Source organism: Callorhinchus milii, unplaced genomic scaffold (genome assembly GCF_018977255.1).
Source record: "Callorhinchus milii isolate IMCB2004 unplaced genomic scaffold, IMCB_Cmil_1.0 Scaffold1, whole genome shotgun sequence".
Classification (NCBI taxonomy): Eukaryota; Metazoa; Chordata; class Chondrichthyes; order Chimaeriformes; family Callorhinchidae; genus Callorhinchus; species Callorhinchus milii.
In genome coordinates, this window is record NW_024704742.1 from 43,406,231 (window position 1) to 43,521,908 (window position 115,678).

The 115,678-nt window shown below is 42.2% G+C and overlaps 1 protein-coding gene across 4 annotated transcripts; it reads right to left on the reverse strand.

Moving 5' to 3' along the window:
• Positions 1–26,805: 26,805 nt before the first annotated feature.
• Positions 26,806–102,492, reverse strand: dhx15 (DEAH (Asp-Glu-Ala-His) box helicase 15). Of its 4 annotated transcripts, none has more exons than XM_042341036.1 (14): positions 102,294–102,492; positions 91,706–92,057; positions 89,357–89,550; positions 87,710–87,869; positions 84,798–85,016; positions 69,492–69,659; positions 46,925–47,011; positions 45,034–45,183; positions 41,729–41,837; positions 39,152–39,343; positions 36,892–37,014; positions 31,737–31,927; positions 29,817–29,986; positions 26,806–27,517 (listed from the first exon to the last, which is right to left on the reverse strand). In XM_042341036.1, exons 1-14 carry the CDS (start codon positions 102,362–102,364, stop codon positions 27,400–27,402), a joined length of 2,304 nt encoding a protein of 767 aa, XP_042196970.1. In that variant the 5' UTR covers positions 102,365–102,492; the 3' UTR covers positions 26,806–27,399. The 4 variants fall into 4 exon arrangements, with proteins under 4 accessions (XP_042196970.1, XP_007887237.1, XP_042196977.1 ...); XM_007889046.2 differs by having other exon boundaries at positions 91,706–92,060; positions 102,294–102,490; XM_042341043.1 differs by lacking the exon at positions 102,294–102,492 and adding an exon at positions 101,641–101,865.
• Between the last annotated feature and the right edge of the window lie 13,186 nt (positions 102,493–115,678).

A 115,678-nucleotide genomic window follows, 5' to 3' on the forward strand; every position in this document is an offset into this window, starting at 1 on the left:
CAGTACGGCACAGCACAGCACAGTACGGCACAGTACAGCACAGTACGGCACAGTACAGCACAGTACAGCACAGCACAGTACAGCACAGTACAGCACAGCACAGCACAGTATAGTACAGTACAGTACAGCACAGTACAGCACAGTACAGTACAGCACAGCACAGTATAGTACAGTACAGCACAGTACAGCACAGTACAGCACAGCACGGCACGGCACAGTACAGTACAGCACAGTACAGCACAATACAACACAGTACAACACAGTACAGCACAGTACAGTACAGCACAGTACAGTACAGCACAGTACAGCACAGTACAGTATAGTACAGTACAGCACAGTACAGTACAGCACAGTGCAGCACAGTACAGTACAGTACAGTACAGCACAGCACAGCACGGCACGGCACAGTACAGTACAGCACAGTACAGCACAGCACAGCACAGTACAGTACAGCACGGCACGGCACGGCACCGTACAGTACAGCACGGCACAGTACAGCACAGCACAGCACAGTACAGCACAGTACAGCGCGGCACAGTACAGCACAGTACAGCACGGCACAGTACAGTACAGCACGGCACAGTACAGTACAGCACAGTACAGTACAGTACAGCGTGGCACAGTACAGCACAGTACAGTACAGCGCGGCACGGTATAGCACAGTGCGGCACAGCACGGCACAGTACAGTACAGCGCGGCACAGTACAGCACAGTACAGCGCGGCACAGTACAGCACAGTACAGCACGGCACAGCACGGCACAGTGCTGCTTCCCCCCCAGGGCTGAGAAGCAAAGTCACACCACAGCGGCTCTCTCTCTCTCTCTCTCTACAGCCCTACATTTAGCGGCACTGACGCGCACAGCCGCCGCGTTGCACGGACTCGCGAGGAAAGAGCGAAGTTTGGACTGAGAGTGTTCTGCCTTCGCAAACGCAGACGCTTCAGCGTATTTCCGACCTCGTTTTGATCAATAGGAAATGCACTCAAACTTCACCCTCTCACCATTTCTCAAACCTTTTCTTGCACGTTCTGCAAATGTGCTTTACACGCAGACCCGTGTCTCTCGCGGCTGCAGCTCAATAGCAAAGCTGTGGAATAAAACCTCGTGAGTGAGTCCCTTCTGAAAACCAGACACATGTATATACTATATATACATATATACCGTATGACTGGTAAATAATCCAACGCCGCAGAATGCAGTGTTAAACTACTGTATTTGATCACCCGCACAGTCATTGCACAAATGGCTGTGCTGTTTTCAATTGCTCGCCCTTTGAAAGTCTGCGAGTTGCGTGCACGGTTTTGCTGGTCCGTCGCCTTTGCTCGGTGTTTCTTCGTGATGTTGTGAATCGGACACGCCGTGGGGACCCGTTGCCATGTGCCTGGCATTGCTGTGTGCCTCTCGTTGCTCTGCGTTGGGTCTACTCTGCAAGTCAGAACCTGCCACACACACACACACACACACACACACACTGCACCGCGGCTACATTCAAAGTGCACGCCTCACCCCCAGCATTTCACCAGCCCGGCTTTCATTTGGGGATTTTAAAGGGATGCAAACCCAATCGTTCAATTCATCTCACTCTTCCCTCTTCCTCGGTGCAGAAGCACTGGGGGGGGGGGCGGGGGGGGGGTGGTGGATGTCACCAGCAGCTGAAACCAGCCATGGGGATGGTGTGGCTGCAAACTCCACTGAAATCATTTCAGTTCCCGGAGTGTGTGGCTGTGATGGTCGTTGTGATATTGCCTGGGGATGTCCGGGTTAAACGGCATGTGGTGCAGTTGTCATTTGATTGTTTTAAATGAAAGGGGGAAAAACGATGCCTTCCAGGAATAAATTATTCAAAGCACCCGTTTGTAATGCGCTCACATCAAAGGGACTACCTTTTTTTTTCAAAAAAGAAAAAAATCGATTGCTTATTCACTCAATGCGTTCTCCCGACGTGAAAAAGAGCTGCAGAAATACAACTTGTTGTTGTTGTTGTTGTTGTTGTTGTTTTCAAGACGTTCTTCAACGTCTTAACAGTAACAAAAACAACAAATTACGTTTGTACAGGGCCTTTTACGTGGGGACGGTGTTTCAGGGCGCTGGTAGTTTGGGCAGTTTGTTTGGGGACAAATTGGGTAGTTTGGGACATATGTGAATGCGAACGCCAGGAAGGTGGAACATGAACCAGATGGACTTTGGTCTTTTTTCGTCTAGCATTTCTTATGTTCTTATATTCCTAAGGTGCTGGACAGTCAGAGATTCGGACCTGAGCTGGGGGTTGGGATCAGGAGGGATGGAGGGCAGGGAGGCGAGGGGTAGGAGAGTAACCAAATAAGGGAGATAGATCAACAGAATAAAACTGCTTTTATTTATCAAGTTGGTTTCAGCATTTTAAAAATGGCATGTTGATAGCGGTTTTGAAGTCTAACCTAAACTTTTTATAAGCAATAGAAAATGCATTGGATAGTTTCTTAGTAGAACAGCCTGCATTGATACACACAGGAAGGGGTGTTCCTCATATAATAATGTAATAATTCTTGCATTTGACGCCTTATCAAGTCGTTGCGACGTCTCAAGGTGCTTCACAGAATATAATATGTAAACAACAACAACTTGCATTTATATAGCGTGGGGCAGCACCTCAGAGCGCTTGGTAAAGTGGATTGACTGCGTATTTTGTAGACAAACATGGAACCCAATTACGCACAACAGTATCCCACAAACAGTCGTGGATTGAGTTACAAATTTTTATTTTTGGGAGGGATTATTACCCCTGGAAAGCAATCTGCCAATTGACTAGCAACAGGTTCCTACTTACTGCTAGGTAAGCAGAAGCGTGTGGAGTAAAGAAACTTGACTAAGGTTTCACTCTGGCTGGGAATTGAACGGGGGTTCTGTCACTTGCGAGGCGAGCGTGCTAACCACTTATGCAATGGGACTCCTAAATATACAAATTTTGAACCTACCTCTTATGCAGTTTAGGTACCTCAGTTATTAAAGGCTCTTTCCAATAAACACGGAAATATACAAAGGACTCGCTTTTTCAGACAAGAGAGCTGCGTACCTTTATTTAAAGTGTCAGCACAGTGTTAATCTCACTTTGGTTGTAATGCAAAGATAAGCCTATTTGAAAGACCACAAGTTGGAGATTTCAGATTTGTCTTTTTGCTCAAAGCTGTGGAGTTTCAGAGAACTCATTTTGAAGAATCAGTTTTAAAAACTTTTTTTGCATATTCTTTTCCACAATATTCTCACGTTGTTATCTAACTATGAAAATGTTTTGCATAGTATGTTCACAGCGCTGTTGCTCTGATTGTCTGCAGGCCAAAGGAGACAGACTTGTCTGTACGGGCAGCTAGTTTTCAGCTCACCCACTGAAATGCTGAAAAATACTATTCGTACAATAATGAAACGAGTCAAACTTCACGTTAGGTGTATTGCTGTAATGTTAGCCATGATCCACTAAAACAAATATAAGAGCAACAGTTTTAAATAAAAAACAGTTTTAAATAAAAAACAGTTTTAGAAAAGTTACTGGCATTCATAAAATTGTGTTTTCCTTCTAGTTTCTCTACTTCGCTATACTTTTTTTAAATGTAGACTATTATTTCCTACCTTGTAACTACCTCTTTTCACCAATTGCTAACTTTAAACCTATCACTTATATTTCTTCCTCCAGCTCCCATTGTCCATGTTGGAAGCTGGGAACAACTTATTTTAAAAGTGATTTTCATCGATTAAATTAACAGGTTGATTTGCAACCAATGAACACCAACAGAATTTACAGATCACATCGCAGATGCAACCCTGTTACTCTCTGGTGTGATTTTTGCATCTGAAAGAGGATGTGGGATCATACTCCGGTCCAATAGGTAAAAAGGGTAAGATTCAAGTTCACAGCATCAACTAGTTCCACACAAGAACAACTTGCATTTACATAGCATCCCTCAAGCAGGGGAATGGAGAGGAATGAAGGATAAGCAGGAGACTGGAGCCAATTGAACGGAGGCAACTGGTAGTGGTTTGGGGAGCAAGCAGGTAGAAGAGGTGGGGAGGTGCCAGGGCATGAAGGGATTTGAAAACGAGTATGAGGATCCTGAAATTGATCCATTTCATGATGAGGGGTCAGGGGAGCCTGGCTAGAACTGGTGTAATTGGGGTACAGCGTTTAGTACAGGTGAGTGTGCGGGCAGCGGAGTTCTGGATTAATTGAATTTTGTGGATAGTGGAGTTAGGGAGACCTGAGAGGAGGGCATTGGAGAAGTCAAGGCGGGAGGTGATGAAAGCATTGGACGAAGGTTTCGGCTGCATTTGGGGTAAGATACGATCATAGGTGGTCAGTGTGGCAGAGGTGAGGAAAGCAGTTCTGCTCAGGGACCGGATGTGGAGGAGGATGGACAGCTGGGGATTGAAATGCACAAAGAACCTTCAGGAAACATATCTAACATCTGAATGTCATATATTTAAAACCTGGTCCTCTGAATTCAAAGCCAGAGCAGAGTCAATAACAGACCCACACGACCCACTACAGGAAAGGGCACGTATTTAATCTATATTGAATCGATAGTGATTTGTCATGAACTAATTATTCGCATCTTGGAATGTATGATTTATTTCACATAAAAGTATTAATTCCCTATATAAAAAGTGAATTTACAGCTCCCCTAGCAGAACTTATGCAGTGACAAAAAGAGGGGGAAACACACAATGAGAAGAGGGAGAGGTGAGAAAATTGAATGAGAAACACAAAAAGGTGAATTTACAGGGGATCTCCCTTACAAAGTTTTCTAGCATACCATTGTCATGAGAGAATCTATGTCAAATTAATCCCCCTTCATTGTAATTTGTTTTTTGTATAGCTCCCAAAGGTAAACTATACATTATGTGGACCTAAATACCTCAGTGCAGCAGCTGACGTGTTCAAATGTTTGAGTGAAAATAAACAATATTTCTCCTTACAAAATATAAAGATATATTATTTCCAGACATGAGGAGATTGTATAATTCATAAGTAATAAAACTGTGAGCCCACTCCAGCCAGCCACCTCATAAGTAGAAATAATATTACAGCCCAAGCTTTAATTTTAGGTGTTTAATATATATAAAAATATATAACATTAAACTGCTTTGTAGTTTGGGAAATGTTGTGGAGAGCATACCCTTGACTATGTTATTGGTTTACTGTGTCTTCATAAAATGAGGAAAGATACACTACTTATAATTGGAGTAACAGTTGTCATTCTTCAAATAAAATTCGATTCCACATACCAGATCTATTGACCAAAACAAATGAAGCATAAAGCAAAATGTTTTGCAGGCACTCATGCTGAAGAGTGCATTGTATCTTCCAATCATAAGACTGCCCATTGCTGCACTCCCATGCTGTTTCCTCCTCAGTTAGAACGTGCACCAAACACAAACAATAATAAGTCTGTGTTTCCTACTTTTTGAAAAAAAATGGTCAATGCTGCTGAATAAATAATGCACAAAAATTAGGGTAGTTCTGTCTTATGGCCATTAGGGGCATAAAATTCCATAGGACTGTAACTTTACGCACCACTAAAGATTTAATGCAGTATTAATGCACTGTAAATAATTCCAATAAAATGTAAAAAAACTCACTAAAATAATCAGTAAGTTCTCAACTTTCAAAATGCATTTGTGTCGTCTATTTATTGTTTTTAACCACACAACTGGCTTGTATAACTTTTTGTGAACAACAGCTATATATCCAAACAAAAGTACGTTTGGAAAGTAATAAAACAAATGTATAACAATAATAATCCTTGCATCTGATATAGTGCCTTATCACATCATTCAGATGTCTCAAAGCGCTTCACAGAATATACTGTAAAGTGAATTGACTGTATATTTTGTGCGCGAAACGCACAGCCAATTGCACATAAATTATAGGTCACTCAATCCACGACTGTCTGTGGGACACTGCTGCTATTTTTTTTTAAGGGATTATTAACCCCAGAAACCAATCCACCAATTGACTAATAAACATGTTCCTGCTTACTGCTAGGTTAACAGAGGCATGTGGAGTAAGAAAACTTGCCTAAGGTTTTGTGCTGCCTGGTCCTCTCCCTTGCCTGGGGAGTGCTCTAACCAATATGCTGCAGGACTCTATGGTAGGAATTCCCAGTAATATTCAGACATAATCTACTTACGTCACCTATCAATCTCACAAGAGTTGTAATGGCACTCTGCTTCAGTCCTGCTCTTTATCAGGCAAAAGAAGTCACAATTTTTTTGGATCAAGTGGCTTTCCTGAATGGAAATTCTTATTATACACTGATTATAGCTTTTATTATATAAAAAAGAGTTGAAATTGAATTTACTGGAATAAGATTAAACAATAATAATCTGTGTATTTTGATATTGATGATTTCTCAAAGCACTTCACAGGATTCATTGCAAAGAATTAAGACTGTGTATTTTGTACGTAAACATGGCAGCCAATTTGTGTAGAGCAATACCTCATAAACAGCTACAAAGTGAATAACCAATTTTATTTTGGAGAAGTATTTTGGTCAGCCAGGCGTCTGACACGTGCGGAAACCCATCACCATGTTTAAGACTATCCAAACCAGACTGAGAGTTCCATGTTTGGTACCTGTCCTTTGGATGAGACGTCTAATTGAGGCCCCATCTGCTTGTTCAGGTGGATGTTAAAAATCCCAAAAGAGAAAGTAGTTTCTCTCTCCCAGTGTCCTGGTCAACAAATCCCCGAAATAAAATTGGTCGCTACTCCATGGCTGTTTGTGGTGCGTTGTCATGTGCAACTGGTTGCTGTGTTTTCCCCACAAAATATATAGTCACTGCACTTTAAAGTAAATCCTGCGAAGCGTTTTGTGATGCCTTCACAACGTGATAAGGTGCAATATCAAATGCAAGGATTATTATTATTACTACATACAGAAATTCTCATGTCTGGAACAGAATGCACACCCTGTTTGTCTAATTCCAGAGAGTAGTAGGACACTGACCATTATAATGAAAATTTAAAATTTGGGGGTGACTCTTCGATCCTCAGGAAACTTACTGACCTTGGGGAGCACATGTGTCTCAATCTCCACTGATCTTTTAATTTGTCAACTTTCGTGGTGCAAGCACATAGTGGAAATATCACCCCGGTTAATGTTGAAAGGAAGCAGTTAACTAAATGCTTCAAAGCAGCATTATATTTGAGCTGCAATAAGAAAAAAAAATCAGAGATTTCTTTTCATTGCGAAATGATCTGCAGCTGCTATTTTATTGTTTCAATCCTATTTCAGTGGATGCATTGGCTGACTTGCTGTCCCATTGATAAATATTCAGGAACATTAATTATTTGATCTTATCAAAGATGCATGGTTACAAATAAATGGAATTCAGATAAAGTTTAAAGGCATTGAGTCGACTGAATCAATACATTCAAAATAGGTTTATAAATATGAACAATCCAAGCTGGTGCTTTGAATGGGCCCTTTGGAAGCTTGTTTCCCTTTCTTTGCTACTTACACTGAACTGAATTGTTATTGAGTGTGCCCTATTCATGCCTGCCCAGTAACTAACACATTGAAAGGAGGACATGGGTGAAGTGTATATAGACATGCCTAGCATTCACTCACGATTTTGAGGTATGAACCTTTTCTGCTTTTACATACCTCAAAGTTGTGAGTGAATGCTAGGCATGTCTGTATACACTTCACCCATATACTCCTTTCAATGTATGAGTTCTCTAAACACTAAACTATTCATCATTTAGCAAAATTGTCAATCTCACAACGATGGCTGGAGTGAGAAATGCGACATTGTGCTAATGCACTGAGCAGTGGTCTTCTGAGATTAAGACGCAAGGCACACCAATGGGGATAGACAAGGAGCTTTATTTTCCATCTAACCCTGAACAATGAGTACTCAATATTGATGATGGTTAATTTTGTTTTTGGAGCTTCCCCAACAGTTTGTGGTTAAATGGACTGTTTGGTACTGCATTATATAGATCAAGATGCTAGCTGATCTCAGCTGGGTGAAGCTGGGATGCTGTAACAATGCCCCTGAGTTAAGGAGAAGAAAAATCAAGGGGTTTCTGGTTGTTATGCAGTAAATCCTACTAGAACATGCAGATGAATTGTACCTCAGGAAGTGTGGACAGAATTGGACTTGGTTGTTTTTCTTTTTATGATTGACATGAAGGATTGCCCTTGTGCTGTGAGATCATATGGAATTCACCTTTGTGTACCCCCGCCTCCCACTTCAGGAATACTTTCCCTCATTTATTCAAAATGGGGGAAAATATTCAATGTATGCACTTAGCATAAAGCATCCCTTGATAATATACATTACGAACTAATGCCGGATTACTTACAAAGCAAAGAAGCATTTCCCTTCTTCCTACTCATTGATCACTCTCACTTTTCACCGACATTTCCCTCTCTCTAACGCAGTGTTTGCTGTCCTGATTAGAACTTATTGTCCCTGAATCTAACACCGAAATTATTCTTCAAGAAGACACACGACTTGAGATCTAACGTATCTAATACATTGATATGCTACTGTGTCACTGGATTTCTTAGGGATGATGAAAATCACCTTGAACCTTCTGTCTCTGAAGTATTGCGAAAGTTTTCATAGCAAATGATTGAGGCAGGATGGATCGATAGCTTCAGACCACACCTTTGTTTTCCTCTACAAATTGCAGGTACCTACTTGATACAGGGAGGAATATCTGGTAATGTATGCTAGGTGGAGGTTTCACTAATATGAGTATATTTTATTTATGCAATTCCTGGTATTTCAATTTCTCTCTGGTTCAAACAGTGCCTCTATTTTATTATATAAGAGTGCATGTTTCAAAAAACAAACATTTACTCTCCAAGTTTCCTCAATATTTAGATAAGAAACTGCAAAAGCTATGTGGAGAATTATTGAATTTATTATGTTCTACTCATAACAGAGTAACTACAAGATCACTCTTTCCAAAGTAAAATTGAATGGGCAAAGAAAATATATGCCTCACATATCTCAAATTATTTACATTAAATTGATCACATTTAAAATTGTATTAATTTCCCTACAAAAACAATAACTTGCTTTTACATTTGCACTCTTCACACAGGGTAGAGTCTTGGAGCATTGAAACTCGGTGTGCAGAATCACTCAAGTATGACTTGCCCATTGTCACACTGTAGGGTGGCCTATTTAAATAGCATAAAGCAGTGTGCCAGATTATTTCACATTGGTGTTAGAAAGTCAAAATCTTTTGCTATCCATTATTTTAATGTGCCACGTATAGATATTTATTATACTGAACCATTCATATTTTATTAAAGGATGGAGATTGGCCATTCTTCATGCTTGACTCAAACAACAAGTGTTAGGATGCTGTTTGACTATGGAAAGCACCACAGCCAAGCCCCATCCTGTGCTCGCTGGATGTACACACTGGGACTCTTCCTATTGGGATCATTAAGTCATAATTAGGAACTAGAACACTGGCTTTATTGCTCCCATTATGAACCAGGAGAATTAAACCCAATTATATTACTTCTGTTACTGCCTGGCTGACAGTAGCTAATGCAGCACATAGCACATAACTTGGGTTTGGTACAAGATTGTATGGAGCAAAGAGATTTTAATACAAAGGTTGTTTCTTAAATTCCTTCTAGTTAGTTTGTATTATTTGCAAACATCATTTTTTGTGTTTGATTAAATATTTACATGTTGGGAGCAGATAACAGATACTATGAAAGTAATTAACCCTTTGCCAAACAGGACAGGGAGAGAAAACAAGAAAGGGGTAGGGATTTGGTTCACTTGAATTCTGCAGTTTGCATTCCAAATGAAGAATGACTAGATATACTAGGCCTTGAGTAGAAACATCTCAGAGGTGTTCTACTCAGAAGTAGAATTATTCTAAATGGTATCTAGAAAATAAACCCAGCATAATAGCTTGATATGTATAGATTCAAGGTGTGCTCGTGAACAAACAGACACCAGGCATCATTTCTTTACACTGAGAGACATAAATAGCTATTGCAATTACAATGGAGCATTGAAGCCAGAATATGGGAGTCAATTAAGAAATAGTTTAAAGCTTTAATGGAAAGATAGACAATGTACATAGAATAATACAACAGGAAAATGGGCTATTGGGCTCAACTAGTCTGTACTTGGAATGATAGGGTGGGTATTCGGGAAGGATAAGGTTAAATAGTTCAAATATCCTGTTTCATCCAAACCTCTATTTTGGTATTGGAGTACCTCCTTCAATTCCACAGGAAATCAACAGTTAGTAGAATGCAGTAAACAAGAATAATTCTGGAGGACTCCTACAACAAAAATAACTGAACTTGTTTTGATTGGGAGTTTGAGAGAGGATAACTTCCAGAAAGGGGGATTTTCCACATATCAGTAAGCATTTATAATGTGAAAATCCCATTATAAACTGACATAGACAACGGTGATAAATATAACAACCATCAAATAATTAACTCTTAGGTTTTGAAAATGCTAAAGGGGTATTGATAACGTAAATGTAAATAACAATTTGAATTGAACTGTGAGCATAGAACACAAAGATAAATGCATATCACTGGTCAGGTTATATAAATTAATACATTAAAGAGGGTTCAAAAGGAGCGTCAAGGGTGATTCTGTGATTTTGAGATGTAGATCATGAGAGATGACGTATAGTGTTGATCCTTATAAGAGAAAAAATGGTTGAGAGGAAACTGTAATACTGTACAGATTTTTGAAATGTTGTGAATGGCTAGTACAGTAAAGTCCTGTAGCGTATTGGTTAGAGATTCGATTCCCAGACAGGGTAAAACTTTAGGCAAGTTTCTTTACTCTACACACCTCTGTTTATATAGCCGTAAGTAGGAACTGAATTGTTGACTGGCAGATTACTTTTCCTGAGGTAATAATGCTTTTCAAAAAATGGTCACTCAATGAACGACTATTTGTGGGACACTGCTGTGCACAATTGGCTGTCGTGTTTCCTCCACAAAATATACAGTCAATTCACTTTACAGTATATTCTGCGAAGCCCTTCGAAACGTCTCAAACACATGATAATGCGCTACATTAAATGCAAGAATTATTATTAGTATTATTATTATAGTATAGGTGGAAGTAATTATTGAGCTCAGATTGTGAGCTCAGAAGAGGGCAAAAGCCTGAAGCAAGACAAGTTTAGAAAAATATAATTTCCTCGTAGAAAAGTGAGCAGATGGAATAAACTCCCAGCAAAAATAATTAATGATGCGTCAATTATTTGTTTAAAAATAACATAATAGAGCATCTAAATAGGGTCTCTTGGTATTTATTAAGAATGGTATTAGGGTCTAAAAAATACTCTCCTTTGTTTCACCACTGCATGCCTGCAGCAAAGGAGCTTTATATTTAAAGAAACGAGACATCATCTTCATGTCAAGATTTCATTGAAGCCACAATCTCATGACTCTACGGACTATCCAGGTGGATGGGGAAGGGGTCCCTGTAGAAAACGTTGTTTACATTGGAGCTGTTTTTGCCATTAGCTATGCATTGATGTTGCAGATAGACTCACTGGTTATGGGAGGAATGATAATAATAATCCATGCATTTTATATAATGTCATTGAGACGTCTCAAAACATTTCACAGAATATATTCAAAAGTGAATTGATTATATTTTGTGGGTGAAACGCAGCAGCCAATTGTGCATAGCCGCGTCCCACAAGAAGTCATGAATTGAAGTGAACAATTTATTATTATTTTTAAAATGATGATGATCCAAATTAATTTTTCTCAATCATTACTTAATATTCGATTGTTAATCAAAAGCAGTATTTCAGAAATATATGAAATTAACAAATTCATGGGATCCAAATTGCTGGTTGAATCTAGTGCACATTCACTCAAACTTGTGACACGATTTTCACCTTATGCAGTATGATGTTGTCCACATAACAAAAGCAGTTCTAATTCTGCAGCCTGTGTCACTGCACAGATTTACATTGCTTGCCACTGAATTAAGTAATGGTAGTAGACTTGGTAACCACAACATGACCTAGGGTTATAACCTCTTTACTCAGCCGTACAGTTGCTTGGACTGTTTTCAGTGGGCACCTAATGTTTGAGATTGGATAGATGGTTTGCCATACATAGATATGGGGTTAGCAAGTTACAGAGATAGGAAGGAGCAAGGCCATGGAGGCCCTTGAAGGCAAGGATGGGGATTTTGAACTCTTTCCTCTGGGGAAAGGAGTTGGTATAGTGGAGCCTAGAAGTGATAAATGCGTGGATGAGGGTTTCGGTGACATGAGGGAAGAGTTAGTGGCGGAACCAGGCGATGTTTTGGTGGTGGGGGAAGGCAGAGCAGGTCATGGCATGAATATGGGTAGAAAGGGCAGTTGAGGGTCAAACAAGAAGCCAAGGTTCCAGATTGGTTCAGTTAGATGGAAAGTGCATCCATGGGTGGTGATGTTGTGCCTGAGGTATGGAGGCAGCAACGGGAGCCAATCAAGAGGGCATCAATCTTGTTGACGTTCAATTGCAGAGTTAGCTTTCATCCACCTACATGTGGAAGTTGACTCCATGTCTACAGATGATGTCACCAAGAGGGAGCATGTACATGTCGAAGAAGAGAAGGCCAAGGACAGAGCCCTGAGGAACAACGCACAAGATGGAGTGGGGCCTAGAGGAGAAGCCGTTTGTGAAGACAAAGTGGAGGCGGTGTAAAAAGTAGGATCTAAACCAGTCAAGGATGGAACCATGAAGATTGAGGTGAGAGGAGAGGATAGAGTGGTAAACAGTGTCAAAGGCAACAACAACAACAACAACAACAAGATTCCATTTATAGAGCGCCTTTCACGTCAGGAGGACGTCCCAAGGCGCTGCACAGTTGGGTCATGACCCGAGCAGGGGGGAAATGGTCAGGGTGAGGGGAGGGAAGGGAGGGAGCGAGGAGGGGGGAAATGGTCAGGGTGAGGGGAGGGAAGGGAGGGAGAGAGGAGGGGGGAAATGGTCAGGGTGAGGGGAGGGAAGGGAGGGAGCGAGGAGGAGGAAGAGAGTCGAGAGGGGAGCTGAAGGCACGGTCAAAGAGAAAGGTTTTGAGACCGGCCTTGAAGGAGGAAAGGGAGGAAGCAAGGCGAAGGCACTGGGGGATGGAGTTCCAGAGCCTGGGGGCTGAGAGGCTGAAGGCCCGACCACTGATGGTAGGGCGGTTGGGGCGGGGGACGTGGAGCAGACCGGAGCCAGAGGAACGGAGGGTACGGGCAGGTAGGTAGGGGGATAGTAGGTTGGAGAGGTAGGAGGGAGCAAGGCCGTGAATGGCCTTGTAGGTGAGGATGAGGATCTTGAAATCAATCCTCTGGGGGATGGGGAGCCAGTGGAGGCGAGCGAGGGTGGGAGTGATGTGGTCCCGAAGCCTGGTGCGGGACAGTACATGAGCTGCAGAGTTCTGAATGACCTGCGGCTTGTGGAGGGAGGTGGCGGGAAGGCCGGCGAGGAGAGAGTTCCCATAGTCCAGCCTTGAGGTGACAAAGGCGTGAACCAGGGTTTCAGCGGCGTGAGGGGTGAGGTAGTGCCGTAATCTGGCGATATTCCGTAGGTGATGGAAGGCGGTGCCAGTTGTGGTGCGGATGTGAGGGAGAAAGGACAGCTCAGGGTCGAACAAAACGCCGAGGTTCCTGACTGGCTTTGAGAGGTGGAGAGTGCAGCCTTGGATGCTGATGGTGTCAGCGCCTGAGGTGCGGAGGCGCTGACGTGAGCCAATCAGGAGGGCCTCGGTTTTTCGCACGTTGAGCTGAAGAAAGTTGTCTCTCGTCCAGGACTCGATGTCGGACAGGCAGGCTGTCAGGACATCGGTGGTCGTGGAGTTGAGAGTAGAGGAGGAAAGGTAGAGTTGGGTGTCATCCGCATACATGTGGAAGTTAACCCCATGTTTGCGGATGATGTCACCAAGGGGGAGCATATAGAGGGTGAAGAGGAGGACGAGGAGACAAAGGGAGCCATAGCCACAGATGGACAAAATGTCGTTGGTGACTTTGACCAGGGCAGCATGAAAACTCAATTGGAGGGCTTTCCTCTTTATTTAATCTTCGTGAACCTGCTCTTGCCTGGTTCGATTCCTATCTTTCTCACCATCTCACTTTGTTGCCTCTAACGGTTTCTCTTCCAGCCCCCGCACTGTCATGTCTGGTGTCCCCCAGGGCTCTGTCCTTGGCCCTCTCCTCTTTAATATCGACACATTCCCCCTTGGTGACATCATCCGCAGACATGGGGTCAACTTCCATATGTATGCGGATGGTACCCATTATCTTTCTGCCTCCACCCTCAACTCCAGGACCACTGCAGTCCTGACAGACTGTCTGTCAGACATTAAGTCCTGGATGAGGGCAAATTTCCTACAGTTGAATGTGAACAAGACTGAGGCCCTCCTGCTTGGCTCGCGCCAGCGCCTCAGCACCTCAGGCTCTGGCAGCATCAACCTCCATGGTTGCACACTACAACTCACCAAGCCAGTGAGGAACCTAGGTGTCTTGTTCGACCCTCAACTGTCTTTTCTTCCCCACATCCAAGCCATGACCCGCTCTGCCTTCCCTCACCTCCAGAACATTGCCCGACTCCACCACTACCTCACCCCTCAGGCCCCTGAAACTCTTGTTCATGTCTTCATCACCTCCAGGCTCGACTATGCAAACTCCCTGCTTGTTGGCCTTCCCAACTCCTCCCTCCACAGGCTGCAGATAATTCAGAACTCTGCAGCCCGTGTCTTCTCCCGCACCAAACTCCGTGACCCCATCTCCCCCATTCTCGTCCGACTCCATTGGCTCCCTATTCTTCAGAGGATCCAGTTCAAGATCTTGGTCCTTACCTACAAAGCCCTCCATGGTCTCATCCCACCCTACCTCTGCGATCTCCTAACCCCCTACCAATCTGCCCGTTCCCTCCGCTCATCCGGCTCCGGCCTGCTCCATGTCCCCCGATTCTCCCGCCCCACCGTTGGTGGGAGAGCCTTCAGCCACTCTGCTCCCAACCTCTGGAACTCCATTCCCCAATCACTCCATCACCCCCTCCTTAACCTTCTTCAAGTCTCGCCTCAAGATCCTCCTCTTTGACCATGCCATTGGTCACCCCCTTCCCCTCCCTTCTCCCCCCCTGACCGCAGCTCGGGTCTGAAATGCTGGATACTGTCCAGCGCCTTGGGATATCCTCTTGACATGAAAGGCACTATACAAATATAATCTTGTTGTTGTTGTTGTTTGTAGAGAGAGAGGAAGGTATGAAGCTAGGAAGCAATGACTCGTTCCAGGACCTTGGAAAGGGAGATGTGAGATGGTGCCTTGGGATGTCCTCCCGACGTGAAAGGCGCTCTATAAATGGAATCTTGTTGTTGTTGTTGTTGTTGTGCCTAGTTTGTCAGATGCATCTGGTAATAAGGTGAGCTGTTCCCTACCTTTTCCTAAGACAGTTTTGCAATATCCTATAGTGCAGGTTAGATAGTAATTCCAGGCAAACTCCAAAACAGGGAGGTTCATCAGTTTCAATTAGTATCCTGGCTTGAGGAAAGATTTGTAGAGAACAAAACATCAATTTAAATCTTTGTGGACAATATAATAATTTAAGTAATACATCCAATATTACAGGGATATGGAGCCTGGGGAATGGGGAAAGGGCAGGTAAATGCAACTGAAAAGATTGCTTTTTAAAGAGCAGACACAGACACAATGGGCTCAAATAGGCTTCTTCTATGTTGTAAATTTCTTATGGTTCTATGATTCTATACCCATAGCCAAAGGAAAGGAACAAAGTATCAGCTGACTTTCCTTTGCTTGTCAGTGCAGATTTCAATCAATGTACTTAATAATAATAATCCTTGCATTTGATTTAGCGCCTTCTCATGCCATTGAGACATCTCAAAGCACGTCAAGGGAAATACTGTAAAGTGGATTGACTGTATTCTCTGGGTGAAACAATCGTTTAATTCATACAATTGTTCAGAAATGCTAAATATGTAATATAATTTTCACAGAGATATTTGATTTACATAGAGGGACATGTGAGTCTAGTGTTTAAACTTTTAACATTTGTTTGCCATCATCAAACAACAGACAAAGCAATTTTTACACAAACACCAGTGGGATGCTCAACCTAATCAATACAGAGCAATCCCTACAATTAAAGGTGTAACAGAAACATTTCATTTTGTTTTAAAAAGATGGTACTCTTTTGTGGATGTCATTACCGTATCACAATCAACCATTGTTTGCTGCTTGAAGGCAGAATTGGGCATTGTTGTGTTCTTTTGACCTAACCCAAGAGCCTGCTTGTATTCACTGCCCACAATGACATTTTTACAGTATAATAATAATAATAATCCTTGCATTTGATACAGTGCCTTATCACATCTTTGAGACATCTTTACAGAATATACTGTAAAGTGAATTGACTGTATATTTTGTAGGCGAAACGCAGCAGCCAATTGCACACAGCAGTGTCCCAGAAATAGTTGTGGATTGAGTGACCAAATTTTTTTAAAAAGGAATTATTACCCGCAGAAAAGCAATCCGCCAATCGATTAACAACCAGGCTCCTGCTTACTGCTCGGTAAACAGAGTCATGTGACATAAGGAAACTTGCCCAATGTTTCGTCCTGCCCAGGAATCAAACCCAAGTCCCTAGCTTGAGGCGAGCGCTCTAACCACTGAGCTACAGAGGATACCCATTGAACTATATAGTACTGTGAATCACTACCATTAGGTGAGGTAATGGAAGAGCATCAGAAGGAAAATTGGAGGACAAAAAGGTTACTGCTTATTATTTTCTAGGCAGTTCTACCCTAAATGTTGTATTTATTTCTGTTTATAAAAAGGTTCTGTTATTGGTAGATGTCCAAGCCAAAGTGGTGGTATGGTATAATTCCAACCTTATACCAATGCACATGCAACAAAGTTACACTATGTCAAGCCTTCTTTTCTCAGTGGAACTGAGAAGCTACTGGTGACGAGAGAAAACTAAAAATGTGAAACCAGAAGCAAGCTTCATATCCAGAAGCTGCAGGAAGAGCTGCCAAACTCTTTACAAGGCAATGCCCTATGGTTTCCATTTGCATGAACTTCTATTCAACAAACCATGAAGATTTTTTTTTGATCTAATAGTTGACATTCTGGCTGAGAAAAACAAAGCAATTCAGTATCCTAAAGTGCACCACTTTGTCTTGTGTTCCCATTAAATTTTGCTGGACATTATCATGCCAGTCTTTATACATATTTCCTTCAACTTTAATCTATTTTACTTTTGCCCTTTGGCCGCACTCTTTCACAGTCACACGCTATACTCATAGCTTCAAGATGTTTTGGTGCATGATACTTATAGAAATTAGCACATGCCATCTTCCTGGGTTCAGTTTCCATAAACTCAAAGGGAGCATCTGTTTCAATAGACAAGGCAAAAGCCACAGAAAATGAGACCACAGATGCTAAGCAATCGGGAAGGCAGATACGATTCATTCAGACTTGGCTTCAGTTCTGAAATAAAGCTGGGTATGCTAGAAATCTGAAATAAAAATAGAAAATTTGAAAGTCCACAGCAGATCAATCAGCAACTGAAAGAGAAAGAAAGGTTAAAGTTTTAGGTGCGACCCTTCATAAGAACTCCAAGGTTTCCGATGAAGGGTTATGCTTGAAACCTTGACCTATTTTTCTTTCAAGTGCTGATTGATCTGCTGTGGGTTTCCAGCATTTTCTGGTATTATTTTGGCTTTAGTTCTGCATCATGTCCTTCCCTGTTCTCAAAGCAAAAGTTACATTATTCACTTCTGCTACATATTATATTCATGATTAATCATGGATGAGTTAGGTACATGCAACAGCAATGTGTTTTGAAGCAGGGGAGTAATTACTGAGATTATTTTATGTACTCGATAGATTATCTATGTACTGAGTTTTATCAAAGAGAAAACACTAATTATAAAAGCTTTTTTTTTACCTTAATCCATTCAAAAGAATAAGAGTTTATTGTTTAATGCAGTTTTGTTGCCTCCCATCAATTTCTCTCGTTAGGAACAAATGGAAGGCAACATATTGCTTTACCGCATCAAACCGAACATGTAGCAGAGTGTTGGCTTCCAGTACAAATGCTCTCTGTCACTCATCTTCATAATTTCCACAAGGAAGCTTTTTCCACACATCTCCTACCTTGCCCAGAGATGTGTGATTTAAAATAACTATTTCCTAGAAGATAGATGCAGTACTTTTTTTTGAATTATAAAGCTAGGGTAAGGACTATCTATACACTGAAAGCAATTCCCCGAAGTTTAGCTTTTAAGCACATGCCTTTAAAGGAAATTTTCCAATTAACCTCACTGGACTGACTTTTCAGTGAATGTTCAGTCATTTCAAATTGTATGGCAATATTTTGTGTCCAGTTAAAGTAATATTCCAATTTACTATTCAATAGGTATTTCAGCTCCCAGCAATATCGATCAACTTCCTCCACAAAGAGCTATAACAACAGTCTCAAACAAGGGAAGATGTTATCATTGGTTATTGGGATAATCAGTGCATGTTGTTTTAAAGAAATAAGTCATAGAAATATATACTATATATTGTATATTTAAAAAAGAAAGAATATAATTTTTTGCACAATGATTGAAAATGGAATCATTGTAGGGTTTTATCTTGCAATTGGTTTGCAGTTGTTAGTATAACATGGGATGAGGAGTGAGTTTAAAAATAAATCTCCTTAAATCAGGGAAAGAGTAGGGAGTTGGGATTAGAATGGATTGCTTCTTGGAAGAGCAAACATCGACCCAGAAAAATGGGATAAAAGGCCTTGCAGCGTGTTCTACATTTTTATAGTTCTAATAGTGACTTAGTCCTATTTATTGAGTTTTTTAAAAAAAACATAATGTATGCAGGTTTCTGATTCCCTTGTGTGTAATACATGGGTATCATGACAACTGATATCTTGCAGGGCTAACACCACAGAACAACAACAGCAACAACTTGGATTTATAAGGCGGACGCCGGACGGCATCTCAGAGCGCTTTACAGTAATGGATCCCGGGACCGAGCCAGGGGGAGGGGTGGGAAGGTGAACAAAGACGCGGTCGAAAAGAAAGGTCTTCAGCAGAGACCTGAAAATGGGAAGGGAGGGAATGAGACGAAGGGAGTGAGGAACAACAACAACAACAAGATTTCATTCATAGAGCGCCTTCCACTTCGGGAGGACGTCTCAAGGCGCTGGACAGTTGGGTCAGGACCCGAGCAGGGGGGAAATGATCAGGGTGAGGGGAGGGAAGGGAGGGAGTGAGGAAGGGGTAGAGAGTCGAGAGGGGAGCTGAAGGCACGATAGGAGAGGTAGGAGGGAGCAAGGCCTTTGAATGGCCTTGTATGTGAGGATGAGGATCTTGAATTCGAGGAACGCAGTTCCAGAGCCTCGGGGCATAGTGGCTGAAGGCATGGCCGCTGAGGGTGCAGCGGAGGACTCGGGGGACAAGGAGGAGGTCAGAGCCGGAGGAACAAAGGCAATGGGTACTGTGCTGAGGAGAGAGGAGGTCAGAGAGGTAGTGGGGTGCAGAGGAGTGCAGGGACTTGAATACGAGGGCGAGGATCTTGAAATCGAAAATAAAATGTTACTGAATCCAATTCAGCAAATTTTACACTTCACTACAACGGGTCTGAAATTCTACTTAGTCTTAGCTTGTAAGAGTATTTTTCTAAAAATGTAAGATTGTGCAGATTTGTGGAAAATTGCCACATGGAGTCTTAATTTGGAGGTTGGTTTTCAACAATTCTTAAAAAGAACAGTCTTCCAAAATGAAGATTGAATTTAAGAATTTTCCACAATCTCGCATTTTATGATAAAGTGTCCGACAGGCTACGAATAAGCGCATGTTTTAAAGAAATGAAATTAATTTACCCTTTTTGCTGCAGCAAGATTCTACTTAGCAATAAACAATAATTTCATTCATTTAATGGAAAAACACATTTAAGATAAAATACCTCAGATTTTACAGGATGTACAACATATGTGCTTTAATTAATAATAATCCTTGAATTTGACAAAGCACCTTGCATATTGGGAGGATGTCTCAAAGCATTTTGTAGGGTTTAAAAGTAATAAAAACATTGCCTTAAGATATAGCTCCTTTTGGGCCAGGTGGATGTCTTAATGTACATCACAGCTTTACTATGAAGTTTATTGATTATTTTGTGGGCGAGCAGGTCAGGAAATTCGTGCACCACAGGGTCCAACAAATCAACAAATAGCTCTGAAGTAAATGACCAATTTTACAATTATTGGCAAGGACACCAAAATAAACTTTTACATCTATTTGAACATGCAAGCTGGACCTCAGCTTAATGCCTCATCCAAAGGACAGCATCTCCAATAATGCAGAGCATCCCATTAGCGTCTCAGCCTAGACAATATGAGTTCAAAAGCTTTAAAAAGTTTTAAAAGTGTTCCAGTGAAATATGCAAGATCAGGACTTTCAGCCAATAATGATTATACTCAAACACTATTCCCTCCACTAAATGATGAGATTGCCTAGTTATCTCATTGCATTTATTTCATCCGTGTGACAACAGTTAATGACATATCACCTTATTACTATGTTTTGCTGGATTTAAATGTAGCTATAATGAGGAAAGAGCTATGACTGCCACGCTCTAACATGACAAAGATTAAGATTCCAGCTCCTCCCCTCCCCACAAGATCGAGCACCCTGTTTCATACACTGTTTTACATCCCTCACATGAACTCAATAATGAGATAGAAATCAATTATAATACAATACAGCTTTTGTCATTACTGAGCTGAGTAGTATAAATGGAAATATATATCACAAGTCAATTTTGTTAAAAATATTTTTAAAGCTGACTATAAGAGCTACTACACAAAGCTTTTATCTAAAAGTGCCAACAGATGTCCTCTCGACTCAAGAAAGGAAAGGTGCAGATTCTCTTATATAAGTTGGAAAGAGATTGGAAAACATCAGTTTTGCTGGAAAAGAATTCATGTTTATTTATCATGGTATTTTTGCTAAAACATTTAGCCTTGTTCTTAAAAATAATATGGGCGGGGAGGGGAGGCAAGGAAAACTTAAATATCTAATATATTTAAAACATTTTGTACCATATACTCAACCTTTGGATGAGGTGTTAAACCAAGGCCCCCACTGCCTGATCAGTTGGATGTTAAAGATCCCATTAAACTATTCAAACAGAGGAAGATATTTCTCTTGGTTTCTTGGCCAACAATTTTGCAAATAAAATTGGTTATTCACTTCATGACTGTTTGCGGGACATAATTGTGTGCAAATTGTCTGTCACTGTCGGATGTTATTATAATAATCCTTGCATTTGATGTAGCACCTTATCACTTTGTTGAGATGTCTCAAAGCACTTCACAGAATATATTGTAAAGTGCATTGACTGTGTATTTTGTGGTCGAAATGAGGCAGCCAATTGCGCACAGCAGTGTCCTACAAACAGTCATGGATTGAGTGATCAAATGTTTTCTTCATTTGGAGGGAGTATTATTACCCCCTGAAAGCGATCTGCCAATCGACTAACAACCAATAATAATAATAATAATCCTTGCATTTGATATAGCGCTTTTCACGTCGGGAGGACGTCTCAAAGCGCTTCACAGAATATACTGTAAAGTGAATTGACTGTATACTTGTGGGCGAACGCGGCAGCCAATTGCGCACAGCAATATCCCACAAACAGTCGTGGATTGAAAATGACCAATTTATTATTGTTTTTTGTTTTGGAGGGATTATTATTAGGCGTGTGGAGTAAGGAAACTTGCCCAAGGTTTCGTCCTGCCAGGAATTGAACTCAGGTCTCTCGCTTGCAAAGCGAGTGCTCTAACCACTGAGCTACAGAACTCCAAGTTCCTACTTATTAGCTAGGTAGGTAAACAGGCTTGTGGAGAAGGAAACTTGCCTAAGGTTTTGTCCCACTCAGGAATCAAACCCGGGTCCTCTCGCTTGAGAGGCAATCGTGCAAACCACTATGTTATTGGATTCCACTTATTATTACTCTCTATGATGAAGTCTCCCGTGTGAATGACTCATAGCAAACACAAAGCCGATCAATGTGGGATCCAAAAGAATTGCATAAAGCTGCAGTTTTGACTGAACAGTTGGACCCAATTGATGGTACTTATAATAATCCTTGCATTTGATACAGCACTTCATCACATCAAAACATCTCAAAGCCTTTCACACAATGAGCTGTTTGGTGAAGCTGTGCAGATTATTCTTAAGAAGCCAACTTGTAAATTGTTTTGGGTGTGTGAAATGTGTGAGACTATCTTAAGTAATAGTTATTATTCATGTGGAGTGTCCTTTGATGCCATGAGAGGGAAACAATTTCCTTGGTACTTAAGACCGTGGAAAGGCTATTTGCGAATGCAATTGATCTAAGCAGACAATATATTAAAACAAATTGCAGGTATTGGATCTATTTTATTTTTAAACAAAAAATTCAAAATGGAAGAGAGGAAAAGGGGAAGTGATTATTTTCAGTCACACAGAGTGATGAATTACTTTTGGGATACTAAAGCCATCAAGAGAAAACACATTCCAAATGCTATCTTCAAGCTCACCTGAAAACAATGCAGAGCAATCAAATCTTTGGAATCCCTCCCAATATTCTGCCGTGTCACTGCATCACCTCAGCGATGGAGGGAGGGAACTATGCAAACTCCCTGCTTGTCGGCCTCCTCAACTCCTCCCTCCATAGGTTGCAGATCATTCAGAACTCTGCAGCCCGTGTCCTCTCCCGCACCAGGCTCCGTGATCCTTTCACCTCCATCCTTGCCCAACTCCACTGGCTTCCCATCACACAGAGGATACAGTTCAAGATCCTGGTCCTCACCTTCAAAGCCCTCCATGGCCTTACTCCCCTCTACCACTGCGACCTCCTAACCCTCTATCAACCCGCCCACTCCCTACGCTCAGTGGGCTCCGTCCTGCTTCACATCCCCCATCCTTACCCACCTACCTTCTGCCACTCTGCTCCCACCCTCTGAAACTCCATCCCACAGTCGCTCTGCTTCGCCCCCTTCTTTGCCTCCTTCAAGACCTGTCTCAAGTCCCACATCTTCGACGGTACCTTTAATCAACCTCCTTCCCCCCTTGCCCTCCACCCTCCCTGATCCCGAACCGCAGCTCAGGTCCGAAACACTGACTGTCCAGCACCTTGGGACGTCCTCCCTATGTGAAAGGCACTATACAAATGTAATTTTGTCGTTGTTTATTGTTTGCTGTGGCTTTTCTCCTTTAGATTATTAAATGAGTAAGTTCATTATAATTACACAAGTCCTTGGAATGAAGCAGGCTCAGGTGGGCATCTCATACTTGCTCACATTTGTCTGTAATTGATGGTCAGTTTTTGTTATAACCATACCCTTGGCAGATCTGTAGCCATACCTTGGAGCATTCTGGAGTCAGAGCCAGTACTGTGTCTCAGTTGGCAAGCTTTGTGGTTATTGCAAGTTGAACTGCAATTAGTCCTGCTGTTTACTCAGCCTCCTTTGTTACAGTTTCAGCACATTTTTGCTCTCAATTGTCAGCCGGGCTCAGTGGTAGCACTCTTGCTTCCTAGTCAGAAGGTAGTGGGTTCAAACTCCACACTGGGACTTAGAATCACGTATCTAAGCTGACACTCCATTGCAGTGGTGGAGCTTGGCATCATCAGAGGTGCTGTCCTTTGGATAAGACTTTAAACTGGGGTCCCGTCTGCCTGTGGACATTAAAAGATCCCATAGCACTATTTGAAAAGAGAAGGGAGTTTCTCTCTCCCAATGTCCTGGTCCACAAACCCCCAAATTAAATTGGTCACTCACTACATGGCTTTTTGTGGGACATTGTTGTGTGCAAACTGACTGCCATGTTTCATGCACAAAATACAGTCAATAAATTTTATAGGATATCCTATGAAGTGCTTTGTGAGGTCTTGACAACATATGGTGCTATATCAAATGCAAGGATTATTATTTCTCTAAATTTGTTGTTCAATTCTTGGCTGACTTGATGACATTGGCTGACATTTTTCCAAAACCTTCTTCATAACTGCTGTACTCCATTATATTTCATCTTCCAATTTGATGTGCTTAATTCTAAAACTCTTCCATGAGTAGCCAATTGTCACTTGGATGTAATTCAAGATTATGAAACTTTTTTCAACCTGGCAGGTGCCTAGGCACAAGAAACTTAATGGCATCCTATCCAAACTAGACTTCCACCTAACGTGGAACTTTCTCTTTATCTGGAATGGAATATGAACTCTCCTCATTGGGACGCACCCCATTTAGCAGGTGCCAGAAAGTATTATGCACAGGTTATCAAGAGCAAAGGCTCTCCGACCTACTATCCCCCTACTTACCTGCCCATACCCTCCGTTCCTCTGGCTCCGGTCTGCTCCACGTCCTCCGCCCTAACCACCCTACCATCGGTGGCCGGGCCTTCAGCCTTTCAGCCCCTAGGCTCTGGAACTCCACCCCCCAGTGCCTTCGCCGCTTCCTCCCTTTCCTCCTTCAAGGCCGGTCTCAAACCTTTCTCTTCGACCATGCCTTCAGCTCCCCTCTCAACTCTCTACCCCCTCCTCGCTCCCTCCCCTCACCCTGACCATCTTCCCCCTGCTTGGGTCCCGACCCAACTGTCCAGCGCCTTGGGACGTCCTCCCGAGGTGAAAGGCGCTCTATAAATGAAATCTTGTTGTTGTTGAGGTATTCTGAAGTTTAACATTTAAACTGCATGCTGGCTGGTCTGTCATCAGCTTTCGCAGTGCAGACCTGCCTGGGCTCACAAGCCAGACTGCCAAAACCACCAGATGTTTCTATTCCAATATTCCATTGTCACGCATGTCACCTTGGAATTGGCTATCATTCCCAAAGAGGATAATCACTAGTTGGTCATTAGAGATCTGACAAGCATAGGCTTGAGCCCTGGCTCAGCGCATAGGAAATACCAAGAATTCCTTGGAGCCCCTTCATGAGCAATTACAACTCAGTATCAAAAGTATGAGAGCATTGCTACCAACAAACATCCCATCCACACTCGGACACACACCCTTACCCACTGAGTTTTATCAATTGGAATCAAGGTGGATTTGAATCAGACTTCAGGAAACACATTCCAGCAGTTTTCATCCTAATCCTCAAGTTTCCTCATCAACAATTCAACATCTATTTGATAGAAGGACCTGTACAGAGCAACTGAGTTGGCACGATACCTTTAATTTAAGTCATTCTTTCTGGATGGTTCAGTCTGTTATGGGTGGACATTCCCTTTAACTGTGAATATGTATTATCCTAAAAGGACTGTGACAAGAGGGTTTGCAGAATCCTCTATGGGATGCATTTACCAAAACATAAAATTCAATGCACAGGCCCCATTACTGCATTACTGTCATTGCCCAATTGAGCAGCAGAAATAGCAACACAAGGAGAGGGAAAAAAAAGGGTGTGGAACAAGTTATATGCATAAGACAAAGAAGCTGACACAATGGGTTGTACTTCCACATGTATGCGGATGTCACCCAACTCTATCTCTCTGCTTCCACCATTGACTCCAGGACCACTGCTGTGCTGACAGACTGTCTGTCAGACATAAAGTCCTGGATGAGAGCTAACTTTCTTCAGTTGAATGTCAACAAGACTGAGGCCTGCTTGATTGGCTCTGGTCAGCACCTCAGGCACTGGCAGGATCACCATCCATGGATGCACACTCCACCTTACTAAGCCAGTCCAGAACCATGGCGTCTTGTTTGACCCACAACTGTCATTTATACCCCACATCCACACCATGTCCCACTCTGCCTTCCCCCACCTCCGAAACATTGCCTGGCTCCACCACTGCCTCAGCCCTCAGGCCACCGACTCTCATCTATGCATTTATTAGATCTAGGCTCGAATACTCCAAATTCTGCTTGTCAGTCTTCCCAACTCTTCCCTCCACAAGCTGCAGATCATCGAGAACACTGCAGCTCGTGTCCTCTCCCACCTCAGGATCAATGACCACATCACCATCGCCCAGCTCCACTGGCTCCCCATCCCCAAGAGGATAAATTCAAAATCCTCATCAAGGCCGTCCACGCCTTGCTGTTTCCTACCTCTGCAACCTAACTTGTTATTCCGCTCCCTCCGCTTAGGCCTGCTCCATGTCCCCCACCCTACCATCAGTAGTCGGGCCTTCAGCCTCTCTGCTCCAACCCTTTGGAACTCCATCCCAGTTCCTTCACTTTGCTCCCTCCCTTGCCTCCAAAACCTTTCTCTTCAACCTTGCCTTCAACCCCCTCCTACCCCAACCCTCCAGATTCCAACCCCCTGCTTGGGTCAAAATTCCCTGACTGCCCAGGGCCTTGGGATTTCCTCCCAACATGAAAGGCACTGTACAAATGTAATTTGTTGCTGTATGGTCTTCTGTGCTGTAAATCTGAAGCCCATACCCTGCCAGGCCTGCCCCACCATCGAGAGTTGTGCCTTTAGTCCCTTCACCTTGCTCCTCCCTTCACAGCTTGTCTCAAGACCCTACTCTTTGACTGCGCCTTCGGTGACCCTCCTACCCATATCCTCCCTCCCAACCCAAATCTTGGGTCCAAATTCCTGACTTTCCAGTACCTTGGGACATTCTTCTGACACTAATACAAATGAAATTTCTTCTTGTGTTTTAAATGACTATGGTTCTCAGTTATTTAGATGGACAAGCATCACGTATGATTCCTTCCAAAAAGTTACCTGAAGAATAGTGAGAACTAGTGACGAAAAAGCAACTTTTTTTTTAAATAAGGTTTCAATAACAGAAACGGCACACACAATACAGAACTGTTCTTGTCACTGTACTTTTATTTAAGTCAAAAACTGGTGATGGGAAAATTCAGAGGCTCCTACGTATGCAAGTTTTCCAAGTTCTTTAGAACTCCCTACAACGTTCTAGTAAGAATGTTAACATGGGTAGGATCATGCAGTATGTGGTTGAGAAATACATACTTTAAATGTCAACTCCGAATCGCTATGAGAAATGCAGACAGGATTTTAATAATGATGAAACTCTTTAAAAATTAACAGTTACAGCATTATTTTGAAACATGTGTTCTCTCCCACCCCCCCCCCCCCCCCACCCCCCCAACCTCTCAAAACCAAACAGGGTTTGTGACAAAAGTCAACGTAACAATAAAAAAAGCCACATAACACCAGCAACATGCTATGTTGCTCAACACAGTGTTACACAACCCATCATAAACAAGGTTTTTAAAAAATAAAGTGAGGAATTGTCCAGCCATTTGAAAAAAACATCCATAGTTTTCTTTAGTAGACTGTAATTAAATTTGTTACGTTGAGCAGAATCTGAAGTCCATATTTCTTCAATATGAAATCTGCAATTTTCTGGCCTCCATCATAATTGTGAAGAATGACTTCAGTACTGAGAATATTCCTTCGAGTGAAGTTTGCCAATAATGCGCTCCAGTTGTCTTTTGGCTTCGCATTGAGGAAAGTTGCTCATTTCGTAGTACTGAGGAGCAATCTTCACTAACCTATTTTTGTTTGGAGAAAACACATTTTATTATTCCTGAATAAAATACTCAAGTTACATTAATATCCTCCCTATGTAGGATGATAACATTTTGATTTAAAAAATGTAACAATTTCATACACAATGTTTTGTGGTTCAGATATTGTATTGACTTTGCAACCACTAGTTTATAACATAACCTCCAAATGTCCATACTGGTAAAATTCAGTACAATAAAAGAAGCACATCTAGTCATTAGCTCAAATTCCATTAAAGGGGAGTGAGTAACTATTATCTGCCCCTAAGTTCCCATGTGAAAATAATTGAAAGGTGCTAAATATTTGAAAAAAGTGGACAGGTGGACTATTATAGCCTGGGAGAAACTGGCGCAGTTTGGAAATTTTTTTATTATTATTAAATCCTTGAATTTGATATAGCGTCTTATCACATCTCCGAGACGTCTCAAAGAGCTTCACGGAATATATTGTAAAGTGGATTGACTGTATCTTTTGTGGGCGAAATGTGGCAGACAATTGTGCATAGCAATGTCCCACAAACAAAATGTAGAATATAACTTGCATGAATTGGTGGTTTGGAGATTTACAGCCACAACGTGAAAAGCAAATTACAAATCACAACATTTACCATGTCATCTGGGAAAATCGGGAAGGGAGAACTAGCCAATACCTATAAACAGCTATTAGGTATTGGCTACTTCGCTCACTATTAACACAATAGCACTAACAAATTGTTGTGAGACTGCCTTACCATAGCTAGCCAAAATAAACAGGAAGGGGGAGGGAGTAAAAGAAAAAAGCCTAAAATATAAGCCAATGAATTTGCAGGCAATAACAATACATGTAAGTCACTAGTCAATAACTTTTAATTGACTCTTCTTCTCCTTCATTCCCCCCCCCCCACCACCGCTTTTACAACAAATGGCAATAATTGTGCTAAAAAAATTTTGCCGGAAACATTTGTACATTTTTCAATCAGACTAAGACTGCAGAATAATACTTTGTCTATTATTTTGTGAGCTTTTACTGCACAAGGACTCACTACACGTTTCATTATTTCTTGTAAGTAATAATGTAATCAGCCAGTTGAAGAGGAACACAATGTATTTTGGCCAAAGTTCCCACAGTGTTTCAAAATTAGTTACTTCTACAATTCCCAGTATGGCCACTTTTTAATATAACCTAGCAATTGGGGAAGGAAAATCGCTTATGAAGTCCAATTAAAAATCTAATAATGTGCCTGGATGTCAGTGTTTATGTTAACAAGACTCCTAAGGATATACATCTACAAAATAATTCACCGTTTGACCTTTACGTTGCTGTGGTGATAGGTGTACATTTCTGAATATATAAATGAGATTCTCCATCAGCTCATTATCAGAAAGGGGCTCCAATGTCCACTTGAGAAACAATTTGCTAACCTAACTCATCAGTTCTGACATACAATGTAGGTGACATAGAAACATAGCTCAGTTTCCATCCAATAATCAAATCAAAGTAATTATCTACTGTCCTCGATTATATTGAAACGTTATCCAGAACTCAGAAGATACTAATGATGAAATCAATGGCACGTCTCCACATTTCACCGTGGCATTACCACACACAGACACAATGGGTCAAATGGCCTCTTTGTGTGCTGCAAGCATTCTATGGTTTTAAGCTTCTCACAATGTCCATTTACTACAATAAATAATAAAAGCAGAAATGAAGACTGTTGACAAATTTGATACACATGAGAATATCTCGGGTTGGCAGTGAGGATCACAATTTGTACTTCATCTGGGGCAAGCCTGACTGGTGAAACGAAGCAATGCTCATGGTTCCTGTTGCTGAAGTAATGAAACTGCAGCACTTTACACTATCTACCCATATTATGAAATTACCTTGGGACATCGGTTATTGTGTTCAAACAGGTCCGACTGGGTACCCAATGTCAGTCTTCTCACACTACATTTCAAAAAGGGCTAATAAAAATGATGCATAAAACGTATAGTTTACAGAGCAACAGTGGCATGAAGCAGGGCCACATGTAGAATGAGTTCCACTTGGGCCCAAATCGAGTGGCATTAAGGAGGACAATGATGCCTCCTCACTTATGGGTTAGAAAACGGTGGGTTCAGGTTCTATGTTAGGACTTAAACTCACAGCCTAGGCTGACCTCCAGTGCTGCGCTGTGTGGTGTCTTTACCCAGTTGACCATCAATGGACTGGCTCTTAAAATTAAGATTCAACTGGAGAAAATAGAATTCACAACCTGTGCAAACTATTGAGAATGCTACAAAAGCTGTTTCAGCACATTACCATTCAGGCTTGATGTCTGTACAGGTGCGAATGTAATTCTTGGTGGTAAGTACAAACTCATTGTAAAGTACCCATTCGGGTTTGTGGTCCAATACAGTGGATGGATGCAGCTGCACAACCTGGTTGTCTTTTACCGTCAGATAGTGACCTGTTCGTTCCAAATGAGCCACCTAAATAGGCAAAAAATAATAATCAATCTTCACACAACCCATTAGGAAAGAAGGGGAAAACATCCCATTGCCTTAAGCTTTTTGTTATTGACACTTACAGAATTGTCTTCCACTTCCAACATGCAAATTAGCCTTACAGCCAGAAAGTAAACAACTTTGACAGGTTCACATGACCGAACCACAATTTTATTGAAGTAGAAGAAGAAAAGGGCAACATCCCCTTCAGACCCTTTCAAGGTTTAAAAATGCATTAAATCCCATTGAAAATACAAGTGGATCAAAATACCTCGTGCATAATTTTCCCTGGACAAGTTCGGGTATTGCCAAGTATAATAAGCATATAAATCCAAAGGAGACTAAATGTCAAATAGTACATTTGCTTAGCGCTTTTTAAAAAAAATACGTACACCAATATGAATTGTGTAATCTCATTTGTGGTAGTAAGCACTGAACCATGCGATGTTAATATCATTAGCAAAGAAAATTCCTTTAGATGGATTTCTGTTCGTGCCTTGTTTTTTTTAAAAACACAAGTTTTGCTTTGTACTTTTTCATTTGAATGGAAGTTGTCATGTAAAGAACATTAAACATTACTGTTGCATTGCATTAGTATGGTAACTTTTACTACTGCTATTCCCTGTAACACATTTAAATAGTTGAAGATTAGATTTTTTTTTTCTGGTGCATAAATCAGTACATGTACACTTGGAAGAATCAAGCGTCTGCCTTAAAAATATGCAAAGACCAGAAACACTCAAGTGTGAAGCAATGGAATTAAGTACAGTAGCTCTGCAATAGATGGAGAGGAGAGCTTGTTGCAACAGCTTAAGAGCAAAATATTTTGCAGAAACCTTTTCTATCTATCTGACAAGCTCCGTTCATACCATTTCTGGCACGATCACTGATGGGATTTGTTTACCAGCCAAGTGCTATCATTAACTTATCAATATCTATCACAATTCTCTGGAAAAGTCTGAGTCAAAATATTACACCCTAATCTGGATTGATCGCTGGGCTTTTTGATTTGGACAGTGGTCATGAAACATCATGCCTCCCTAAACTCAATTCTTTCCTTCATTCATGTTTTTTTTCATCACTCGTGCATTTCAACATACTTGGAAAGTACAGAAATGTATATACCCAATGATTGATGTACAACAGAGGCTTTTTTTAACCAATACAATCACGCTTTTCAAAAACAGAGTTTCCAGTGTGTTCAAGGTCAAGTAACTTATTTTTGATAAAATTTGCCTGGCTTCAAACATAATCTTCAGAGACAGTAACTACCTGTCCAATTATATCAGTGCTCTTTTAATCTGCTGAATCATTCAACAAGTTATGAGACATTATACAAAGAACCACTGTACTGTTGCACATGCTTTTGATCAGTTAACCGATAACCCTTTTACCCTCCACGACCATTTCCAAATCAATTATTTTTTCCAGAATGATATTAACAGTAATTCACTGAAAATCACAGAATGCAAAAGTGATGAGAGTATTGTACTATCAGGGTCATCTATAACATATCGTAACTGGCATCAATAAAATTGTTGCACCACACTGTAAACTGAATAAAGTTTACAACAGATATACATGCCAGACCTGCCAGAGCACACAAATCCTATGACACTCCCACCTCCAATAGCTCCAAATTGGAGTTTAAGATTTAACATATTTTAGACACGAACTGGAATATCAAGCATTGAGTTAATACACATTTAAGAAAGATAATAAATTGTCATCATACCTGCATAAAGTAACCAGAGACCAATGCCTTTCTAATGTTTATGTAATAGTCTCGACTCGTGAATTCTGTACTCCTGCGAGGCAAGTTGAACCTGTCCATGATTCGTGACAGCTGCTGACGTACGTTGTCAGCAGACATCAGGGATCTGTAGTTAATAAAGTTGTCATAGCACCACTGAACCGACTCATGGTCTAAAAATAAAAAGCATCATTATTAAGAAAACGTAATTGAAACCAGGCTTAATACAAAAACAAAGATAACAGCAGAGAGAAAATAAGCTTTTTTTAGTATGGTGTGGATGAATTTCACATACTTGAAATAACTCAACTCACGATCTCCATATTCTAAGTTGTAATTTCAGCTTTGGCTCTGTGGGAACTACCAAGTGGAGGCTCAAAAGCGTCAACACAAACAGGGGAAGAATCCAGTGAGTCACTTAAGGCTACTATACTGTGGAGTTGGTAGCTTCAGAATGGCATTGCCAGAGTCTTGACCAGAACAGTACCCATGCATGTGATGTGTGTGTTTTTTTTTAAAAAAAGGAAAGTCTTCAGGGAGGAATGCTAAAGAGATACGGTGGTTGAAAGGTAGAAGGAAGACAGAGTGACTGAAATGCATGCCTATGGAATAATACGTGATGACGGCCCTACATTTTTAAGGTGTAAGGCAATCATATGTTCACAAAAAATGAACTGAATTAAATTAGGCTGCTTTCTTCCCCTCTCTCCCCCATCCCCGTCCGTCTGTCATTCACTTGATGAACAGAGTACATAATTCCACAGCAGTCCAGGAGCTTGGCAGGCAGCACTGAACATGCATGAAGCTGAACAGCAAGTGTTGACAAAACCATTGTACCACAGAGAGGATCACAGCTGAGCTGAATCCATTCTCAAAAGATGCACCTCAGGATCACACTAGCACATTATTACTCATGGAAACGATGCAGGTAAATTTAAGATAACAATAATTCTTAATAATAATACATTTGGTGTAGCACCTGATTTTGTCATTAAGACATCAAAGCGCTTCACAAGATATACTGTAAAGTGGATTGATTGAATTTAGTGAACAAACGCAGCAGCTAATTTGTAAAGCAACATCCCACAAACAGCCATGGATTGAGTGACTATTTTTATTTTATTTGGGGGATTGTTGGCCAGGACACCAGAAACTTCATTCCCTTTTCGAATAGTGGAATGCTTAATGTCCACCTGAACAGGCAGACGGGACTTCGGTTTAACATCTTATCCAAAGGACGATACCTCCAACAATGAACACACTCCAAGTTCTGTATTGAAGCGTCAGTTTAAAGTATGTGATTTCAAGTGGGGCTCGAACCCACAATCTTCTGATTCAGAAGCGAACCCCGAGCCATGCTGACATGAGGTGCCCTGCTTTGCACAAACTATTTCGAATCATACTATTAAGACCATCCAAATGCTCTTGTGTTATTTACAAGAAAATATGATGCAAATCAAACAATTTGTTTGAAATAGAGAAATTGTTAATTTATTGCAGTCAGTGAAGACTCAGAGCATCGCATCAGTGCTGTTGCACCTTGGAAGTTCTTCCTTAAATGGTGGAATTCCCTCAAGTTACTATTGCCACAAGTGCTCGGGAGATTTATCGGAGTGAATTGATTGTTGTTCTTGCACCACCAATTGTGCAATTTATTCAGTTTGCTAGTAAATGCTGTGAATTGTGTAGCCTGTGGTACTGACCATTCAATGATGATTAACTGACATTAATTATTTTTTAAAAAAGGTTTGTTGTATTTAATCACATTCTTGGGACATCAAATTTCCACAATGGTTTTATCATGCAATGACAAATAATAAATTATTCCATTTCATTGAGTATTATAAACTGAAGCAGGTTTCAAAGCAGTTTTAAGAGTGATCTTTAGTTTGCAGAATCAAGCATTTAAGGAAACTGTAATACACGCAAATGATGCGTAAGGGCTGAAACAGGCAGGGGCTTAAGAGGACTACAAAAGTCCCGAAGTTATAAAAAATTGTCTGCATCAGTGGAACTTGGGACATTTTGCTTGAATACTTGCTTAAGATTTGCAGTTAAAGTGTTATTCAACTTGGGAATTTTACAAAAATATGGAACAGTTTACATTAAAAAGTTAAAACTTAAGTTAATCTTAATATGATCAAAATCTTATTTGAACCTCTTCTTACAAAAATATCAAATCAAGTTTGTATGAGTCAAGGAAACATTTCAGTTTCTCAAAGAATTAAAAAAAACTCATTAAAGTTAACTATCTTCACTAGTGATGCACATATCAGTTAAGGAATTTATCTAATCAGTTGGGAAACACTACAAGAATATTTGAAAAATAGTGATGATCTTTGTCTTTCACTCAAGAGAATGCAGTTAAAATTGTCAAGCACTTTGGGACATCATCCTGATATAAAGATGCTAGATAACTGTGTAGTGTAAAACTCAAAGAGTTGCCCTAATCAGTGGGAAAACAAAGCAGGCTCATGAATAACACATTAACTTTTTAAATATAAACCAAGAGTGGTTTTCATCAAATTCCAAATAGTTAGTGAAAATAGGGAACAAACTCACTCTCACTGGAGTGGCCAGGACAAGGGGACATAACCTGAAAATTAGAGCCAACATTTTTAAAGGTGAAAGTAAAATTACTCAAAGAGTTACAATATGGAATAGACTTGCCACAACAACATAAACAGTCATTTGAGGCATTCTAGAGATTGCTGAATGCTGTTAAGTGAGTATGTCCTCCCAACATGAAAATGCTATCTATATGCATGCAATTTCTTGTTGATGATATGGAGAAAGGCGAGTAAAATGAAAGATTTGTTAGACATAAAAGTTGAGCAGAATAGCCCATTCCTATTCATATGAGTCTGCAATTACTGGAACAAATAGGATGGGTTTTGGAATAAAGATCAGAAGGTATGCAACCTGCAAAAACTGGGATTGATGATATTCAACAATCTACCTTGGAACATGCTCAAGCAGAATTTTGTAAGCTTGACCCTATTTCAGCCCCCAGCAACAATTGAGTTAGAGCTACTGAACAATAGGTTTAGTGAAACAAGTTGGGAGAAGTAACAGCCATTTATTTTGCATCCTTAATCTTAAAAAAGAATATGATGATAATTTTTGCAGGTAAGATTGAAAATGAATAAGTTAAATAATAATAATCCTATATCGATAAAGAGCATAAAAATAATTGCAATTGAAAATAAAGAGACAAGTTCACTCAGAGCCTACAATTACTTATCTGACCTTATGTGTCAAGGGTTCACAGTGCCATTTGGTTTAAGGAACCAAAACTTAAACAAAGGATGGGATATAAGGGACAGGATATAAGTTTTCAAATTTATACTGGAGAAATCTAATGGAACCTCTCTTCTGTGTGGAATGCATGTTTTATACGTTTAGGAAATTGCATAAGCATTGTGTTACTGCATGCAGTACCAGAAATCATTGCAGGTAAAAGCCAGAAATGCAAATAAAATAACTATAAATCTACATAGTACAAGAACCTGCATCAATTTTGCTATGTAGAAAACCTATCACTATGATTGCTCTAAATCCTCAAATATTTGTAATCACCTTCCACGATCATATTTGGTCTGGGATTTCATGAGTTTGCAACGAGGTGCTCAATATAATAAATGTATTATAGCACAAAACACCGATAAGTTAGTTAGTAAAACCATCATCTTAAAGAGTGAATCTGAATCACAAAGCCAGGGAGGTTTACTTCGGTCTGTGCTGACTTAGATGATCTCAGCCAGTGGTGTTGAATTGACCTAAGTACCTCAGTGGTGGGGAAAAAGAGCGGAGAAAAAACAGCCAGAGTTCCCAGTCCTAACCCGGTCTGTCATTCATGATAGAAAGTAATTGGATGTGGAAATCAGGTGAGAGAATATTAGGCTTGGTTGTGATGTCTCTAAGATCAAAAAGAATCATTGCTTAGCTTCACTTAAAAATGGCGACTAGACGTTTGTATAGAGGGTGGTTGATGCCTGTGTAATTGTATCCCAGAATGCCTGAAGAAGAGTGGAAAGGACAATATACAAAACACTCTATAAAATGCTATATCTATCTATACTAATAAAACGACAATGTCTGTGTGTGTGTGTGTATCAGCCAAGATCTCAATAACTGATTGATGTAGAGACATGATTTATACCTCATCAGAAAGGTCTTGCACCTAAGAGTGTAATGGACATATTGTTTTCTGGGATCTCCTATCATTGATGAGTTATGACTTAAACAAGCTCATCACACTTGTAAGGCAGTTTTGCGCTGCAGTTACACCTGGTGGCTGCGCCGACTCCCAGTGGCATTGTGACACACAGTAAGCATGCACTCAGACGAAGCCAATTGGCGGGAACAAGATGGCAGAGGTGAGCTGGCTTTTCCTGCTACTCCTGGGCGGTCCCGGTCTGGGAGGAGCCATGTTGGAGTTGGGCCGGTGGCGGGTGACAGTTGGCTCGGTAAGACAGCGGAGTTTCCTGCTTCCTCAACCCATGGCCTAGCAGGGGAGGGTGATGCCTTGGGCTGGAGTTGGGGTCTCACCCAGGGATGGTGTTTAGCCCCTCCCCCTCTCCTTGTGTTTATAATTCCAGTGGATCCAACAAATGGCCAAATGGAGATCCCCGAAGATTGTGGAACCATTGTACAAGATATAGCAGAGCTCAAAACCAAAGTTTTCCCGAACCTGCCATAACTACACAAATCTACACTCCATATTGGATCCTTTGGTTGCAAGCGTAGCTGCATCAGGTCGGTACAGTTAGTATAGTTTATATAAAAAATATAATTTTGTTTTAATTTCCTTTTGTGGAAAGGGCAGGGTGCTCTGTTAAGTTGACAAGGAAGTATATTATTCGTTAAAAAAAATGCTTATGCATTTCTACGGATTAAAAAAACTAGAAATATATTAGGTTGCAGTTCTGTGAATATGACCAATGGTTTTCACACAGTGATGTAAGTGATAAACAAGTGTGCAGTTTCACACCCTGCCAAAAAGTTCAAATAAGTACACTAAAGACATATATTCAATGGAGTCTGCTACATCACAAGTTATTTCACATTAAAACATTTTGCTTGGTAGACAAACATTGATCTTCCTGCTCACAAACATCCAGTGCAATATACTTACTCTGCTTGAATGCATGGTAGACGTTCAGCAGGGTCAGGTGATCTCCATCTATATGTGCGAACCTCATCTTGGCTTCGTCAGCTGCTTTCTTAGCCTCCGTTGGGCGAACAAAACACTGTGGGACTAAACAATGTTGGTATGGGCCCCAACATAGACGCCCATATAGATGAGTCACTCATTCAGAGACACGAACAAGGCCTAGCTAGGTCAGTTCAGAGAGCATTGGGCAGGGCATGATGGGACATGGTCACCAACTGCATCTTGGACTGTCTACTACCTTGGCATGGTACCAAACATCAACACCTACTCACATCTGCAAGACAAGAGTGTTTCAGAAGCTATACAATAGCCATTCAGCTCCACAATTACCAGATTGTAGTGTAAACGACTGTGCATAGAGCAATACTGAACTATTAAGAGTGCATTAACTGAATGTTGTTTGCATTTTCCTAATCTACTGAAAATGCGATGCCTAACCTTCAAAGATAGTTAGTGCTTGAAGTGTATGATGTTATGAACAGATGACTTGAATCTCATCCTTGCATACAGGTAAAATCCAAGGAAAACAAGGAAACAAGGGTGAGATTCTGCCCTGCCCAGCTGCTCTGAATCTGATTAATCTACATTATTGTACTGACACAGAGTTCAAGTCTGTTGTCTTGCTCAATAATAAACACTTGATCGACCCATTAATGGTTTTGGATAAGCATCACACAGCAAAACCATATTTCACTAATGAAATACAAACCACAAGTTACCTAAAATATCTGAATAGGTAATGACCAATGCTTAAGTCATAGTGCACACAAAAGTAATGTTTCTTCCCACCCCAAACAAAATCTCAACATGGCCATCTTTTCATCTACCAAAGTACATTAATCCTCTGTAACCCAATTACACAAACATATTAGTTTAGAAATTTAATCTTTCATCGTCTGTACTATCCAACAATGGTTTTGAAATAGTGCCTTTCCTGATTCTTGGGGACCAATATGGTTCTGAAGTTAATCCTCTATTATTGAAATCGCAAGCCTCGGCACAGAATTATTTTGGGCACAAACAACTAACATTGCAAGCCCAAAATGTTCAGAGAAATTCTTGCTTTGAAAGGCATCCATTTCCGTTCCAACAGGCAGTTTTCTGCTTCAACAGACCTAGTTCAATTACCGCTGCAACCAAACGTAGCTATCCAGATGATAAAACTTGTTAACTTGCCAAATATTAACCTGCAGTAGTTTTCCCTGTACTTGTCTGGATTCTCAGAAATGTCAGATTGTAAACTGATGTGCATTTGGGGATTTAAAAAAAAACCCAACATTTATCCTGCAGATCTGAAATATTTTTCGGAATCTAATAATGCTGAATAATCACAATTTTCATTTGAGTACCATGCCTTCATTAGGATACCATTTTCTTTCTAGTTCAAAGTGAGCTGCTTAGAATGCATGGCTCAAAGATAGGAAGGATAAAGTGTTAAAGGGTCTAAAAAGTCATGACCTTCATCAAAACGGAAAAGGTTGCTTACTTTTGCTAAAATATTTTCTCCAGTACAAAAGTATTTCTGCAAGCTTTATTAAAGGGCCACTAAGGTAAAGCTAGAGGGAGTCCATTTTGCTTTGAAAGTTATAAAATAATTTGCCCAAAGCAAGAAACCTTTGCTCAGACACACTAATTAGGACCCAATATGCATGAGGCTATCCAGCACTGTATTACAGTAAGTTTCATAGGGACAACAGCAGCTTTGGTTCAGCCAATAGGTCAAAGTAGAGTGAGCCAACCCCAGGAAATTCACTGGGTAATGTCATACACTCACTAGTACTAAATGTTCACTGCCAAGAGTGCTCCTGATCAACTCCCAGGCATCCAAACGCACCAATGTGCAACGCTCAGAGATGCTATCCTACGTGAAGGGTGCTATATAACTGCAAGCAAGCTGCTGCTGTCTTCACCCACTCCGCTAAAACTGAAATGACATGCTCAGCAACTCCATGTAGCATAAGTGAACAGTCCAGAGCAAAGTGGATCGCATGGTGTGTTTAAGCAAGGATTTCTTACTTCAGGATTTCAGAACCAGGTTATTTTGCTTTTATTTCTTTGAGCAAAAAGCAAGTTGCTCAGAAATTTCGTTCCCCTTTAATACTCAATGTTTACCACTCAATACAGAATCAGTACTGCACCTTTTTTTGCATCTGCAAAGTAGAGCCTCAAATAGATCAACCCTACCAAGTCAGGCTTTTGACAATTTCACCCCTGCTATTACCTGACAGCATCGCAGTGATAGAGAGGATCTCATTTGAACAGTTGTGTTCACAGCTGGCAATAACCATCTTGGCCAACTGTGGATCCAATGGGAACTCTGCCATCATGGATCCAAGCTCAGTCAGGTCTCCGTCATCATTCAGTGCAGCCAGATAATTCAGAAGTTCCAAGGCCCTCATCAGTGTTTCAGGAGCTGGAGAATAATATTTAGAAAAACAATTAACACTAGAACCTGAATGAAATACAGAGCTACCTGGTTTCCTAATTCTTTTTGGTACAATTAACTTTGGGGTTTCCTGATCCAATCACTCAAAGTTTATATTATTGGTCTAGGACAGCATGCAGTTCAGCTTTTCTAGATAGATGAACCCAAAGAAAGCAATATTAAGCAAAATGTAGAACCTAGAGCTCAATGTAGGCTCTGAAGTTTACAAACTATGTGTTGAGTTTTGTCTCCACTACTGTTAACTTGAAAAACACAAATCAAACAACACCCCTCTCTCCTCTATCCTCCCACCCCACTAACACACACCCAAGGAAAATCAGAAGCGGTAATTAGCATTTATATTTTCAAATACAGAGAGAGAGAAAGAGAGAGAAAAAAAGAGAAAGCTGTGTCTGCTCTTGCACAACATAACACTCAGAGTCCTGGTAACAGAAATGGAACGTTTTATAATGCCATTAAAGACCCAGGAGTGTGACCTGCTCTTTGCCGAACATTAAAAGACTGAAGGGCAGTTGAATTGACACTAAAGGTACAATATAAATGGCCTATTAATTTCGACGAAAGCAAAAAAGGTTGTAAAGACAAAACAATTTTGTGGAGGATTGAATTTTTAAAAAAAAGTCTGGGACATATAAAAAGTGACCATAAGAAAATCGGTACTTCCTCAAATGATTCCCACCAGCTGGGTAGCAGAGGGTTACACACCATCAATCATGATGTCCTTCTTGGCGTGATGACAGGTTTACTTTCAGAGCACAAAAAGGCACTTGATTTTTTTTTAAAAAACACAACTCATTCTCTACACATAACAGTTCTCCTCACATCAGGGATGGAAAATTTTGCTTGCCCGGATGTCGCTTTATAACTGTGTCAAGAGGGAAAGCAAAGCAAACTGCCAGCTGTCAATTATGGCTATTGCGTCTCCACTTATCTTCAATGCTCCTTTCATGGTGTTGCTCCTGATTTTCAGTGGCCTGTTTCAGCTCTTTCTTCATTTCATTTTACCCCTTAATCAATTGGTGAACTTCACCTTCATGCTGAAATGGACTTGGTCCATTTCAGGATCCTTTGCGAATGCCACTCGCACTACACTCACCATTGCTTACAGGGCTCTGTGTTGAGCCGAGTGTTTTGAGCCGAATGTGCCAGATTAACATCATGGGTTTGTAAGGAAGTCTGAATGTGCAAGAACTGTGAGGGAAATTGCAACTTTAATTTGAGACTTCACTGGTCTAGCTTTTGTGAACGAGCTACCTCTACACATTACAGTACTCATTGACTTCACACAAGCGAATATTAAAAACTTCAGTTTCATATGCTCAGCACTGTAGATAGTGCTATTTGGAGGATAAGTGCCTTATTAGATTGTGTTGGTAGATGAACACTGGAAATTGAGAGATGCATACAGAGAAGGGACATTTGAATAGTATAGATGGAGTTTATTGTAAGGTAAGTTTGCGTTCAGTTAAGATACTTGGTCAGATGAGATTACAGGAAAACATGTCAGAATACAACTGAAAAGGTAAAATTTGAATGATAAAATACTAGAGTAAAGGAAAAGAATGGACAGACTGACGTTTTGAAATATTGAAAAGCATCTTATGTTGAGAACATTAAAACTGTTAACTTGTATTAAGTACNTTTTTTTGCTTCTGAAATGTACTTTGCATGATTTGTCCATTTTTGAAAACTAGTTAAGTTTTCTAAACTGACTAACTTAAAACAATCCCTGTTTTAGGAACAGAATTGTACTTTTGAGTGTCAGGGATGAGTCTGAACATAGCCTCGATGAGATATCAGGAATACAACCACTGCCTGTAAGGCACTGCTGGACAATACAGCAGTGAAGTCCCTTTGCTGCATTTGATCCATCACTTTGGGAGGCACCATATAAGACAGACTTCATCAGATACAAACAAGAACGAAGACAGATGTCTCCCTCCCTCTTGACCCTCACAAAATAATAATGCTGGGCATTTTACAGAAATCCTATGACCGAAAAAAAATCTTAAAACAACCCTAAACTCCAAATTTAATAGCTAGATCATAAATATCATAAATATATCAAAAAATAATCAGCTTTAAATACTGGAGCATAGGGAGTTTGACAGCGGAAGGAACACAGAAATCCCATTAAAGCTCCAGCTTTTTTTTTCCACAGGTCTATTGTGGACTTGCACCTTGACTTTCAGTGCTGGCCAGCTTGCTTCCTGCACTAAACATGGCTGATATCTGGGCTGTCAGATTGTCACTGACGCAGACAACATGACCACCCAGAGGTTGACCATTTTTGCGGCCAATTCTATTATAATGAGGTTTTCCGATATCTGTAAACTAAGGTCAGTCACATACCTGGTGGATCCATGAAATCAAAGTGAACCAAATCATCAATACCAAGCTTCTTCAGCTGCAGAACCACTGAACCCAGGTTAGATCTCAAGATTTCAGGATAGGTATTGTCCTGTCAAAAAAAAAAGCAATTAATTGCATACCTGGAAAAAGTTGTCAGAACCCCAGAGAGTACAATGCAGAAAATGATGGATATGAATGGTCACATCTTTACAATGTAAATCAAAAAGATCTAAAATTCCTTTGTCCAACTTTCTCTTCTGATGCCCACTCCTCAACTTGAAGCAGCAAATGGGTGGGGTCACATTAAAAGTTAGACACATCTCTGTAACAATAATCCTTGTATTTCATAAGTGTTTGATCACATCATCAAAACATCTCAAAGTGCTTCACGGAATTTACTGTAAAGTGTAGTGACTTATAAATGTCCTAGAAACTACCACAAGCATAAGCTCGTGAATCAGGCCGATGACAGAAAGATCACCCGTCAGGCAGGACTGTCTTCATTCTAATCATAGCACTGGCCGCACACTGGAGTAGAGAACCAAGGGTGCAGTTAGGAGATTCAATGGACACAGGATTGTGTTAATGGTGATATAGTGATGGCAAACTAGTCAGCACGACCTTGCATTCCATGAACTCCCTGTACAGAACTGTCAGCATATTCTCCCCAAAGGAAGCAATGATGTATGAAGGTGACCAGGAAAATAAATACCTCAAAGATGTATTGAAAGAATAGCCAGGTGTCATCTTGATATGTGAACGGTTTTTCAATTCAAGGAATGAAGGGGGGAAGGTGACATACAATCTCATTTAGTACTGCACACACTGCAGAGGATGAATTGTCAGGATTGAGACAGAAGGAAGCACTCTTTTCAAAGAGCAGAGAGACATTTCCTGGTCAAAATGATACCATTGTAGTTAAGACAGATCAGTCACATTGAAGATTGGGTTGCATGATAGGTTCAGGCAACAAGAGTTGAGCAAAGGATCTGATACCAACTATTGCGATGACAGTTTCCAAGGAGAGACTAAAAGTCTGAAGCGAAAATTTTATATTGGTGATACTTAGGAGCAGTGATATTTGGTGCAGCTTCAGGGGAGAACATTTGAATACTAGAGACCACATGGCCATTCTATAGTCTATTTTTTATATTAAAAGGCTGTCAAAATTAGGAAACAAAGTTGTGGAAATAAAAAAAAAAATCACTCAAGTTGGAGGAACTTTCTTAATAGCCCTGCACAAAGCACTCCAGCAAATCACGACGGCCAAAACACCACCACTTTCCAAAATGCTCCCATTCACAACAAAGGTACAAGAAGGTACTTCTTCCCGCAACCCCACTCCAAGCAACAAACATAAAGTTGACAATTTCTAGAAGAGAATCAACAAATGTTGCATCTTCCATCAATTCAACAAAAACCCTGATTGAAGAACAGTACTTGCAATTGATAATCCTTGCATTTGGTACAGCTCCTTTCACATTAGGAAGACATCACAAAGCACTTAACAGGATTTACTGCAAAGTGGAGTGACTGTATTTTGTAGGTGAATATGGCAACCACTGACCAATTTTATTCAGAGGATTGTTGGCCGGGACACACAAAGAAATTCCCTTCTCTTTTCCGGTAATTTTGTGAAATCTTTACATGAACAGGCAGAGTAGACCCCAGTTTAATGTCTCCTCCGAAGGATCGCGTCTTCAATAATGCAGCTGCCACGAGCACTGCATTGGTGTCAGCTGGACTGAGTTCCCTTTCAGTGCCTCTGGGCTCCCTTCTGATGTAAAAGGTGCTATATAATTTGTTGTTCCAAGAACCAACGTGGCTTGCCCTACAATCATCTGACTCACAGGCGTGAGTGCTACCAAATGAGCTAAGCTAAGACCCTGAATCTAGTAGCATAGGAATTTTACAACAAGTGTTATTCCCTTGCTCCCCTGAATCTGATTCAGACTATTCTCTTAGTGTTTGCTGCTGAAACATAGAAGTGTACAGAATCCGAAACATCTGGTTAGTCCCAAAGTTGTAGTTTTTTTAAAAAAACAAAAAAAAGGCAAACACTGCTTTTCTCTTTCACACCTCTCATAAGAGACAGCCAAGAAAATCTTACTCTTTTGCAGTGTAATGCACCCTGCCAGGCTTTTTTTACATAGTCTTTTTTCCTTCTTCAAACACACTACCACCATCACGATTTCACCCTGCTCAAGTGATTTACGGAGACACCTCTTGCCGGAAGCTTGCTGTACATTGCTAAGCTGATGAGCCTGCTCATTTCTGCAAAGTCGCAGATGGAAAATTCTGATTTTTNAAAAATACTCTTTTCCAGAAGGGATGGGTGATTATTCCAAAGCAAGCAGGACTCTCCTGCTGCTGGTGGAAACTGGAGCATAAATTGCAGATTGAGACTGTGATTCAAGCTCCCGTCTCCTTGTTGGCAAGTCGACTTGTTATGTTCTTGTTACTTGAGTTGCTATATATAAAACAAAAGAAAACTGGCAGGGTTCATTACACAATTGATATTGGTGCTGTTTAATTATTGTACCGAGCACAGTAGAGGAAAACTGTGCCAAAGCATACTAGTGGTAGCGGAGGGTGAAAACTAGTTGATAATCGGAGCAGAGATAATCAATGTACCACTGAATGAGGTTTTGTGCGGGGGGGGGGGGGGGGGTGAGGAGGAGAACAAATGGGAGTCAGGTTAGGTGGAAAACTAAAACTTACATTAATATATTTATATATTTTAAAAGAAAGGTTATATTACTCATCCCCATTCCCCATCGGATCCTGCTCAACTCTTGTGCTGGATATTAAGAAGGAAGATTGCGAAACGTCATAACCTTGTGCTGGTGGGTGAAACTGGCATTCTAAATAATACTTATAAGCTTGTGTTTGAATTGCTCTGAATAGGCCTTTACATTAGAGCATTTGGATCAATTGAACCATGAAATGATATTACAATTTTTTTAATGCAGTAGTTTAAAGTTTGTAGCTCCTTGCTGTTAAGACCAGACAAAATTAAGGTATTCTGCATTATCCAATGACAACAGTAATGCAGGACATGACAGATTGCCTTCCTAGAAATAGCGTTTTCTATCATCAAGAGTCGCATGTAAAAGCCTGGCTGCAAACATAGCGAACACGTTCCACTGAGGACAGTACAGAATTACTTGAGGTGGAAAGCAAGTCCTGACCGTAAAACTGAAATCCAGCACCATATCACTAGACTATTGAACAGTTCAAGAATAACTTTTACTTTCTAAGTCTGCAAACCATTAAAAATGTAGAGCCCACAATAATATGCTTACCTGCATCTCGGTTTTGTAAGCCTTCTCCGTGTAAAGTCTAAAACATTTTCCTGGTCTGGTACGCCCAGCACGACCTGCTCTTTGCTGAGCTGAAGCCTTACTGATAGCGGTCACCAACAACGATTCAACTCGGATACGTGGGTTATACACCTTGTAATCACAGAAAGACAACATTACAAAGGAAAAGTAGAAAATCTGAGCAACAGAGGACTGTAAACGACACAATGATTTCCATGCTTTTTGTGTTTGGGTCTAGTTGTTAGGTGGTTAATCACGCATAATGAGGACAGTATTGTGTGTGTTCGCTCGATCAAAGTTTCTATCTAGCCTATGGGAATTGTAATTGCCTTCATAACACGTAACATACAATATAACACAATGGGATGAAGGGAAATTAATTTTCTTTAAAAAATCACATTACTCAGTTGCATTTCCAAAATAAACTAGAAGTACACTCTGGTAAAATCAACTAGAGTTTGACTGACCTCAAAAACAATAAGAGCAAAAGGTTTAAAAGAAGCTGTGTTATTCTAAGCTCAATTTATTTTTAACTGATCTGGGTATAAGGATGGTTAAGATCCATTAACACAAACTACAAAAATCTAATATGATAGTCAAGTGCTGGAGAGCTCAAGAGTAAACCAATAGCATCGTCCAACATATTCAAGACTTGTTTAGACTCTGGCCTTGTCAGCTGAAATCCACTTTCTTTTAAAATAAAATTGGAGGAATGGCCACAGCTGAGGACAGGATTGAGCTAAACTATAAATAAACATTCTTGTATTTGGTATTGCATCTTATCACATCATCCAGATGTCTCAAAGTGCTTCACAGGACTTCACTGTAAAGCAAGCACTGCAGACAATTTGTGCACATCCTATCACAATAAGCAGCTGTGAACCAACAGAAATAGCCTTAGGCTTTTTAAACATGAGTACTGTGTATGCATGGGTATCCCAAAAAATGTGTTGTAAATGATCACACATAACACGGACCAATTAACTAACATGTTTCATTTCAGCCCAACCTCCATCAGTTTGTCGTCAGACACACAACAACTAGCATTTATCTAGCTCCCTTCACACAAGGTAGCGTCCCAGAGCACTTCACAGTGGCGGAGTCTGACGACCAATTAACTGGCAAGTTTCATTTCAGTCCCTGAGATCTGACTGACAATCACCTGATGACGGTTAGGTGCGTGACAAAACAAACAACTTCGAATTACAAAGTCTTGTTTCTTAAAAAAAATTGCATTCACTGTACGCTGATTTTTGCCACACAGACTTTTTTGTGTAATATACACACAATTTTGTGTAATGTGATCTCCGAATTACCCAATTCTATCTGGGAGAAATTCCCTCTTTTCAAATTGTGACATGGAATCTTCAAAGTTTACACAAGGAAGACTTTGGTTTAGCATCTCATCCAAAGCCGAGCACCTCTGACAATGGATCGTTCCCCAGCAGTCCAGTGGAATGTTTACCTAGACCACGAGATCAAAGTCCCAACGCTGCTTGAGCCCACAACCTTCTGACTCAGGGCAAGGGTGGTACCAATAAGCTGTCATCATGCATGGTCAAATTGCCTACCTTTCCACAATACCTGAGCTCTACCAAGAAAATCTCCACAGTTGAGGTAACGGAAGGGCTATTAGTGTTCCTGGAATGTTACTTCAGTTTGCTTTCAATGGGAGGGGAAGGGGGAGGAATCACTAACACAAATTACTTTCCCAGTCTCTCTCCCCACCCCACCTCCACAGAGATACAGACTACAGATCAGTGGTGAACCCTAAACTATCTAAATTCTCAAGCAACAATACAGCAGTGAAGAATGATAATTGCTAACAAGAAGATTTATGCAGACCAAAATTCTCTAATCAAACAATACTTGCCTTCTGTTTAGCAAAGCCCGGATCAATCACAAATACGACACCATCAATGGTAAGTGAAGTCTCAGCGATGTTTGTGGACACAACAACCTGGATGCAAAATAAGAGAAAATTTAGTGTGGAGTCAAAATCGTGGATGAACATTTTTAGACAATACACAAGAAACAAAAACAGTTGGCATCCAGAACTTATAAAAATTACAACCCAAGGCCATTCTCCCCATTGAGCATATGATGTTTTTTTGTTCTTCCGCTGAAGCTATCAGCCCCCTCCTGTTTCTAATTAACATCAATGACATTCTGATACCCAAGCAAAGGCTGCTCTCAGTTTGCAGATGATATCGCCATCTGCATCTCATTCCCGAGCTCGGGTATTGCATTGGACAAGCTACAGAACTCACTAGACATCCTAGAGGAGTGGGCATGCCAATAAGGAATCCTATTAAACCCAGGGCATGCTCTTTTTCCAAGAGGAATAAGCACAGCAAGGAGGATGAGAGTAGAATTGCTACTCAAACCTATCAAGATTGCCCAAAGGGAAGACGTTTCTAGGAATTACTTTCCAAACAAATCCGACTTGGATGAAGCACAGACGACATTGCATCTGAACCAACTTTTCTTCTTTATGAAAGAAGAATGGCGCCATTGCAAAAAACAATCTAAGCCTATACAAAGCATATGTCTGCCCAATTCTAGTGTACGACCACCCTGCTAAGTACACAGCAAGCCAGCTCCAAATCAAGAGACTCCAGTGGCTCCAAAACCAAGCGATAAGGATAGCATATTATCTACCCTGGCTTATCTGCTCATCCTATCTGCACAAGATCTCCAGACTATAAACAAGTACTTCCAGCGAGCACAAAATAACCGATCACTATCCACACTGATGAGAAAAAAAATACAGAACACTCTGCAACACATCTATAAAAAAAACATACTGTCAGTTGGTCTGGAGCAAGACATGCACCCCTTCCCAGCCCAGCCTGAACCCACACTAAACTATCTGTTCCAGGTAACCTAGAAGTTTACATCCTACCTGAGAGGAACAAGAAGCCGTAAAAGGATCTGAAGAGTTAGAAACCCTAGACCATCCTCAGCTGGCGAGTAAAGTTAATAGTAGCATCGGAGTTACATGAATCACAATTCCCTGCTTTGATTAATAATAAGAATCCTTGCATTTGACACAGCACCTTTCATGCCATGGTTAAGTGTGTGCATGTACTCTCTTCTATACTTTCCATTCATTCTATCAAACTAAAGGGACAGCAGTCTTCTCTGTCAATTCATCATTGCTGTAGACAACTGGAGATTTTTAACTGTAAAATCAATCTAGCAGTTAGTATCCTGTGGATTAATGAATTGCGCTAGCACAAAAGATTCTGTGCACTCTCATTGTGTCCAGAGACCCGATTTGTGACAACATTTTTTAACTACAAGATACTGGAATAATGTACATTAACTGCACTGGCTGACATGCCTTTTACAGGGCTCTGATGCCCCAAGTTACAGCTGAAGAACAATGGCCAGAAGGTTTTCCACTGCAATCTTAACTCATATTTCTTTCTGAATAAACTCGAGAATGCAATTACCATTCACTACAATGCAACATGTGCATGAAGATTCACTCCCCTCGAGCTCAAAAACACTATCCTGCATGAAGAGCGCTACAAATGCAAGTTTTTGTTGTTCAAAACTATAAGCACATGACCATTTAAGATCAAATTATTACTTTCCATACTACGATATAAATTCAATGCTAAATAAAAAAATACTTTTCTGCAATTAATTAAAATCTAACATCTATTAATAATGAAAAAAATATTGCTTTACTCAGGTTAATGGAGGTGTTCAGATTTAATATCTAGCCACCAACAGCGTGTCTCAAAAGGTTTAATGTAGTTCTCATTACTGACCACAATATTTTAGCTATATTCTGCCTTGCTTAGTATGGAAGCAGATAAAGGATTTGCTATAATAATATTAATTATTATCACTTTTCATATTAGTTCCTCTTTTGTGCAATACAACTTTGTCATAAAGCAGGTTTACTTATAAGTGTGGAGTCAGTCACACTGGATTTACACCAGACAAACTGTGCGCAGAAAGCCAGCGGCTTGATTCAAATTACACCATCTTCCTTCAAACACAGGTGGTTTCTCACACATTAAAAAATTGCTGACTTCCGGGTCACCAGGTTGCTTTATGTGCGCCACTTGCCGTGCTCTGGAAATGTGTAACTCTGACCTGATGACCTGGAAGTTGACCACAAAATGAAAGCAAACATGTTGATATTCTACCTGATTAGCTAGGAAACCGGTGTTAAAAACTAAATAAAATGCCAATTCAAAATGCCACTAGCAAACGAACATTGCCATACACGTGACTGACTCCACAGCTGACCGGTAAGTTGTACCATTTTTATGATTTAATGCATTCAATTACCAAAATAATCGGTTGACATGGTAGAGTAATTGGTGTTAAGTGATTAAAGGCTTGAAATGAACATCATATTAGCAAATCAAAGGAGTTGGAAAGGTTAGAAACACACAAGTTAAAAATGAAACAATTAGACTTAACTGTACGAAGCACAGTCTCAGTAACTCAATTCGCTTTGGAAAGGGGGGCAGAGGAAGAAATTGTTCCCATGAAAGCCTTTGACGGGGGAGCAACTCAGAATCCGAGAGAAAATCCATTGAAACCTATTTATAATTGAACTTATCTCTCCTCCTATCCTGCTCCCATCCAGTCAAAAAATTCTATTTAGGATAACAGAGAGGTGGGGTCTAATTACTTCCTCCCACGGGTCTAACAATGAACCAAAATAAGCAGCATTTATGAAGTACGGCACCACCAATGATAATCCTGAAGGTGAACAGTGTCATAAAAATAACGCACGTCTATACAGTCTAATCCTAGTGCTTGTTATCTCCCAAACGGAAGAAAATTGTGGTGTAATTCCATATCCCTCATTCTGGCCCGGGAAAGACGAGCTGATGTCAGTGGAACATGCTTTGGGAAGCAACTAAGCAAATCAAGTGTCTACAAGTCAGAGGCTCATCCGAAGACCCACAAGGAAATGTGAGTGGAAATAATGTGAGAGGAAATGGGTGAGGTTCCGATTAATATCTTTCAGAATAGATAAAAGAAGAGCCTATTCTGAAAATTGGAGGATATACAAATGTGATCCCATTATTCTAGGAGGAGCGTGACAAGCCTGGGAATGACACATCTTTAATGGTGATAATGCTTAAGAGCATTATTGGTGACAGTCTACCTGATAGAACTCTCATCTATGGGTCAGAAGTTAAATCAAGCCCCACATCAAGACATTTGATAAATACTTTAAACTAAGGTCCTGTCTGCTTTACTTCAGACAGTCACATTCCTATGCCATTAGGAAAGGGCAGGGCCCTGGCCAACAATCCTCCAAATTAATTTGTCATTCATCTCAGTTTGTGAGACCGTACTTTTGTAAACTGGTTGCTGTGTGTAATACACGCATTCGTCACCTCAAGGCTCAACTACAGAAACTCCCTCATCAGCCTCCCCAACTCATCCAGAATTTTGCAGCCCATGTCCTCTCCCGCACCAGGCTCCATGACCCCATCACCCCCACCCGGTTCCACTGGTTCCCCATCCCTCTAGAGGATAGAATTCAAAATCCTCGTCCTCATTTTTAAGGCCCTCCATGGCCTTTCCCCCTCCTACATCTCTGATCTGCTGACCCTCTATCAACCTGTCCACTCTTTGCTCAGCAGGCTCCAGCCTGCTCCATGTCTCCCGCCCTACCATCGGCTGATGGGCTTTTAGCCTCTTTGCCTCCACTTTTTGGAACTCCATCCTACAGTCCCTTCGCCTTGCTTCCTAGGCACAATTCAAGACCCTCCTTTTTGATCGTGCCTTCAGCCGCCCTCCTACCCCCTTCTGCGCTCCTTCATCCCAACCCGGCCCCACACGCTCGGGTCCTGATCCCTGACCGTTCAGCACCTTGGGACATCCTCCCAATATAAAAGGTGCTTTACAAATGTAATTTTGTTATTATGTGCATCTACAAAATCATTTTAAGGTACAGTGCAGCCCTGTCACAATGGCTTTACTATACCGCAAATTCACCTATAATGCAAGTCACTGTGGATCCCATTGATTACACATACATGCAGCCAACCAACACACGTCTTGAGCTGAAATGGCTGAGCTCAGGTCAAGAGATCGCCACTGACAGTTCCTGCTTTGCTGGGCATGAACAACAGAGTGACTTTGATGCAATATAATGATTTGGAAGCTGGCCAATTTCTCATCCTACAAAATGGCCGACTTCCAGGTCACCACCAATGATACTATCTTCTTCGCACACCAAACAGGAAGTGACAAAGGTGGTTATCTGATAATCTCAAAATCAGTTTTGTAATAAAGACACACACCTGGCTGCACACATGCACAGTGAAATTCGCTATAGTGCGGGTTGGAATTACCTGTGAAGTGATGCAAGTTATTTTGACATAATAATAATACAAATAATCTTTGTGTTTGATGTTAAGGATGAAATCAATACATAGTTAAACAGATTCCACAATGAGTAATTTATATGGATTTGGAAAGAACAAATAATGCCTCATGATGGAAGTGACTAAATTAGCAGCTTCCCGGTGGATACAATTCATTTGCATAAGTTAGTAAATAATAATTAATAAAGTTCGATATGTTGACTTTTTAAAGAAGGCTAAAGATCATGGAATTAGTATCAAATTGGCTACTTTAATTGGAAACTGGTTTAGTAATAGGAACAAAAAATAATGTGATATATGGAGAAGGTTGGGGGAAGTGACAAGCAGAGTTCCACCTGGATTTGTTCTTGCTTCCTGCTGTTCACGCTATCCATAAGTGACATGAGAGGAGTGCAATTCTCATAAGATTCTCGTATAAATATGTGGAGATGACACTAAGCTATGTGAGCAGATGAATAGAGGGACAAAATAGCATCTGGACCAATTAATCAGATCAAAGAATGGCAGGTGAATTTTAATAATTAATAATAATGTAAGTAAATGTAACGTTAACGCACATCCAAAGAAAAGTATATACAGGGAATTCTGGGCCCAATATCGCTTGCAGCCGCATTAGAAGTGAAGCGCAAAAAAATCAACAACCGGATCATGGGGTCCTATGGATGTCATTTCTTTCACAGGGTGATATCAGTGGCAACCTGGAAGTATGTGCGTTTTTTTAGTGTTGACCCCAGAAGCCACCTGGTCAGGGCTGGAAGACATGCTGCTATAAGCAAAGCTGCACTATACCTGGCCAGTGTAACAGGGATGCCATGAATCTCCAGTGCCATTTACTGCTTTTAAACTTTCTTTTTTTTTTCTATCTTAGCTCTCCTAGAGCAATCTAGTCTAGTCCAATTTCCCCTCGTCTTACCTCAAACCTTTTGTTATTTTTTTCTTCTTCACGTATTTATCAGATTCTGTTTTAAACACTGCTTTGTACTCAGTGTCAATGGGGAACAAAGGGGAAAACAACACAGAAATCGGCCAGTGCTCCCCACTGAAAAATGTACACATTGGGGAGATGGAGAGTAAAGAAAGATGTTAATTAGGAATCACTCTTTGTTGTGATGCGCTCCACGATCCAGATAGACTGCTAATAATCTGTCCAGATTCACACAGTGGCTATTATACTGCCAGTACTGAGTCGCAAATTAACAATAGCTACACAAATTAAGTTTACGGAGACCCGCTGACCTCCATGGATATATATACACAGCAGCAAAACTCACTGGCTTCAAGAAACTTTAGAGAAGATTTTGTAAAGCAAGTAGAAAAGGCATTAAATGGGATTGGAGTGCATCAGTGGTGCACAGCTCTATAACTGCTGAAATTTGGATTCAGATATGTTGTTTTGTGTGTGTGTGTGGGGGGGGGAGGGGGAGATTGGAAAAGCTTTCATCTAGGAATTCCAATACAAAATCAAAGTTTCCATATTTGGCTCGGTCAAGCATGGCCAGTCGGTCCAAGAAAAGCAAATCACATCTAAAATTTAAAACCCTCAAGCCAGAGTTTAGATACGCACTATATCTGATCATTTTAATCGAATGTAATAATCCTGATTATTATAGCGCTGTGTCATGCAGCGATACAGCGACACAGCGCTGCATAACAACAACAACTTGGATTTATATAGCCCCCTCCACACCAGACAGCATCTCAGAGCACTTCACAGTAACGGATCCTGGGGCTGAGCCAAGGGGAGGGGGAGGAAGGTGACCAAAGGCGCGGTCGAAAAGAAAGGTCTTAAGCTGAGACCTGAAAGTGGGAAGAGAGGGGGCGAGGCGAAGGGAGTGAGGAAATACGTTCCAGAGCCTCGAGGCATAGTGACTGAAGGCATGGCTGCAGAGGGTGGAGCGGAGGACTTGGGGGACAAGGAGGCCAGTCCCAGTGGAGCGAAGGTAACGGGCATTGCTGTGAGGAGAGAGGTCAGAGACGTAGAGGGGTGCAGAGGAGTGGAGGGATTTGAAGACAAGGGTGAGGATCTTGAAGTCGATCCTCTCTGGGATAGGCAGCCAGAGCAGTCTGGCAAGGACTGGGGTAATCGGGGAGTGGAGTTTGGTGCGGGTAAGAATGCAGGCAGCAGAGTTTTGTATGACCTGGATTTTATGAATGGTAGTGGAGGGGAGACCGGCGAGGAGGGCATTAGAGTAGTCCAGCCGAGAGGTGACAAAGGCATGGACCAGGGTTTTAGAGGCTTTTGGAGTGAGGTATTGGCGGAGATGGGCAATGTGTCGGAGGTCGAAGAAAGCGGTGCTGGTGAGCAACCGTATGTGGGGGAGGAAGGATAATTGGGGGTCGAACCTGATGCCTAGGTTGGGTACAGGTTCGGAGAGTTTTAGGGGGAGGTCAGGTAGGTGGAGGAAGTGAAAACCGTGTGATTTTAGATGTTGACGAGAGCCAAGGAGACTCATTTAAATAGTCTTGGTCTTGTTAAAATCAGATGCTGCATATCATGACGCCGATAGAAAGCCTGAATGTCACCTCTATAGCTATAGGTTTTAACATCTCATGGGATTACATTCCTGTAATACATACCTGTTTTTCAGTATCACCTGCAACTGCATCCTACTGTTTAGCAATTTACTTCCGGTTGCGCTGTATGGATTAGAAGCCTACACTCCGTTCTATTTAGATTACGTTTTTCGCCCCCTCATTGTTAGCACTTCGAAGCAAAACAAAGGCAGTACCTGACATGATCTGCCATATATGCTAGTTCAAAGGAGTATTTAAGTTAAAAATAACTTAACTTTTCATTTTGTGATGCCCACTTTTGGGGCAATCAACTCGATAAAGAAGCTAAATCGATATAATAATCCTTAAATTTAATAGAACGACTTTCACATCGGGAGAACTTTTCAAAGTGCTTCACAGAATATCCTGTAAAGTATAGAGACTGTATTTTGTAGCCAAACTCAGCAGCCGATTTGCTCATAACAGTGTCTTGCACACAGCCATGAAGCAAACAACTAACTTTATTTGGGGAGATTGTTGGCCAGGACTCTCCAGAAGAACTCCCTTCTCTTTTCAAATAGTGCCATGTAAACTTAAAAGTCCACCTGAACTGGCAGACGGGACCTTTGTTAAAGTTCTCATCTGAAGGGCAGCACATCCAACAATGCAGCATTTTCCCAGCACTGTATTTGAGTGCCAGCCTGGACTGCACAAGTTCAATGTCCCGATGTGGGGCTTGAACCAACAACTTTCTGAGTCGATGGCGAGAATGCTATCAACTGAGTCAGACTGACACAAACCGCTGACATCCAATATAAGCAAAATAAAAATCTAGTTTGTTTTCCTCATCAGAAAAAGTGCATTTCACCCTTATTTCTACAAGACCATCTGGAAACGTATGCAGTACCTAATTTCCTCATTGAGCAAGTTACTTTATGCACATCAGAAGAAATACCTACAGCATTTCTCTAGAAAACAGCACTGAGAATTCTGAAAATGTCAATGACATTTTGAGACATAACCTGAACCTGCATTCTACAGTTTTACAACAGTTTTCCAGTCGCTCTCTAAGGCTCATAAGCCTCAACTGCATTCTGTTTAAATCATGTTTTTTTTTCCCACTCATAGAACTTCATGCAAAACAAAAGCCAAACCTGACATGATCTGTCTTCGCCTTGCCTCCTCCCTTTCCTCCTTCAAGGCCGGTCTCAAGACCTTTCTCTTCAACCGTGCCTTCAGCTTCCCTCCTCGCTCCCTCCCTTCCCTCCTCCCTCCCTTCCCTCACCCTGACAATTTTCCCCACTGCTCGGGTCCCGACTCAACTGTCCAGTGCCTTGGGATGTCCTTCCGACGTGAAAGGCGCTCTATAAATGCAATCTTGTTGTTGTTGCCATATGTGCTGCTGCAAAGGAGTATTTTTTTCAAGTTAAAAATTAATAAGTTGAATGTCCCACTGCAGGGAAAATTATAACTGTACAAAAGCAAACTTCTGAATCATCTACTGCATGAAAATACTGGAGTACCAATTGCATCTGTGCACAGTAAAACATTTGGAGCATCAATTACCATGGTCAAATGCAATTTAAAAAAATGGTAAGCCCCAGACAGTAAATTTGGCAAGCTTTCCGAAATGGTATCTCTTTTATTATTCAATTAAGTGCGTTAGGAATGCTCTTCCCTTGTTCTGTGATGCTATTCATCGTTAAACATTGCACAACTACAAATGTACATAAGATGCAACACTCTTTTTTTTGAAAATTATCTTTCAACAAGAATTCATATTTGATTATAATTCATGAAATGTTCAGCAAGTATTTTGGATAATGTTATTAGCATCCAAAACACATTTGCCAGGTTTGTCACATAGCAAAAAAACTGAAACCTTGCAAAGGTCCATCACAAGTTAGATCCTGATTAATGCAAAGTGAAATCCAGTCGTGGTGTGAGTGCACACATATTATATATACACACACTCCAGCAGACTTAAGCTGTCCTTCCCCAAAAATGACTCCTTCCCCTGCAATACACATACACACACACAACACACACACACACAATGTGGGTCAGTTGCCTGTGCGCATGTGTTTGGGGGGAGAAGCAGGTTTAGAACATTTATGTGTAACAAGTCTTGTGTTGTACCAGGAGTACAACATCAACCAATATATTTTATGGATTGTCTGTCCTGTAACAGGCAAACAGCTTAGCAGACAAATGGCAACCATGTACATCACCAAGTACACCAGGAAGAGAGCTTTCCTTTTTGTCTCTTTCTAATATCTCAAACCTCCCAAATTCTCTCAGGGAAACCATATCTACCAATGCAAAATTTTGTAAGACATATTTCAAGTGACCAAATCAGATCACTTTCTCTCTCCCGCCCCCCACCAGTAGGAATAAACCTGATGAAAATTCATTAATTTCCCTCAATCTCTTATAATTTTAGAAGAAGCTAAGATCTTCTGTCTGAGGTTTCAAGTCACCAAGGGTTTCTGCAACACCCCAAACTGTCCTTATGTAATAAGTTTTTTTTGAAAAAAGTAATTATCACACTACTGCTAACTGATTTGCAGGAACACAAAATATCTCTTCCAGAAAAGAAAATCTGGCCCAGCATTTCTGCCAGCTACGTAAGAGCTCACATAATGCCTGAATGCACAACACTGACGATGGTAGTGATGAAGTCTTCGGCTCTGACTCATTGCAGTGGTAGGGGGCAAGTTTTGCTTCTAAATTTAACTCAAGGAAGTCGTGATGAGTTTACTACAGGTCGGATATGCTGAAAGATGTTCTGAAGAGACTACTCATTGTACACAGTCAAAGATTTTGATGCTTTCATCAATTTTGCATGCAAGGCAGCTTCCTAGGAACAGCAATTACTGTGCATCAGGCTGAGCCCAAAGCACATACATTGATTCAGCAAGTGACGACCTTCAAAAAAAATCTGTTCTGCTTCATAAAATAACCATTTTCAGCAGTGTTGTACCAATGCTTCAAGCTACAGCATCTAAGTGACCTCATCAATTAATCAACTTGAACAGTGTACACCCATTCACTTGGCTAAAATAAGGTTCATTGAGATGGCAGGTGTCCTTTAGCATTCAATGGCTATACCATTTCGAGGTAAGAACAGCTGCACTGAAATTACAAAGTAAGCACGACATCATCCAGTTCAGCAAAAGAAAGATACCCATCTTTCAATTATACATATAAAAGTAAGCACTTCTGTTCCAACTGTATTCCTATGTCGAAGGACAGGTCACCCATAAATCTGAAGATACACTCAAAGGCAATAAACTATCTTGCTCAGGCAACCCCATTATAAAGTGGTAGTTTCAGTCCATAAAAAATGAGACCCTGCAGATACCCCAATCCCACTTCCAGGTCATCAAGGTCAGATCACTGCCGATGTCATATCCGATTTCCTGTACATGGCAACAGCACAAGAAGCCATCCATAAAACAAAAATGTACTGTATTTCTGGTAACCACAGGTGCACAAGGCACCCACATGCAAGCGGACTCGCACTCTACCAAGAAGCATTATACTGTGCTGTAATGCACCAGTTTTTATATTTAATGTAATCAAATTTGCACCTCGTAGTGTAAACATTAAGACCAAGTGATTATATAGGAGAGTGAAATTAGATTAAGTAACTCATGTGGGGCCAATTTGGTCTACCTCTGCGCTGGAAAATTCAATGAAGACATAAAACATACTAGATAAGTCCAAAGTTGCCAAAATAAATTATAGTCATTCTCCTGAAGTTTTGTCAATGAACGCAATTTGGCAAAGACAATAATTTGGAGCCATTATTTCTTTCTTTGTCAAGAAACCAAGAAGACAACACAGGCACAAACATTTGAAACTATGGCATTGCATTTCTTTTAGATACAAAAAATACTACTTCAAATTTTGGGCTTAAATAATTTGCTTCAAATTTTTTGTTATTTTCAATCACTGTATAAATGTTTTGACTTTTAAATCCCAACGGGAAGCATTTCTGCACTTTGTGAAATTGGTAGCTCCCCATCACACGACCATACACTTCAGTGTAAATAACTAACCACAAAGAGTTTGATCTTCAAAACAAGGTCATATTGAAATCATATCACTAAAAGCTCTCAGAACTCTCAAGATAGCAGACATCAATCCTAATATAGTAGAACTTTGATCCTCTGAACCTGGGCACTAATGTTAATCTTACTCGAAAAACTATTAGAAGATTGATTGTAATGAACATGTACCTAATTGTAGAGACTGGGCAGAACAGAGGGCAAGATCATCAAGGTCTGAGAAATATGTGCATCTGCTGCAGCCCTCCAGCACAGCTGAGCTGGCGGGGGGGTGGGTAATAGAGGAAAAGAAGCAGCAACAAAGTTCCCACTCAAACTGATTTCCGGGATTCCCCCTCCCCTCAAAAACCATGTAAGATGAGAGTCAAACACGAATAATGCCCACTTTGCAAAATTCAGAAGAGTCAGAGCCGAGCGGAAAGAAAGCAAGCAAAGTAATAGTATACCTTGCATTTAATATAGTGCTTTATCACAGCTTCGAGACATCTCAAAGCGCTTCACAGGATACGGTAAAGTGAATTGACAGGATATTTTATGGGCGAAACACAGCAGCCATTTGTGCACAGCAGTATCCCACAAACAGTCATGGACTGAGTGACCAATTTTTTGTAAAAATAAGGAAGTATTACCCCTGGAAAACCCACCAAACAACTAACAATCGGATTCCTACTTACTGCAAGGAATCAGAGGCATGTGGAGTAAGGAAACTCGCCCAGCATTTTGCCCGGCCAGGAATCAAACCCAGGTCTCTCGCTTGCGAGGCAAGTGCTCTAACCACTGAGCTGCAGGACTCCATGCCTTGTCTCCTAAAGAAAATGCCTTTCTTTAGGAGACAAGGCACAGAGGGAAGCAATTTTCATAAAATCCTGCGCATAAATCTTACTAGATTAAATGTTGGTAAAAATTTATGGACAAATATTGAACATTAGCCAATTTGCATTGTTTAAAGGGAAAAAGGAAAAATAGCAGATGTAGAAGTTAAGTAAAATCATTTTTGATTTGCATTGCAAACAAAATGCAGATAAATATAGCATAGTGGCAGGGCTTCAAAATGGGTGTAGATATGTAAAAGAGGGTAAGATTCATTCTGCGTCAATCATCTACTTGTGAATTTCATAACTATCAGTTTTCCTTGGTGCATTTAATCACCCAGCAGATGCTGTACAAAAATGTTTAGTCTTGTGCTTATCAAGCACCATAACTAATGTTTTTTTTTGGGTCATCCGGTTGTCTGACACATGGAGAAACCCATGCCAAGCGTAAGAATATTCAAACCATAGTTCCATGCATCCCACCTACACATGGAAATTCCAGATATACACAGATACAGAGGCTCGGGGCCGAGCATACTGCATTTTTGCAGGTTTGTTGAAGTGGGTGTTTGTAAAGGAGGAGGTCGTTTGTAACGGTTTCCGGGGAAAATCGCAGCCACAGATTTCTATTGGTCCAGCCGGTGAGCAGACTGGCTGTGCTGTCATCCGCAGTGCCCTAGAATACTGCAAACCTGTCTGGCTCAGGAACTCAACTACCGTGATCAGCACAGCAGGATGGCTCAATTCTGACATTCTATTGCCAGGCATGTCACCTTGGAGCCACTTCAGCTCTAGTTGGTCATTTGACATCTGACCAGCATGGGTTTCAGCTGTCTAGATGGATGGCACGTACCAGGAACTTCCTGCAAGCTTTGTGGTGAGTAACACAGCTCAGCATGAAATGCGTGAGCGCATTGGCACCATCTTCCTGCCCACAGATTAAACACCCCCTCGATCCCATTGAGTGATGGTTCCACCAGTTGGGAGGTGCGAATCTTAAGCAGTAGCTGCTTGCATCTGTGCAAACCAATCAAGGTGGATTCCAAGCCCTGGATGTATAAACACGGGTTCATAAACTTGAACTCCAGGTATCGCCTTCCAGCAGCTGCAGCTCCAAGCCTCAGAGTTCCCTTCTCAACTATCTGACAGACATCTGGCTTCAATGTGGTGGGAGAACCTTTGCAAGACAGCATGTGACATGACAACTAATAATGTTAAGTAACTATTCCTGCTCATTTCCTCTCTACCCTATTGTGTTCGGGCTCAGGCTCCTGCTCAAGTCTTTGTAAAGCACTTTGAGACATTCTCCCAACGGGAAAGGCACGATATAAATTTGAATCAATTCTGTTGTAACATCGTCACGAGAAATATCAGTAGAACTTAATAGATATGCAATGTTTAAATTATAAATTTTAAGCTGTACAATAGAAAATACCAAACCAGACCCTGCTTTTGCTCAGCGAAGCTTGCTCCATGCCCCCCGCTCTATCCGCTTCACCACCAACAGTCCTAGAGTTGATCCGACGTGCACTCTCCCTTCCCCACTTTCAAAGCCCACCTCCAGACTTTGGCCGGGCGGGCTTTTGTTCATCTTCTCTCCCGCCCTACATTCATGTGCTCAGTCAGCAATGTTAAGAGCGTTAACACATTTTTCCAAGCAGCCAATTGCACGGTGTCCCACGAATAGTCGTGGATTGAGTGACAAAATTATTATTTTTAATCACTTTTTGGGACGGATTATTACCCCCAGAAAGCAATCCGCCAATCGACTAACAACTGGGTTCTTACTTACTGGTAGATAAACAGGTGTGTGGAATAAAACCTGTCTTAGGTTTAATTTGTACTGATATTGGTGGTTAACCTCTCCTCCCTCATCCACATTCCCACCCTCCCTAACCTCCCACCACCCTCTCCCGTCTCACACATTCCTCTGCCAACTGCCCCCTCCACATCGGCCTACAGAATGTCCGCTCCCTTTCTAACAAGGCTCTCGCTATCAAAGATGTAATCATTGATGAAAACTTTGATATCCGGCCCTCACTGAAACCTGGATCAACCCAAGTGACACCTTCCCTCTGATTAAGACCACATCATCTGGCTATACCTTCCACCGTACCCTTCGTCCTAACCGCCATGGCAGTGGTGTGGCCCTCATCTCCAGGTCTCAACTTGCTCTATCTCCCTTCTCCTCCGACTCGTTCCCCTCCTTCGAGCATCTTACTCTCTACCATCCCTCCAACCTTTCACTCAACATTCTCCTGATTTATCGTCCCCCCAAACACTTCCCCCACCTTCATCTCTGACATCTTCGCCATCCTAGATTCTCTCTGCCTCTGTTCTGAACGCCTCCTTCAATCTGCACTTCACCCCTCTCTTGCTCTATCTCCACCGACTTCTCTCTCCTCACAGAACTGCTTCCTCCACATCCACTGTGCCATCCACGTTCATGGTCACCTACTTGACCTGGTGGTTACCCGGCATCAGACCTCACAATATAATAATAATAATCCTTGCATTTGATATAGTGCTTCCAGATATCTCAAAACGCTTCACAGAATATACTGTAAAGTGAATTGACTGCATATTTGTGGGCGAAACACGGCAGTCAATTGTGCACAGCAGTGTCCCACAAACAGTTGTGATTCAGTGACCAAATCACGTTTTTTTGAAAGATTATTATCCCTGCAAAAGCAATCCCCATATTGACTAATAACCGGGTCCCTACTTACTGCTAGGTAAACAAGCGTGTGGAGTAAGGAAACTTGCCCAACATTTCGGCCTGCCGGGAATAGAACCCAGGTCTTTCAATCACCGATGAAGCCATCTCAGATCACCATTTCATCCCCCTCAACTCCTCAATCCCTCTCCCCACCACCACCCAACCCACATCCATCTCCTAGATGGATGGCACGCACCACCCCTGGGAAAGAATCTCCACCCCACCCACCGCTGCACTGGAGTTGTCTGTACTCCTTCCCCGCTGACCTATCTCACGCACCAACATATCCTCCACAACTTCCTCTTCACCATTCTCGATGCCCTTGCCCCCTCACCTCCCGAATCACACAACTTGCTCTGGTGCACCAGTCACCTCCGCTCACTCAAGAGTCAGGTGCGTACATGGCTCAAATCTGATTTAACGTTCCACCAGCAGATCTGGCTGGACCACATAAAAACTTACCGCTCCGGCCTCGCCTCCGCTAAATCGTCCTTCTATTCCAAGTTAATCTTAAAGTCCAAGGTCAACCCCAGGCTTCTCTTCTCCACTACCAACTGGCTCCTCCATCCACCCTCTCACGCCTCGCCCATCCTCTCCTCCAATTCCAAGGAGATCCTGGATTTCCTTGAGACCAAAATCAAGGGGATCTGTTCAGCCCCCTCCTCCCTCCGAACCGACACCCCCTCCTCATCTCTCCCTCACACCCATACCCATCTCTCCCTCCACATCCTCAAACCTGTCTACCCATCCTCTCTCACCACCACTATAACCCGCCCACCACCTGCTCCCTTGACCACATCCCCATCCCTCTCCTTACCTCCCAGCTTAAACTCTTCACCCCTTTACTCTCAGATCTCATCAACGTCTCCCTGTCAACTGGCACCATTCCCACCTCCTTAAAATAAACTATCCCTGGACCCATCCCTGCTCACTAATTACAACTCCATCTCCAACCTCCCTTTTCTTTCCAAGATCCTCGAGTTGTTGTTTCCCAGGTTCACTCCTTCCTCTACTGCCACTCCTTTACAAACCCCTCCAATCGGGGTTCCGTGCTGCCCACAGTACGGAAACAGCCCTGATCAAGGTGACAAATTACATTCTGTCCATATACGGCCAGGACTCCCTCTGTCTCCTCGTCCTCCTCAACCTCTCTGCTGCCTTTGGCACTGTGAACCATTCTAATCTCCACCACCGCCTCTCCTCTCACCTCAACCTTCAAGGTTCTATCCGTGAATGGTTCAGATCCTATCTCTCATTCCGGCCTCCACCCACTTTGTCGCCGCAAACAGCTTCTCCTTCAGCCCTCGGTCCTCTCCAAACTGTACATGCTCCCTCTTGGTGACATTATCTGCAGACATAGGGCCAACCTCCACATGTATGCGGATGACAACCAATTCTATCCCTCTGCCTCCAAAGTCGACTGCAGGACCACTGATATTCTGACAGACATCAAATCCTGGATGAGAGCCAACTTTCTACAGTTGAACATCATCAAGTCTTGATTGGCTCACGCCAGCGCCTCCACACCTCAGGCACTGCCAGTATCAATGGATGCAAACTCCATCTCACCAAGCCAGTCAGGAACCTTGGTGTCTTGTTCAACCCTCAACTATCCTTTCTCCCCCACAAATCTGTGCCATGACCGGCTCCACTGGCTCCCCATCCCTCAGAGGATCGAGTTCAAAATTCTCATCCTCACCTTCAAGGTCCCTCATGGCTTTGCCCCCTCCTACGTACTTTCCCCTAATCAGTCTATCTGCTCCCTCCACTCAGCAGCCTCCAGCCTGCTCCATGTCCTCCGTCCAGTCCACCCCACCATCGGCGGTCGGGCCTTCGGTCTCTCTGCCCCCACCCTCTAGAACTCAATCCCACATTCCCTTCGCCTCGCTCCCTCCCTTGCCTCCTTCAAGGCATGCTTCAAGACCCTCCACTTCAACCATGTCTTCGGCCACCCTCCTACCCTTGGAGTCCTGTAGCTCAGTGGTTAGAACACTCGCTTTGCAAGTGAGAGACCCGAGTTCAATTCCAGGCAGGGCGAAACCTTGGGCAAGTTTCCTTACTCCACACGCCTAATAATAAGCCCTCCAAAAAAAAAAATAATAAATTGGTCATTTTCAATCTACGACTGTTTGTGGGACATTGCTGTGCGCAATTGGCTGCCTCATTCGCCCACAAATATACAGTCAATTCACTTTACAGTGTGTTCTGTGAAGCGCTTTGGGACGTCCTCCTGACGTGAAAAGCGCTATATGAAATGCAAGGATTATTATTATTATTATGCCCTGACTGTTCAGCGCCTCGGAGAATGTGAAAGGCACTTTACAAATTTTATTTTGCATATGTTAAAATTGCCATCTAACAACTCTCATTTGCATTCACTAAAAAAAGTTTAAGAATATTTTTCTTAAAATAGCAAATCCAAAGTGAGCGTTGAACTTGCTGGGGTATTAAATTATCAGCTGTACATTGCAGGCCAATTTTTTTATTTAAGCAACTACACTTTAAATTTTTACTGCAGTCAAGGCAAGCAGTGAAGGCTGTTTACTGCTTGATGTCTTTGGGTCACACCAGATTTCATTTAAGCAATCAGGAACTTCCACCAGCAGGCTTTTAATCCCTCAGAGAATGCACAAGTGTTTTAGTCTCTGCTGTTATGATGCTAGAGATCAGAGACTTACTGCTGTCTTTACAAAATATTCTAACATTTCAGCAGCCACTGTGTTTTTCAAAAACATATTACCAAGTTAGTAGTGGAGGTTGCTTTTAAGAGCTTCAATGAAACCTTCATTCCCTTTGAATGATGGCTGCATAAATCTTTCTTCTTTGCTTTCTCTCTCTCCCCCTACCAACTCCACATCCAGTTCCTCTAATTGTAGCACTTCTCTCTCGTCAAAGTGGAGAGAGAAGTGCTACAATTAGAGTAACTGGCTTGGGAAGAAGAAATAGTTAATGACCAATTTTTTTTAAAAAAAGGTAGGAATGACCCTTTCTCGGGTGCAATGTTCCACTTGTCACTCAATTATTGCCTACACATCAATGTTAATTTCAGCAGATTGAAGGCATTTCAGCAGTAGCTCCGCCTGAATTTTTTTAAAAAAAATCTATTGCTTCTTCTCTCCCCCCTCCTTGCAGGCTGGTATCAGATTTGGCATCGGATTATGTTTCTGAAGTTATGGAACCATGTCCATGTTCTCTTCAGTTCTTGCACTTGGATGTTTCCAGACAAATTGTTTCACCAAATGAACCATAGAGTATGCATTTTAGAAAAGGTTTAGCTCTTATCCAAATAAGATGTTGGACAAAACACACTATTTGAATAATAAAATACCCAATGGATATAGACATGTAAGCAGGAACCACCAACTTAATTCACTACGCTGCACAGTGAAATCCAAGTCCTACACCTCACATATCTCCATTCCATGTGCCCTCGTACATCACTCAGAGGCGTACCTGGCTCAGTTCTATACATCTGTTCGAGATGACCTGGATACTTTATCTATGAAATCCCATTTTTCAATGCCAAAGTTTCAGCTCTTTGCATTGCTGATGTTTACATTTAAGTTCATCACCTTCAATAAACTCAAGTTCACTTTTCAATGCCATCAGGGGACCACTAAAACACATCTCTCTACAGGGGACACAATAATGATTCTCATCATTCATTGAGTTCCTTATCCCAGCTTCATTCCTGCAGGTCCCTGCAAGAGTCAAGAACTTTCCCTCAGAAAGGAAAGCAGTCAATGCTGGGATACTACTGCTGACAATCCAGCAACTTGCATTTGTTATATTGGTCTTATGTGAAATGTCTCAAAGCACTAAATGCCAATAAATGTAAACTTTTTTTAAATATAGGCTAACATTACCTTTTGCAACAGCAAGATTCCATAAGGAGCCAGGAGGTGAATGACCAATTTCCATGCAGGGTTGTTAGTGAGGGCACCAGGAAACACTCATTCTGCTTTTTGAATAGTGCCATAGGATCTTTAACATTCTCCTGAACATGCAACACCTTTGGCAATATAGTGCTCCCCTAATGCTGCACTGGAGTAGTCAACCTTGACCATGAGCTCATAGTATTTAAACTCACAACCTTTTGATGCAGAGCCAAGTATTACCAACTGAGCCTGACTGACGTCAAGGTAATGTTGAGATAGACCTGGCAGCTCCAATCGTACAGCCTCTGCTCATTCATGCATCGGCTGTGTTGTGTGTGTCTCATGAAAAAACACACAAGTAGAGAGAGTATTTATGGGGGGGGGGCTTAAGAGAGGGAGTAATTAACTTCCATTCAAAAAAAATAATCTGTCTCTTATGCCTCATAAAGGCATGGATTAAAATGTGGGGGAAAATAGTTTGTAACTTTTAAAAATTGATTTTGTATCAACATGAGTGTCGTGCAACTTTCATTCTTATTAAACAAAAACAAAATTACGTTGAGAGAGCGCCTTTCACGTCGGGAGGACGTCCCTGAGGCCCTGGACAGTCAGGGATCAGGACCCGAGCATGGGGGAGGAGTGGGGTAGGGATGAGGGAAGGCAGAGAGGTGGGAGGGCGACCGAAGGCATGATTGAAGAGGGTATCGAGTCCGGTCTTGAAGGAGGCAAGGGAGGAAGTGAGGCGAAGGGACGTAGGATGGAGTTCCAGAGTGTGGGGGCAGAGAGGCTGAAAGCTCGGCCACCGATGGTAGGGTGGGTCGGGTGGGAGACATGGAGCAGGCCGGAGACCAAGGAACGGAGGGAGCGGGCAGGTTGGTAGGGAGTCAGCAGGTCAGAGAGGTAGGAGGGGGCAAGGCCATAGATGGCCTTGAAAGTGAGGACGAGGATCTTGAATTTGATCCTCTGAGGGAAGGGGAGCCAGTGGAGTCGGGTGAGGGTGGGAGTGATGGGGTCAGGGAGCCTGGTGCCCAAAAGTACATGAGCTGCGAAAGGAAGAGTTGGGAAGGCCGATGAGGAGGGAGTTCCCATAGTCAAGCCTTGATGTGAAGAATGCGTGGGTGAGGGTTTCGGCAGCCTGAGGGGTGAGGCAGTGGCGGAGTCTGGCAATATTGTGGAGGTGGTGATAGGCAGTGCCAGTCATGGTGCGGATGTGGGGGAGAAAGGACAGTTCAGGGTCAAGCAAAACACCCAGGTTCCTGACTAGCTTAGCGAGGTTGAGTGTGCAACAGTGATGCTGCCAGTGCCCGAGGTGCAGAGGCACTGGCGTGAACCAATCAGGAGAGCCTCGGTCTTGCTGACGTTCAGTTGGAGTAAGTTGTCCCTCGTCCAGGACAGGACGCCAGTAGTCCTGGAGTTGAGGCAGAGAGATAGAGTTGGGTGTCATTCGCATACTTATGGAAATTTACCCCTATGTCTGCGGATGATGTCACCAAGGAGGAGCAAGTAGAGGGTGAAGAGGAGAAGACCGAGGACAGAGCCCTGAGGAACGCCGCATGAGACAGCGCGGGGGCTGAAGGAGACGCCGTTAGCTGAGACCAAGTGGAGGCGGTGCGAACTGGTCAAGGACAGAACCTTGGAGGTTGAGATGGGAGGAGATGGCGCTGCTGGAAGAGGATTTACTGGTCCACATTGTCAAAAGCGGCGGAGAGATCGAGGAGGCAGAGGGAGCCCTGATCACACACGGTCAGGATGTCATCTGTGACCTTGACCAGAGCAGTTTCAGTACTGTGGGCAGCACGGAAACCCGAGTGGAGCGACTCATGGAGGGAGTGGGAGCAGAGGAAAGCGCGAAGCTGGGAGGCAACGGCTCTCTCAAGGACCTTGGACAGAAAAGGGAGGTTGGAGATGGGCCGGTAGCTTGATAGCGCTGATAGGTCAAGGGAAGGTTTCTTCAAGGTGGGGGTGATAGTGGCTGTTTTGAAGGGGGTAGGAACAGTGCCAGATGACAAGGAGAGGTTAATGATGTCGGCGAGTAGTGGGGCAAGGAGGTGGAGCTGGGATTTAAGGAGAGGGGTGGGGATGGGATCCAGGGAGCAGGTGGTGGACTTCATGGAGGATACGGTGGTGATGACAGAGGAGGGGGTGACAGGTTCAAAGGTGTGGAAGGAGGGATAGGTAGTGGTCAGAGTGTGGGTGGGGGTTAGGGAAAGGGTGGAAGTTGGGAGCGTAGTGACAGCTGCGTGGATTCCCTCGATTTTGGACTCATTTCCTCGCAGTGGGAGTCGGAGGAAAGAATCTGCGAGGCGTAGCGGACTGAGGAGCCAGTTGGTGATGGAGAACAGGAGGCTGGGGCTGCCTCCAAGATTAACCTAAAGTAGAAGGACGATTTGGCCGAGGTGAGAGCGGAGCGGTAGGTTTTGATGTGGTCCAGCCAAATGTGCCGGTGAACCGTTAGGTCAGATTTTAGCCAAGTGCGTTCAGCAGCCCGCACCCAGCCCTTGAGCGAGCGGAGGTTGCTGGTGAACCAAGGTGAGGATCGAGAATAGGAAGTAGTTCGGGAGGTGAGGGGAGCAAGGGCGTCATGTGTGTTGTAGAGGGTGCTGTGGAGGAGAGTAAATGGAGGAGAGGAAAGCCTAATAATAATCCCTCCAAAAAAACAAAATCAATAATAAATTGGCCATTTTCAATCTACGACTGTTTGTGGGACATTGCTGTGCGCAATTGGCTGCCGCGTTCGCCCACAAATATACCGTCAATTCACTTTACAGTGTTTTCTGTGAGCGCTTTGGTATGTCCTCCTGACGTGAAAAGCGCTATATCAAATGCAAGGATTATTATTATTATAAATGCAGAGGATGGGCTGGTGCGGTAGGTGGGCCAGAGAGGGAGACGTTCAGGGGACTTCAGGGCAGCAGAGAGGGATTGCGGGGAGATATTCTTCCACGGGCAAAAAGAAAAACATCAGAGTGCCCAACTTCAGCCACAGCCACAACCTGAATGCATCTGGATCATAAACATTTCTGCAACATCATGAAAGTTAATCTGCAAAATGCTGTACCCAGCCAAGTTCTCTGTACACAATGATAATCCTTGCATTTGATATAGCACCTCATCACGTCATTGAGACATCTCAAAGAGTTTCACAGAATATATTGTAAAGTGAATTGACTGGGCGAAACGCAGCAGCCAATCGCACACAGCAGTATCCCACAAACAGTTGTGGAATAAGTAACCAAACAATTTAAGTATTTTAGAATGTATTTATTTTTTGGAAAGATTAATACCCCCAGAAACCGATCTGCCAATCGACTAGCAACCACGTTCCTATCTCTGCTAGATAAACTGAGCCGTTTGGAGTAAAGAAACTTGTCTAACATTGCACCCTAAAATCTATCTTCTACTTCTATCTATACTAATAATCTTAATCTATACTAATGAAACAACACACCAGAAAGGTCTTGCTTCTGGGAGTGACATGGGCATATTTGTTTTCGGGTATCTCCTATCGTTTATGATCTATGACCTAAAATGTATTGCAGTTTTGTGTTTTTTGCTGCAGTTACATTTCATGGGCGCACCAGCTGACTGTGGCGCTGTGGCACCCTGCACATAGCCAAGAGGCGGTGGGAACAAAATAAAGAATACAGACAAAGCTAAGCCATGGCAACAACAAAATTACATTATTAAAGCACCTTTCACGTCGGCAGGACATCCCAGTGAATATAAATTTATCATTATAAAGATGTCTAAGCAAAAATCAAATCTATGAAGGATAACTGAAAATGCAAGACAAAAGAGAAGGCTCATTAAATGAAACTGAAGAACAAAGAACAGCTCGGCCTCACTTCAATGCTGAAAGGACTGCAACAGCACGACAAAATGAGTTGCCCACTCACAGAACAGCATGGCCAAAATGAGTGCTCCCACAGTAGTACTCCCAGGTAAGTATAAAGATGAAATGTCTGTCTGTGTGTCCATCTACATTCCATATTGGATCCTTTGGTTCCAAGCATAGCTGCAATGGGTAGAGCTAATAAATAATAGAAATACAAGAGGAGAATCCGTGTTGTAAATCCCGCAGATCACTTTACCTTTCTTCCTATGGCTCCACTTGGTTTCTTTGGAGGCGGAGGCTCAAATATCCTCTGCTGTTGCTGGGGAGGCAATGTGGAATAGAGAGGAATGATCTTGATGTCTCCAACTTCAGGACCCAGGTCATCAATTTCTCGCTTTATCCTCTTACAAGCTTCGTCAATTTCCTGTCAGGGTGACATGTTTAAACTTCAGTAAACTGTCTGGCAGCAAACAGCACCCTTCATTGAACCATCCCACAATACATTTAAGTTTTCACTCATTGCACATCACAAAATTAGAATCAACAGAACTGCATCTTACAAGCAAAATGCACTTGAGAAAATACATTCCAGGATTTATAAATACTCTCTCAAAACCTTATCAAAGGAATACAACTCTCCCTGGCTACCTCTTCTTGCCTGTTAGAAGTTTCTTCCAAATTGTACAACCAATATATGTACTTAGTTACAAATGACCAAACAAACTTCCCTCTCATCAAAAAAGTTGGAACTACTCAAAACACTTTAAATAATACAATCCCTTCCCACTTCGAGACCCCAGAGATACAATATTCCATTTACCTTCTCTAAAGTACTTTATTTTTGATCTAACAGGTGCATAATACACACAGAAACCCATCACCGTGCTTAAAAACATTCAAACTAAACAGAATTGAGGGTTTTACATATGTATGCCACTCAAGCATGGAAATTTCTCTGTATTTGGCAAGGAATGCACAAATTCCCCATGGAGGGTCACACTATGCTCTTTAATTACGAAGTACATAAAGTGTAAATTGGCAAGAGCCAAAGTTTGGGAACCTCAAGAGTTTGTGTTGGGATCGTGCTGGAGTTTAACCAGTTAATCAGCCAATACCAAATCCAATAACTGGTACTTCTAAGGATCCTTTCTTTCAAGTGAAATATATATTCAATACAAAAATACAATTATTTGACTAAACAAAGCATTATAGTTTAAATTCAGTGAGATTTACCAAGTTCCTGTGTCAGATATGTCTAACATATTGCCAAACATGTACCAGCAAATTACAGTACAATTAATGTAGTTTATAGTTATTTGTATTCAAAATGAGACATTAAGGTATAAATCACCAAGACTCCAATTTGTAAAGACAAACAAAATAAACTGGGCATTCATTTCATGGCCGTTTGAGGGACACTGCTGTGCACAAATTATACTGCTGCGTTTGTTTGCAAATACAGTCACTACACATTACAATAGGTCATGTGAAGTGAGTTGGGACATATCAAATGCAAGCATTATTATTATTCTGTCTATTTTAAAATGCATGTGCAACTTCTAAAAAAGTACACAAAGTCAGGACTGAACAATATCAAGATAACGGGCAAGGATTTTGTCACTTGAGGCGGGCAGCTGAACCAGCATATGCCTTGAATTGTAAATGGTTTGAATGTAGGGCCAATTCAGCTGCATTTATTTAGAGCAGTGCAAGAATGTTGAAAGAAAATTTAAACAATGCTTTCTTCTATGCCAATTTTCTCCCCTTCCCTGAGAAGCTTTTTGGCTCCTTTATTCCTTTCTAGACAGGGATGGTTCTTTGGGCACTCTCTGGTACCTTGCTCATCTAGCCATTATTTATATGTGACAGCAGGTTAATCAACCGCGGTAGAATGAAAGCTAAGCCCAATGCTGTTCTCTACCGATATCTACCTTCCAGCTGGCAGATTTTCCCCTCACCCAGGGGCACAGAGGTAAATTGAAGCTTCACCCTCCCACCCAGCACTACCCTCGCTGGGATCCGCTACCTCAAAAAACTGAATAGGATTCAAGCTTGCTTTCACAACTTTTTAGGCTGCATAGTCCAATACTGCAGTATATAAATATAAAAAAAACATACATGTATCACTCAAACTGATAGCACAACCCATTAACTACCGATAGATAAGAAAGACAACAATCTTGGCTCCATCAAATGGCACCCACCACAACTTTAACAGCTGTGTACCTTTTCAGACATTTTAAATAGCTATTTTGGGAGGGGGGGCGGGGAGGAGGCGAGAGAAAAGTCATTGTTCCCATTTACTTTCAATACTCAACTCTCCCATACTTCCCAACAGTGAAGTCTGGATGAGAACATCCAATGAGAATTATTCATTGCTGATCTGTGATGCCTCTCACATTTAAATAGGTCACTAGAGCATGCTATCTGAGGAACGGCATTTGGGTGAGGGACCAGAGGAGATGGGAGATACCAAATTGCTATCAGACCCAATAGTCACTCTTTACACCAAACGGATGTCAGGGCAGTCTGATTTTCTGCTCGTGTTTTGCAATGCATGGAAAAGGTACTTTCCATATAAATCAGACCTATTAACATAATTCCAAACATTAACCTTCGTCCCATAATTATATTCTTCAAGTTTCACGGAGGCCATTTTGCAACCAATTACATTTACATATGCAAATTGGTCTAATTAGTAAACATAATTAACCATCCCTTGCAGCATCCAAGCCACCTTTCATAAAAACAGACCTTATGTTGTGTGTTAGAGGAAATTTACATATGCAAATGGAACACAATTAGCACATCACTAATAAGATTGTCCCTCCTAGCAAAATTGCTGCATAGACTTTCATACGTATTTGCTTAGACAATTTTCTATTTTCTGATGAATCCAATTTGCATAATATGCAATCTTAATGCTTACTTTTTGCAACTAATGGCATTTTTGTGAACTAAACGTGACAGCCCAGGTGGCACAAGATACTTCACTGCAACACCCCACCATGTGTTCAGCTCCTGCCGAGAATTAGTTTTTTTAAAAAAAACCAAATTCTTCAGATGTGTGCGACTCTGACATTGCTGCCATGAGAAGAAAGCAATGCTGCCTGTCATTAGAGAAGATCCCCAGTAACACACACACACAGAAACTTGGTCTCATTTATACACACAGCCCAAGCTGGGCACATGCTGACAACACGCTCCACACTTGTATAGCGGACTCTGTGCCCACAGGATTGTACACCAGAATAGTTGCATTTCACCATGACTTGCCAGTGCATCAGGGTTTAAGGATGAATATTGTTCAATAAATGAGATATCTGAAGCCTGGAGTTCCAAAGTGTACTTGAATAAAACAATAATAAATCTGAAAAGGTTACTATAAAATCAAAAGCTGTAGATGCATCTAACCGAAGGATTACAGCACTAATATAACAGTATTTTGATTCTCCTGCTGAAAGAGGGTAGCCTGTTTTTGCTGTGATTGTTTAGTTTTAAAATGCCAATATAAGAAAACTCCAGAGTCATTGGCCCTGCGTTGTTTATGGGCCGTGGCACTAATCTTGTCTTCTGCATACTGGAGCTGTACTAACAGTACTCACCAAATAATAGTACAGTGGAAGCCGGTTAAGCCCGATGCATCAGTGACAGACATTTTGTCCAAGTTAAGAGGTGTCCGCGGCTAACCAAAATACCAGTAGAGGATCTGCGGCGGCACCGTATAATATGTAATAATGTTGTTTCAATTGAAGCAATGTTAACTAACCAGTCAAAGGTAAAAAAATACTCTTAACAGAATTTAGTAAAATAGATTTACCTTCATTTGGCTGCAAAATACCATAAAGCACTGTCTACCCAGCAGACAAGTGCCGGCGCTTCCTCCCTCCCAACGGACAGGAACGGGGCTAATTGGCGGTGGCCTGAGGTGATTGACAGCCCGTCGCTGCTTGTGAATGTTTGGGCTCCACTCATTCACAAGCGGCTCAGCTGTCAATCATGATATTTCCCTCCCTTGCTCTTCCCTGTTGCTCCGCCCCCTCACTAATTGACAGCCCAACTTCAGCCGCTTGTGAATGGCTGGAGTCCACTGTCAATCAATCTTAGACTCCTCCCATCCATACCGGGAGCCCCTTGTGGCTGCCCAAGCGACTACATTCAGCAGTGACCAGCGCGGCATTTTGTCCGTAGTAACCGTATTTTCGTCAAAATCAGCCGTCATAGTTAAAACAGGTAAGAACACAACTGAATTGGGGCCAGGGGTTTCGTTCGATTTATCAGACGTTGGGTTAACCGGCATCTGGCAAAAGCGGCTGAATTTAGATTTTTTCCCCTGCTGTATAGCTATTATACAATTTCATCCCCGGTGGTAACATGCATTGTGAACAGTCAGCTCAGGACATCCTGTCAACACTCACATTTATAACAGTTTTGAAAAAAAGTAGGAGGACAAAAGGTACAGCTCAGCAGCTTGGTGAATAACGATTTCCTGGAACCCACAAATGCCATTTAAATATACAACTGCAGCTCTAGTCTGCAGGAGACAAGACTATAGTGCCCTTGCCCATAAGTAACACAGGGCCAAAGACTCTAAAGTTTGCTTACATTATAATAATAATCCTTGCATCTGATATAGCACCTTATCACGTCTTCAAGACGTTCAAAACGCTTCACAGAATACACTAACGTGAATTGACTGTTTTTGTGGGCGAAACACTGCAGCCAATTGCAAACAGTGTCGCACAAACAGTCATGGATTGAGTAACAAAATTATATTTTTATATATTGCTCTCATCCCAAAACTATACAATAACAGGAACAACATGCTGTATGTACTGTGTCATCCACCTTTATTCGGATAATGATTTTGCCAAAGAGTCTTCATTACTTGGCACGGGTGGGTAGAGCATGCAGCACACCTAGTGGCAACGAATGGACTAGTGTCAGCTAGTGGCTGTATCCTGACTTTGCACCAACCTTTATTAAATGAATACAATTCAGTACAAACAGCATTTAACAAAGTACTGGATCACATTGAAAAATTACAGCAACTCACACAATAAGTTACTTGCAATAATAATTCTTGCATTTTTAAATGCAGCTGGAGTACTTGGAATGTAGAGTCCTGCAGGCAAACCAGGTCTGACCAAGGCAAGAGATGTGTCGGCACACACAAACATCAGTGCTTCTTAACATCACTATGCCGAGGTTCAGATATTAACAATCTATCCACTTTCCACCTCACCAAGTCATCCCATTTACAGGTAGGAAAGAAAAAAGATTCTTTCACATTCTGTTTCTGATCACTAATGGTATCAGTTTCCATTTCAGCACTTAGGCCAAAAAAATTCCCATCAGCACTTTTCCCATGAGATAAATTGTACTTTGACTTACCAGAATACATGTTTTATTTCACAACTTTATGTGGAACTACCACGCAAGGTTTTTTGTTAAATTCAGAAATGTTTCTAAAAAATTGACAAAATAGTATGTCCTGTAACATTACTCCAATTCACAAACCGAAGCAATGTGTAATACCAGAATTTCAGATGAGAGGAATTACAAGACCACCAGGCTGTGTGAGAATGCCCCCCCCCCCACCCACACACACACACCTCAGTGTAGAATCCCAGCTTTGCTCTTTTCTCTTCCGCCATTCCCTGTATGAAACTCTCCAATCTGATTTCCCTTCTACCCACAGTACCCACTCAGTGCCACCTTCAATACTGTGGATCACTCTATTCTTCTCCACCGCCTGTCCTATCAGCTCCACCTTCACTGTCCAGTCATCGCCTGGTCACTTGCAGGGTACCCCAAGGCTCCATCCTGATCCCTTCTTTTCCTTATCTACACAATGTCATCCACAGACATGGGGTCAACTTCCACATGTATGCAGATGAAAGATGAAACCCAAATCTACTTCTCCTCCTCCAGCTCCGACTCCTGTCAGTTTGTTTGACGGACATTAAGGCTTGGATGAGCGCAAATGTCCTGCAACCAGAGTATGGCTTTCGTCAACGTCTTCTCTCTTGTAGGTCTGAACTCCTCAACCTCGCCAGGCTCTCCCTCAGACTCACTGAACCTGTGCGCAACATAGGCAGTAGGTTCAATTCTTAGCTTTCCTTTCTATCCACATCCGTTCCCTGATCAGGGTCACTCTTTTCCACCTCTGTCAAATCGCCCAAGTCCATCCGTACTTAACTAAAGCAGCCAAAACCCTTTTCCAACCTTCATCATTTCCTGGCTGCACTATTCCAATACCATCCTCACTGGTCTCCCCAGCTCCACTATACATAACAGTTATTTAATTCAAAACTCCGCCACCCGGATACTCACCTGCACAAAACTCCGTATCCCCATCACACCAGTCCTTGCTAGGCTCCACTGGCTCCCAATGACCAAACAAATTGCTTTCAAGATCCACACATTCATTTTCAAATCCTTTCATTACCTTGCACTTCCTTACCTATCCGATTTGCTTATCCCCCACTCCATTGCCCTCTGCCTCTGCTCGTCTGGCTCCTGTTTGTTCCTCAGCCCCTCCACCATTGGTGGTTGTGCCTTCAGCCACTACTCCATAAAACTCTGGATCTCTCCCTCAATCTCTCCGCCTTGCCTGCTCTCTCTAATTTCAAAATCCCACCTAAAGACCATCCCTCTTGATCGAACTTATGGTCACCTTCCCCCCTCCCTCTCCCACTGGCTCGGTGTCAGACTCCACCACTGTCAAGCACTGCGAGGCGCTAACCCGCGTAAAGGGCGCTATATAAATACAAGTCGTTGTTGTATTGCCTGGTGTCACTCTTACCTTTCCCATTGTAATCTTGTATTCATGAATGCATTTTCCTCCAGCCCTCACACCATCACATGCAGTGTTCCACAGGGCTCTGTCCTTAGTCCTCTCTTCTAATATTTACAACCTCCGTTTGGTGATATCATCCGCAAGCATGAGGTCAACTTTCACATGTATGTGGATGACATCTCTCTGCCTCCACCCTCAACTCCAGGACCACTGCTGGCCTGACGAATTATGTGTCAGACATCAAGTCCTGGATGAGAGCTAACTTTCTACATATGAATGTCGACAAAAGAGTCCCTCCTGATTGGCTCCCAATGGATTTGGCACCTCCTCACCTCAGGCACGGTCAACATCACTATTCAAGGATGAACTCTCCACCTCACCAGTACAGAACCTCGGTGTCTTGTTCAACCTCAAATGTCTTTTAAACCCCACATTTGAGGGACCAGAGAAACAAAACAAAAGCAGTTCTCTAATTTACCACTGCCTGCTGGAAAGCATTTGGGTATATGTCAGGTGAAGGCAGAATTTGACTTGGGTGCAATATCCTCACAACTATTTGTGTGAGGATATCCAGGGACAATAGCCCTGCACAAGTCAGCACCTTCTGGATAAGATGGGTGAAAATTAAACAGGGAGGAGAAATCAATTAGTCAATTAGTCACAGTGCTAAATTAAGGATTCACCACGAACTGATCTCGGGAGTCAGTCCGGTCTAATCCTCAATACGTTTAGCCGTAATAAAAATCTTAAGCACCTCTCTCTTTTCCTGATTATCTGGCATCTTTTAAATCCACTTTACCATCTCAAAGCCATAACTTCCGAGCTCCCTCACTTGCAGCCTTCAGTGAGGTGCCAGAAATTGCCATGAATCTGCAAGTTCCATAATGCTCTTCCATAAGCACATCTCTGCCTCATCTCATTCAAAGTTGTCAGAGAAAAGGAGCTACTTGGGCTTTGGTCAAGTTGTTGAATGCAGACACCAGATTCCAAATTGAAGCTCAATCTTCGATCTAAAAAGACTCGGTTAGCACCCCTTTTTGAAATAGTGGCAATGTAACCAATAAAAAAAGAGTAATTTGAGAGAGGGGGTGAAGAAAAAAGAAGCCCGTTAATTAGCCAGTTATATTAATAATAATCCTTGCATTTGATATAGCACTTTTCACGTCGGGAGGACGTCCCAAAGCGCTTCACAGAACACACTGTAAAGTGAATTGACTGTATATTTGTGGGTGAACGCGGCAGCCAATTGCACACAGCAGTGTCCCACAAACAGTCGTGGATTGAAAATGACCAATTTATTATTGTTTTGTTTTCTTGGAGGGATTATTATTAGGTGTGTGGAGTAAGGAAACTTGCCCAAGGTTTCGCCCTCTGCCTGGAATTGAACTCAGGTCTCTCACTTGCAAAGCGAGTGCTCTAACCACTGAGCTACAGGACTCCACGTTCTTATTGTTGGAAGTTTATATAATCTACTTCACCAACCAAGAAGTTTGACCTACACCAAAGATCAATGTTAAGTGTGTGCACTTCTCAGAACTGCTTCACCAGAGAACAATTTGCATAGCAGGTCGAGAGATCTGGAGCAGACGAGAGGGCGTGCTGAGGCTGCAATGATGAGTCACTGAATCCATGTTGTTGCCACATTAAAAAGGCACCAGCATGCCCATCTGTGTCAAGTGACTCCTTAGGATTGTAGAGATTAAGAAAAACAAACAAAAACCTGCACAGAATACTTTTTCTTACATTCAAAACTTTCCCAAACCTGGAGAGCATTGATTGAAGCCTCAAAATAGAATCAACAGATTAACACTATGGCACACAAAAAGTGTGTGTGTGTGGGGGGGGGGGGGGGGGGGGGGGAAGAGGGGTAGAAGGTAGAAGCCCAGGACCTTGAGGCAAAATTAAAAGGATGGAATGTGAGCAGGAAACCAGGACAATGGTCACCACTAACACGATGAGGGAGCAGCGGGAGAGATAAAGCCAGGTGCCAAGACCACGTACAATTTACCTGATCAGGTACCCATCAAATATCAAGACCAAGCTTCCTGCTCCGCCAACAAGCAGCAGAATCAATTTGTTAACATTAGGTACTTATGGATGAGGAGGAAACACACATGCTTCACATGCAAGCAAGAATTAAGCTCCTCTAACAAGACATTCAGAATTGTTAATTAATTGTTAACGATTGGTGTGTGTGACACTGTTGTGCGTAATTGGCTGCCATGTTTTGCCCACAAAATATACACTTTACAATATATTCTGTTAAGAGCTTTGAGATGCATCAACGACGTGATAAGACGCTATATCAAATGCAAGGATTATTATTATTATCCTCAATGTATCCAGTACAAAGCAATAAAAACTCAGAACCATTCGGAGAGCAATTTGTTTGATTATCGTCTTAAAAAAAGCTGCAGAGCATTTCACTTCCTCCAAAACACAAGTCTATAAAATGAATTATGGTGTCGATTTCCAAAACACCAAAATTTGTAAAGACGATGGAATGTAGTACATTTATTGAAACACTACTAGTTCAGCCATAATCAAAACGAAGATGAGCGATCACAAAGTTGTCGGTTTCCAGAAAAAAATCCTCTGCACCAAAAGAAGTGCCATCCTGAAAGCGACTACCATCTGAGGCTTAATTAGGACAGAATGACAATCACAGCCACAATGATGCGACAGATGAAGGTTATCTTGGCTCCGACAAGCTACAATTACCAGCAATCAATTCATACCATTCTCTTTCTACGTAGTCTGCGCCCAAAATAGAAATATCTGCTTTCCTATTCTTAGCTCATGTAGCAGGTTAGCATTCCAGCCAAGCTATCCAATCATTTTTCGAACAGAATATTTATCAATCACTGAAACAATTAAAATGTACGATTACAGCACAGTAAATAATAAACCCAGCTCCAACCACCAGATTGAAATGGGCATTTTGCATCCTGGTCAGCAATACGTGATGTTGAGTGGACTGAACAAGCGGGGACTTGTCCATATCAATTTTTCAGTAATGCAATGCCAAGAAACCAGTTTATAAACTGGGGATTAAAAGAAAGCATTCATGTTGTTAGTGAAACAATGGCGTCAGTCAGTTGCTGAACAGATTTTCAAAGGATAAGATGTGGGTACTGTATTGCAGCTGCTAGGACAAGGTAGCTCTTCAATAGAAACAGAATTAAATATTAAATACTATGCTATTTAAATTAACTTGGGAGAAAACAGCTGGGTCGAAGCTTATACAACATTTCATTACGATAGGGATGAATACAGTGGTGCTTCCGAAAGCTTGCTCCATATGCTCATCACCCAAAAATGAGTTGCAAGTCAAGTGTTATCCTGTCTTTTTCTTTCCAATGTGGATTAGTGTGTTATATATTTGCTCTATTTAATTCACATTTTCCCAGTTTCCTTTTTTAATCCTCTGGTAATGGGAGGTGGATTCTCCTATATCACCATGTCTCACAGAGCCAGCAGGGGGAAGAGATTAAGTGCCACCACATTACCACCTGGCAGATGGATCAAGCAAGATGGTCACTGCAAAGGCTTGTAATGAAATAACTGGTCTGCATCTGAACAAGGCACACATCACTTGACAAGAAGGCACGATACAAACAGGTGCCCAGTGGGCATATGTACCACTTCAGTATGATGCAAGGTAGGCTCAGGCTCAATCCCTTATGTAGTTATTTGCTGAGTTGGCGGATCTTAGCACAAGTGCACTTGAAGACAGAGGGGAAAATGACCCAAGCCTCCTGTCATTATCCAGGGATCAAGCAAAAAATGAGAACATAACCACCCTAAAAATCATTCATATCCCACCAGTTTTCTTAGTTGTATAAACCCACTCAATATTACTGTGCCATTAAAAGTCACCAGTGTGTACATAAGTAATTTTGTTTTAATCATTAAACTACTGGTAGGTCTAACGGCAGATCAAAGCTGTAGCTTGCTCATTGTGCTGTGAGCTTTCCATTTGTTGTGATGCTGAATCACCCACTACTACTACTACTACATAATAAAGCTTCTCAAACATTAGGAGCACTTTTTTTAAAAAAACTATAGTTAAATAGAATGATACATCACAGAAATAGGCCACTTGGCACTAGTCCATGTCGGTGTTTGTTTTGTACACGAGCTCCCACCCTTCCTAATCCCCTCTTCCATACCTCTCTATTCCCTTTTGCCTCATGAATGCTTCAAATTTCCTTTTAAATACAAATTCTCTCCACCTCTTTATTTTAACTCTTACTTTTGCAATTTCTGTTCTATTTTTATTACTTCCTTCCTATTCTAACCTATTTTTTCTAATGAAAATGTCCCATTTATGTGTCTTCTTTCCTCTTTGCCACCATTGTCCATTCTGGAACAGAGAGGAGCCAAGTTATTCCTCACTGCTTAAAAAAATAGCTTTGCAGCCAATGACCAGACTGCAGATCAACAAAACCTCATTGTGGTTGTGACCAGGTGATCCTTGACAGAAAACACAGCAAATCAATAAGTGGGAGCAGTGAGTGAAGGATTATGTGTTGAAGAGTTAAATTAGGTTCCCAAGTTAGTAAAAGCATGCTTTTTTAAAAAAAAAAATCCATTAGGCAAAGTAAACCCATGTTGTCAAAATGTATTTGTAGATCCACTGCAACAAACATTTTTTCTAAAACAAGTCTCATCAGAGAAAAGTATTCCACAGAGCCTTCTAGTGGTCTCACAGGGAAATCCAGCCACACAACACCCTCCACTTCACAGAAGATTTATTCCTTGGCACTAGATTTAAGAACTGATTGTTCCATCCTCAGTGAGCACAAAGTGTGAATACAGCATCTGTTATATCTTATCCATCATCTCCCAAGGAAATAGTAAACCCGGCTTCACTTGAGTGAAATTCCCATGGCAGTAATGTCACAGAACAGTCATTAGGTACTTGAATTGCACCCACTATTTTTGAGTAACAAATTTCCATGATCAATAGGTAGAAAGGCAGAGCAACACATTTAAACAGATGCAAAGCCCAAATATATAACTTTTGTACAGAACTCATGTACAGAACCATTCTTCTCATTTCCAAGTTGTGAAGGACAGCATTCATTTTTGGACTGAAATACGTGATTACCGCCCACTCATGGTCCCAGTTAGGTCAATTACAAGAAAGGGTATTGTAAACTGTTTTTTTTAAAAATCACATGAAACATTTAAAATTTTTCAGCATCAGGATTTCCTGAAATATTTCTTACAACAAAAATAACAACTTGCATTTATGTAGCGCCCTTCACGCAGGGTAGCATCCCAGAGCGCTTGACAGTGGTGGAGTCTGACCCCGAGCCAGTGGGAGAGAGAGGTGACTGCAAGTATGATCCAGAAAGGAAGGTCTTTAGGCAGGATTTGAAAGGGGGCAAGGTGGAGGGATTGAGTTGACTGAGGAAGGGACATTCTTTACAAGAATGTTGGCGAATTAGAAATGTCATCTGGTTCTGTACATATCTGTATCCAATAAGAATTACTCTCAAGTGGTGCAGTGAACCTGAATTTCACAAATTAGTCCTGCAGAAAATTACCAAAGTATTAATATTTTACAAACTTATGACATTGTTATACTACCAACCCAAATTGAAGTGTTATATTGGTTTAACACTTCAGTTTGGGTGAAACCCCCAAAACCCTTAGACACGCATTCACAACATCCAGGCTTGACTATGCAAACTCCTTGTTTGTCAGCCTCCCCAACTCCTCCCTTCATAGGCTGCAGATCATCCAGAACTCTGCAGCCTGTGTCCTCTCCCGAACCAGGCTCCGTGACTCAATCATCCCCATACTCGCCCGATTCCCACTGGCTTCCCACCACACAGAGGATAGTTAAAGATGCTGGTCTTCATCTTCAAAGTCCTCCATGGCCTCGCTCCCTCTTACCTCTGCGGCCTCCTAAACCCCTACCATCCTGCCCACTCCCTCCACTCAAGCCTCCTTCCCCCCCCGCCCTCAACCCTCCCCAATCCCAGCTCGGGTCCAAATTACTGACTATCAACGCCTTGGGACGTCCTCCCAACATGAAAGGTGCTATACAAATGTAATTTCATTGTTAAGATTTAATTTCTTTAAACGACTGGCATGGATCTCCCTATAACACATCATTTCTTTCTCTTTGAGTGTGTGAAGAAGTGAAACTGGGTGAGCAAGATGACTCTCCCCTGTAGGCCAAGGCTGTATTCCAATAAAAGGCTAGTGTATTTCATCCAATGGGTAAAACGTGGATCAAAAAGTACAGTTTGTGTAGGATAATGTTGCGAAAAGCTTCCCAAAGACAAAGAGAAACCCAGAAAGGGAGGAAAGATTAATTTAAAGGTGGAGACCAAAGCTACATTCAAATAGTTTTTTAAAGTGAACAAAAAAAAGGAGCAAGGCAAAGGGATTTGGGGATAGTTCCAATGAGTGTGGAACAACAGCTGAAGGCTTGGCCATCACAAATGGTAGGGGACAGTAAAAATAAAAAAACAAGCAGCCAATTAGCATCGGAGAATGGAGGATATTGGCAAGAGGATAAGACTGGAGAAAATCACAAAGATAAGAGGTGAGAGTGTGAAGACAATTGAGTCAACCCCTGCATTACAGGAGTCAATGGAGCCTGGCGAAGATGGTGTAGAAGATAATGGGAGCTGCAGACCGTTTGGGGGAAGCTGGGGAAAGATGATCAGAGGACTGGATCACAATAGCACTGCTATTCCCAGGGTTTAAAGGCTGCCACCTGATATTCCCATGGGGTACATTAGGCACACATTCATTGGAGCGGAGGAGGATGAGGGGAGAATTGACTAAAGTGTTCAGGATCATGAAGGAGTTTGACAAAGTAAGGAGTGAAAGCGTTTTCCTTCTAGAAGGATAATCAGTCACTAGGTGATATGACCTAACAATTAAGACAAAAACGGTTAGGACTGAATGATGGATGAAATTCATCACCCAGTAAATAATAAGCATTTGAAATGAACTGCTGCAGAAACAAATAAGTAAGAAATCAGTTAAAGGATTTATGAGAGACAGATGTATATTTGTTGAGTAGACCTATTAAGGGGTACGTATACCCTGAGGATGGGCTGGGTGGTGGGATTACAGGAGGAATGCAGTACATTGACTTACACCTGTACAATCGTTTATCCGAATAGCCTCCTGATGTAAACGCTCCAGAACACTAGCCCGCTTGAAAGGCGCTGTATAAATCCACGGTGTTGTATAAGAGATCATAAGGACCAAGCCCAAGACTACTCAATTCATTTCAGCCCATCAATCCGAGTTGAATTTGAACATTTCACAGAAGATGAAAGAACAGCATACTTAAAGTCACTGTACCACCTAGGTCCTTGGTGTCTCATTGATTTAGGGTGGTTAAGACGTGTATATTTACAGGAAGAAACAACTCATTTTTATAGCACAAAAAAAGGCGAAACATCTCAACACACTTAGTAGGAATTATGGTCATGTGCAGTGAATGTCTATAGGCAACGTGATCAATTTATCTAGAAAATCGATGACCACTAAGACCACGGGAAAACTTCCTTCTCTTTTCAAATTGTGCTAAGGGATCTTTAACATACACCTGAACAGACAGCTGGGTAAAGGACAAGTGATCATCAAAAGTATAATGTGAAGCTCAGGGTACTGGTGGTAGGATAAAAAGGGAAGATCCTTTTGAGAAAGAGATGACCACGAGAAGAATAAACATCTGTGAATATGGATTTCAGATAGTTATCAGGTAGTTGTAAACTACAGATAGTGGAGTCCTGTAGCTCAGTGGTTAGAGTACTCACCTCACAAGCGAAAACCTGGGTTTGATTCCCAGCAGGGTGAAACCTTGGGCAAGTTTCCTTACTCCACACACCTGACAATAATCCCTCAAGCAAATAAAGCATTTTGCAGAATATACTGTAAAGTGAATGGACTTGAATATTTTGTGGACAAAACGCGGCAGCCAATTGCACAAAGCAGTGTCCCACAAGCAGTTGTGGATTGAGTGACCAATTTATTATCAGTATCAATAGATTTTTTTGAAGGAATTATTACCCCGGAAAAGCAATGCACCAATTGATTAACAACCTGGTTCCTACTTACTGCTAAGTAATCAGAATTAATACAGATTAAGTAAATGGATAGAGGCAGGCTCACACAAGCATGCAAAGACACCTAATTTCTACACAGTTTTCATATCTGCAATGGGGATGGTCTCCTTTGCAGTGGATATTGGGCACTCGACTGTACAGTTGAAATTTTCACAAAGAATAGCCTTCCATATTGGATCCTCGTGTTAACGTGTGGGTTTGAAAACCAGCTTACTTACAGTTCGGTTCCTCCATGCCGATTTTGGATCTGCCATAGTTTAGAGTTCTGAGCATTGTTGACTCAAGGCAGCACCAACATCACAAAGCTGAAAATATCACATTCAGTACAGAACTCCTAACCTAGTAAATATGTAAAAGACAAATCAAATCACCCTTATCAAACAATAGAACTGCAACTCGAAAAATAAGCAAGATTTGGAAGGCAAGTTTAAAGTAAATCTCTACTGAAACATAAAATGTTGGAATTGCCTCAGCCGATCTATCAGTACCTAAAGCAGAGAAAAAGGATAACACCCTCAGCTAGGAACCTTCATCAGATCTGGGTCACACACAAAACCCATTTTTCCCTTCCAGGTTTACATTGACCAGCAATGGATTTCCAGTTTCTTACAATTTAGAGAACCTTTTCTTCAACTGAGTAAATCTTTATTCTTACCTCCTGACCAGTTAGAAAGAGGAGAACATCTCCCTCCTCTTCTTCGCACATATGGATCTGAATAACTGTCCGAATGGCTGACTCCAGGTAATCTCTCTCAGGTTCTGGGGTGTAGAAGATTTCTACAGGATGTGTACGACCAGGAATTGTAAGCAGCGGGCAGCTATCGAAGTAGATTTGAAACTTGCCAGCATCAAGTGTGGCACTCATGATGATAATCTGAAAGAGACAGTGCACATGTCAGTCTCAATGGATGTAGCAGCAGAAACAAACAAAACACAACCCCGATGTCTGGAAGCAAAAGAGTGGTTCTTTTGTAACTGCTGTGTAAAATAGTTCCTGCTGCTTGTAAAACAGAACTGGTCTGTTGGCTAAGCACAGAAATGCTGTCATCCCAGCAATAATGGCTATGCTTATTTACTGCGCAGCAAAAAGCAGCAATTGATCACTTTTGTTAATCCATAAGAGCTGCTAAAAGAGCAATATATTTGACCCACGAGACTGTAATTAAACACAGACTGCAGCTATAATTCTGAGGAGTGTAATTTGTGGAAAAGCTGGATAGATCATTGAAATGAACGGTATTTACAGTGAGCTTTTAAATTACCCCTGTGCAAAATCAGATGACTGAGACACGGGCTGCATATTTTAAACAGTTTTAAATCTTACTCAATAACACTATTCAATTTACAGTGATCTCCAATTATTTTTTTTTAACAACTCGACTATTATGGTTTGTGGGAAGCAAAGGGAGTGTTAAGTTTGCTGACTTTTCCCCTATAATTTAGCCTGTTCTTCACCTGCCTGGCCTGAAGGGGAGCAATAACTTGCTTACATACATCCCATTCCCTACCAGTAGGGGATGTCAGGGAGCAATCGCGCATCACATTCTCCAGTTTTTTCACTTTTTCATCATCATCCTATCTTTCCCACTGCCTTCAGGCTTGGAAATTGCGCAGCCACAAATCCCTCCACTCAACATGAATCACACTGGGGGAGTTAAACTGACTCCAATCCAACCCTCTGCACATACTCAATTTCATCCTAACTTACTATTTCTGGGCAAAACAAATTCTTGGACCATTAGTATTTCTTGAAGGTTTCGCCTACAAAACACATTGTGAAAACCACTTTACAGTATATCCTGTGAAGTTCCTGAGACATCTTGACAACTTGCTAAGGCGCTATATCAAATGCAAGGATTATTATTATTATTATATAGCCATGCAGACTACATTTTCCCAGCCACATTAGCTGGGCAAGTGGTATTCTGCACTTATGAGAAGATAAATTGTTCCTGTGGTGACGCCTCTTGTGGATTAACTGGGGAAATTATATCGTTGAGCACCCAAATGGAACACCATCAGTCTTACTGTTAATGCATTTCTCAATAAGCTGTATATTCGCCCACAAATACAGTCAATTCACTTTACAGTATATTCTGTGAAGTGCTTTGATACGTCTAGAAGACGTGAAAAGTGCTCTATCAAATGCAAGGATTAATATTATTTTTTTATAATTCTCCACATTGGCAATTTAGCATTGATTTAGCAGCCTTTCCCCTTCTCAAAAGGGACAACATACAACAACAACTTACATAGCCACTTAATATGAGTAGCATCTCAAAGCGCTTAACGGGAGTGTGATTTGACAACACTGGAAAAAGGAGAGGTGACCAAAGGTGTGGTCTTCAGGTGTGATTTGAAGACGGCCAAAGAGGAAGCAAAACAATAACATGCATTTATATAGCACCCTTCACTCGGGGTAGCGCTTGAAGGATTGAGGCAGGGAGTTCAAAGAGAAGGGAAGTCCCATTGAGGTTGCTGAAAGCAGGGATGCCAATGATGAAGCGGAGGGGACGAGGGATATTCAGAAACATAAGCCAGCTGAGCAAAAGAGGTAGTAATGGAGTGTGAGAATATTGCAGAGTTAGGGTGGTACCAGGGTTTGAAGTGATTTGAAACTGAGAATCTTGAGATCAGTCCATTCTGCAACAGGGAGCCAGGCAAGAACTGGAGTGATGGGGGTGTGAGCCAGAGGAGGCTGGTACAGGCGAGGACATGGGCAGCTGAGTTTTGGATCATTTGGACCTTGGTCATAGTGGAGCCGGGGAGACCAGCGAGGAGTGCATTAGAAAAATTGAGGCAATAGATGACATAAATGAGGGTTTCAGCATCATTTGATGTAAGACCGAGTTAAAGGAGGGAGATGGAGGAAGGCAATCCTGATCAGGGGTAAGAAGGCGACAGAATCCGACCCCAGGTTTGTTGAGTCAATAGGCAGGAAAGGTTGAGAATAGGACCATGGGGTACGAAGCAGGTGACTGTGCGGTGGTGGAAGGAAAAACCATTTGAGAAGATGAAATGGTGGTGGTGGGTCAAGTATGATTTGAACCAGGAGAGGACAGTCCCACTGAGGTGGATGATAGAAGAGAGGGAGGTCGAGAAGGATGGCATGATCAACTGTGCCAAAAAGAGTAGACAGGTCCAGGAGGACAAGGAGGCTGAGAGAGCCCTGGTCATACAGACATGACTTCATATGTAACTTTGACGAGCGCTGTCTCAGTGCTGTGAGTAGGGCGGAAACCAGACTGGAAAGAATCAAAAAGGGAGTGGGAGAAAAGGTGTGAGTGAAGTTAGGTGGCAACAATGCATTCTGGGACTTTAGAAAAGGGCAGATTTGAGAAGGGGCAGTATTTGGCAAATTTTGGTGAATCAAAGGTGTTTTGTTTTGAGGAGGGGAGTGATAACTGCGATTTTGAGGGGGAGCGAGGTAGTGCTGGAACAGAGGAACAAAACAGTTCTCCAGAAATCATTGCCACAGCTGACAATGACCAAGTAACACTGATCTGCACTTCATCTTATTCTTCAACAGAAACCGCAAATGCTCTGCTCTCTTCGTTCTCATCTTACCTTCAAATCTGATCTTTGCTTCACAACCTCTTTTAAGACACCCATAAGAATATCTGTGGCTAGAGTACGCTCGTGGGCCTCATCGAGGATGATTACACCATATCGTTCCAACAGTGGATCATTCATAGCTTCGCGGAGCAGCATACCATCAGTCATATATCTAAACAAAGTAAACAAGCGGGTAACAAACCAACAATTCAAAAAAAAACATTTTTTCAATTTCAATGTTATTTTTGAGATTATGGCTCTTTTCAATTGTACCACACATGAAATAAGATTTATTTTCAACAATCTAGTATACGCATTACTGCAGAAGGGAGACAACTGAACTGAAACCAAACATGAAGTTATGCTAATCATTACAAGACATGTGTACAGCAAGAGTTATGGAGGACTTTAATAATGTAATTAACCAATGAAGGATTTTAGATGACCGTTTTAAATCTTTCAAAACCAATTATAACTAATTTTTTTTTAAACACATGATATAGCGCCTTTTATGTCAGGAGGACATCAGAAAGCACTTCACAAGATATCCTGTAAGATGCAGTTTGTAAGCAAACCCAACAGCCAATTTAGCACAGAAATGTCCCACAGACAGCCAGACATATCTCCCTTTATTTGGGAGATTGCTGGCCAGGACACCAGGGGACACCGGGAGGAACTCCCTCCTCTTTTTTAATAATGCAATGGAATCCTTAACGTCCACCTGAACAGGCAGATGGGACTTCGGTTTAACGTGTCATCCGAAGGACTGCATCTCCGGCAATACAGCAGACCCCAGCAATGCATTGCAGTTTCAGCCAAAGCCCCGGCGTAGGGCTTATTCTACAACTTTCTGACCGACTCAAGAGGTCAAAGCGGCACCAACTGACCAGGATGACTACTAACTAGTGAGTCTTCCATAATTTAACCACTTTCCACCTGCAATAGAGCAGTTTCCAGTATCATGAAAGCAACAAGGATTTATCCAATGTAATTTTGGTTAGAGTAGTTCAATGACCAGAATAATATCTTGATGTGCTATAGCAAACTAACCGTTCTTCTGCATAATATTCTCATCAGTGTCAATGTTCATGCAACACCAGGTTTCCTACAAAACAGTTCTCAACATACTTCTAATTCGTTCTGTGCATAGATTCGGGGAACTAATTCAATAGTCTCGTCAACTTTGTGACTTGTACCAATTTCTGCACAAAATAGTCCTTGCAGGTATGNTTTTTTATGTAAAGCTGAGCATGGAGAAGTGACTCATGCAAAAAAATTAAATGCATTAAGGTCACTTTCAAGTTTAAAAGATCCCATTCAATAGTAAAACTGAGGATTTACCTCTACACACATAGTAATCAGGCCCGATGACTCAAGAGCCTTTCCATTTGAAATCACAGTGCCTTGAAAACATTTTAAATCAGCAAGGGCTGAGCCGGTTTGATAATTGCAAAAATACTCATGAATGTATTTGTCAATGGGTGGATGCCATTAAATCCTCTCTCTCTTGTAAAGTTTTTCTTGTAATTCAAGGAAAAGCCCAGGCTGCATGTGAACACCATCCCCAAAGTCATTTCTGTGGAAATGAGGTTATGTTCTGGAATTGTAACTATGCTCAACCTGGTCAGAGAACAAGGTGACAAAGAAATGGTCACTTACTTCAAAACTGTTTTTGCACTGCTGCAGTCTTCAAACCTAATCGAGTAGCCGACCTCTTGACCCAGCATGACATCCATTTCATCAGCTACTCTCTGTGCTACGCTCATGGCAGCCACCCTCCTGGGTTGAGTACAAGCTACGCCACGCTTGGGTCCTACCACAGCACGCACAGAATCAACACACCACTGAGGAATCTGTACAAACAGAAATGTGGGCAACACAATTCATTTTAAACACTCAAATATACATTTTAAAATATGTCCTACATGATTTTTAAGACACTGTCAAATTTTGATACTTTCACCGGCATACTTAATTTATGTACTGTAAGGAGTATACAGTGGACATGATCTCAGCAAAGATTGGGATGGGGTGGTGGGGGAGAGGAGGAATTCAATTAAGATCATTCCTCTTTGATTTTTCAATGCAAGAAAGCTACCCGGCAAATGGATTTTCATGGGCATATGAAAACAAAACATACACAACACCCCAAACCCCAGTATGGGAGTTTCATGGAATCTCTAATGCTCATCTGAATGCTTTAATGTTCCCTTGATCTAAAATAAAACATCTGTGAAAAAGCAACATTTTCCTCAGTCCTTCACGAGTGGCAACTTAAGACGACCACCTAAATAGATCTACGAAGCTTGAACCAACAACTTTCTGACCCAGAGGCAAGAATGCAACAAATAGAGCCAAGCTGCCAGTCTTATTAACATTCTTACGGTGCATGTTAAGCTATGTTATATAAATCAAACTCCTGCTGAGAACCAGTGAATGGAAGAGAATAAATCACTGCTGTTGTGGCCACAGAGCTCAGTCAAAACAATCTACAAACCCGTCGCCAAGTTCTACAGTGATCAAACAACTAGAAATTAATGCTAACTGAAGCAACGTATGCACACTTTCAGGATTTCAATAATTTTGAGTTGGTGGCTTCCAGCACCCTAGCTTTCAAGTCCCCATTGGTGCAGTCTTTTAAATCAAAGGTTGTCTACTTTTCAAAGGATGATTCCTCAATAGAAAATACAAGTACCAACAATAATTTGTATTTATAGAGTGCCTTTAATGTTGGGAGGATGTCTCACACAGCTGACTAGAGCCCGCAATATAGCGGGCGGGGAGAGGAAGGAAAGAAGGCGATCGAAAGAGCTGTCAAAAATATAGGTCTTTTTAAGGGGCGCTTTAAAGGGAGGGGGGGCAAGATGGAGTATTTCCGAAAGCAGGGCTGAATGGCTGACAACACATGTCAGCACTTGATAATCACTGAACCATCAAACATCATTCCAAAGATGCATGGTTTTTATATTCCTTCCATTCCTACTGGCTCGTGTTGTTCACACATCAGAGGTCTAGGGGGCTGAATGCACCTAACCTCATTATCTTTAGAATAATAGGGAAAGAGTAAAAAAAATTAAAAGTGGGTTATATTTGGAAACCTTACAAAAACAATGATTCTAGGGCATTTCAAGACTCGTTAGCTTAGTGTCATAACTCCAAGTTTACATTCATCTTTGTTACTGATCACCTCAATACTTGCAGCTGGGAAATCTTACAATAATATTTATGTTCAAATCCCAGTGTGTGCCAAACAAGCTATCAGCTAGGGAATCTACAATTGGCTTCAGATCCCCATGGGTTAGGAACGGGGAGCTAGAAGGGGGGTGGAAAGCAATTAAATGCTGAGAATAGGGTTGGGTGAAAGGAAAATGGCAGAAAAAAAATAACTAACACTCTGGAGGAGTTCTAAGATTTGTAAGATGTCATGAACAGGCAGTGAGGGTTCACTCTTGGCCTAATAGTTGCTACTCTATTGTTAATTAACCAGTGATGCAGCCATTTTATATTGATATGGTTAGATTTAAAAATAAGCAATAAGATTAACAAATTATGTTATCTGCAATAGCCCAACCCAGCCAAAATACACACTACAAAGTGATCACTTTTATCGAGAATTATTCCGAGCAGACAGCTAAATGTTGCTCACGCAGTTGTTAAACAAGAAATCACTGAGAAATGTGCAAGTGGGTCAATCACATACACATTTTTGCAACTTGTGTGCTGATCTTGCAGTTCTTAATACTCGCTACAACCCATGCTTCAGTCTAATCTTAATCGCAAATGACATGGCATTGAGCATAAAAACCTGGGGGTTTTCAGCATTCACAATACCAAGGCACTGAGAAGCAAGCATTATATTACAACACAAAGGTGTTTTACCAATAACATAGCCTATGCATGGTTGGCCTAAGACTCTTGCCCCAAGTGCCCTGCAGTCATATCTGCTATTTGCCATCTGCAAATACACCTGAACAAGCAATTCCACATCCAAGCAACATTGAAACCAACCTGTGTTGTTTTCCCAGAGCCAGTCTCACCGACCAACACAAAGGACTGATGTTTGGTAAGGATTTCGTTGAACCTCTCCTTGTAATCCCACACAGGTAACTGTAGTCTCTTCTTCAGGATCTCATAGTAGCGTGGTGTGTGGGGCAGGTTGGTGAAGGGATTGATAGCCTGCTGATGAAGTGCTGGAGCTGTGATTAAAGGCATTCCACCCGTCATCAAGTTTGGACTGGATAAATTTCTTGAATCTTTCTCTCGATCTCGATCTCGGTCCCGATCTCGGTCCCTATCGCGGTCTCGATCTCTGTCTTTGGACCGATCATAATCTTTGTCTCGGTCTCTATCTCGATCTTTCCTGCTGAAGGAATAAAAATGTACAAAAGGTTAAACTGTGATCGCGTCAACCAAAGACTGAGTTTCTGAAATGGACTCCTTTTGAAAGTAAGGTCTATTTTAAAGAGAGATACCTTCTTCTGGCCACTAGAATGATTTTTGACTCACTGTTATTTTGTGATATGCTGTACCAATTGATAAGGCTGTAAGAAAATCTTGGCCGTAATATTGTTGCGAAAAAACCAACTTTTAACACATATGCCGCAACTTTTAATGACCACTCCGCACTCTCATTGGACCCCTCGGTAAGCTGGTCTGATGGGAACATGTAGATATTTGAACTGACGGCACCAAAACTACAACTTTGACAAATTTCACGATTGTTCAGTTTATTTAGTTGTTGGGAATGAAAGAATCCACATCTCTATTCTCATTTAGACTGCAGATTTCAAAGATCGCAGCTATAAATCCAATTTATAACCTGTGATCTCAAGAGGAAATTAATTCTCATTTCTAATAACTCTTAAGGGTATTCTTTTCAAGATAATGTTTAGACATCTCATTATTAAATTGAAGCATGCAACGGTGTTCTTTTATCTAAAGAAAGGTAATGTAGGACATGGATTCAAGTTACCTCAGCAAGAATAAAACTATAGCATGTATCAGTACAATGTAACAAATGGAGTCTGGTACATTTAAAAAAGCAACCCTTACAGCCTTTCACGTCAGGACATCCCAAGAGCAGGCCATAATCTAATGTGCAGAAGAACTTCACTTCCCTTGTTTCAATGTGATTCCAATGCTTGCCGGTAAAGGCACATGCAGCAACTGGTCAAGATGCATTGAAACATAGTTTTGACCCATTACTGCATGCACACTTACAGGCTGCATTAAAATAAGCATGCATAGTATAGATCGATTAAATCAGATTTTATGTGATTTATGTAAGTTTGCCTCCAAATCGGACTTCTCGCAAGTCATTAAATGCCATGGCCCCGATTGATACGACTTATGTGAGTTTTACTAAATTTAAAATAATGAGGGACAGACTGGAAAGATAGGGAGGGAGACTCTTTACTCTGGTGGCAAGATCCATAACAAGAGGAAATAAGATCTATCATGATCCAATAAAATAACAGAATTGGCTCATCAGCTATGTGCTTATGTCCTTAACCTCCATATAAATACTCATGGTCTGCATAAATATTATAGCACAGGAAAAGGGAAATCAGTCCACTGAGTCTGTGCTGGTGTTAGCTTCTCCAATAGTTACATCCTAATCAAAAGTCTGCGCTCTTTTATGTGGTTTCTCATCAAATACTTAACAATTTCCCTTCCATATACTAAGTGCCTCAGCCTCAATTACCATTTGTGGCAATATATTTTACGTTCCTTTTCATGAAAATATTTTATATTCTCTCTATTAACTCTTCAAGTGGCAATCCAGCACAATGCCCTGATGTTACCCCTTGGCTGTCCTATACGTCCTATAATGGGGCACCCAGAAACGTATGCAGTACTCAAATTGCACCCTAAGCAACATCAGCAGTCCAAGTCACTATCCAGCATGAATGAAGAGTACTGTATAGATGCAAGTTTCAAGCAAGTTGTTGTTTGCTGCATTTTCATTCGATTCAATCCCCACCTCAACACACCCAATTCCCTTTTGCTTTGTTGGCTTCTGTACTTTAATTCCCACCTTTTAAGATCTAAGTATATCTACACTTTCCTCCCCCCCAATCCACAAGCCTTTCTTGTCAGCTAGACTTTCATTAACCACATGTGCCTACAAGATCTCCACATTGTAAGTGGACTCGCGCCATAGCAAAGTGCTATATAAGGGGTCACCCAGGACTCTGTTCAATTAACCACTCGTAGACTACAATACCGCTTAAAATTTTAGCAGGGGCTTTTAAATAAAATCATAATTTTTTTTAAAATCTAGTTTTATCTGCAAACCGCTCTATGTATTGACTCAAAAATTTTAATTTATTTTCCACAAACAGGGTTGTGCTCTCTCCCAAATTTTATTTCTTCTGATAGTTTGATCAAACCACTCTTTAGTTCACAATTCAATTCTACATTCATCTATTTCTTCAATATTGTATCTCACCAACCACACTGCATAAAATGTCTACCCCTCTTGCAGACTGAATTAGTAAATGTTAGTAAATATGTTCCAAACCAGTCGATGGGCCAATAATCTAGTTTCCAGGCCGTGGTGGTGGGGTAAAGAATGTAATTCCTCAAAGATACCGAGGTTCTATTCTTAATGCTCCGTTAACCTTCTGGCCCTCACAAACACCTCGAATTTCAAATAAAATTCTTCTATCTTTCAAAACTAAAGCAATCTCCAAAAAATTATTCCTCTTTCATGTTAAAACTTGTTTTCCTCTGCTCAACAACTCTCCCAAGTTGTTTGTCCATGGCTTCAATAATGTTCCCACATCAGGAGGAAATGGAGGGGGGGGGTGTAAGAGTCCCTCTAGAGCCTGTCCTGCGCCCCTGGCCAGAATACAAAAAAAGTTTCTCATTTGAGGCCAGAAAACCTGCATGGTCTTAGTCTTTGAGAACAGTGTCAAAATTTCACTTTGTGCAAATTGGAAAATTTGAAAATGTCAGTCTTAGTATAGAAACCATTTTACTTCAGTGTCGGACTTCCCCCCTCATCCAAAAAAATTAAGATCTGATGTAAGAATTTTCTAAAATTCTGTACATCCTAAAATTTCAAATCCTTACCTTCAGGTTTCATTCTTTCCCCGTTGCAACCTTTTACTTTTTTATTGACACAAACATGATCAAAACTTGCTCACATTTCCTTCCAAATATTTTGCCTTCATCCTTGTTGCATCGATATCAAAACTTTGTAGCATATCCCACTTAATCTCTTTATTTACCTCAGCTACCCCATTACAATCTATAGACTAATTGGTGACCAACATTTTGTTTAAAGCAAAGAATTTAACTTTGATACAAAGATTTGACATGAGTCATATGCATGAATATTAAGACAGAGGGATATATGAAACGGGACACAAATGCTGCTTCAAATTCTAGGTCAGAACTTTGAGCTATAGTCCATGGTGACAATCTTGTGCATTGCTTGGAGTGTCAAAGGTGCAATCCTTCAAAGCAGCTCAATTTGAGTTACTGTCTCCCTTTTAACTGGATGTTAAAGATCCCATGACATCATTGAAAATAGGAGTCCTCGTCAACAATTTGGCCATTTACTTCAAGGCTGTTTGTGGGATGTTCCTCTGTGTAAATTGGCTGCTGCATTCCCCTACAAAATACAGTCGCTACACTTCAGCGCAATTGCTGCAACGTTTTTTTTGAGATGATTCAACATTATTGGCACTATACCAAAACAACAATTAATATTAACTAACTTTTTCTGCTATCTTGTGCTGCTTTTATATTATAAAGCTGATTACACCAATTTAACTACTCAAGAAGTGATACTGTCAAATTTAACATTGCTTTTAACGCAATGGCACTTTTAAATGCAAAAAATCAATGTATTAACATATGACTGAATTGTGTAAATATATATACATATAGGATGTTCTGTAAGCATTCAGTTGTAGAAAGTTAGAGCTCATCCAGGACTTGATGTCCAACTGGCAATTGGTCAGAACATCAGTGGTCCTGGAATTGAGGATGGAGGCAGAGATAGAGTTGGGTGTTATTTGCATACAAATGGAAGTTAACCCCATGCCTGTGGATGACATCACCAAGTAGGGGCATGCAGATATTAAAAAGGAGAGGACCAAGGATTGAGCCTTGAAGAACGCCGCATGCGACAGTGCGAGGGCAGGTGAAATCATTCCAGGAGACAAAGTGGAGATGATAGGATAGGTAGGAGAGGACAGAACGTGAAGGTGGAGCTGAGAGCAGAGAAGGATAGGGTGATTGATAGCGTTGAAGGTGGCAATGACACTGAGAAGAACAAGGAGATAGAGCAAGCCCAGGTCGAGGAAGGAATCAAAGGAGAACCTGGTGGGTCTCATACAGGAAACGCGGGATGATCGGGATAAAGGAGACTGGAGCAAAAGTGTGGAGGTAGGAATGGGAGAAGGCGACAGCGACAGAGGAGTTTTGGACACAAGGAATTTGATTATCTCTTCACATTTGGAACTGGAGGAGGATGGGAAAAGCACCGGATAGTGGTTAAAGGAAGCAACTTGTGGTGGAGAAAAGGAGCCTTGGGTTGTCCTTGGCCTTCAGGATGATCAAAGAGGACAACTTTTTTATTATTATTATTATATTATAACTTGGCTTATGATGAGGGCAGAACGGTAGATTTTGGTGCATGGTTCAGCCAGATCTGGCAGCAGATCATTAAGATGGATTTAAGCCATAGGCACATTCAAAGAGGTGTGATTTAAGGTGGGTGGTGAGTGGTAGAGGGAGGGAGTTTCAGAGGTTAGCGTTGTACGAATTGAAGGCTCAGCTCTCAATAGTGACACAGACAGGGCTGGAAACACTCACCAAACCAGAGTTAGCTGAGTGGAGTACTAAGAATACCATCGACTGCAAGCTCAGATTTTGTTTAGTCAAAAAATTTCAAATGTAGTAGGTGCGGACAGACATTAAGATGCAGCAACTCGTCTTTGAAATTTCAATTTGGGGAGGTGGAAAGGAACTGCAGCTTAAATTCATGTAGTATTTTTCACATACAAGAAAATCTCAAAGGACTTGACAATATCCAACAGGCACATAAGTGATTTGAAGATTCAAATGAATGATAAGTTCATTAAAAATGGAAGACATATTCTTCCTTGCAGCAACAGACAATTTGATCAGATAGGACATCAAGGTGGGAATAAAGCTTCAGGTAGCAATTTGAAGCTTCAAATAATGTGTCAATGCACAGCATAAATTCAAAATCTTTTAGTGCCGGCTATTGTGTAACAAAGCCTTGAAGTGCATGATCCTTGCTGAGTCATTCAGCTAATTACGGAGTTTTCTTCTTGCATGTTGAGCTTTTCCTCCTTGAAGCACATTTGAAGTTCTCCTCACCAGCCACATGACTACCATAAACCTGTCCCCTTTCAGATTCTGCATAAAACGGTCATGGTGTTTAATATAATGATAATCCAATATGAAACATCAAAATAAGAATAATCCTTGCATTTGACAGAACACCTTTCACATCAAGAGAACGTCTCAAAGCGCTTCAGAGAATTTACTGTGAAGTGGAGTAACCTTGTTTTTTGTGGTTGGACACGGCAGCCAATTTGTGCACAGCAAAGTCCCACAAAGAGCCTTGAAGTGAATGACTAATTATTTCTGGGGAATGTTGACAGGACAATGAGCCAAACTCCCTTCTCTTTTTGAATAGGATTTTCAGGCCAAATGTACTGCCCAATCACTGACTAAGCTATTCGAACACTGTAATATCACCCATTAAAAGCCTATTATGATGCTAGCTCCTCAGCTGGAGCCAACTACCAATTCTCTGCTCTTTTAAATATTGTCATTGGCTCAGACCAAACCACACTGCATAATACATTTAGACATGGAGGCATCATACACTCTTGTGCAATTTTATCTTCAAGAACTTGGTTCTTGTACTGAAATCACATAAAATCAAACTTCAATTGCAAATAGTCACCCAAATGCAGAACCCATTGACTTGTATTTTCTGTATTCAGCAATCGCTGAATTAAGACAATGTGCAAGAAAAATACTTTGGCAGTGAATATGCTTCTTACGCTTCCCCAGAAAGTAAAATTATCTAAATGTCCGATTGTTTTCTGAATTCTTCATGGAATTTTTAAAATCTTTCTCGGCGTTGAGGAGAGAGCACTAAGCTCAGAGTATTTTTGTATCAAATGGGATGATGATTTGTTCTGAAACAAATCAAACAAGCCACTTTCGATATGGGAACCCCAAAGTTGAAATGTAAGGCATAATCCCTCAAGTTTCCCCAGAAACAAAATATTTATGGTGATGCCTCCACTGAGCCATAAAGTATAGCATTAGTGAGGGAGAGGAGATGGGACTCAACCTGGAGACGTGAAACTGCCTCTAAAATTTCAGTAAAACACATTCCAAGTCCAAGGGCATCCAATATACTTCACCATCATTTGGTCTGGAGAAAATCTTGAGTCACTGGTGTCCGTTCCCTTGCTTTTACCTTCTTAGCTTAACCACTAATTAACCACAATTTGGACAACCTACCAATATGAAACTTCTCCTAATGAACATGTTGGCATGCTTTTGAAGGACTCCTTATCAGAATGGTGGGGGAAGCGGTTCTAGAGGAAGAGGGAATTCAAACGGCCTCTAACCAAAGTAAAAATTTACATGGTAGACACCAACCAAAATGAGTTAGTCACATACAAAGACTAGGGAGTGCATAAAATGAACTAAGCACGCTTTGACTGGACTGAAAATTAACTGAAATTTCTAGACAATAGTCTAATAAAGCTCCAAACAAGCACAAGAGGATAAACTCTTCCAATCACAGGTGGCATTTGAAAGATCCTGATAATTGGCTTAAGGCTGTTTCTTTTAAACCTGCAATAACCTTCACCAGTACTGTCCTTTGTTTTATTTAACCCTAAAAAAAAGTTGTGGTTTGCATTAATTTGTGGCCTTAAGCTTTCTGCTAACCCGAAAGAAAGCTGCCTTCTCACCAACCCAAACACTGATCCCAATGAAACAAACACCACATGAAGCAAAATCTATTATTTATAAAACTCTTAAGGATTAACACACCACCAATATTATTATCTCAACGTCCTAGTTTGTCATTTTGACCATGGGCTAGTTACAAGCCACCCAAAATAAAGGTAACATCTTTATTATATGTAATCTGTGAACAGAAATAAATATCCTAGTGCTCAACTTCAAAATATTTTAAGTTTCCTGCTCTCAATGACTAAATCCTAGGATCAAAGATGAAAAAAAAAACTTTTGACAAATACTTTTTTTAAAAAAAAAACAGTGGACAATCTTTACTTAGTGATCATCTTGTGTAATTTGTTGGCACAGCACAAGCTGACCTGTAAAGGGGCTTCCACTACCAATGAATGCAGATGCCCTTCAAAAAATTGATGAGGAATACAAGGCCTAGGATAAGTTATTGAAAGGCGTTACCTGGATTCCAGGTTCAAGAACACTCTCAGATACCCAGGCCTTGAAATCCACTTCTTTGGGTTCCAGAGAGGAAAGGAGCAGCTGCCACAGCTCTGTACCTCCAAATGGTGGAACCATCACTCAATGAATAGGGATGTGTGACCGAATAGTGGATAGCAGGATAGTGGCAAAGCTCTCATGCATTTCTTGCTTAGCTAACAACAACAAGATTGCATTTATAGTGCGCCTTTCACGTCGGGAGAACGGCCCAAGGCACTGGACAGTTGCGTCGGGACCCGAGCAGGGGGGAAATGGTCAGGGTGAGGGGAGGGAAGGGAGGGAGCGAGGAGCTAAGCTTCACACCAGGATGCTCGAATAACTTCTGCATCTAATGAGGGCTCAAACGTGTGTTGCATGTCAAATGACCAATTAGTGACAATCCTCCTTGGAGGGGAGATTAGTGGGTCTCCTTGGAGATGCGTTGGTTTCAAGGTGACAAATTTAGGATTGGAATGTTGGAAGTAAATCAACTCTATGGTAGTGGCTAGTCTGGTCCCAGACAGCCTGCGTTATTGGTAAGACTTGCAAAGGTGTCACTGTGAGCAGGGATTCTTCTTGCTCGGGTCCTGTTAACCATGCAAGCCAAACCCCTAATGGGTAGGAGGACGGTCCCAGCTGGATAAGCAGTGGAAGCTTGTGCTAGATAGACAGTGCGATCATGTTACAATATGCTATTTTAGCTGGTTAGCAGTACCCCAAAAACACTCCGATTGCCTTTTGCCAAGTTGTGCATCATATTTTCTGGAATTAGATAAACAGGCGCACATGGGAAACAGTGTGCATTCATTCCAGACGCAGGGAAATGTTCATGTTTAGATGCTATGTACATGTGGAACTCAGTCTAGGTAATAATAATCCTTGATTTGATATAGCGCTTTTTCACGTCTTCAACGTCTCAAAGCGCTTCACAGAATACACTGTAAAGTGTATTGACTGTATATTTGTGGGCGAAACGCGGCAGCCAATTGTGCACAGCAGTGTCCCACAAATAGTCGTGGATTGAAAATGACCAATTTATTATTGTTTTGATTTTTTGGAGGGATTATTATTAGGCTCTGTGTGGAGTAAGGAAACTTGCCCAAGGTTTCACCCTCTGCCTGGAATTGAACTCAGGTCTCTGACTTGCGAGGCGAGTGCTCTAACCAGTGAGCCACAGGACTCCAGGTAGATAGTATAGTCTATCTATAGGCAGATAGTTTTAAGCACGGTGATGAGTTTCTGCAATGCATCGGACGCCCGGCTGACCAAAAATGATAATGCAATTTGTAGATAAATTGTTATGGGGGTCTTCAAACTAGATGTAGTCTTACAGCAAGGGACTGCAAACAAACAGTACCTGGGCCTGTCTATCAGCCCCATACCCGGCATCCATCTCCTGGAGAACACATTTGGGAATGGTCCACGTTTTGACTTTAAACCTACACGCCTCAGCCTGCGTGAGAAACATAACTCGGGACTGGATGACCACAGCTCGGCTTACCCTTGCGAGACCATTTTGTTTTCAAATTGAAGATCGGGGGGGGGGGGGGGGGGGAATTATGGAAACTTCTGGGGGGGGGAAAAACCTCTGAAGGCTGATCGTATTCCACGGAAATTAAAAACGGCACAAAAAAAAGGTGACCCCCCCCCCCCCCCAAAAAAAAAGTTAAGAAACCAGGCCTCTCCCATTCCTATTCCAATGGACATTTCGGGCCTTTCGCGGAGAGCCCCTTTTGGAAGCCTCTCTCGCCGTTTAATCTGCTGTGTGGACGGGGGCTTTGACCGTCGCCCGAGTTTAAACATAACTGCACGGTGCGAAATGCGCCGAGTCCGGACACGAAAGGCGGGACTCGGGCCGGCGATCACCGGGGGCGGGGGTTACAAACCGAGAAATAGCTTCAGTTCCCCCCACCCCCCGAAAAAAAAACACACACACACACACAAGCGAAACAAGAAAAAAAAGAGAGAGGGAACGACCGTATTTTCCTCCTCCTCCTCTCCCAAAATACGAGCTGACAACAACCGACTGAGCCGATTCCGCGCCTCGACACGAACCCCCCCTCCAAACAACAGCCCCACCGAGCGGAACAATAGGAGAGCGGAGAGGGGTGGGGGAGCCATCCCGGGGGGGGGGGGGAGGGGAGGGCTCTCTCTCTCTCCCTCTCCCTCTCTCACCCCGAACCACCACCATCAATCACCGAAGCACATTCTGCCCCCCGAACAAAACAAAAAAAAAATCCCTCACAATAACGTGGCCCGAGAAACGTGGCCCGGCCATGTGCGTAAACAAGAGCAGGGCCGCCGAGAAGGGCGGCGGGCGGGGGGGGCGGGAAGGAGAGGGGGGGGGAACAGAAAAGTTGCCTCCAGCGGCTTCCATGTCGCGAACAAAGAGACGAGAGAGAAAATACAGCGATACAAGAGGGAGGGAGGGAGGGGAGGCCTCGTGTTTGCGGGTTCGGGCTGTCCTGGGGGTTGATTACCTGCGGTGGAACATTCCCGGGTAAACCGAGCGAGCGAGCGACCCGACCCGAGCGACCGATCAGCAGCAGCAGCAGCAGTAGGCCCCGGCCTCCCCGCCACCAAAAGCCCCTTCAGATCGGCTCCCCCTTCCCGTGCGGGGCGAGGCGAGACTGAGCGGAACCAAGAGCCACTTCCCCTCCTTCCTTCCTTCCCTCCCTCCCTCCCTCCCTCTCACACCACCACCACCACCCGCCGCTAAAAACCCGCCGCGATTCCCGCTCTTTGCTCCACTCCACTCCGCCGTCTCCGGAGGCCGCGCGTGCGCCTTTCCCGATTGCCGCCGCTCTCAATGCAAAAAAAAACTGTGTGTGTGTGTGTGTGAGAGAGAGAGAGTGTGAGGGGGGGGGGAAGGGGGCGTGAGGAGGGGGGGGGTGGGAGGGAAGGGGGTAAAGAGAGAGCGAGAGAGAGGGGGGGGGGGGGCAGGGGAGGAAAATAGGGAAGGGGGTAAAGAGAGAGAGAGAGCAAAGAAAACACCCCCCACTCTCTCTCGTGTATGTGTGTGTGTATATATGTATATGTGTGTGTGTGTGTGTGATGGTGAGGCCCGAGCGCACTCAGGCTGATGCTCAGCTACAGGCCTCTCAGCCCTGTGCCCTCCCGGGGGGTAACTTACCCGTCCGACGTGAGCCGCTTCTTGTTGGAAGCGTAATCGTCCCCCAGATCCACTCGGTGCCGCTTGGACATGGTTCAGCCTCGCGCTCCTCGCCGCCGCCGCTGCTCCGGTGTGTCCCGGGGCCTGGCCGCTGTGGTGTGTCCTGGGGCCTGGCCGCTGTGGTGTGACCGGGGGGGCCTGGCCGCTGTGGTGTGTCCCGAGGCCTGGCCGCTCTGGTGTGTCCCGAGGCCTGGCCGCTCTGGTGTGACCGGGGGCCTGGTGTGTCCCGGGGCCTGGCCGCTGTGGTGTGACCGGGGGCCTGGTGTGTCCCGGGGCCTGGTGTGTCCCGGGGCCTGGCCGCTCTGGTGTGTCCCGGGGCCTGGCCGCTCTGGTGTGTCCCGGGGCCTGGTGTGTCCCGGGGCCTGGTCGCTCTGGTGTGTCCCGGGGCCTGGTGTGTCCCGGGGCCTGGCCGCTCTGTTGCGTCCCTCTTATCCGCCTCGGGTGCACGTTCTGCGCTGCCTGTCCCCGGGGCTCCGACCTCGCGGCGCCGATTTCCGGGCTGGGACAGGACTCAGCCTTTGGCCTCGTCAGCCGCCTGTCTGGTCGGTCGGTCTGTCTGTCTGTGTGGGTGGGTGGGTGGGTGTGTGGGTGGGCGTCGCTCTCTTCGCCCACGGGCCGCGCCGCGCAGCACCGCACACACACACCGGCTTTTTAAGCGGACGGGTGGACTCTCTCTCTCTCTCTCAGTCAGTCACTCACTCACCACTCACTCACTCCCTGTCGGTCGGTCTGTCTCTGTCCTGCGGCCCTCACAAGATGGCGGGTCGGAGAACAAGACTCGCTCACCTCGTTCTCGTCCTGTCACACCGCGGGACCACAGTAAGGGGTGGAGAGAGAGAGAGAGAGAGACACACACACACGCACAGACAGACAGACAGACAGACACAGAGGAAGCGCGGGCCGGCGGGCGGGCGGTGTTGGGGGTGAAAAAAAAATGCGCTGCTGGACATCTCGGATTTTTTTTTATTATTATTTTGCTCCGGGACTCCCCGTGTCGGCCCCCGACCCGAAAAGAGCCCCCAGATGCGAGGTTCAGGGGAAGGTCCCGAGAATGGAAGCGCGGCACCGGAATTATTCTCGACTCCCCCCACACCCCCACACCCCCCGGGTCTGACCGGGCCTTTTAGTTTTTCTTCCCCCCTCCCTCCTCCCCTCCTCCTCCCCACACGGCGGCTTCATGAACGCTTTGCCGTCAACGACGACGAGATTCGACCGTTCCCATTTTGTTTTCGCGCAGACATTTAAGTTGGGCCCTACGTCTTCCGCGACTCGCGTGAGCAGTCGTGCAGAGTGTGGTGGTGGTGGGGGGGGGGGGGCCCTCGGGAATAAAAATCCCGACTGAAGCAGCAGAGCCATCCCGCAACCGAGACCCCAGTGCGAGGGTGTACGCGTTGTGATGGTCATGGTTGCGTTTCGGTGTATCCCGTTGGCCGGCGCTTCACCACTGAAGCTTTATGCCTCCCAGACGTGTCTCCAAGTGCTTCACAGCATTTACTCTCAAATGTAGTGACGCTGTGTTTTGTGCCCATTTGCCCGCAGCCCTGCCTCACGCACGGCCGTGAAATAATCCTTGCGTTTGATACAGCAGCTTATGTCTCCCAGACTTCCCGAAGCGCTTCACAGAACATATTGTAAAGCGAATTGCAGGTGTATTTTGTGCGAGACACGTGGCACCCCATTGCGCACGGTAATGTCTCGGTTGTGGATTCGGTGACCAAATTATTTTTTTGAAGGAATTATTATCCCCGAAAAAGCAATCCACCAATTGACTGACGATAGGGTTCCTACTTACTGCTATTTAAGCAGGCATGTGGAGTAAGAAAATTTCGTCCAGCATTTCGTCCTGCCGGGAACCAAACCCAGGTCCTCTCGTTCACTTGCCATGAAGTCAATGACCAATGTTATAAGAACGTAAGAAATAGGAGCAGGAGTAGGCCATTCGGCCCCTCAAGCCTGCCGCGCCATTTAATAAGATCATGGCTGATCTTCTAACACAATACCATTTACCCGCCCTATCCCCATATCCTTAACCCCTTCAGTTTTTTTAAAAAATCTATCAATATCAGTTTTGAATATGTTCAATGACTGAGCATCCACAGCCTTCTGGGGTAGAGAATTCCATAAATTCACTAACTCCTGAGTGAAGAAATGTTTTCTCAACTCAGTTTTAAAGGACTGACCTTTAATCCTGAGACTATGACCCCTAGTTTTAGGTTCTCCAACTGGGGGAAACAGTCTCACGGCATCTACCCTGTCAAGAATCTTATAGGTTTCTATAAGATCACCTCTAATTCTTCTATATTCTAGAGAATATAGGCCTAGTCTACCCAACCTCTCCTCGTAGGTCACCCTCTCATCCCAGGAACCAACCTAGTGAACCTACCTTGCACCCCCTCTAAGGCAAGTATACTCTTTCTTAGATAAGAAATATCTGGAGGTTTGTTGGGAAACTCCCTTCTCTTTTTCAAATAGTGCCATGGGATCTTAACATCCACTTGAACAAAAAGACAGGACCTTGACAAAGCAGACAGGACCTCAGTTTAACACCTCATCCGAAGAATAAAGTTCTTTGTAAAGACCCGATCTTTCAACTAATTCCACTTATCAGCCCTTTTTTGATTACATTGTGTCATTGTACCCCCGGCTTAGTGTCATTTTGCAAATTTAACACCTTGAAAATACAGGTCATACATGTATGCATGGAATACAAGGGTTCTCAGTATAGTCCGTTGATTAGTCCCATTTAACTGCCCCAGTTTGACGTATCTTCCCTAATGATTACCTTCTTCCCTTAAACCATTGATACCCAATGACATCAGTTTGTGAAGACATTGTTTATGTGATGTTTGTCAAAGGCCTTTTGAAAGTGAGTACATTAGGTTATATGTCTTCCACAATCAATTTTGTATGTCACATCCTCATTAAAGTCTATCAGGTTGATCAGACAAGATCTACAACTTCTGAATCTATTCTGGCTGTCATTTATTTTTATGCAGGTAATAATAATCCTTGCATTTGATATAGCGCCTTATCACGTCTTCTAGATGTCTTAAAGCAATTCACAGAATATACTGTAAAGTGAATTGACTGTATATTTTGTTAGCGAAACACGGCAGCCAATTGTGCACAGCAGTGTTCCAGAAATAGTTCTAGATTGAGTGACCGCATTTATTTTTAAGGGATTATTACCTTGATACACCAATCGACTAACAACCGAGTTCCAACTTACTACTCGGTGTGTGGAGTAAGGAACCTTGCCCAATGTTTCATCCTGCCCAGGTCTTGAACCAATCGCGAGGTGAGAGGACCATACTACTCCATACTCCATACATTCTGATGTTTGACTCCCATGATTTTCAATAAATAATCCTCGCTCCCTCCCTTATTATGCCTTTGAGACGTCTCAAAATGCTTCATGGAATATACTTTAAAGTATATTTTGTGGGCAAAACACAGCAGCCAATTGCGCCAGTGTCCCACAAACAATCATGGATCGAGTCACCAATTTTTTTTAAAAGGATTTATTACCCCCAGAAAAGTGATCCACCAACTGATTAACAACTGGGTTTCTATTTACTGCTAGATAAACAGAGGCATAAGGAAATTTGCCCAACATTTTGCCCCACCTGGAAATCAAACTCAGGTCCTCTCGCTTGCGAGGCAAGTACTCTAACCAATACACTTCACCAAGCCAGTCAGGAACCGAGACGTCTTGTTCGACCCTCAACTGTCCTTTCTCCCCCACATCCATGCGATGACCGGCTCTGCCTTCCCCCACCTCCGGAACATTGCCCAACTCCGTCACTGCTCACCCCTCATGAATCCAGTTGTTAGTCAATTGGTGGATCACTTTTCCAGGGGTAATAATTCTTTCAGATAAAATAAATAAAATAATAATATTGGTCACTCAATCCATGACGGTTTGTGGGACACAGCTTTGTGCATTAGCTGCCACATTTTGCCCACAAAATATACAGTCAATTCACTTTACAGTATTTTCTGTGAAGCACTGAGAGACATCTCGAAGACGTAGTAAGGCGCCATATCAAATGCAAGGATCATTATTATTAATTTTTTTCTTGTATTCAATTTACTTATTTCAGTTTTAAATAGTGTTTCATATCCTGGCACTACTTCACCTCCATGGCTGCTTTGCCTCTTTAGTTTCTTTGATCTGATTGATGTCTTCTTCCTTTTTCTCCTCCGGTACTATAATCTCTTCGGTTGTTATTATATCACTACTTTTTGGTTATCCTGTATTTGCTATCTCTCCTTCATTTTGTTTTTTAATCCTATTTAGATCCCTTCATCTTTAACTTCCTCCCTGATTACCCTCTTACTTTAATATTATTGGGAACAATATTTTGGTATTATGTTTTCCTCTCTTGCTATATCCTTTTGGCCTATTGGTCACACTTCCCTTTCTCCCTGCAAAACTGTACATTTTCATTTTCTCCTTAATCCCCTTTTTTATTTTCATACTGATCTATTTTGGAGTATTTTTATTTAGTTTGTATTTAGGATGTACTTGTCCTGCATGCTGTACAACAGAATATTTTTGAAGGATATCTACTTATCCTCAACTGAGTTTCCCTGAAACTACCACGTAACTCAGGCCACTTGTGGAGTCCTGTGGCTCAGTGGTTAGAGCTCTCGCCTCTCAACCAGGAGTCCTGGGTTCAATTCCCAGCAGGGCAAAATATTGGACAAGTTTCCTTACTCCACATGCCTGATAATAATCCCTCAAGAAAAAAAACAATAAATTGGTCACTTCAATCCACGACTGTTTGTGGGACACTGCTGTGTGCAATTGGCTGCAGCGTTTCAACCACAAATATAGAGTCAATTCACTTAGATAATTTAGGGCTCCTCAGTTGTGAGAGAAGATGAGGGATGAATCAGATGGGCCGAAGGGCCGTCTTCATTCAGACCAGTCTTGTGATTTCCGGTGTGTAACCTTGTGTGATATGGTAGTACATCAAAGCACATTCTGCAGTCCCCAACCCTTGCCAACCTGTGCCTTGAGAGGGGCTTGAGATGGGTCTTCAAGGACGCAAGAGAGGAGGAGAGGCAGAGGGTCTGTGGGGTGAAGTTCCAGAGGGTGGGGGCAGAGTGGCAGAAGGCCTGCCTGCCAAAAGTGGGCAAGCGAGGCGGGGGATGTGAAGCAGGCCAGAGCCTGCTGAGCGGAGGGAACGAGCAGGATGGTAGGGGATTTGGAAGTCGGAGAGGTAGGGGGGAGCAAGACCAGGCTCACGAAACTTGGTGCGAGAGAGAACACGGACTGCAGAGTTCTGGATGATCTGCAGCCTATGGAGGGAGGAGTTGGGGAAACCGACAAGCAATGAGTTTGCAGAGTCGAGCCTCAATGTAATGAAAGCATGTATGAGGGTTTTGGCAGCCTGCGGTGTGAGACAATGGCGGAGCCGGGCCATGTTACGGAGGTGGGGGAAGGCAGAGCGGGTCATGGCGCAGATGTGGGGTAGAAAGGATAGTTGAGGGTCAAACAAGATGCAAAGGTTCCAGACTGGCTTAGCGAGGTGGAGTGTGCAACCATGGATGGTGATGCTCTCAGCGCCTGAGGTGAGGAGGCGCTGACGGGAGCCAATCAGGAGACCCTCGGTCTTGTTGAACTGAAGAAAATTAGACATTCTGTCAGGACAGCAGTGGTCCTGGAGTTAAGGGTGGAGGCAGAGAGGTGTAGTTATGTGTCATCAGCATACATGTGGAAGTTGACCCCATGTCTGCGGATGATGTCACCAAAGAGGGAGCATATAGATATTGAAGAGCAGGGGAACAAGGACTGAGCCATGAGGAATGCCGCACGATACGGTGCGGGGGATAGAGAAGAAACCGTTTGTGGAGATGAAGTGGAGGTGGTGTGAGAGGTACAATCTGAACCAGTCAAGGACAGAGCCGTGAAGGTTGAAGTGAGAGGAGAGGCGGTGGATGAGGATAGAGTGGTCAATGGTGTCGAAGGCAGCAGAGAGATCAAGGAGAACGAGGAGGCAGACAGAGCCCTAGTCGCAGATGAACAGAATGTCATTTGTCACTTTGACCAGAGCTGTTCTGTGCTCTGGGCGGCCGGAAACTCGATTGGAGCAGTTCGTGAAGGGAGTGGCGGGAGAGGAAGTAACGGAGCAGCAACTCATTCCAGGACCTTGGAGAGGAAAGGGAGTTTGGAGATGGGGCGGTAGTTTGAGAGTAGTGATGGGTCCTGGGAGGGTTTTTTAAGGATAGAAGTGATGATGGACGTTTTTAATGGGATGGGAACAGTGTCAGCAGACAGGGAGAGGTTTATGATGTTAACCAGCTAAACCCACATAGCGCTTGTCATTGATATTGCTGTCTGGCAAGTTTCTCTGCTGCTTATCCAGCTAGGACCATCCTACTCATTAGGGCTTTGGCTTGCAGGATTAACAGGCGCTGAGTGGGATGACTCCCTGCCCCCAGTGACGAGTCTACTCTTCCACTTCCTGCCAATGAGCCAAGCATCAGCAGTGCCCTGGATTACCGCGGACCCGCCTGGCTCAGAAACCAGACTTCGAAGACCGCCACAGAGGGCTTTCTCAATTCCAACATTCTGTTGCCAAGCATGTCACCTTGGAGCCAGTTCAGCTTCAAGGAGATCCTGCAGTTATGACCTGATACACCAAGAAATACAAAATGCATCACAAAAGTGTGCTATCGCATCAAAATCCCTCAGGAGAGACACATAAATTATAAACTTTAAACAATTACAATCAATTCTAGTTCGAAACTGGAAATTTAATTCTGCTTCAACTTTGGTTCTGTGCTCAGTAAGCTGATATCATCTGGGTAGCAATAGCAATACTAAAATGACAAAATGTTGGATCCAGGGAAAGGAAATGTCAGCCATGTTCATGGACCTGATTGCTGATTATCCTGTCATACTTGCTAGATAGGACATGTAGGTGAATGTTGGATGAAGACTAGATCAGAATTGGACATTGAGACAGTTCTATCACCGTTATATGTACACCCAGTCAATCAGAGATTTATTTTACACCTCTGTGACCTAGGCTGAAGCTATCTCTGTATTCCTTCCTTCTTTGATTTATACAGCAAGCTTGAGTTAAAGCATGGTTAAGTTAGGTCAACAGAATTTTATTGTAGCTTCAATCCATAACCCGCGGCATTAAATCTTAAATGACAGAATAAATATCAACAAACACAACTATGAGATAACAGACATAATTCACACTTAAACTACACACACTAGCAGTCACTTTTAATTAAGTTAATGTAAAAGTGCACAAAGAACCAACTTCTGACTATGATTCATCAATAGAGCACATACCTTTGTTGTCATCAGGTAAAAAAAACAGCAACCATGAGCATCTGGCGCTCGTTCTTTTATGGGCATTGAGCCCCCCCCCTAAATTAGGATACTCAATGGTAATTGTATTGCACCAATTACTTGATGTAATTGATGCCTTTTTTTAATGGTCAAATCAGATCCTCCCCTCAGTTGTTCAACAGGGGATACATACACTTCCAATCCTTCATTTGCTTACTGGAATGGTGAGTCACCCCATCAAATTGTTGCAATCGACGCTAGAGTCAGACTTGGTGGCATAAGTATCAAAAACATTAAATACATAAAAAAATTTATTTAAAGCTCTACTTAATATATGTAAATAACAGACAGGCATAGAAAACAAAAGGGGTGACTGAAGTGAAGCTTCACTACAGTTTATAGCCTCAACTCTCACATTCTGGTTCACACAAAATGACTCATCACTTGGTAGTCGTGTCTCTGGAAACAAATTTCAGCAAGAATCTGAACCTTCGGAAAAGGAGGAAAACATTGGGGATTTTTCCAATAATATTTGTTTATGATATGGACCCCTTTTGCAGTGGAATGTCTCAACACACTTCACACAAATATTCATCATCCTTTATGCGCATCACACAAATATTCCCAACACATATATGATGGTTGAATGGCCTTATGTGCTAGAAAATTATTTTGTTCTACAGTTATAATGAGATAATCAGTGCACAACATCAATGTCAGATTGATTTTTAAGCTTTCCTTCGCTGACTAACACTGCTTTTCTTCACCTTGACACTGGCACCACCTTAGTCCTTATCTCATACCAATGGTGCCAAAATCCTTATGCCTTTGTTACCTCCGGCCTAGGCTTTTCAAATGCGATCCTCACCAGTCTCACTAGTTTCTGCAATTCTAGGTAAGATCCAGCTGATTCAAAGCTTTGTTACTGATATTCTCACCCACACCAGCCTCTGGATGCCAATCACCTCATGCTCGCCAGACTCCACTGAATCACTGTTGCTCAACAGATTGACTTCCAAGGTCCTCACCTACGACAATAACTTGCATTAATATAGAGTCCCTTATGCAGGGTAGAGACCCAGAGCACCTATTAATCCCTTGATTCCCTGGCACCTACCTGTCTCTTTGACCTTCTCCTATCCCATTCCTCTGCTTGCCACCCCTGCTCTGGTAATTCGGGCCTCCACATATTCCCTGCCCCTTTGACAAGCCTTCAGCTATTCCCTTTCCCTCTGAATCTTCCTTCTACCCTTCTGTCTCTAAATTGTCTTTAAATTGTGCCTAAAAACCTACTTTTTTGACTCCCCCATTTCCCCCTCCTATTCTCTAATCCCTTGTTTGGCACCTGTGCCCATTTTTGTAAAATGCTCTGAGATATTATTCTATACGAAAGGTACTATATAAATTCAAGGTGTTCTTGAGAAAAATTCAGTGAACAAATTACTATTGTCATGCTCAAAGAGGTAGGTCTTGAGATGGATCTTGACCGAGGTGACGGAGGGAGCAAGTCAGAGGGACTAATTTAATGTCCGTATTTGATAGAGTGGCTTATCATGTTGAAACCTCCCATTGTCTCAAAGCATGTCAAACAATGAGTTGTATCATGTGCAGTTATTATTTGGACAAACACAGCAGCTATTCCGTGCCAGCAAAGTTCCACAAACAGCAAGGAGATAAATTACTAATTAATCTTTCTTTATGTTTCTTGGATGTGCAGAGTACATTGGCAGCACACTGGGTGAACATATAATTCTTCTGAATTACCAGTACTTGGTGTACATCTAATCCAGGATAAAAGTAAGTTCTGCTGCATTAATTAAATTAACATAGTACTTTCTAATTAATATTTACCAATACAGTCACTGAATTACAGATCATAAGATCACAATAGAGATTTAAATAAAAAGAGTAAGGTTGCCGAGGTGGGGTTTGATAAGATTATAGAGGGAAGGTGCAAATATTTTTACAACGAGGTTTATTGGAATTTGGAGTCCCTGTTAAAGTTGAATCCATGGCTGTATTTATAAAGGAATTGGATAAATACTTGAGGAAAATAACATTAAAGGGCATGGTGAGAGAGCAGGGGAATGAGAATAAAATTGATAACATAACATGTAGGAGCAGGAGTAGGCCATTCGGCCCTTCCAGCCTGCCCCACCATTCAATCATGGCTGATCTTCTAATCTAACTCCAGCTAATAACCTGACCCTGCCTTATCCCGATATCCCTTAATCCCTTTTGCAATAAGAAATGTATCTATCTATCTCAGTCTTGAATATGTTCAAGGACTGAGCGTCAACAGCCCTTTCGGGTAGGGAGTTCCAGACATTCACCACCCTTTGAGTGAAGAAGTTCTTCCTCAACTCAATGCGAAAGGGCTGGCCTGTGATTTTAGGTTGTGACCCCTAGTTTTAGTTTCTCCAACCAGGGGAAACAATCTCCCACTATCTACTCTATCATGCCCTTTGATGATCTGATAGGTTTCTATAAGATCCCCTCTAATTCTTCTATATTCTAGAGAATTATAGGCCCAAATTGGTCAACCTATCCTCGTAACTCAACCCTTTCATCCCTGGTACTAACCTAGTAAATCTATGCTGCACCCCCTCCAAGGCAAGTACATCCTTCCTTAAATAAGGAGACCAAAACTGCACACAGTTTTCCAGGTGTGGTCTCACCAGGGCCCTATACAGTTGCAGCAAGACTTCCCTACTCTTATACTCTAATCCTTTCATAATGAATGCTAACATACTGTTCGCCTTCCTAATTGCTGCTGCACCTGCAGACTAACTTTCTGTGATTGGTGTTCAAGGACTCCCAAGTCCCTCTGGACGTTAACACATTCCAATCTCTCCCCTTCTAAAAAATAACCCGCTCTACTGTTTTTGATACCTAGGTGGATGACTTTGCACTTCCCTACATTATACTTCATCTGCCACCTACCTGCCCAATCATCTAACCCCTTCTATGTCTCGCTGCATTTTTTTAATGTCATCCTCTGTGTTGACACTTCCTCCTAGTTTTGTGTCATCTGCGAATTTAGATATATTAACTTTGATGTCCTCATCTAGATTGTTGATGTAGATGGTAAATAGCTGAGGCCCAAGGACTGATCCTTATGGCCTCCACTAGTCACATCCCGCCAATCTGAAAAGGACCCATTTATCCCTACTCTTTGTTTCGTACCTGTTAACCATTCCCCAATCCACGTTAATATGCTCCCCCCAATTCCATGGGCCCTTATCTTTTGGACTAACCTTTTATGTGGCACCTTATCGAATGCCTTCTGGAAGTCCAAATAGACCACATCCACTGATTCACCCTTATCTAGTTTACTGGAAATATCCTCAAAAAACTCTATGAGATTGGTCAAACATGACTTCCCTTTTGTAAAGTCAAGTTGACTTGGCCTAATTATATTGTGCTTCCCTAAATACCGCACCACCACATCCTTAATCAATGATTCTAAATTTTTTCCTATCACTGATGTGAGACTAACTGGCCTATAGTCCCATCTTTTCCTTTCCACCTTTTTTAAATAGTGGTGTGACATTTGCGATCTTCCAATCCATGGGGACTGTTCCAGAATCCAAGGAATTTTGGAAGATCAGACACAAGGCCTCCACTATCTCATAAGCTTCCTCTTTTTAAACCCTGGGATGCAAGCCATCCCGGACCAGGGGATTTGTCACTTTTTAGTGCTAACAGTTTCCCAAGCACCCAATTCTCTACTAATGAAAATTTCCCTAATTATCCCCTTTGGTGCATCTCTATTGTTGTCAGACTTGTTGTGTCTTCTAGGGTGAAGACAGATGCAAAGTACCCATTTAGGGACTCTGCCATGTCCTTGTCCCCCATTACAACTTCTTCTGTCTCTGACTGAAGTGGACCTACATTTACCATCACTAGCCTATTCCTCTTAATGTATTTGTAAAAATGTTTACAATCAGACTTAATGTTCCTAGCTAGCTTACCCTCATGCTCTTTTTCTTGCTCTTTATGAGTTTTTTAGTTTCTTTTTTGCTGGTTTCTAAAACTCTCCCAGTCTTCAGGTTTGCTGCTTTTCTTGGCAGTTTTATAAGCTTTTTCTTTTAATTTGATGCTTTCCGTAACTGCTCTAGTTAGCCACGGATGAATTGCTTTCCCCATGTTACTCTTATTCTGCAAGGGAATATGCGACCACTGAGAATTTTGTACTACATCCTTAAATATTTGCCACTGTTGGTCTACATTTTTACCTCTTAATCTTATTCTCCAGTCTATTTTACCTAAATCTTTCCTCATACCTACAAAATTAGCCTTATTTAAATTCAGAATACTTGCCTCGGATTTAACCATATCCCTCTCTAACTTAATGCAGAATTCAATCATATTGTGATCACTCTGCCCTAGAGGAGTCTTACTACCTACACTGCCAACTAGCCCTGTTTCGTTACACAAAACAAGGTCTAGGATGGCCTGTCCCCTTGTTGGTTCCTTGGCATGCTACTCTAGAAAATTATCTCTCATACACTCAATGAACTCTTCTTCTGACCTACTTTTGCCGATTTGGTTTTCCCAATCTATGTGGAGATTGAAATCACCCACTATTATCGCTTTACCTTTCCTACATGCTCCACTGATTTCTTGATTGATACCCTGTGCTATATTGTGATCACTGTTTAGGGGTCTATAAACCACTCCCATTAATATTTTCTGCCCTTTATTATTTTTTATTTCCACCCATATTGTCTCGACCTCCTGGTCATCGGATTTCAGATCCTTCCTCTGCACTACTTTTATTTCATCCCTAATTAACAGGACTAACCCCCCACCTCTTTTCCCACAGTGCCCATCTTTCCTGTAAACTGAGAACCCTGGAATATTTAACTCCCACCCTAGATCTCCTTGTAACCCTGTTTCAGTGATGGCTACTAGATCGTACCCATATGTGTCTATCTGTGCTTTTAATTCGTCAGTTTTATTCTGAATGCTTCGCGCATTCAGATATAACATTTTTAATTTCCTACCATTTCCTCTACTCTCTGATTCCTTATCTACTTTGCCAAGCTTCTTACCCCTAGTTAACACATTCCTATTATCTGGCATGCTATTCTGCACTGTCATCTTTACTTTTTCTAATGCTAACTTATGGTTTCTCTTACCTACATAATTCCCCCCCCCCCTTTACTAGTTTAAATTCCTATTTATCTCCCTGTTAATTCGTTCAGCTAGGACATTTGTCCCAGCCCGAATTTAAATGCAGCCCATTTCTCTGAAATGATTGATATCTGCATTGGAGAAGTTAGTACCGGCAATAACACAATGAGATGAATAAACCTTTTTTTATGAAGGATGCAAGACAGAGAGTCTTTCAGAGGGGAGAGAATGGGGACAGAGTGGCAGAAAGCTCAGCCACCAATCCTGCCAGAAGGAGTAAGGAGTGTGCACCAGGCTTGAGGTTGCAGAGTGGATAAAATCAACAGGAGATTTGGGCTGGACAAGTGTGCAAAGGTAAAGTGGGTAAGGGAATTAAGAGATTTGAAAAACAGAAGCCAATCTGAGAATGTATGGCGCCAACAGGGTGTTGAAGCCAATCAGCTTCGGACAGCAAACCAGTGGTGCGTGATGGGTACTGGCAAAGGAATTTTGAGTGAGTTGGAGACAGAACTGGAAGGCACTGATAGTTGTTAATGTTCAGCTCAAAGACGTTAGAGCTCAATTATTTTCTGTTATAAAATTGCTGTGCTCAGCACTCGGGATATTTATATTGCAACCACATGCGGATGCATTTTTGTGTGTATTAAACTGACCAGAAATAAAAAGTGCACTATATTAAAAAAATATTTTACAGCAGCAATGCTTGTGGCTAAGACAACAGCATAGACTACCCAAACATATTCCTTAAGGGGTAAATATACAGTGCAAGATTATGGGCTTCATATTGTTATTGAGAGTTGTTCCCTAATTCAATTATTTGTGTATTCATAATTAGAAACATAGGTCGATATTTTTTGTTCATAACATGCATAGAAAGTATGCGGGTGAA

What these genes read in the sequence shown, in the direction of transcription:
- dhx15 (XM_007889046.2), bottom strand. Translation starts at nt 102,364, where the DNA reads ATGTCCAAGCGGCACCGAGTGGATCTGGGGGACGATTACGCTTCCAAC. An exon ending in GTGGAGCCATAGGAAGAAAG is followed by an intron (nt 47,012 to 69,491) that starts GTAAAGTGATCT and finishes TTTTGCATCCAG; the next exon opens with GTTGTTGTGTCCACAAACAT. An exon ending in TATCACTGCGATGCTGTCAG is followed by an intron (nt 37,015 to 39,151) that starts GTAATAGCAGGG and finishes AACATTGTTTAG; the next exon opens with TCCCACAGTGTTTTGTTCGC.